The 144,179-nt window shown below is 36.6% G+C and overlaps 6 protein-coding genes, 1 long non-coding RNA gene and 1 other non-coding gene across 12 annotated transcripts in view; 4 read left to right on the top strand and 4 right to left on the bottom strand.

The window, feature by feature from the left end:
* The window catches only part of LOC128240429 (uncharacterized), an 18,088-nt gene extending 10,614 nt beyond the window's left edge, over positions 1-7,474 (top strand). Inside the window, exons 6-9 of the mRNA XM_052957070.1 lie at positions 153-341; positions 1,494-1,691; positions 2,897-3,028; positions 7,311-7,474. Coding sequence (XP_052813030.1) covers positions 153-341; positions 1,494-1,691; positions 2,897-3,028; positions 7,311-7,474 — 683 coding nt within the window. The remainder of the gene's footprint in view (positions 1-152; positions 342-1,493; positions 1,692-2,896; positions 3,029-7,310) is intronic.
* Positions 7,475-7,801: 327 nt separating this feature from the next.
* Positions 7,802-7,873, bottom strand: Trnaw-cca (transfer RNA tryptophan (anticodon CCA)). Its single transcript has one exon. It is a non-coding gene; the product is annotated as a tRNA-Trp (tRNA).
* Positions 7,874-8,659: 786 nt separating this feature from the next.
* LOC128240336 (uncharacterized) lies at positions 8,660-10,705 on the top strand. Its single transcript, XR_008262147.1, has 3 exons — positions 8,660-8,759; positions 9,403-9,473; positions 10,139-10,705. It is a non-coding gene; the product is annotated as an uncharacterized LOC128240336 (long non-coding RNA).
* Positions 10,706-15,156: 4,451 nt separating this feature from the next.
* Positions 15,157-47,700, bottom strand: LOC128240332 (fibropellin-1-like). 2 transcript variants are annotated; one of them, XM_052956932.1, is made up of 21 exons: positions 47,598-47,700; positions 47,159-47,212; positions 46,793-46,875; positions 46,327-46,398; positions 45,367-45,535; positions 44,031-44,141; positions 37,256-37,363; positions 36,907-37,038; positions 34,904-35,023; positions 32,555-32,674; positions 32,118-32,234; positions 29,642-29,752; positions 28,480-28,590; positions 28,007-28,117; positions 25,792-25,908; positions 25,295-25,405; positions 24,475-24,594; positions 22,609-22,773; positions 18,824-19,024; positions 17,648-17,845; positions 15,157-15,759 (listed from the first exon to the last, which is right to left on the bottom strand). In XM_052956932.1, the coding sequence occupies exons 1-21, from the start codon at positions 47,608-47,610 to the stop codon at positions 15,467-15,469; spliced, it is 2,637 nt and encodes an 878-aa protein (XP_052812892.1). In that variant the 5' UTR covers positions 47,611-47,700; the 3' UTR covers positions 15,157-15,466. The 2 variants fall into 2 exon arrangements, with proteins under 2 accessions (XP_052812892.1, XP_052812893.1); XM_052956933.1 differs by lacking the exons at positions 44,031-44,141; positions 45,367-45,535; positions 46,327-46,398; ... (1 more) ...; positions 47,159-47,212; positions 47,598-47,700 and adding an exon at positions 41,730-41,946.
* Positions 47,701-65,112: 17,412 nt separating this feature from the next.
* LOC128239829 (rab3 GTPase-activating protein catalytic subunit-like) lies at positions 65,113-95,362 on the bottom strand. Of its 2 annotated transcripts, XM_052956272.1 has the most exons (26): positions 95,285-95,362; positions 93,648-93,700; positions 93,080-93,155; positions 92,358-92,517; positions 91,343-91,421; positions 90,758-90,877; positions 90,174-90,339; positions 89,757-89,856; positions 88,655-88,684; positions 81,236-81,305; positions 80,818-80,886; positions 79,811-79,884; positions 79,305-79,397; positions 77,203-77,366; positions 76,436-76,516; positions 75,819-75,991; positions 75,268-75,322; positions 72,462-73,166; positions 72,085-72,191; positions 71,142-71,223; positions 70,663-70,768; positions 69,041-69,162; positions 67,969-68,065; positions 67,421-67,521; positions 66,939-67,157; positions 65,113-66,709 (listed from the first exon to the last, which is right to left on the bottom strand). In XM_052956272.1, the coding sequence occupies exons 1-26, from the start codon at positions 95,357-95,359 to the stop codon at positions 66,461-66,463; spliced, it is 3,426 nt and encodes a 1,141-aa protein (XP_052812232.1). In that variant the 5' UTR covers positions 95,360-95,362; the 3' UTR covers positions 65,113-66,460. The 2 variants fall into 2 exon arrangements, with proteins under 2 accessions (XP_052812232.1, XP_052812233.1); XM_052956273.1 differs by lacking the exon at positions 88,655-88,684.
* On the top strand, positions 95,323-126,537 carry LOC128239828 (tyrosine-protein phosphatase non-receptor type 23-like). Of its 2 annotated transcripts, XM_052956269.1 has the most exons (30): positions 95,323-95,444; positions 96,846-96,920; positions 97,419-97,546; positions 97,847-97,973; positions 98,516-98,650; positions 100,924-101,085; positions 101,615-101,773; positions 102,339-102,397; positions 104,178-104,257; positions 104,794-104,908; positions 105,299-105,364; positions 105,949-106,088; positions 107,153-107,244; positions 107,500-107,704; positions 108,100-108,260; positions 108,448-108,599; positions 108,943-109,136; positions 109,594-109,796; positions 110,911-111,080; positions 111,332-114,074; positions 117,623-117,748; positions 118,239-118,439; positions 119,111-119,207; positions 119,531-119,595; positions 120,224-120,361; positions 121,111-121,239; positions 121,607-121,659; positions 122,612-122,716; positions 123,310-123,509; positions 124,278-126,537. In XM_052956269.1, exons 1-30 carry the CDS (start codon positions 95,358-95,360, stop codon positions 125,123-125,125), a joined length of 7,215 nt encoding a protein of 2,404 aa, XP_052812229.1. In that variant the 5' UTR covers positions 95,323-95,357; the 3' UTR covers positions 125,126-126,537. The 2 variants fall into 2 exon arrangements, with proteins under 2 accessions (XP_052812229.1, XP_052812230.1); XM_052956270.1 differs by lacking the exons at positions 95,323-95,444; positions 96,846-96,920; positions 97,419-97,546; positions 97,847-97,973; positions 98,516-98,650 and adding an exon at positions 99,146-99,154.
* A 2,419-nt stretch (positions 126,538-128,956) lies between these two features.
* Positions 128,957-135,311, bottom strand: LOC128239994 (transmembrane protein 41A-A-like). The gene is made up of 5 exons (XM_052956472.1): positions 135,037-135,311; positions 134,389-134,545; positions 133,150-133,311; positions 131,953-132,091; positions 128,957-130,845 (listed from the first exon to the last, which is right to left on the bottom strand). Exons 1-5 carry the CDS (start codon positions 135,132-135,134, stop codon positions 130,667-130,669), a joined length of 735 nt encoding a protein of 244 aa, XP_052812432.1. The 5' UTR covers positions 135,135-135,311; the 3' UTR covers positions 128,957-130,666.
* Positions 135,312-135,492: 181 nt separating this feature from the next.
* Positions 135,493-142,134, top strand: LOC128240065 (uncharacterized). Of its 2 annotated transcripts, none has more exons than XM_052956553.1 (6): positions 135,493-135,574; positions 136,338-137,402; positions 137,656-137,799; positions 138,289-138,467; positions 140,368-140,449; positions 141,651-142,134. In XM_052956553.1, exons 2-6 carry the CDS (start codon positions 136,352-136,354, stop codon positions 142,061-142,063), a joined length of 1,869 nt encoding a protein of 622 aa, XP_052812513.1. In that variant the 5' UTR covers positions 135,493-135,574; positions 136,338-136,351; the 3' UTR covers positions 142,064-142,134. The 2 variants fall into 2 exon arrangements, with proteins under 2 accessions (XP_052812513.1, XP_052812512.1); XM_052956552.1 differs by lacking the exon at positions 135,493-135,574 and adding an exon at positions 136,061-136,223.
* Positions 142,135-144,179: the final 2,045 nt, after the last annotated feature.

Below are 144,179 nucleotides of genomic sequence, written 5' to 3'. Positions count from 1 at the left end.
GATCATTTCTGTGATATGTATATATATAATAATAATAATTACCTCTTTTTAATGTTTAAACGTACTGTGTCAATGGCCCTCGTATAACCCGCCAGCCTTGAATGGCTTTGTTTAACGAAATAACAAAAAGCATTTGCTTAATATCTTTACAGATATATCTGGACAAGCTATGAATATGGTCAAGAACTTTTTGAAACCAAGCGCCCTAAACAAAGCGGGATATGGACAGTTGCGAGACATCCTGATTATTATTGACTCCTCCGGAAGTGTTGGTTCAACCAATTTTCAAAATGCTATCTTACAATTGGCAAGACTCCTTGGACTGCTGTGCCCCTCTCCTGGTAAGTTTTTTAATGTAGCAGTAGCAGTAGCAGAAGCCGTAGCAGCAGCAGAAGCTGCAACAACATAATCTAGTAGAAGTAGCAGTAGTAGTACTAGTAACAGTAGCAGTAGCAGTAGCAGAAGCAGTAGCAGCAGCAGAAGCAGTAGCAGTAGTAGTAGAAGTGGGAGTGGTAACAACATCAGCAGCACAATTAGAAGCAGCCGAAGCAGTAGCAGTAGTAGTAGTAGTGGGGGTGGTAACAACAGCAGCAGAAGCAGCAGTAGAAATAGTAGAAGTGGGGTAGCAACAGCACCAGCAGAAGCAGTAGCAGTAGTAGTAGAAGTGGGGGTGGTAACAACACCAGCAGAAGCAGCAAAAGAAGAAGTAGTAGTAGTAGTAGTAGTAGTGGTGATGGTGGTGGTGGTGGTGGTGGTGGTGATGGTGGTGGTGGTGTGGTAGCAGTTGCAGTGACAGTTTCAGCAGAAGTAGATATAGAAACAGCAGCAGCGGCAGCAATAATTGTTTACATTATTATTATCCCTTTTCACTACTGTATGTATTCAAAAATGAATATAATACTGGTTTTGGATTCAAAACAAGTTTTGAATAATACAATTTAATTTTACCTCGTAAACTTCTTGTGCGTGCGTGCGTGCGTGCGTGCGTGCGTGCGTGCGTGCGTGCGTGTTAATAAAAAAATACCCTTTAATTAGTATCACTATTATTAATTTTAATCTTACCATGTTTTGTTATTCGGAAATCCTCGGTCATTTTCTATCGAAAACAACCTTGGATGTATACCGGTACATCAGTTGAAATAGTTCGAAAAAAAATTAATAATGGTTTTGATTTATAGTGTTTTATCGTATATTTTGTATAACTAATTATAAATTGATTGATTAAGTGAAGTATATTATTGCATGATAATTAAGATACCTAAAGTCATTATGTTTAACTGCTGAATTGAAATTATTACGCGGTCTACTTGCAGCGTAGTTAAACTGAATAAATTTCTAAATTCGAGGTCTGAATAAATCGAACATCTGAATTCGAGGTTGCTTCCGATAGAAAATAGCCGAGGAGTTCCGAATGTATGTTTTACTTTTCCCAAAGAAGAGCCTTTTCTGCGTTCACTAACATAGTTTAATCCCTTGTCTCATATTTCTTACAGATCCATTGTTAAACGACCATCAACGAGTCGCTGTGATTGAGTTCAGTACCAATTTCACTGAAATATTCGATTTTAATGATCATCATAACCTAAAGGACCTGCAATCAGCCATTACAGGCATGCAATTTCATTCCGGGGGCACCAGGACAGACCTTGCATTGAAGTATGCTTATCAGCATATGTTTACGTCTGCTAAAGGTATTTACGTTCATAATAAGTCTATCATATATCACCATTATATCAACAAAACCTCAAGGATTCTTTATGACCATTTATTACACTTCATTTATTTCTGGGAATAAAACTACACATGTATATCGATTAGTTTCAACAATGTTTATTTTACAACAATTGTGAATAAGTTTTTTTTTATTTATTTATGCTAAGTCACTCTCGTTTGCATTTTGTTGCGTGAGAGGGTGAAATTGTGTTGTGGTTGAAGTGGAGTCTCCGGAGAAAACTCATTTGTCGGACTTGGTGACCACCAACCAAACTCCCATACGCCCAAGCCGGGGGTCGAAGCGCTCACAGGAAAACTTAATACTGATTAAGTGTTTATGGGCATTGACATTGTTACAATCAAAAATAGTTCGAACCACACCTGAGGAATCTTACCAACAAATAATATAGTTCTCCATTTAGCTGAATGATCGATTTTGATGCCTGTGCCCGGTTTAATTTTGGTATCATTTGAAAGGTATTTGTTCGATGATTACTGATATGCCAAGTATAATAACTGAAGTTAACAATACATTAAGGTATTACTGTTTGTACATTTGCTCTTAATTACAACTGAAATCGGATATTATTGACATGTTAACTTTTTACAACAGCCTCGTTGGTATTATGTATTTCTTTTTCACATGCTCATGCTGTCATGTTACATGAACTGAGTTGTTTGAAAATAAAACTTGAAACTTGAAACATTTATGGCAATCTTTGATCGTCAGATGAAATTTCAGTATTTTTTTTAATTGTGTTTTGCTACATCAAGCATCAAATTGCCCACTATTGTTTGGGGTTAAAACCATAACTGCATACAGTCGAACCCCGTTGACTCGAACTCCAAGGGACCGGCGAAAATACCTCGAGCCTCGGGAAATTCGAGCCAAGCGTGAATGATTACCTTCACTAGAAATAAATTGGTCCTTAACATATAGTTCGTGCCAACGAGGAATTCGAGCCAAGCGAGTTCGACCCAGTTCTATTGTATTTCGTATTATAAAAAAACCATTTCTTTTCTTTGAAAGATTTTTGAAGGATCTTTCTTTCAAATAGCTCATGTTTTGTTTAAGCGCACACTTACATTTAAGCAAAGCATAAAAATCAAAAATATCAAATGAAACCACTGCCATAAGGTTTGTCAGTATCTTTAAATTCGATAAATGTTATAATGTTTGCAGGCGCTAGGCTTCATCAAGGCATTAAACAGGAAGTGCTTCTGATAACCGATGGCAAATCGAACTTGCCATCACTTACGCTGATTGCAGCGAAACAGTTACAAAGTGTGGCGGATGTCTACGCGTTAGCTATAGGTACTCACAATGTTTAACTATTTATAGTACACTTTTTAACAATATAACAACATAGAATAGTTCAAAAGTAGACTATAAGAAGCATCACGATAGCAACCATATGTAGGAGCGGATCCAGGATTGGAAGTAAGAGGGGGGGGCGTAATCCTTTGACTTGCGCCCCTCCCTCCGAACCGGAAATTATTACATGTAGGTTTAAAGTTTTGGCAGGAGGGGTGGGGTTGGGGTATTTTATTACTTTTTCCCTTTTTTGAAATAAAAAAGGAACGATTTAGGGTGGGGTGGGGAGAGGGGGGATGCGCCCCCTTGACCCCCTTGATCCGCTAGAAGTATGTACAAGTTGCTGGGTCTATTTTCACACCAAGATGTTTTAACATTACTGCTGGCTTTGTTGAGGTAAGTGTTGGGTTTTTTTTGCTATTTTCGAAAAAGAGACTCCAATACAGACAGATTAATTTTTAACCCCAGTGATGTGTTTTCGCTGACCGTTCCCTAGTGGTAACCCCCTGTGACTTCAAGTGTTTTCGCTGACCGTTCCCAAAGTGGTAACCCCCTGTGAGTTCATGTGTTTTCGCTGACCGTTCCCAAGGGGTAAACCCATGTGAGTTCATGTGTTTTCGCTGACCGTTCCCAAAGGGTAACCCCCTGTGAGTTCATGTGTTTTCGCTGACTGTTCCCAAGTGGTAACCCATGTGAGTTCATGTGTTTTCGCTGACCGTTCCCAAGGGGTAACCCCCTGTGAGTTCATGTGTTTTCGCTGACTGTTCCCAAGTGGTAACCCCCTGTGAGTTAATGCGTTTTCGCTGACCGTTCTCAAGTGGTAAATCCATGTGAGTTCATGTGTTTTCGCTGACCGTTCCCAAAGGGTAACCCCCAGTGAATTCCTATGTGTTTTCACTGACCGTTCCCAATTGGTAAGCCCCAGTGAGCCACATGTGTTTTTGCTGACTGTTCCCAAGTGGTAACCCATGTGAGTTCATGTGTTTTCGCTGACCGTTCGCAAGGGGTAATCCCCTGTGAGTTCATGTGTTTTCGCTGACTGTTCCCAAGTGGTAACCCCTTGTGAGTTAATGTGTTTTCGGTGACCGTTCCCAAGGGGTAATCCCCTGTGAGTTCATGTGTTTTCGCTGACTGTTCCCAAGTGGTAACCCCTTGTGAGTTAATGTGTTTTCGCTGACTGTTCCCAAGGGGTAAACCCATGTGAGTTCATGTGTTTTCGCTGACCGTTCCCAAGGGGTAACCCCCTGTGAGTTCATGTGTTTTCGCTGACTGTTCCCAAGTGGTAACCCATGTGAGTTCATGTGTTTTCGCTGACCGTTCCCAAGGGGTAACCCCCTGTGAGTTCATGTGTTTTCGCTGACTGTTCCCAAGTGGTAACCCCCTGTGAGTTAATGCGTTTTCGCTGACCGTTCTCAAGTGGTAAATCCATGTGAGTTCATGTGTTTTCGCTGACCGTTCCCAAAGGGTAACCCCCAGTGAATTCCTATGTGTTTTCACTGACCGTTCCCAATTGGTAAGCCCCAGTGAGTCCACATGTGTTTTTGCTGACTGTTCCCAAGTGGTAACCCATGTGAGTTCATGTGTTTTCGCTGACCGTTCGCAAGGGGTAATCCCCTGTGAGTTCATGTGTTTTCGCTGACTGTTCCCAAGTGGTAACCCCTTGTGAGTTAATGTGTTTTCGGTGACCGTTCTCAAGTGGTAAATCCATGTGAGTTCATGTGTTTTCGCTGACCGTTCCCAAAGGGTAACCCCCAGTGAATTCCTATGTGTTTTCACTGACCGTTCCCAATTGGTAAGCCCCAGTGAGTCCACATGTGTTTTTCCTGACCGTTCCCAAGTGGTAACCCTATGATTTATTGGATGAAAATTCATTGGAATTCATGGACACTGCCAGAGTTATCCTGATCTTTAGATTTGTTTGGATTTAAACATTTTGCAATACAGGTATGTCTCTTGGCATTTGTTGAGCCAGTAAAGCATTGAAGGAGGTATTTGTGAAATGAGCTTGTCCCGGTTGTTTCAACTTATGAACTGTATAGTCAGTGTGTCTAAGATTTTGTCTTATCAAACCCAACCGCATTTGTCGTATTGCACACTATCTTACAAAGATTAGAGTAATTATTATATTTTTTAAGTTTCAGTTTCATTTTTTTTAAAAAGCTTGTTTGTTATATTCACCATTTACGGTACACCATTTAACGATTCTCTCACAGATTTACCAATTTTACAACTTTTTTATTTTTTGTCTTGGAAAGAGCAAATTTTTGCGTAAACATCTGCAAACCAATAATATAAGATTGCTGACAAAAAACAGATCGTAGATTTTCATATTTCTGTTCGAAATTAATGTTTTATGGCCTTAAGAAAAATGCATAAAAGATAAATTTTTGAAATGAAATATAAAAATCTTTGATCTATTTTTTTCTCAGCAGTCTTATTCAACTGGTTGCCATGGATTTTCGCAAAAAATGGCTCACTCCAAGACAAAAAATAAAAAAGTTGTCAAAACGTTCAATCTGTGAGAGTGCAGCTTTAAATACAACGCCATAGCAGGTGCATGAGTTGATTAGCTGTGCGATATTCGTATGCCATTCGGAGCTCCTCGGCCATTTTATCGAAAACAACCTCGGATGTATTTGGACGGTTTACACACTCAAAAAGTGGTACGTTTAAGTCCGCTGCAAGTAGATCGCGTAGTAATTTGATTTAGCAGTTAAACTTTGTGACTTAACTCTTGGGATTCTTCATTATGTTTGCTATAATACAATTCAATGACAATCAATTTAAACTTAGATCAATAAATACAACTCTAAAACACTACATTTAACTAATGATATAATTCAACATTTTACGAACTACTTCAACAGACGTACCTGCATACATCCGAGGTTGTTTTCGATAAAATGGCCGAGGAGTTCCGAATGATTCGTATGGTAATGTGTACCTTAAAGGGGCTAGAAACCAGATGGTCCAAAAATCAATTACAGTATTTAATCAAAAGAAGCATAGAATTGTCAATGCAACAATGCTAGTAGGAGGCCGATGATGCATTACTTTAATGGTGTTGCTACCTAATCTTTGTGTCCCCGTTTAAAATAGCGAATAATAGTTTCTCACTTTTTTAGTCTCATCTGTTTGTGAGTACGGATTAATATACCGACGTTTTTTAAACTTATTGGAATTTACGTGGTTGACTTCCCAAGTAAATTTCGAATTGGAAAAATGCGCAAAAACTGCGAAAAAAGCATGTTTCGTAAGCGATGTGATATATCAGTAAGTAAGATGCAATGCTCAGCAATGTCAATTTAGAATATGATGTAAGTTTTGACAATTTTCTTTTTTTTCTCGGGGATAGCCCCTTTTAATTGAGTACATTAGATGATTAATACAACAATGATTTTTCTTCTTCATTGTTGAAAGTGTTTTTGTGTATCCCCGACCAAGTGCCCTCAGTGCCCCTTAAGTAACACCGACACCTAGTTTTTGTCTGAATATTAAATTCGTCAATTCGAAATACCACTTCAGGTTTACGAAATATTATTTCGAAATAAACGATTTAATATTTAATTATCACGAAATTAATTTCTTACTTACGAAAGAACACTTCGAGTTACGAAAAAACGCTTCGTAATTCATTTCCTAATTATATCGTTTCTTTATTACTTGATATGAAATATCATTTCGTAAACACGAAATATTGCATACAGATGTAACAGAAAAAAGGAAAAAAAAATGTAGATTTTAATGTATTTTATTATTGCAATAACCAAAAATATTCGCTTTAATAAATAAGTCAATGTGACGTAATTTCACAATTTCGGCATTTGATATAATGTTGTTTAAACTGTAAATACGTTTCAAAAAACTCAGTCGTTTGATTGCAACATATTAGAAAATATGAGAGGAAATACTTTTGCCTCAATCCTTACGAAGATACATATATCATTTCTGTTTCAATGTGTTTTCATGAAATGAATAATGTTTAAACTGACACTTTAATGACTTAGAATGGGCGGAGTGGGCGCAGGGAATAAGCCCATCTTTATCATCAAAACTTCAGTTTATGTAACTGTCTTAGAATACTACCTCATTGGCAGACACATTGCCAACGCAAAATCTGAGGCAGTGAGTATGTTTCGGATAAGTGGCTGTAGGTGGACCTTTAAACACCTGCAAAAGTTGAAATTCTTAGCCGAGTGATATAAACTTCATGATTGCCTATCTGCAATTACATTGGCTGAAAATGAAGGTTGCATTCTAAAACTGTTTTATTTTCTTCCAGGAACCGGCGTTGACTTCGCCGAGTTAGATGCATGTGTAACGCAGCCGCAACACACGCATTTGTTCGCCATACCAGGCTATAATGAGCTTCAAACTTTGCTGGACGAGGTGGAGCAGGAACTGAAGGCCGGGCAGTATCCCTGTGCTAGCTTTGAACATTCTTGATTGGATGAAATAATCAAACATGACGTGTGTGTTCGAAATAAAAGTAAAAAGGTAACGCCTTCTTAATCGCGGTAACGCCCCCTCTTATTTCGAATCCTGGAAGCGCCCCTGCCAATGGTGTTTTGATTTTAATTTGACTTTGTTTTCCCATATCAGTTTTACGGAGAATTATCGCCCTTTATAACCGCCGTGAGCGTTATCATAACGAGTGAAAAAATTACGTGATGTGAGGTAGTTTTAGCTGATTTTTTTTTGAGTGGACTGTTATGAAAGTGAAAAATTAACTTTTCTGTAAGTTTGAGACAAAGAAATATTCCAAATAAAAAGTGACCCCGACGTGATTTGAACACGCAACCTTCTGATCTGGAGTCAGACGCGCTACCTTTGCGCCACAGGGCCTTGACTCACTGTTATCCGACGATGCTCAGTGGGCAGAATACGCTAACCGTGTGGAGACTTCTGTCCTTTCGGTTAATAGGGGGAAGGGGGGGGGGGGGGGGTTGCTCCTCCTTGGCCGAGAAGTTCCGAATGTGGATATTCGTCAAAAATACTTGTATCATTTTGTTTTAATGTGGATCGTCAAACGAAGTTTTTTAACAACTACAGAGAAATACCTATAGCTGTCCTTATCCGGTTCAGACGAAACTCGCACGTTCACCTCACAGTGGCTTGATGACAAAGGCTCATTAAAGTCACAATAAATAATTTCAACTAGCCAAAATTATATCTTATACATACTTGAACATGTATATTATCAATATAATAAGTTGCCATAAACATAAACTGAGAGTTGAAAAAAATAAAAAATACCCTATACTGTAATATGAAACAAGTGAAGAATGTTCGCCCGGCGAAAACGTACACAAAGACCAATTCTCGTTGAAAATAATAACTTCTTCGTAAGCTACAAACAAAATACCTGGCTCATAGATGCAGTGGCCCGTTATATACACGTTAACACCGGTATTCTTGTCAAGAGAAACAGTATACGACGAAAATGCTTCAAAATGCGAATTATCACAAGCGCTAGCCAGACATTATGCTGTCAAAATGACGTAGTACCCGGCGCGCTTTAATCGAATAGCGAAAGCGGCCGAAGGACGGAAACCATCGGAAAAGAGTTGACAATCGGAACTCTTCGGCTAGTATCAAGATATGGCCTCGGATATAATACGGGTCGTAAGAAAATAGTCCATCATGGCCGACCAAGAAGATGTTCAAACAACCAAGAGATATGTTAGTCCAAAGACAGAATGACGAGCGAACTTTTACCACTTATTTGTGTGTAAGTGTTATTTTTATACTTATTGTATTTTAATAAAATATAAAAATAGTTTTAAAAGAGCCCTAATGAGAAACTAATTGGAAATGGCATTAATTCTTAGTGGGTGGGGTAAAGTCTTCTTTCATTTGACAGATTCTAATTTAATAAATAACAATTTTGAAGCTCCAGTGAGTAGTGGCAAAAATTAAGAAAACAAATACTCTATTTTTTTTTTTTTAATAACAAATAAGTCTGAATCTGACTTTACTTAGATCGATAATAGGTTAGACTTTCTTTCTCAGTGTATTTATCTCATACATTTCATATCATTAACTTTAATTTTTTATAATTAAAATTTACATTCTTTTAACCAAGGATGTATGGTTTATATGTCCGTGAGTGTTGGTAGCGAACAACTTAATGTAATGGCACAATTGAATACCTCGGCCCTGTTCACTAATATAGTTCTCTAAATAAATTAGATCTTCATTCTATTGGTTTAACAAAATGAGTTTGAACGCATAAACAAGCACACATTTCTTTCAAGACTAAATTCTATGATATCCACCAGTGGTGGTGATGCAGAAACATTGAAAAATGCTGACATTTTTACTGTGCCAATGAAATGCAGACATTTAAATTTTAATCTTATTGTCATTTTCAGAGAAGAGTATGGTACCAGGGGTGCAGCTGACTCTGATTCCCGGCTTGTTCTAATGAAAAAAGGCAGATGAGGTAATGGTTGTGCTATTTTCGAAATTCGGACAATAATTTAACAGTCAAGTATCCTATTGGTTTAAGCCCAAAAGTACCTGCATGTTTGTACAATTAACCAACAAGGATTGACAGTATTAAAATATCAACATTGTAGATGAATTTAAACATGATAACAATTTCATTTCATATTTTTTAATTAACCAGTAGTCCAGAGCTAAAAGCTGCTCTCTCACAGATTGACAGTTCTTCTTGGTCATTCTTCATAAGCCCAAAGGAGTAATTAAATTAAATTTACACATATAATTAATTATATGGCTTAAAGCAATAGCAAAAAAATATTTTCCAAACAAATGAAATCTGTTCTATTATGTGTGACCTTATATGACTAGTTGGAGGAATTTTTACCAAATTTTCAAACTTGTATATGAAAGACTGTGATCTGATATTATGTCAGCAGTCTAATATCACTGGTTTCCATACATTTGCACAACAATTGCCAATTGGATCGTTTAAAGACAAAAATAAAAAAGGTGTCAGAACAGTAAAACTGTGAGGATGCAGCTTTAAATTGGTGTTGCACTTAATGTTTTGTGAATACTTTTCTGTTGTTGTACAGGCTTTTAAAATAATTGATCTGAAAATATAATTCCTATTATTGTTGTATTTTCTGTTTTCTATTTCAGGCACTGGAATCCGAATGTAATCAAAAATGCCATTGTATGAGGATTGACCTGCAATGCATGGCAATCATCTTAACACAACTGCAACGCCTTCCTTGGAAAAATGAGTGCAAGATGGAAACAAAGCGTTCAGTGGAACATCTTGTCATCTCAAATATTTGATGACTTACATACTGATGTGAAGTTAAAGATAAAAGTCATCTGTTGGTCCGTGATTATTAAATAAATCCGAACTTATATTTTAAAAGGGTAAAATGGTAAAGGATTTATATACGCTTTACGTGGTTTTCCTATATTATGGAGGGAAGATAACTACAAAAACAGAAACAGATGGCATCGGCAGACCAAATAAAGGAGAACTATTTTGTTCAGTTCAATTTTTAAGACTTCAGAAAATCTGTTAATAGGGCACATCCTTGCAAATGCCATATTGTAAACTGGGCTCTTTAAAATGTGAAAAGGTGAAAGTGGTCTAGAGGATAAGCCCCAAATTCAAGGTTGTGAGTTCAAGACCTCCAAGATACTTTCTCTTGACCTCAGGAAAAGGATGTCCATACTTGTTTCTTCTTAGGCAACAGACTAAAGAGTGATTTTGTAAGCTTCCAGCTTGCATAGCAATCTGATAAGGCATAAAACAAGATACTAGCTGACTTGCAAACAGTTTTTCCATTTGTGTTGATTTATTTTTCAGTCTGTTGGAATGTTTATTAGAAGTGATGCGCATTGCTTACTGCAACCAATATTTATTTCCTTTATTAAGATGAATTTAACGAACACATAACATGACTTGTGATTTTACAGATGCATGTTTATTTCGTTGATTGTATGAGTTTATTTTCTCAAATGATGTAATAAAAGTTATTCTGAATGACTGTCCTTTTTTGTTTGAAGAAAATGTTTTGAGGTTTTGGCATAGCATGGTGTCATCATCATCATAATCATTGTTGTGTAGAAATAAAACATTCAAAACAATGTATTAAAAACCAAACTGTCAAGCCAAGTACTCAAAGAGGCACAAGGATATTGCTAAAGAGACCGGTAATACAATTAGACAAATAAAATGTAAAGAAAGATCTATAATTCTGACACATGGTAATGCTTTAAATAGTCCTCTCATTGTGTGTTTATGGTTAAAGTGGAGACATACAGTATATTTTGTAATGAAGACTTAAATTTGTATGGCAACTTAAAGCCATATATGGAGATTAAGCGCCAGAAATATTGTGAAGTATCCCAAAAGACTCAATGCACTTAAAAGGGCTTGGCACAGAAATGAAAGTAAAAATGGGAGCAAAACCTAATTTATCATTAGTTTTACATTGGATTGCATACACATGGCTCTGTTATTACTTGACTAATATTAAGAATAAAATTAAGAGACATGTTGATCCAAACTGTAATTATTCTTGTTTGCATTTTATGGAGTTGGACATTAAAGAGTCATTTGGTGAAGAGTGATCTAAAGGCTAATTATTCAAAATAGATGATGTATTATTGAAAAAAGTCTGCTATACATTGCTGAAAAGCTTAGTAACCTGGCTAAATATTTGTTTAAGGCTTTTATTTACAAAAAAATAAATCAGTTGAGTATCTTATCAGTTACTCTTTTGTTGTTGTTGTTTTTAATAAAAAATGACAATTTACTCAAAGATATTGAGACTAATAATTATAGATTTAGACAAGTATAATGTGTAAGGAAACTTCTAATGAGTGGGTTTTATCCACAGCCTAGGAGGTAAAGTGAAGCATGATCTGCCTTGAACAAATACAATTTCAAGACAAGATCTGTCAACTTAGTGCACCAGTCAATTGTAACACCCCCCCCCCCACCCCAGGTCCGGGGGAATACTGGGGTTAACCAGGGGAAATGGGCCGTGTTTTTACCTATCAGGTGGCCCTGCAATGCTGGTTGAATGCGGTGGTTTTATCTTCGCTTAAAATATAGAGGGGAATGGACCTTACCTAGAGTCCCTGAGGTGTGGGGGCATTTGGCAGGGATTTTGCCATTGGATCGTCCGCGCAGGGTGGGGATTTTAGCCGGGGTTGGCTGTACTGAAAGTCAAAGTCCCCACTATTCCCCAGACCTGGGGAGGCTGTGGTTACAATTGTCTGGTGCATATCCACATAAACGTTGTATTGGTACTCTAACAATTGAGCTTACTGTGTGGATAGTCACCGCCCCACCTCAACCCCACAGAACTGTTTACACAAAAAAAATCTGCAGCCCAAACCCAATAATGCTGAAGTAAAGGCATGCATAGATTTCAGCTGGTAAAGCTCACTGAGTGCCAAGCTCACACCCATCCTACCACAATCCACAAAAGTCTGCACAATGCAATCAATGATTTTACAGAATAGTAATGTTGTTTTAATGGCAAGGCATGGTGTGAAAAATAACACGGCAAAGTATGACTTAAAACTTACATTTCATAGGGTATTCCTATAACTGTTGAGAAAATGTTGACATTTGGTCCATGCATGCATTTAATCCGATGTAATGATCATGCATGCCATGAACCGTATGATCATTTCAATGACTGTCAAGTACATTTTCTGTGTTCTCACCATTTTTCTAGAGGAAATAGAGTGCAGCTGCTTCAACTATACGAAAACATCTAAATATTCATAAAACGAACATTTTTTGAGGTTACAATAAATATTTTCTCTTAAACAAGCACATTTAATTTAACACAATCCATTTCCTTGTTGTTACAATGGGCCTTCTTTACGCGGATTGAAAACGGTGTTAATCGCCGGCAGCCGCATCGCACTTTCGTATATCCTTACTACTATTTACGAGGTCTATCTCGAAGCTTGCCGGAGATGGCCGAGTTGTTACGATTGAAGAGTTGAGTGTTCCGGTGGTTCCCGCCCTTCGGCCGCTTTCCCTAATCGATTAAGGCGAGCCGGGTACTATGTCATTTTGACAGAACAATGTCTGGCTAGCGCTTGTGATAATTCGCATTTTGAAGCATTTTCGTCGTATAGTGTTTCTCTCGACAAGAATACCGGTGTAAACGTGTATATAACGGGCCCCTGCATCTATGAGCCAGGTATTTTGTTTTGTATTTGCCGGGCGAACATTCTTCACTTGTTTCATATTACAGTATAGGGTTGTTGTTTTTTTCAAATATCATTTTATGTTTATGGCAATGTATTATATCGATAATATACATGTTCAAGTATGTATAAAATATAATTTTGGCTAGTTGAAATTATTTATTGTGACTTTAATGAGCCTTTGTCATCAAGCCACTGTGGTTCACCTTAGAACGGACAAAATTATTATTTGTTAATTGCATTTATTAAAGGGCAACAATTCTTTGTTACCCAATCGATCAAAACGGAACTTATCACGTGAGCCACCGCATAATACAAATACACAAATCCCATTATATATGTCGGTTAGGTATAAATATGGACACGGACAGATTGACCAAAAGAAAATGCCAAATTTATATTTCTCTGCTGATAAATTATATGGCGGATTATAAGCAACATGATATCAGAAGCAATACGGACTATGTGAGTGTCGCATTGGTCAGTTTTAAATGGTAATGTCGGGGGGGGGGGGGTCACCAAACAATGCTAGTGTATTACTGTCCAAAGGCTATAACGCGGAGTCAAGACATAAAAACAGCTCGTGGACACAGATTAATTGACTGGTTTAATTTTACTGAGGATTGAATGGACTGATAAGCCTTTTTCAAAATTATATTTCAGAGGAGGCGGGCGGGGTTAAACTGTACAGTTGAAACGATACAGTTTTCCTTTCATTTCATACAGGAGTGATTGTACATACACTGTCATTATCTTGACGTTCTCAATTATTTATTTCGACTTTCACTGGCCGCACCAAGGCGGTTAAAGTAACAACACAATTTAATATAGAGGAGAACTGTTTGTTACAGCGTAAGATCGTTGTATATTTCACAAATTCAGCACCATTACCTATATTTCACGAGTGGCGTTCAAGATTTCGGAAATAACATCGTTGGAATTGTGTCTCAGCCCTATGCTTTTGATCACGTTTGATTGGAATGTTAGAGCGTGCTTGATTTTCAAAACAGTGAAACAGTGAAAAATATCAAATTATTATGTCACTGTTTTGGAGAGTAAAATACCATTTTAAGTTCCCTAATAAATCTTCACAAACCACCGGAAAGCGTATAATAAAATAGGGTTATTAGTACTGCGTTTTGATCCGTGAGGGTGTATTCGACTCGAGTGGATTTTTGCAGATTCGGATTTCTCGAGGCGCTAGTAGAGATGTGTTTTTTTTTTCTTTTGTGGCGTTAAGTATCTCTCGTGTCTCGTATATTTGTTTATGTTCGTTGTGCCTTTAACGCTTCACTCTCACAGAGTAAACTATCTGCGCATGATATTCTTTAGACCGCAAAATCCGAGGAACTACTTCTTTTCATGTCGTTTTAACCCATTTTTGTGTCAATGCGCTCTATGTTTAGCAGAATGACGTCGAAACCATAAAGATATATTAGTTGTATTGCGGTCCGAGTATGAGCTCTTGTTTGTCTTGGAACGAGCCAATTTATGTGAACATGCATGGATACCATAAAAGCTGCTGACAAAAAATTAAATCCCAGATTTTTATATTTAAGTTAAAAAATTGATGTTTATGCATTTTTCTTAAACCGTTAGTAACGCTTTTAGCCATAAAACATTAATTTTTGAACGTAAATACGAACATTTGTGATGTGTTCTTTTGTCAGCAGTATTTTATCACTGGTTTGCAATAATTACGCAAAAATTGGCTCATTCTTAGACAATAAATATAAAAGTTGTAAAAACGGTAAACCTGTAAGAGTGCAGCTTTAACAAATCTTTGTTAAATAAAGGCTCTTGTGCGTTTCCCTGTTATTTGGTTTCCACTGTTAGTGATTTAACTAAACAAGCAAATATTTACGGTCAGTACTCACTAAGAGCAAGTGAAAAGGGGAGTATTGTTGATATTGTTGATGTTGTTGTTGTTGTTTTTCAAGAGTGTTGCGCAAACACCAACATAACCGAACATGTTCATTTATTAAGTGCACTTTCATTGAGATGCAATCCAGACGACAAACCAATACGATCAATATTAAAATCAAAACCGATCAATACTAAAATCAAAATCGATCCATACTAAAATCAAAATCGATCAATACTCAAATCAAAATCGATCCATACTAAAATTAAAACCGATCAATACTAAAATCAAAATCGATCCATACTAAAATCAAAATCGATCAATACTCAAATCAAAATCGATCCATACTAAAATCAAATCCGATCAATACTCAAATCAAAATCGATCCATACTAAAATCAAAATCGATCAATACTCAAATCGAGCGCACTGGGCTTGGTGAACCTGCCTTGCAATTTCATCGACGAGTGTTTTAAGGTCACCAAAGCCTGGGATGCTGAACAGATGGACACTCGGAGGAGTGGAAACACTGCCGGAAATCTCCTTCTGTCCCTCTGGACTGATGCTACCAATGGCAAGAGCGTAGACCGTGGCGTATTGTTGCAACTCTTTTGCCGCTTTGATCGTATCTGCCGGGTGGTTTGACTCGCCGTCAGTGATTAGTAGAACCTCTTGTTTGACGTCGGCACGGAAGCGCATTCCTGTTGAACAACATACATGATATTTAAACGAGATGTTGGCACGCCGCTAGATATTAAAATAAATTTTACTCTGATGATCATGTAAACAAAACCAAACGGCAAATTAATTGATACAATCGCATATGATGCCATTTATTTGAATGTATTGTATTCATTAACTGGTAAAATGGTTCACTTTTATAACAAGGACATAAGGACATGAAGTATATACAATTTAAAATTATCAACTGACATCTATCGCATTGTTAAAACAAATGACAAAAGATAAGTTAAATTCTTTGATAGAGAATTGCTTTACGCACTGTCGTTTTACATATCAGTTTGATATAGTATATCTCTGGACAAAGTAACCACAACAAAAGTAACAACATACTAGAGCTATACCATTCTCGAGCTAAACTCCATTTAATAATGTTAATATATAGCGGAGACATTTGATTGTCTTTACATTAATTATCTTATCAGAACGGTAGCCAGTAGTCTGAGCTCTTACCGTGCAATAAGTAATGTGCAAACAAATAACAATATTGCTCTCATAAACACAAGGAACTTATTGAACGATGACCATAGTAATATGGTATTAAACAGTAACTTCACCCACCCACGTGACTTAAGTATACGAAAAGTACTCCGAAGACATGGGTAGAAAATGTATAATTACCAACGAATTTGAACTATAGATTTATTGTCGCATGTATATATTCTAAAGCAAATTGTAGAGGGTATAATATATATATATATATATATATATATATATATATATATATATATATATATATATATATATATATATATATATATATACACACACACACCTGGCGCTAAAAGTTAGTTGAGGTTCCTACCTACAGTCTAACCTTAAATATTGCTAAATACAGAAAGTATGGCCGATGGTAAAAGTATCTGGGCCGAGGTAAAAAGAAGGGAGGGAGATGGCTAAAGCGAGCAGCTATTCAGTCTACAGATTGTATTCATTATCATGGTGAACTAGTATGACTTAAATGACCAAAACAACAAATGGTTTGTGTACAAATAAAAATAACATATATTGTTGCGTCTTTTTAACTGTGGAATGCATTTGTGTCCACGTAGCTATTAATTGAAAAACATATCTTATGTTTCTTTAATCTGTACACAATTCGTAAACCCGTTTACCAATAAATTAAACGTGAATTTGTTTAAATCGTTGAAAAAGTGATACCGATTTATCTGTTGTTTTTATTGTTTTTGTATATTCATTTAGTTTTCTATTATAAAACTTAAAAAAACACCCAAGTAGAAGTTGACTTGAATATTTGTGTTTCATAAAACGGAAACTAGGCACCATACAAAGATACAAACGTGTCTTTGGTGAGATTCGAACGCCAGTATACAACCTAATTTTATCTTTCAAAAAGCATCAGCATGTTCGTTTACGTCTTTGAAGTTTAAAATAATAAATCACTTTAGACACTTGTAGAAAAGAGAAAAGGCACCAAAAAAAAGTTAAGGAAACAATGATTAAGATTCACGTGACTTGAAATTTTGAGTTCTCGCATTCAACATGACTAAATTTTGTAGAACGACGCAACGCTGAAATTTTGGCAAAGGATGGCATCATTAGAATACAAGTATTCTAAAATAGTTCCCACGCGCTGAAGCAGAAAATAGCATAGTTTTTGAATAGGCTAAGATTTATTTTCACATCTTTTCTGTTAAAAAAAGTTATTTAGAAATTAATGTCACTAACTTATTTGTTTACGTCGGCTGTGACCCGTGTTGACCAATGTGAGAACCCCTTAGAAGTCACGTGATCCCACACCCCTGATAATGAGCCAATGGCTTCCAATATCAATTTCTTTACAAGATACAAGATACAAATATTACTTTAACACGTAACATACATTACCTTTATTCCGACTGAGCATATGAGTTCTTGCATACTCGAAGGCTGCTTCTGTCAAGGTTATACCGTCTGTGAAGGTGACACTCAGAATCTTTGCCTGCACCTCTTTTGTGTTGTGTAGATCATTAAAATCAAATATTTCATACACGCGAGAGTTGTACACGAGTAAAGCTGCCTTTTGGTGATCTCCAGCGAATGGATCTGAAAGGGAAAACATAAAGGAACGACTCTTATTGATGTATTCGCTGTACATGGAATTAAAGAACAATTAAAAATCATTGATACGTTTTAAGTGTATCATTGTACTGTCACGTTCGGACGTTAGTGGCAATCGGTAAACGGTGAAGTATAATCAAAACCTTTTGGTGCTTTGACACTTCATGTAGAAGGTACCGGGGGTCGTTTAAAAAAAATCTTAGACGATTTTAGTCGTAAATTGAAATTATCTTAGTATCAAAGTTCCATTATTTTACTTCAAATTTGAGGGAAATAATCTTTAAACATCATTAAAAAATGAACACAGAGAAATAAGAACAATTTGCTGTATCGCCATGTGTGCCCTTTATACAGATTTAAGATGATTTATGTCACGACTGAAAGCCTTTATTGAAACGCCCCCTGGGAAGTTCAAAAAAGACTTTCGTTTTATCATGCCATAGGCTATATTATTATGTTAAAGTGACACTCTTATTCAAAAATAAGACATACACATGTATAACAAACAATAATTTTGCCTGATAAACCTTTAACTACTTACTAAATAATGCATTTATGGAAAATATTAATAACTGATAACAAGATTGTAACCGTGTATTTAATAGCAGAAAGCGCAAAAGTATTAAATGATTGGTGAATGCTAAAAGATTTTCTGTGATATACTATTGTCATATCAGGTAGAAATACTATGTTTTATGCTCATTTCTCACAAATTAAACTCGGTATCCTTCGTAAGAACCATTGTTTTCGATATTTATTCATCCGTTTTGGAATATTTAAACAATATGATAAATTGTGGTCAATGTTATTTGGGAGTAAAAAGGCATCTTTAAATTGTATGATTGGTGGCTTCGTATCATTGTTACATGATGAGGTTAACAACATTGTAAACTTTAACAAACTTCTAAACCAGATCAAAGACACAAACAAAGATATTAAAAAAACATCATTCAATGGTCTTACCAGGACTAGGGCAAAACAGTGCGACGAGTCGGCTAAGTTGTGTTTTAGCATCGGTAAAGTTTTTAACACCGATGCTGGTAGAAGAGTCAAGAATGATCAAAAGGTCCCGTAGTTGTCCATAACCCGTTGAGCCGGTTCCCGACGGAGTTACAAAGCCGGACACCATGTTGGTGGCGGTAACAGGGACTGATGGGGACGTGGCTGAAAACATCACCCATAAAATGATGGTTGTGAAATAGAGGGGACAGGTCATGTATCAGTGAGGTCATATAGGTGGTTGATAAACAATTTCTTTTGTAAATTCGACCATTGAGGTTATAAGTACTCGAGTATTTATTAATATTTTTTTAATCTCGAAGTGAACAAATACGGACAGCTATGATGCTCACGGCCACGTTGCTAGATTTTAGTCTATATTTATTTGGCCAAGAAAGCACTATATATCAATATTATACCTTACATAAACGTGTCCCTTCTTTGTGTATATAAAGATGATCGGTCCGTATATAAATTTATTTTAATAAAATTTCCGGACCTCGCCAAAAATATAATATGGACCGCTGACGTCATATAATATGGACCGCTGACGTCATAAAACTGGTGAGTGCTGCTTACAATTTTCACAACGACATTTTTTTCGCAAGTAAACATTTTAAGATATGTTAAATAAAACACATCAAAGGTGCTTTAAATTTATTAAAGATGGTTAAACGTGTTCGGTATAATATAAGAAATATAACACACTACTTCGGGCCATATGGCATTATAAGGACCGGGCAGTCAGCCCCCGAAGGTGAATGGAGCCTCGGTCCATATACACCTTCGGGCGCTGACTGGCCGGTCCTTGTTACGTCATATGACCCTCAGTGGTGTGAAATATTTCTTAATTAACAAAACCCAAGGTCGACAAGTTATTGTGTGTGTGGGTGTGCGTGTGTATGTGCTTGCGTGCGTGCGTGTGTGTGTTTGCGGGGGGGGGTACAATGTCTACAGTGAAGATATAAATCTTCTGTCCGCTGTTTCTTTCAAAATCACCATGAGCTTTTTGTCGAAAATCATTACTATCATTGGTATAAAAAGAAGTATAAATCTCTTAAACATTAATTTAGTTGTGCATTCTTATTTTAGCCTGATATCACATCACAACAAAAACAAATGAAATTTTACATTTTCCTTACTTCCACTTAAAATAGACAATTTCTTTAAAAGGAAATCATTAAAGTGACACTCTTATTTAAAAGTAATACATCACATGTATAAGAAACATACATTTTGAGTGATTAATCTTTAGTTTCTTCCGAAAAAATGCATTTATTGAAGATATTAATGACTGATAACAAGAGTGTAACTGTGTATTTGATAGCTGAAAATCCAAGAATATTAAATAACTGGTGAGTGCTAAAATATTTACTGCGATACATGTATATAAAGGTAGAAATACCGTGTTTTTTTGCACCTTTCTTTCCAAATAAACTCGGTATCCTTAATAAGAACTATTGTTTTCGACATTGATTCATACTTTTTGGTATATCAAAACAATTATATTGTGATTAACTTTGAGAGTAAAAGTGCACCTTAAGGTCCTAGAATTCTAAACATTAAAAAACAGGAGGACAATACTCTTGTTATTAATTATATATTATATTCGGGTTGTCTGGTTGGCGCAGTTGTTAGCGCACGCGATTCTCACCAAGGCGACCCGGGTTCGATTTCCGGCCTGAGCGCATGTGCGGACAAGTGGTTTCTCCAGGTACTCCGGTTTCCCACACAACACAAGACCACACTCTCGCGCAACATCGTGCCAACGAGAGTGACTTAGTATTAGCTATCATAGCTTCCTTCACAATCGTTGTTAAATATATAATGGTTAAGTATTAATTGTATAAGCTACTATAACAGGTTAAAGGTCGATGATACACTTGTAACCCTATATTAATTATATACTATACCTCACATAAATTTGTCCCTTCTTATATATATAATCTCGATCGGTCCGTATATCACTGTTTTTTGATGAAAATCCAGTTTTATGACGTCAGCGGTCCATATTATATTTTGGCCGGTCCGGACCTCGCCAAAAATGTAATATGGACCGCTGACGTCATACGATTGGTAGTCCGGCTTGCTATTTTCACAACGGCGAAAACTTGCATCAAGTAAACATTATCAGGTTTGTTAAATAAAACACAGTGTTTTTTTTATAAGTCAGCCCCCGAAGGTGAATGGACCTCGGCTAACGCCTCGGTCCATATGCACCTTTAGTGGCTGACTGGCCGGTCCTTATAATGTCATATGAACACTTTTTTACCACTTAATAATTTTAAAGTGCCTTTGACGCGTTTTATTAAACAAATCAAATATATTTTTCTTGCGAAAAAAATGTCGTTGTGAAAATTACAAGCAGCACTCAACAGTTTAATGACGTCAGCGGTCCATATTGTATGACGTCAGCGGTCCATATTATTTTTTGGCGAGGTCCGGATCGGCCAAAAACATGATTTGGACCGCTGACGTCATAAACACTAAATTCTTATTAAAATATATTGATATACGGACCGATCAACTTTATATACGCAAAGAAGGGACACATTCATGTAAGGTATAATATTTCTTAAATAGCAATAGGTTACGTCTCAGTGATATTTTGTTACGTCTCAGTGATATTTTGGCTACTAACTTTCGTTTTTATTGACATTTAATCGAAAATCATAAAATTACAGGTTATTCGGAAGGTTTTTTAAGCGTATCAAGGTTAAGAACCTTACATTAATTTTATTAAAAGATCATTCTACTAAATATAAAATAGTTTATTAGATAATTTGATTTTAAGGTCCAACGCTCTTAAGAATGTGATTATTACACAAATTACACAAATGACACCAAAAGAAACGCTTAGCGTAAACCCTTTGTACGAGACTAGAAATAGTTAGATGACCTGAAGTCACATTTAAATGATTAAGAATGAGCGTAGCAAACGAGCCCTTCTTAATCAATAAAATATTACTTCAGTTCTTTTAACTGTCTAATAAAACTACCTCATTGGCTGACACATTGTCAACGCAAAATCTGAGGCAGGGATTTTTTATCGGATTAGTGGCTGTAGGCGGACCTTTAAACACGTACAAAAAAATGAAATTCTTTAAGATTATGCCTAGTACTTAATGAAAGCCGATCTGCAATATCATTGGCTGAAAATGGAGGTTATATTCTACAGATGTTAATTGGAATTGGGACCAGAGTATCATGAGAGGACGCTTACAATTTAGATAAAAAAAGAGTTTATTATAACATTTCATATAAGCCATTACCACTATTTATTGGACTTAAAACCATACTTGAAAAAAAATGTGTGTTGTGTTTTTTTGAATTACTAGAAACACATCATAAATCGTGTTATTGTGTAAATGCCACGTAAACATTCGGAACTTCTCGGCCATTTCCCATCTAAAACAACCTTGGATGTATATGGATGGTTTTCAGTGTCACTAATCTTTACATTTAACTGCGCTGCAAGTAGATCGCGTTGTGATTTCAATTTAGCAGTTAAGCTTAATGACTTTACTCTTGGGAATCTTAATAATTTATGCAATAAATAACTTGATTGACAATCAATTTAAACTTAGATATACAACATACATGTTAAAACACAACAATTATTTCATAATATTATTAAAAAAACGAAGTACTTTTACTGATACATCCGAGGTTGTTTTCGATAGAAAATGGCCGAGGAGATCCAAATGGTCAAGTAAAATGTATCAATACAATTCCCAAAGCGTACGTACTGGTGTGTCTAATCTCCGATAATGACGGGCACGGTTTGCCTCCTGACGATGGCGATGTTATCACAATCCTCTGCCGGTCCTGTGTTCCAAAACCTGAGACCACCGACCACTGTCCCCACGGACTTACAACGCAGTCTCCTGGGTTTATAATAAAGCCGCCGGAAGCTGAAATATAAGTGATGGATACATGCACTGAGGTTAAATATGTCTTAATCTGTGTGCCTATGTAATGTGCTCATAACGCAGTCTCCTTGTGGACATATGACCATCGTACACTGGGTTAACAACGCAGTCTCCTTGTGGACATATGGCCATCGTACACTTGATTAACAACGCAGTCTCCTTGTGGACATATGACCATCGTACACTTGATTAACAACGCCGTCCCCTTGTGGACATATGACCACCATACACTTTGTTAACAACGCAGTCTCCTTGTGGACATAAGACCATCGTACACTTGATTAACAACGCAGTCCCCTTGTGGACATATGACCACCATACACTTGGTTAACAACGCAGTCTCCTTGTGGACATAAGACCATCGTACACTTGATTAACAACGCAGTCCCCTTGTGGACATATGACCATCGTACACTGGGTTAACAACGCAGTCTCCTTGTGGACATATAACCACCGTACACTTGGTTAACAACGCAGTCTCCTTGTTGACATATGACCACCATACACTTGGTTAACAACGCAGTCTCATTGTGGACATATGACCATCGTACACTGGGTTAACAACGCAGTCTCTTTGTAGACATATGATCATCGTACACTGGGTTAACAACGCAGTCTCCTTGTGGACATATGACCACCGTACACTGGGTTAACAACACAGTCCCCTTGTGGACATATGACTATTGTACACTTGGTTAACAACACAGTCTCCTAGTGGACATAAGACCATCGTACACATGATTAACAACGCAGTCTCCTTATGGACATATGACCACCATGTACTGGGTTAACAACGCAGTCTTCTTGTGGACATATGACCACCATACACTGGGTTAACAACGCAGTCTCCTAGTGGACATAAGACCATCGTACACTTGATTAACAACGCAGTCTCCTTGTGGACATATGACTATTGTACGCTGGGTTAACAACGCAGTCTCCTTGTGGACATAAGACCATCGTACACTTGATTAACAACGCAGTCCCCTTGTGGACATATGACCACCATACACTTGGTTAACAACACAGTCTCCTTGTGGACATATGACCTCCGTACACTGGATTAACAACGCAGTCCCCTTATGGACATATGACCACCGTACACTGGGTTAACAACGCAGTCTCCTTGTGGACATATGACCACCATACACTTGGTTAATAATGCAGGATATATGACCATCGTACACTGGGTTAACAACGCAGTCCCCTTGTGGACATATGACCACCGTACACTTGGTTAACAACGCAGTCCCCTAGTGGACATATGACCACCGTGCGCTTGGTTAACAACGGAGTCTCCTTGTGGACATATGACCATCGAACACTCGGTTAACATCGCAGTCTCCTAAGGTCATTCCTACCTGTTGCTACCATACCAGTTGATCTATTTCATAAGGGGAAGAAGTGAATTGACCACCATCTTCGTTGGCTTCCTACGTATCCTCCTTGACCTTAAACTCGTTGTCCGTGTGTTTTATACATCAGTGGACGAATAAGTGAATTAGAGCTAAATTTAAACTTCGAAAATACCATTAAAAAGGAGCAGAAGTGTCCATAGTGTATTCGTTGCTGTTTCAGTTCAATGAATTAGCGACGGTTTCCCAGTGAAGTTTGTTCAAATCACAATGGTTAGATAAAATCTTATTACAGTTTACACACCCAAAGCTAGTGTATTATACAAACCTGTGGCACAGGTTACTCCAGTGTATCCATAGAAACACGTGCATACGTATCCACTGCCTCCCGATGCCCGAGCACAGTTACCATGGCCGCTACATGGATCCGGTGTGCATGGATCGTCAGCTTTAATGTTTATTTATTGTGATGTGAGCTTTATGATAATATGAATCTTTTTAAAGTTAACTAATAGCTTGACCACACACGGATGTAAATGATAATGAAACAACCCTCTATTATATGTTCTGGATTTAAACCAAAGGTAATATCTACTACCTATTTCAAAACGTAATGATTAAAGCATTAAGAGGAACTCGAACTCAGGATTCTTAGCAAAAAAACGTAGCTTTGTTACTTAAGCACCTGGCCCCAATTTCTCGAAACTTCTTTAGTCCCTTATAAAAGGATTAAGCTAAGCTCACTTTATTTGCTTAATATTTACTTCTTTGAAAGTTTTTTTTTATAATTTAGATAGGAATTATCTTTATGATAATCACAATAAACAATTTTTATCTATCAAAATCTAACTTAAGTATGTATTTTTACTTATTGAAATAAGCTACTGAAGCCTTTTAAGCTGAAGAAATTTCGTGAAATCGGGACCTGAGCATGTTTTAAGCTCCTACTAAAAGCTGTATTTTAAATAATTTCTCAGAACATCTATGGAATTGTTTGGCTGTAGCTACTTAAAAATATATACATACATCGGATATCGAGAAAATGTGTGAATTTGATTACGTTGGCAAAAGAAAATCTTTATTCACCTGTAATAATGTATGCCAAGAATAGCTTAACCCCTGATGCTTTTATCCCGACGTTTACTTACGTTGGTCACAGTTCTGTCCGGTAAATCCAGCTGGACACTGACACATGTAGCCAGACGCGCTACTGAAACACGATCCATGCACACAGGGATTCGAATAGCAGGGATCTGCAGCTAATATATAAATTAATGTCAGGACAAGCTACTGCGGCAAGATCCAAGAACACAAGTGTTCGAATAGCACGGCTCTGCAGCTAAAAAAACAGGCTTGAAAGTGCTCAGAATTGACACCTATTACCCTTTTAAACGATACATCACTAACAAGTTAGCTAGTTCTGGTTTGAGAATTCGCCTTAATAAGAAACATAATAATTGGATAACTAGATAAGATTGTGTAATTGAGTGAGAGTTTGTTTTCAAATCAATGCACTTGTACTGCTAGAAGGTCATGGCGTGAGTTCATCACCCTTCAGTAATTTTTGATAACAACAAAATATGTTTTTATGACTAGTACCTATAAATTGTTTAGATGGAGGTAAACGAAAATAACGTTTACGTACACATGTTTACGTCACAATCTTTTCCAGTCCATCCTGATTGACACTGGCAGACATAATCATGGCCGTGACTTAGGCAAGATCCCTGTCGACATGGACTAGAATCACATGGACCAATAGCTGCAATTGAAAAGCGTACTGTATTTGTGTATGTAGATGTAAAAGGATATTTGTTAAGGTAACCATGGACTGTATGTGCATGTTATAACTCATGCTCCAATAGTTGTTATGGTTACCATGGGCTGTGTGTGCATGCTGAAACACATGCTCAAATAGTTGTTATGGTAACCATGTGCTGTGTGTGCATGTTGAAACACATGCTCCAATAGTTGTTATGGTAACCATGTGCTGTGTGTGCATGCTGAAACACATGCTCCAATAGTTGTTATGGTAACCATGGGCTGTTTGTGCATGTTATAACTCATGCTCCAATAGTTGTTATGGTAACCATGTACTGTGTGTGTATGTTGAAACACATGCTCCAATAGTTGTTATGGTAACCATGTGCTGTGTGTGCATGCTGAAACACATGCTCCAATAGTTGTTATGGTAACCATGTGCTGTGTGTGCATGCTGAAACACATGCTCCAATAGTTGTTATGGTAACCATGGGCTGTTTGTGCATGTTATAACTCATGCTCCAATAGTTGTTATGGTAATCATGGGCTGTGTGTGCATGTTGTAACACATGCTCCAATAGTTGTTATGGTAACCATGTACTGTGTGTGTATGTTGAAACACATGCTCCAATAGTTGTTATGGTAACCATGTGCTGTGTGTGCATGCTGAAACACATGCTCCAATAGTTGTTATGGTAACCATGTGCTGTGTGTGCATGCTGAAACACATGCTCCAATAGTTGTTATGGTAACCATGGGCTGTGTGTGCATGTTATAACTCATGCTCCAATAGTTGTTATGGTAACCATGGACTGTGTGTGCATGTTGTAACACATGCTCCAATAGTTGTTATGGTAACCATGTGCTGTGTGTGCATGTTGAAACACCTGTTCCAATAGTTGTTATGGTAACCATGTGCTGTGTGTGCATGTTGAAACACCTGTTCCAATAGTTTTAATGGTGGCAACACATGGACAAATAGCTGTAATGATAATAATTGGTTGTGTTTGACCTTGGCAACACATGGACAAATAGCTGTAATGGTAATGATTGGTTGTGTTTGACCTTGGAAGCACATAGACCAATTGTTGTAATAGTATTGATTGGATGTGTTTGACCTTGGAAGCACATAGACCAATTGTTGTAATAGTATTGATTGGTTGTGTTTGACCTTGGAAACACATAGACCAATTGTTGTAATAGTATTGATTGGTTGTGTTTGACCTTGGAAACACATAGACCAATTGTTGTAATAGTAGTGATTGGTTGTGTTTGACCTTGGAAGCACATAGACCAATTGTTGTAATAGTATTGATTGGTTGTGTTTGACCTTGGAAACACATAGACCAATTGTTGTAATAGTATTGATTGGTTGTGTTTGACCTTGGAAGCACATAGACCAATTTTTGTAATAGTATTGATTGGATGTGTTTGACCTTGGAAACACATTAACCAGTAGATATAATGGTAACAATGTGCTGTGTGTGACCGTGGCAACACATGGACCAATAGCTGTAGTGGTAACGAATGGTTGTGTGTGACCGTGGCAACATATGGGCCAATAGCTGTAATGGTAATGATTGGTTGTGTGTGACCGTGGCAACATATGGGCCAATAGCTGTAATGGTAATGAATGGTTGTGTTTAACCTTGGGATGTCGTCGCATGTACAGTATACACAAACGAAGTTTGACATGTCTGTGTTAAGTTTGCCATGTACTAGTAGTAGAACAACGGCGTTTGCATGGACCATTTATGCTTATTATGCTATGCAATATTACTGCAAATTGGTATGCTATGGGTTTTTGAGATACAGAATAATAAATATACTCATTAAATGATTAAGTAAGCAAAATATGTTGCATGACATTTGTTGAAACCAAAATCACAAACGATAAGCAGACTTATTTCTTAAAACGATAATATTTCTTTAAATTGGCTAATGTTAACATTAAGTAATATGTCTTCCAAACTACTGTTTGTAAGTCAACCTTCTTACTACAGAAATATCGACCTATATATACTTTCAAGTTCTGTTCAATAAATGAAAATCATATTTTTCATAAATATTTTTGATGAAATAAATATGAACGTTATTACGCGTGTCACAATTCAGTCCCGTATATCCTGTCTGGCACGTGCACACGTGACCAGAGGTGCTCGCAAAACACGTGCCGTGGACACAAGGGTGGCTGGTACATTGGTCTGTATCTGAAGTAAAACAAGTTCAACAAGTAAGGCAATGTGTTAATAATTTTGTAAGGAACAGAATACGTTTATGTTAGAATAATTGCCACACACTACAGTTCTGTCCTAAGAAAGTGCACCGTTATGTCTACGATATTATACGAGTACAGTAAAGTTTTTTAATCGTTAGGTATACAACACGTACTCATGGTCAACATATATCACCCATTTGTCTCATTTCTTGTAACAATGTGTGCAAAAAAACGTTGTATTATATGTGTGTTAAAAATGTTTATTCAGTATTATAGACAAAATACCGTTAAATCACAGCAACAAGTAGGCTTCGTCTTTTATCAACACTGATTTTGTCACAGTTTATTACGTACGTTGGTCACAGTTTGCTCCGGTATAGTTCGGGTCACACTGGCAGATGTGACTGCTTCCGCTGGAATAGCATTGCCCATGGACACACGGGCTGCTGCTGCATTCGTCAGCCCCTTTGTAATATAACAATAACAATAAATAATAATAATAATAATAATAATAATAATAATAATAATAATAATAATAATAATAATAATAATAATAACCATAATAAAATAATAATAATAATAATAATAATAATAATAATAATAATAATAATAATGATGATGATGATGATGATGATGATGATGATGATGATAATAATAATAATAATAATAATAATAATAATAATAATTATTATTATTATTATTATTATTATTATTATTATTATTATTATACAAATAATACTAATAATAAATTAGTAATAATTATAATAATAATAATTAATTATAATTATAATAGTAATATTATTAATAATAAAAGTAAGAGTTGCGACAGTATGAATGACCTACAAGGATACACCAAAATATTACATGCAAACTGAGGCCAATAACATTCTACTCCCAGATGCTAACTAATATTATTAAACAGGTTACATGGGTCTTAGGTGTTAATCGACAGGTAAGTATAGGATAGAAGACATAAGTTTATACATGACTTAATCAATACACGACTTAATCAAAGGATTTTCAGTTACCGGTTCTACTTGTCACTATTTTTCAACTCATGGTCAAGGCACATGCTTCTAACGTTGAGTTTTCCGTAACCAATTTGTGTTCAATACTTTTTTTCTTTTCTAACAAAAACAACAAAACATGGATAAATTAATCGATTTAAAGTTTGAACTATTTTCTACGCTAGACCCACAAAATCCAAATGCAAGCAAAAAACGAATGGTTTAATGCTGCAATAAAATTGCAAGTAATTTAAGTGGAGTTAACGAGGAAATCAGGCTTAACATGTAATACAATTAGTAAGGTGTGTGATAATATAGCAGAGATTGCTTGGAATATTAACTGCAAACAGGTAGATAAATTTATAACGTGCTTGAGTTTCGGACATGCGATTCCTACATAAAGTAATTTATACTATGACAATATAAATGTTACCTTACTTATGCTATACATATTTTTGGCATAGCACAAAGTAACATTATGCCAAACAAATTATAACTCGATTGCTTACTTTGACTGCAGGTCTTCCCAATATAGCCTGTTGGGCACTGACATACAAAATCGTTGTTGTGATGAAAACAAACGCCGTTAACACAGGGGTTATTACTACAGGGATCTGTACCTGAACAATATACATGTAACATGCACCGTCACAGACAAATCTGGTTGAATATGCCTGTACAAAATAGGACAAACACACATTAAACATGGCTTTTATCAATTGTCTATGTACATGAAAATATAGGGATGCATGGAATTAAACAAGCGTATAATTCCAAAAGACAGAACTGTTAGGGTTTTTTGTTGATACCAGACCAGTTTCAGTTTTAGTTTCAATGGTTTCAACCGGTTTTGATAGTTTTTAGACTATTTGCTTGAAGTAACAAATGTATGGTATGTATGTATGGTACAATGGCGGAGCTACTGCATGTAGCCATTCTTTCTGAACTATTTATAGTAGCTCATTTGCCCATTGTTAGGCATTGTTTTCAAAAAGATTGTGTTTCACTTTCCGCCATGTCGTTTTCAAAGTAAACTAGTTTTCGGATGGAACGAACCGATGAAACCGCCTCCGGTTTGGGTTTTAATAGTTTCAAAAACCGGTTTCGGTTTTTGTTTAAAAAAAGCCGATAAAACTGTTTTTTGTTTTATTTGAAACTGTCACAATAAATACACAGTTCGTGAAACCGATATAAAACCGAAACCAGTTGATAACCAACAAAAACGCCCTTAATAAGGCCTTTGTAGTGTGCCCTTATTTTAAAACATTACTATATTTGTTGGAATAAAAAAACTCAATTTATTTTATGTATAAGGTGGTTTTTTGAAATAGAACGATGGAAAAATCTCGATAAACTCACCGTTTGAAACAAAAAATACAATGGTCACGTCATTTATTTTGTTTCTGGTATGACGTCATTTTGCTGAAATTGCTCGCTGTTTTCCTATTAAATATCAAGTATTGTTTGTATTTTTTTTCTGTTAAATTGTATGCATGAAATAAAAAAGTTGTATCTTTCAATGTAAGATAACAATATATATAAAAATTCGTGAATACCAAAATTAATATTTCACTCGTGAAATATTATTCTCTTTTTCTGTCACAAGTTGGCTCTGTGAATTTAAGTGTACAATGACAGAAGAATGGGTACCAGTACTGATTAACATACCAGTGTCATAAGTCATGTGTGACAGAAGAATGGGTACCAGTACTGATTAACTTAACCAGTGCCATAAGTAATGTGTGGCAGAAGAATGGACACCAGTACTGAATAACCGAAGTGTGCCATAAGTTGTGTGCGACAGAAGAATGGATACCAGTACTGAAAAACCGACGTGTGCCATAAGTTGTGTGCAACTGAAGAATGGATACCAGTACTGAATAACCCACTTGTGTCATAAGTTGTGCGTGACAGAAGAATGGATACCAGTACTGAATAACCCACTTATGGCATAAGTAGTGTGTGACAGAATAATGGATACCAGTACTGAATAACCGACGTGTGCCATACGTTGTGTGTGACAGAAGAATGGATAACAGTACTAAATAACCCACTTGTGGCATAAGTTGTGTGTGACAGAAGAATGGATAATAGTACTGAATAACCGACGTGTGTCATTAGTTGTGTGTGGCAGAAGAATGGATACCAGTACTGAATAACCCACTTGTGGCATAAGTTGTGCGAGACAAAAGAATGGATAACAGTACTGAATAACCCACTTGTGGCATAAGATGTGTGAGACAGAAGAATGTGTACCAGTACCGAATAACCCATATGTGTCATAAGTTATGTGTGACAGAAGAATGGACACCAGCACCGAATAGCCCACTTGTGTCATAAGTTGTGTGTGACAGAAGAGTTGGTTTCAGTACCGAATAACCCACTTGTGTCATAAGTTATGTGCGACAAAGGAATGGATACAAGTACTGAATAACCCACTTGTGGCATAAGTTGTGTGTGACAGAAGAATGGATACAAGTACTGAATAACCTACTTGTGTCATAAGTTGTGTTTGACAAATGGATACGAGTACTGAATAACCCACTTGTGTCATAAGTTGTGTGTGACAGAATAATGGATACCAGTGCTGAATAACCAACTTGTGTCATAAGTAATGTGTGACAAAAGAATGGGTACCAGTACTGAATAACTCAGTTGTGTCATAAGTTGTGAGTGACAGAAGAATGGGTACCAGTACCGAATAACGCACTTGTGTCATAAGTTGTGTGTGATAGAAGAATGGTTACCAGTACTGAATAACCCACTTGTGTCCTAAGATGTGTGTGTCAGAAGAATGGATAACAGGACTGAATAACCCACTTGTGTCATAAGATGTGTGTGTCAGAAGAATGGATAACAGAACTGAATAACCCACTTGTGTTATAAGATGTGTGAGACAGAAGAATGGACACCAGTATTGAATAACACACTTGTGTCATAAGTTGTTTGTGACTGAAGAATTGGTACCAATATTGAATAACTTACTTGCGCTACACGTTTTCCCCATGTATCCTTGTGTACACTGACAGAGAAAGTTTGCACCACTGCCGAAACACGTGCCGTGTATACATGGATTTGGCTGGCATGGGTCTGACACTGAAACTGATGACAACATTTGTAAACATGTTTAAAATATTTAGCATCATACATGGAGAAATATAATCGTCCATTGTATTTGTCAGAGAGATTTCACCAGACAAATGCTGTTTTCTCTTAATCTATTTGAAAAGATACTTCAAACTGAAAAACTTTTGCAAATGATGGTTTCTTTTTTGTGGTAAGAATAGTTTCATATCTTTGGCAAATTAGATCTAAATACAGTCAAATGACAGCTGCCTCTTGTAACAGCGTAGCGATCGCAAACTATATATATAATCAGTTAGTTTATTATCATTTTATATTACTTTAATTCAAATGAGAACCTTGGTCACAATTTGTCCCCGCCCATCCATTTGTACAAGTGCACGTGTAACTGCTGCCCTGGTTCGTGCACGAGCCATGGATACAAGGGGTTGAGGAGCAGGGGGCCGGGGTTGTTGCAGCTATGGAAAACATACAGAGTAAGCTTATCATACCAGAAGTAAATGTCATTCGAATGATGCAGTGTTAAAGCTGCACTCTCACAGATATACCATTTTTACAATTTTTTGTCTTGGAAAGAGCAAATTTTTGCGGTAATATCTGTTAAGTAAAGATACAAGATCGCTGACAAAAAAATCAGATCGTAGACTTTCATATTTCCGTTCGAAAATTAATGTTTTATGGCTTAAACCGTTACTAACAGTTTAAGAAAAATGCATAAAATATCATTTTTTGAACTTAATATTAAAATCGTCGATCTAATCTTTTGTCAGCAGTCTTATATAACTGGTTTCCATGGATTTTCGCAGAAATTGGCTCGTTCCAAGACAAAAAGTAAAAAAGTTGTCAAAACGTTCAATCTGTGAGAGTGCAGCTTTAAGTGACGGGATTCACCGATTTAATGCTCCACATTATTGGGCCTTACTATACACGTCCGTACGTCCGTACGACCATTTCTTACAAGAATTCTCGTATTAATCGCTCATCGTTGAAAAACATCGCAAAGGACTAAGCTTATCACGTTTCCTTTGAACTCGAGTATTTTTTAAATGGCAAGATACATGCGAGGGTTGTAGTTCGCGTCGATATCAACAGGTCGACGATATAACTCAGTTCGTAGCACCTCTAGCTTATAAACTGTGTGTCAGTGGTTTGGGCCCCACAGTCGGGACACCATTTGTATAGGCAAAATGTTTTTACATGAAACCCATTTGTATAGTTACGTGCTACATTACGAAATTGTCCGAAGCGGTGTGACTGGAAAGAGAGGTTTACATGTACTATACAGTTTCGAGTTTTCCTTTTTCAGTTTGTTCCGAATCAACTAGCCCTGAAAATGGACGCCGCTGAAGCATCGAGCCTATACCGGACCGTTGCTGCAATATGAGCCCATATGGGGCCAAGCGGTGTCGATTATGAGGGCCCCCGCGATGTGCGTGGGGGCGTTGGGCGTGAACCTGCGTGGAGCCGCCGTGGGTGCAGATCTTGATGGTAGTAGCAAATATAATCAGCATAATAAAACTACTTTACATATGAAAACTCCTAGTATTCCCCTTTTTTAATATAGACATCTACGTGAAAGAGTTCTAGGGGATGTCTTTAATAAACAACTTAAATTTTAGAGTAGAATCTGGGTGTTGTGATTGGCTTTCAAACTTGGCAAATATGATTATTGGAATCACTCAGGAGTGTCTGAGGTTAAGAATATATTTTCTATTGAATACGACCCCTGGGCATTGTCATTAGTTTCCAGAATGGTTCAGCGATGTATTAAACAAATGCCATTGTATACAATCTTCTTTTATTATACCTCACGTGACCTGCCCATGTTAATTTCTCATATACCCATCATGGGCAATTTCTTACTGTCACACACTGACATTACCGTTTTAACCGGTTGACATGGTACCGTCACATACCACGCGCGTCTAAAAATAGACATTCTTTGGTTTCCCAAGTCTGAGGTGGTAAGCGCTTATTAAAATGTGTTGTTAATTACCGGTGTTTGCATTATTTCTAAACGACATTTGCAACAAAATGACAGCTTATGTAAACAAGCAATAATTACAGAATAAATTGATTAAACTTGAAAGTTGTGTAATGGTAACAATCTTATTTATGTTTACATATAAATGTAACTGTGTTCGGTATAATAAAATAAATATTGCATGGCTTCCAGTGTGACAGTACATATTGTCAACATTCGGGTAAATACTGTTACCCTCGGCATCGCCTCGGGTAGCAGTATTTCCCTCATGTTGACAATATGTACTGTCACACTGGAAGCCAGGCAATATTTATATAATACTATTTCTTACTTTGCTATGGTCTGGATGTCACTTTCTATGATTGAATATTCATCTACTAGTGCAGGCGTTATGCCGAAACGTTTAGACATAAAAGTTATTGTTTTTTTAAACCGTGATAACGAGTTTGTGTGATTTTGTGTATATATTATTATCATTTATTATATATATATAAATATATATATATATATATATATATATATATATATATATATATATATATATATATATATATATATATATATATATATATATATATATATATATATAAATTATTCTGCAGAAAGACATACTGCTTTTTTAAGGGCAGCATGTTTAATACTTTGAATTATAACGTTTGATTTGCGTAAATAGCCCTAAACAAGCATCTGTATAAGGACTCACCTGTATTACACGTTTTTCCCGTGTATCCCTGCGAACATTGGCAAAAGAAAGTGCTACCACTTGAAAAACATGACCCGTGCATACATGGACTTGGCGTACAGGGATCCGACGACGTAACAACTGTAGCAGTCAATGTTATATGTATACAGAATGGCATGTTGAGCAGACATACAAAATAAACAAAAACTAAGAGCTTGAAACTTTAAAACAATACGTTTCTATTAAGGAAACTGTATGTAATATATGTCTACTTTGTTTATATAAATGTTTAATTAATTGTTTGTTAAGGTGTTATTGTTCTGATCACATGGTTGTAATAACCCACGATCTAAATAAATCTTGAATCTTGATAGCAAGCTAATTTTAACTGTTGTCTTGAAGCTGTGCTTTCACAGATCTACCGTTTTTACTACTGTTTTATTTTTGTCATGGAATGAGCAAATTTTTACGTAAATATCAGCAAGCCAGTGATAAAAGAGTGCTGACAAAATATAAGATTTCAGTTCGAAAACTAGTGTTTTATGGAAAATAAGAAAAATGCAAAAAACATCACGTTTTGAAATTAAATAGAAACATCTGTTACTAATCTTTTGTCAGCAGTCTTATATGAATGATATTCATGCATTTTCGCATGAATTGGCTAATCGCATAAATAAAAAGTTGTCAAAACGATCTGTGAGAGTGCAGCTTTAAGTCTATTTCTAAAAATGTTTGTTTGAATCTGAAAATAACCCGATTTCAAAATGTAAGAATACAGGGTGGATTTAAATATAAGGCGCATCGCACAATTTGCATAATAATGGGTGTTATATCAACTTCACCCATTACCCGAGTTATTTAAACTACAGTCGAACCCCGTTGGCTCGAACTCACAGGGACCGGTGAAAATACCTCGAGCCTCGGAAAATTCGAGCCAAGCGGGAATGTTAACGTTTAGTGTAAAGAAATCGGTTCTTTCCATCTAGTTCGAGCCAAAGAGGAATTCGAGCCAAGCGAATTCGAGCCAACGGGGTTCGGCTGTATGTAGTTATTGTTTTATACCATATTGTCAATTGGTCAATCAAAGTTTGTGTTCTGTACACAGAGTGATATTTCTTGAGAAGTTCCATGATGTTTTTGTACCAACGTGAGCTCAACACGTGCGGTTTCCAGTAGATTAACGTGTGTGTCAAAATCGCCTCTAGTGTACACAGGAATTAGACTCGGTGTTTGGTCTTAAATGATATATTAAAGTCATTATATGACCAAATACTGACAAAAACGGCAATTTTGGACAAAGACCTGGTCACTAATTCTATCATTAAAGAAAGGACCCGCACTACGGACGTGTCCAAAATCAGGTAGGTCAATTTTAATTTCTGTTTTCTTTTACACAAACGTCCGAATCTAGTAATATACGACACAGTATATATTCGGTCATATAATGACTTTAATTATCATTTAAGACCAACCTGAGTCAAATTCCTGTGCTAGTGTATGATAATACTAGATCAAAATAATGTTGTATCCATTGAAAATAATATTCAAGCGGGTAATGTAAATAAAAAGGACACTGCTTACAATGATAAACATTTTCCATTTGGCCCAATTTTTCGAAAAATCGTGTGATCATCAACAATATAATAACCAATGTTAACATCAAAGAAAGTTCTCATGATGGGTTTGACAATACAGTCGAACCTCTATGGCTCGAACTCCCAGGGACCGGTGAAATAACCTCGAGCCTCGGAAAATTCGAGTCAAGCGGCATTGTTTACCTTCAGTTTGAAGATATCGGTCCTTTACATCTAGTTCGAGCCAGCGAGGAATTCGAGCCAAGCGTGTTCGAGCCAACGGGGTTCGACTGTACTTACATCGCAGACAGGACCATTCCATCCGCATGTTTGTTAGGTGGTCCAACATAACAGTCTCTCATCATCAACAGTTTAAAACTTGCTGAACGATAACCATATTCACTATAGTTCAAATCCATATTCTTTCTAATATAACACAAGAGACTGTACCTTGGTTGCAGTTCGGACCTGTATAACCGCTTTGACACGCGGTGCACGTGAAATTCGTGCCATGTCTCGCGCACGTTCCCTGGGGACATGGGTTTGACAAACAAGGATCGGGAGCACTCGTAGTTGAAGCAGCTTTATAAAAACAAAAACGCTGTACATATAAATGCAGTGAAAACTAATGCTACTCCTACCCCACCCCCGTGTTACTTTTTGCTTTTTTGTGACTTGACTTACAGGGCCGATTGTTCAGAGCTTTGTTAAAGATAAAAACGTTGTTAAAGACAATCCAAAATATGGTTTAAAGGAGTGGTGTATAGTGGGATATCCGTGTATCCGCCTTCAAACATACCGATTTGACAGTCAGTACCATTCCATCCCGGCTGACAGACACATCGGTACTGCCCGTTAGGTCCACTAAAACAAGAACCATGCGCGCAAGGATCCGGAATGCAGGAGTCTGAAAACAGCTTGTCTGAATAAGGCAGGTTATCTGTATTTGACAACAATATGTCTGAATTAGTCAGGTAATCAGGGGCCTTTCAACATAGTGTGTGAATCAGTCAGGAAACAAAATGTCTGAATCAGTCAGGTGTCGTTACATAGAATGATTGTCTGATTCATACGGGTAAAAAGGGCCATTAAGGAGTATACAAGTGTTTAAGTTTACAAGTTTATTGGTACACTTAGCACATACATACATGTGAGATAAGGTAAAATAATGTATACTTGTAACTAAATAATGATGCTGTAGATTAATTAAAAACAGTGGGAATAGATAAGTGAAATAGCGTAAACACATAATTATATAATTATATGGATAAGTAAATCAACGTTTTAACAAATCTACATATTAGTAAGTTTTACGTGTTTAGACCTGCCGGGTGGATATTTAAAATGCTTCATTATAATAGCTATAAAGGTGCCTAATTGACAAACGTTTATTTTTTTTTCTCATTCACAAGGGGTTCGAAACTAAGGCAATTACTGTTTCTATGATATCGTTCTGGCATCAATTGAATAGGTAATGACATTCATCTTCGGCCTCACCAACATGACACATATTACAAATAATATCACTGCGTTGTACACTAACCCATCATTACACATTCTAAAATTAACTAGTTTTTGTTATAAGGCAATATTCCAAAATAATGTTCATATTTGTGTTCATTTTTCTGTGGAATCAGAATCACTGCAATGCCATATTTAGTGAGTACTGGTCTTAGAGACACGTTTCGATTTTCGTTCACAAAATATCTCTAGAAGCATCAAAAGTTAATTTATTTATACATAGCTTAAACCACATTCATCTCAAATTAGACTTCACAAACGTTAACTAACCATACATTTTAACATTGTTAACACAGTCAGAGTACATGGATTTATACAACAATGATGAAAGTTTAATAATATTTGACAACATGTTTTACCAGAAGCAAATAATTCGCCTTTTAAAAACAATATGAATGGGATATCTCTCAAGATCGTCATATAACATTATATGAGGAGTACTACGTTTAAAATGTAATACATTTTTTTATAAAGTCGGTATGTACCTTTTCTAACAGATTTATTATTATTATTATTATTATTATTATTATTATTATTATTATTATTATTATTAACCAGACTTCTCAAGCACTTTTTTCATGTACATTAACACGTTCAAAAGTACTGTACAGAATTACTAGAATGTTACAATATTTAAAAAGATAAAAATAAAAATATTTAAAAAATTAAAACATCAATATTACTCAAGTCACAGATTTAATTCAAATGTAAAATAAGAGTTAAAAAGACCCACATAAAAATAAGATACAGATAAGACTCAAGACTCTAAAGCGACAAGGTTATCAAAGTAATTAGTCCAGATAAAACTTCTTAAAAAAGTGAGTTTTAAGTGCTCTTTTAAACACTGGCAGAGTTTCACAGCTTCTAAGTGTTCTAGGTAGGGCATTCCAGAGTTTAGGGGCTGCCGTCATGAATGCACGATCACCATAAGTCACAGTCCTACTACGCGGTACAACCAGTGTTAAACAATCATTTTGGGACCTAAGTTGTCTGGATGGGATATAAATGTCTAGCATGTTGCGTATGTAAGTAGGGGCCTGTCCGTGAAGCGCTTTAAACACAGTAGTGAGGATTTTGTACTCAACTCGGATGTGCACCGGAAGCCAATGTAGTTCCTTTAACACAGGGGTTATGTGACTGTTACGTGGTGTCCTGGTGATAACCCGAGCAGCCGTATTTTGAACATTTTGGAGTTTATTGAGAACGTACTTTGGAGATCCACAAAGCAGCGAATTGCAATAATCCAGCCTTGATGTCACTAACGTGTTTATCAGGGTTCTGGTTGAGTCAACGGTCAGGTATTTCCGGATTTGACCTATTTGTCGAATTTGCATGAAGCATGAACGAGAGACAGAGTTTACATGTTGTTCCATGTCTAAGTGAGAGTCTAGTACGGCACCAAGGTTTCGAACTGTTGTCGATGGTTTTATAACAGAATCACCTACTCGTATAGTAAGGTCTTCAACTTTACTACGTTTTGGTACAAAGACAATCATTTCAGTTTTGTCAGCATTGAGTTTTAGAAAGTTATTGTTCATCCACAGTACGATGTCATTTAGGCACGATTCAATCCGTTGCAGAGTCTCATTGCGTGAAACAGCTTCCTTTGGTTTAAACGCCATGTACAATTGCGAATCGTCAGCGTAGAAATGATATTGAAGTTCATGCTTCCGACAAATCGCACCCACAGGTTTGGTGTACATGATGTAATTCTTGGGGCCAAGAACAGACCCTTGTGGCACAGAAAATGTCAAACATACAGGTTTTGACAGTTCTCCATCGATACAGACTGTTTGATGACGCTCGGATAGATACGATTTCATCCATCGTAGAGGTTTGCCTACTATGCAAAAGTGTTGTTCAAGTCGGCAAAGCAGGGTGCTGTGGTCAATCGTATCAAAAGCAGCAGATAAGTCCAACATGACTAGCACCGTAGCCTCATTCTGATCAAGTGAGCGGAGGATGTCATTTTGTACACATAATAAAGCAGATTCTGTTGAATGAAATTGCTTATAAGCAGACTGGCGTTCTTCATGAAGGTAAATCTGAATAACCCCACACTTTACACAAGTATGTAATCGGTAGGATAGTCTGCATATAATATACAAGGTAAAAAGTTTAACAGCTTATTCTTAACAGAAATACAAGATTTAATACCACTATACACCTTTTGATAAGTGTTAACATTTTGCTTTTAATGCTATGGCACATCCGTTTACTTAAAATACCGACTCTCAACAGGAATTCAAATGATTTCTGGAAATCGACAAAACAGCAGAACAGCTTCATATTTCTACGTTTTCAAATTTCAGCTAATGTTTGTGGTACAAAAATATGGTAAATATTTGAATGTTTTTCTTCAGACCTGCTTGGTTTTTATTAACAAATTATAACTCCTCATGTAATAAGTAAGCCTATTATTAAAAACAGCAGTGAATAGGTTTTCGACACAACAGTTATAGGCCTATATGTTCATATGTGTGTCATCTTTATCTCCTTGGTTTTTAAAAATCAGTACAATAGAGCCTATATCAAAACTTAGCTTGCGGTAAAGTTGCATTAACAAAATCAATGACAATACGCTTCAATATATTCATTCCATACGTTATCAAGGCCAGAAACCATAACAGATTTTAATTTATTTATAGATATAATTATTTCGTCAACTACATTTTCATTGTTAAGATTATGGTCTATGGCTGCTTTTGGAAATTCAGCTCAACATGTTCATTTGCACCAACGTTATTATCATCAAAGTTCTTAAAGAAATCGAAAAATACATCAAGGTTAACGTCATCCGACATATTTTTAGCATTTAAACCATTTGTTATTCCCTTTTGGAGACTTACTACGCATACTACGTATTTCTCTACGCATATCTCTTTTGTGTATTGTGCCAGGCTCAGTTATTACTCATTTCCCTAGCTAATGAGTAATCAACAAACGAACAGAATATTTTTGCAAATGGGCATTTATTAAATGCCGTAACAATTACATACATCGGTTGTATAAACATGGTACAGGTTGATGACTTATCTGGCAAAACAGCCAGATAAATAGAAAACAATACAATAGTATGCAGAAATGTGCAATTATGGAATCTGTACTGATAACATAGAAGACATATGAATTTGAAATCTCAATCGGTCAGGTGATCAGATGACGAAAAATGGAGTGTCTGCATTAGTCAGGTATTTATGGGTGTAAGAAAATGTTGCCTTACAGGGGCATGAATTCGTCAGAATATCAGGAGTTGATGACAGAGAATCTTAATTAGTGAGGTAAATGGGTCGGAAAACGGTGTTTCAATCGAAAGGGAATGATCATATTTGCCATTAACAAAACACAAATTTAGCCGTTCATGTGAGTATCTGCTTGCTGAAATAACATGTTTACGTATTTAAACCGAATTTAATAAAATTATTTTATTAATGTGCTTAAATAGAATTTGTTTTTGTGAACCTGAACTGTGTAAGCGAGTCTCTTTAAAGGTTGAGGGCTTTTAAATAAATCAAAGCATTATGATGGTTAACTCGTTTGACAATAATTATCAAAGCCAAAAAAGCATAATTACTGGGTATTTTTTGGCCACGTAGCAATTGAAAAAAAAACATATATAAAGACTAATAACTTTTTATGAACTGTTCACAAATGTAATTTCATTTTGACGATTGAAGTCAAATGAATTAAAATAATAATGCATTAAAATGCATGGACCTTTTCTGCGCCCATTTAAAAGAAGAAACTGTTACCTGCGCTTGACGCCATTCTGGTGACAGACGACACAACCATCAATGCAGTATAGAGAATAACGGGCAGTGACATTCCTCCGGAAGTCATGGTAACAAGTCCTTTAATCTACCACACTGTGTAACTACTTTGATAAGCAACAGGTATTAATCACCTTTTTAATGTTTACTGATTTGTTGGCAATATACTTTTGAAAATATGTATGAGCTTTGCTGAAAGCTTCCTAAATGACCTGAGAATATTTGAGAATATGTGACTGTGTGTCTTATCTTTCCCTAATTATCTAGCTCCATATAGTATTGAACGCTCTAAAGTAGCCATATTTAAGGAATTCGACCAACAAATGAAAAATCGGTAGTTTCATTAATAAAATTGTTATTTGTTGTTTATGCCTGGTAACAACATGTGATTTTGGTATCGCTTGGAAGGTACTGATCACTTATATGTAAAAAATAAGAGACCCAGCCTACAGTATACTTAAGCCGTGTAGTTCGTATTTTTGCTCTTTATTCCAACTCAAATTGGTTGTGAACTGACTAATTTATCACTGTTTTAAGGACAAAAAAGCTTGTTTATTGCATTATTAAAAGGTATAATATTTTTAAAATATCTTTTCTTCTGAACAGTAAAGCCTATAAATTGAATTTGATTGCTTTTACCAGCAACATGTCATTTTGATATCATTTTAAAGGTAGTTCTTGCCAATCACTTTTATATAAAAATAAATAACCACAGCCTAAGGCAAACAAAGTTCGTGTAGGTCGTTTTTTTGCTCTTTATTCAGACTTATATATGATGTGAAATCTAAATAAACGACTGAAAAACCGTTATACATTAACATTTTTAATTTAGTTTTTCTTTTCTGAACATTAAAGCCTTTTTAAATCAAATTAAAATAAAATGGGGCCACCATATATCTTAAAGGCCTAGTTTAAGCCTTCTATAAGTGATCCCCCCAATCGGTGTATAGTACACAACCTCTGCATATTGATCTTAATCTAATTGCCTGGTGCCTTCTTATCATGTCTCCTATCTGAGTATCCTGCTGTGCAGTTTTGGAGGTTTCATTATATTATTGGACCCTAAATGGCCCTTAGCCAATAAACCAATATACAGGAAATTGGTCCCTACTGTGACACCAGTGCAATTAGCAGAAGATGCACAGCTGGGGATTATCATGACAAACATTCCTTATACTAGGCCCTTAAATTAACCTAATAGTATATTGTATACCTTAAATACATGTTTAAAGGGAAGTTTAATGTCTTGATTGACCTCTGTCTTGGCCACAATTGTCGTACTAGATAAGTGAGTTCACAGCCTACCAAACTGAATGTAGTGTTATGCACAGCCTTAGATGTCGAGAGCAGTCAAGCGCCGCCGAGCGGCAAGCTTGACCGCGACACCGGAAATGTCCTGTCAGCTTCTAAGGCGAATGATAGCTCAAAAATACCCCCGCCGCATATGATTCAATGATGGCAAATTTGCTTATTTTAGAACGAGGACTGGGAAAATCGGCTTTACTTTTATCAACTATTTTCATTGTATAAATTCAGCCATTCGAAAATTATATGTTACGACTTCTCAGTATAATATTGCTGCACAGGCCAGTCGGCTCATCAATCGCCACTTGTCAATTTCCTTATCGATTCGGTAATGGAATTCGAATGTTGTCACTAGAATCTTGGGATTTTGAGATTAAGTAAGAAATGTCTTCACAAATTTCAGACATTATGTTGTCCGATAAACACTATTTGAACCAGTTATATGAACAATAATATGATGTAAAAAGCGTGCAGGTCGGTACTAGACCATGCAAAATATGGTTTCAATGAGCTGTTTATAGTGTAACTCATTAGGTAGAGAAGGGATATGTTTACGTTTTGTAGGTTTATAAGAAGTCCGTGTAAAACAGACGCCTTAAAGTGACACTTTTATTCAAAAACAATACATACACGTTTATAACAAATATAAATTGTCAGTGATAAACCTTTAACTTTTTACTATGCAATGAATTTATACAAAATATTAATTACTGATTACAAGATTGTAACCGTGTATTTAATAGCTGAAAACGCAAAAATATTAAATGATTGTTGAGTGCTTAAAGATTTACTGTGATCTACTATCGTCTCATCAGGTGAAAATACCCTGTTTTGTGCACCTTTCTTTCAAAATAAACTCGGTATCCTTAATAAGAATCGTTGTTTTCGACATGTATTCATCTTTATTGGTATATTAACACAATTGTATTAATTGTGGTAAATCTTATTTGGGAATAAGAGTGCATCTGTAAAACATACCGTTATCATCACAGTCAATACCAGTCCATCCCGTGTAACAGACACACCGGTACTGCCCGTTAGGTTCCGGATAACACGACCCATGCATGCAGGGATCCGGATTGCAGGGGTCTGAAAACAGAATGAGAAAAAATGTTATTGAATTGTTTATGCCTGGTAACAACATGTAATTTTGGTATCATTTGAAAGGTAGTTGCTGATCACTCATATGAAAAATAATTGACCTAGCCTACAGTATACTTAGTGAGTGTAGTTCGTACTTTTGCTCGAAACCTAAACATGTGAAATGTAAATCGACCGAAAAACTATTATAGATGAATATATTTCGGTTGATATTTTTTTTGATATTTAAAAAAAAGCCTTTAAATCATATTAAAATAAAATGGGGCCACCATGCATTCGAAATTCACCTATTGCTGGATTGTATACATTAACTACAGGTTTAAAGGGGCGATTATTGTCTTGGCCTCTGGTTTCACTACAATTGTCGTACTAAATAAGTGAGTGCAGCCTTTAAACTGAATGAAGTGTTATGCTTTGTTATTGTTTTTGTTATTGTTTTTATTGTTGTAATTGTTGTTGTTTATGTTGTTGTTAATGCTGTTGTTGATGATTTTGTTGTTGATGTTGATTGTGTTGTTTTTGTTTATGTTGTTGTTGTTGTTTTTGTTGTTGTTTTAACGCTAATGATTTAAAAAAAATCAGATATACAAAGTTTGAGCATAATCAAAGTATTTTTGTGACAATTAAACCTGACAAGTTGATATGTGATATATATGTTGTTTTTGTTTTTGTCGCTGCTGGTGTTGTTGTTGTTGTTGTTGGAGTATTTTTTTATTCGCTCGTATATAAATGTACGAATAAAACTAAAACAGAGCATGAGCCTATGAGACAAACAGAACACAAACATGGAAGACCTTCTTTAATCTTTATTTTAATTAAATGATTTTATTGTATGATAACTATGCTGAATGTATATATGCAATTGCAGTAAATACGCTTGCGCATTTGGTTACGTTTTAGACAAACATATTTTCTCTGACGAAATAGACAACAATCTTCCATACTTTATGGTTTGGTTTACAAAAGTTCTGCGTGTCAATGATGTCGAAAAATTTACAATATTAAATAATTCAGTTCCTCTGATACACTTACAACGAACTTGCAATATTTAATTCTAAGGTCTCCTGTAATAAAATTAAAGTAAAACAAAATCTTTTCATAGGATACGTGGAACAAAAAATCAGTGAAAAAATAAACTAAATAAATTTTGTTCTATATTTTTGAAAAGTTTTGCTATATAATCTCGTAATTATGGGGTCAAATATAAACTTACGAAGTTGGTAACACAGTAGTGTCCCCTGGTTGCAGTTATCTCCCTTACAGCATTCGTCACAAAGAACGTGTACTCCTGATGCACGCACCTTATGTGACCCGCTTTCATTTAATCGCTTTCCTATCAACGCAGTTGTACCAGAGTTGCCTCCCTTTGGTGGTACACAGAGCTACTCATATATACAATGAGATTATTGCAATTACATTAGTAATGCTGTCACAAAATGTCATCGGTATACAAAAAGTCTAACCCAGGATCTCCTGCTTGCAATGTATCATCTGGTGTATAGTCCCTTTAACAAAAAGTTCTTGCCAATTGGCTGACGATATAGAAATAGAGGGAAACTGCTGACCAATTACTGATCATGTAGATAAAGATGTTATTTCTTACAATTGAAATGAAAGTATTACGAAGAGTTATTTTATGCTTCATTTGTGATACTAATTTTATAATGATATATCGTTAAAGTTTATATCTTAATTTATATTAATAGATCGTTATTTTGCAAGCCACTTGCAAACTGGTTTACTACCTTCATGGTCGATTATTTAATATAGTCAAAATTACTGTATGCCATATATGTAATAAAATAACACACGGCGTTCCCTTACCATTTTAGAGGGTGCATTAAACATTACATGGCGTTTCCTTATCCTTTAAATAGGGGGTGAAAATATTTCTTTATTGAATAATAACACGTTTTTTAGTCAAACATTGTAATATTTTGTAATACTGTGCATAGTAATAATGATATTCCTTTCAAAAAGCTGCACTGACTCAGGAATAACCCAACAACAATTAAACCAAGAACAACCTTTTTTACGTTCAGATCATTCGGTCACTAGTCATCCCGTTGGTTTACTACAGCCGAATATACTTCTTGTTTGCAATACTCATGTTTTTTTATTTCCGTTGTCATGGTGAACTTGACAAAATATAAATAAGTTTATTTCTACTTGCTCTGCTGTCTTTGCATCCGAATTCGTGGAACAATGCGCCATCGGGCTGGTCAGTGTACCTTGCATAGCATTCCTGAAAAGAAACTCGCTATATCAGGATGAGAAATCACGTGACTCTAAAGGGGTTTTCACATGGGTCATCACGGGTAACAACCGATGTAAACAAACAAGTTAGTGACGGGTATTTCTAAACAACTATTTTGGTCGGAAAGGAAATCAAAATATTTCTTAGACTTTAAACGACTATGCCATTTTCTGCTTTTACCCGTGTGAAATATTGTAGACCTGCTTGTACGTACGTTAATGATGAAATCCTAGGCCAAAATTCCAACTTGACGGAATTTTGCAGAACGATGAAATGCTGAAATTTTGGCCAAGGATTGCATCATTATAACGCCTTTTTTTATAGCTTTTACTCTTAATAACTTTTAAAACATTTGGCAGATTATACATGTTGAACGTCTAACATCTGAGGGTGGGCAGGTTGTTGTCTGGTTACATTGAGTAGTTGTTCTCGTCATCGGACAGTTAAGGCACTCGTATGAATACACTGAAATAGAAATTAGGCGAATAAAACCGTATATATTTTAAGAATAAGGTATCATGTTAACTTTAAAGATTGAAGTAGCAGCAGTTTAATATGTAGCATACGAAAGAAACAATTTCGTAACAAAAAGACGCACTTTTACATACTGAAACAGTTCATCAAATTCCATGTTTTATCATAGCCAGAAAGTTATTGAGAAACAGCATCTAAAATGCATTCCGGGAAACGCCTTCGTTCATAAGTGGTGCTTTTCAACATTTTGTTTTATATATTTTAATAATCTTACCTTTAAATTTCATCAAAATGGTCCCCCAAACCAGTATTCGAAGTATTAACCTTTCTGTAAGACAACAGAAGCATGACTTGTAGTAAAACATAACAATAACATAGAGTAAAACATACGGTCGTAAATATGGTTAAATTTCAGACAAGACAAAAAAGAAGAAAAAAAACACCGTGATATGCTTTATTTTGTTATTGTTCAATTAATCTCTTGTTTACGTGAATGACAGTTTAATAATTGCACTTGAGCCAAGGGTGACAGTGTACTAAGTTATGCCCACTCCCTACTTTAGATAATGGTACAATTACGAGAATATATGTTGTATATGATTTGTAATGAAAATAAATACTTTATTGTGTTACCGTTAAAATATAAAAGCGTAACATTTAAAGCTGAAAAATGCATATACACTAATGAAACAATTTCTTGATTTCATGCTTACCAGACCAAAACATGCTGTGGACTTTCTAAATATCCAAACACAGCTGAAGTAAAGACAATACAATTATCAAAAACAATGTTAAACGCACAACATTTTCGTTTGCGTACTTCTGCATGTGAACATAATATTAAGAAACAAAAGGAAAAAAAAAATCATTATGTGCAACTAAATTAAGCGGTCTGTCTGTGTTATCTCGAAGAATATTTAGGACAAAGCACTTATTTCCTCATTTGCAATCACTTTAAACTAGTTTAAAGTTAAATTATGGAAATTAACTCAAATAGCTCCATTGCTATAAAGCTCAAAGAAAGCTATAAAGAAACAACTCTCTGTCTCAACAAAGTCTGTTCCATGGGGTGTAGCAATGTTATTTAGAAATAAAATCATTTAAATGTTTATTAACAATAAGACTGACATAGTATTACGCGTATTACGCAAGGGTGGATAAGTTTTGAACTTGCACAAAATACATAGCAATGCAGATGAAATGACCCAGCTTAAGAGCCTGCCACACACTATCGAGTTGCCTCGCCGGGACAAAACCGGATAACATAATTAACAACGGCGAAAATTGCCCGAGCCTCTTTGACAAAGCTCTTCTTAAATCACAATTGGTTGTCGCAATGCCGATGTAGTAGCGGCATATAAGCCGGTGTGCGACCGAATACCACTATTCTGCCATCGATGTTTAACCGAGGCGCCGCCGTTGTTCTATCGATGTGCCACCGCTGACCGGAACTATAGTGTAGTGATACCGTTGCGCTACCGTTGTTCTACCGATGGGAAATCGCTGACCGGAGATGTAGCGTAGTGATACCGTTGCGCTACCGTTTTTCTACCGATGTGAAATCGCTGACCGGAGATATAGTGTAGTGATCCCGTTGCGCTACAGTTGTTCTACCGATGTGAAATCGCTGACCGGAGATGTAGTGTAGTGATCCCGTTGCGCTACAGTTGTTCTACCGATGTGAAATCGCTGACCGGAGATGTAGTGTAGTGATCCCGTTGCGCTACCGTTGTTCTACCGATGTGAAATCGCTGACCGGAGATGTAGTGTAGTGATCCCGTTGCGCTACAGTTGTTCTACCGATGTGAAATCGCTGACCGGAGATGTAGTGTAGTGATCCCGTTGCGCTACAGTTGTTCTACCGATTTGCAACCGCTGACCGGAGATATACATTGTTGTAGTAGTAAAACCGTTGCGCTACAGTTGTTCTACCGATGTGCCACTGCTGACCGGAGATATAGCCAGTGTGCCACCGCTGACCGGAGATATAGTAGTAATACCGTTGCGCTACAGTTGTTCTACCGATGTGCCACCGCTGACCGGAGATATAGTAGTAAAACCGTTGCACTACAGTTGTTCTACCGATGTGCCACCGCTGACCGGAGATATAGTAGTAATACCGTTGCGCTACAGTTGTTCTACCGATGTGCCACCGCTGACCGGAGATATAGCGTAGTAATACCGTTGCGCTACAGTTGTTCTACCAGTGTGCCACCGCTGACCGGAGATAAAGTAGTAATACCGTTGCGCTACAGTTGTTCTACCGATGTGCCACCGCTGACCGGAGATATAGTAGTAATACCGTTGCACTACAGTTGTTCTACCGATGTGCCACCGCTGACCGGAGATATAGTAGTAATACCGTTGCGCTACAGTTGTTCTACCGATGTGCCACCGCTGACCGGAGATATAGTAGTAATACCGTTGCACTACAGTTGTTCTACCGATGTGCCACCGGGTAGTAATACCGATGCGCTACAGTTGTTTTACCGATGTGCCACCGCTGACCGGAGATATAGCGTAGTAATACCGTTGCGCTACAGTTGTTCTACCGATGAGCCACCGCTGACCGGAGATATAGTAGTAATACCGATGCGCTACAGTTGTTCTACCGATGTGCCACCGCTGACCGGAGATATAGTAGTAATACCGTTGCGCTACCCTTGTTCTACCAATGTGCCACCGCTGACCGGAGATATAGTAGTAATACCGTTGCGCTACAGTTGTTCTACCGATGTGCCACCGCTGACCGGAGATAAAGTAGTAATACCGTTGCACTACAGTTGTTCTACCGATGTGCCACCGCTGACCGGAGATAAAGTAGTAATACCGTTGCGCTACAGTTGTTCTACCGATGTGCCACCGCTGACCGGAGATAAAGTAGTAATACCGTTGCGCTACAGTTGTTCTACCGATGTGCCACCGCTGACCGGAGATATAGTAGTAATACCGATGCGCTACAGTTGTTCTACCGGTGTGTCACCGCTGACCGGAGATAAAGTAGTAATACCGTTGCGCTACAGTTGTTCTACCGATGTGCCATCGCTGACCGGAGATAAAGTAGTAATACCGTTGCGCTACAGTTGTTCTACCGATGTGCCATCGCTGACCGGAGATAAAGTAGTAATACCGTTGCGCTACAGTTGTTCTACCGATGTGCCACCGCTGACCGGAGATATAGTAGTAATACCGATGCGCTACAGTTGTTCTACCGATGTGCCACCGCTGACCGGAGATATAGCGTAGTAATACCGATGCGCTACAGTTGTTCTACCGATGAGCCACCGCTGACCGGAGATATAGTAGTAATACCGATGCGCTACAGTTGTTCTACCGATGTGCCACCGCTGACCGGAGATATAGTAGTAATACCGATGCGCTACAGTTGTTCTACCGATGTGCCACCGCTGACCGGAGATATAGTAGTAATACCGTTGCGCTACAGTTGTTCTACCGATGTGCCACCGCTGACCGGAGATATAGTAGTAATACCGTTGCGCTACAGTTGTTCTACCGATGAGCCACCGCTGACTGGAGATATAGTAGTAATACCGTTGCGCTACAGTTGTTCTACCGATGTGCCACCGCTGACCGGAAATATAGTAGTAATACCGTTGCGCTACAGTTGTTCTACCGATGTGCCACCGCTGACCGGAGATAAAGTAGTAATACCGTTGCGCTACAGTTGTTCTACCGATGTGCCACCGCTGACCGGAGATATAGTAGTAATACCGATGCGCTACAGTTGTTCTACCGATGTGCCACCGCTGACCGGAGATAAAGTAGTAATACCGTTGCGCTACAGTTGTTCTACCGGTGTGCCACCGCTGACCGGAGATAAAGTAGTAATACCGTTGCACTACAGTTGTTCTACCTATGTGCCATCGCTGACCGGAGATAAAGTAGTAATACCGTTGCGCTACAGTTGTTCTACCGATGTGCCACCGCTGACCGGAGATATAGTAGTAATACCGATGCGCTACAGTTGTTCTACCGATGTGCCACCGCTGACCGGAGATATAGCGTAGTAATACCGTTGCGCTACAGTTGTTCTACCGATGAGCCACCGCTGACCGGAGATATAGTAGTAATACCGATGCGCTACAGTTGTTCTACCGATGTGCCACCGCTGACCGGAGATATAGTAGTAATACCGTTGCGCTACAGTTGTTCTATCGATGTGCCACCGCTGACCGGAGATAAAGTAGTAATACCGTTGCGCTACAGTTGTTCTACCGATGTGCCACCGCTGACCGGAGATAAAGTAGTAATACCGTTGCGCTACAGTTGTTCTACCGATGAGCCACCGCTGACCGGAGATATAGTAGTAATACCGTTGCACTACAGTTGTTCTACCGATGTGCCGCCGCTGACCGGAGATATAGTAGTAATACCGTTGCACTACAGTTGTTCTACCGATGTGCCACCGCTGACCGGAGATATAGTAGTAATACCGTTGCACTACAGTTGTTCTACCGATGTGCCACCGCTGACCGGAGATATAGTAGTAATACCGTTGCGCTACAGTTGTTCTACCGATGAGCCACCGCTGACCGGAGATATAGTAGTAATACCGTTGCGCTACAGTTGTTCTACCGATGTGCCACCGCTGACCGGAAATATAGTAGTAATACCGTTGCACTACAGTTGTTCTACCGATGAGCCACTGCTGACCGGAGATAAAGTAGTAATACCGTTGCGCTACAGTTGTTCTACCAGTGTGCCACCGCTGACCGGAGATAAAGTAGTAATACCGTTGCACTACAGTTGTTCTACCGATGTGCCACCGCTGACCGGAGATATAGTGTAGTAATACCGTTGCGCTACCCTTGTTCTACCAATGTGCCATCGCTGACCGGAGATATAGTAGTAATACCGTTGCGCTACAGTTGTTCTACCGATGTGCCACCGCTGACCGGAGATATAGTGTAGTAATACCGTTGCGCTACCCTTGTTCTACCAATGTGCCACCGCTGACCGGAGATATAGTAGATATACCGTTGCGCTACAGTTGTTCTACCGATGTGCCACCGCTGACCGGAGATATAGTAGTAATACCGTTGCACTACAATTGTTCTACCGATGTGACACCGCTGACCGGAGATATAGAATAATACCGTTGCGCTACAGTTGTTCTACCAGTGTGCCACCGCTGACCGGAGATTTAGTGTAGTAATACCGTTGCACTACAGTTGTTCTACCGATGTGCCACCGCTGACCGGAGATATAGTAGTAATACCGTTGCGCTACAGTTGTTCTACCGATGTGCCACCGCTGACCGGAGATTTAGTGTAGTAATACCGTTGCGCTACAGTTGTTCTACCGATGTGCCACCGCTGACCGGAGATATAGTAGTAATACCGTTGCACTACAGTTGTTCTACCGATGTGCCACCGCTAACCGGAGATATAGTAGTAATACCGTTGCACTACAGTTGTTCTACCGATGTGCCACCGCTAACCGGAGATATAGTAGTAATACCGTTGCACTACAGTTGTTCTACCGATGTGCCACCGCTGACCGGAGATAAAGTAGTAACACCGTTGCGCTACAGTTGTTCTACCAATGTGCCACCGCTGACCGGAGATATAGTAGTAATACCGTTGCGCTACCCTTGTTCTACCGATGAGCCACCGCTGACCGGAGATATAGTGTAATACCGTTGCGCTACAGGGTTCTACCGCTGTAGATTATAAGTAAGGTATTACATCGCTCAAAACGGTTGTACAAGGTTAGTTCAGCGTCATGACTACGGTATCACATCGCCAAGAACGGTAGTAAAACGATAGTTCTTTGGCAGGACTACGGTATCATCTCGCCAAGAAAGGAAGTACATCGTTAGTTTATCGGCAGGACTACGATATCACAATTGTACCAGTACGGTTCAAATTGAGGCCATCGAAGAGCCGCTGATCCATTACGGAACCCTTCTGGTGCTCTGCCGACATAAATGAAGTATACAGGAGTACTTCCGTAATACTGTCGTCGTTGTACCGTTGCTCAGTCCGACAGCGCCACTGCAGAAATTTTTGAGCATGTTCAATGTCTTAGCGATTTACTACCGTTCTTATCAATGTGATACCATTGCGCTGCCATACTAGTACCGATACCCGAAAGTCGCAAAATTAGTGCTCCGTTGTAGCTCCGGCGAGAAAAATCGGCTAAGTGTGGCAGGCCTTTTACCAAGAAGTTTGAGTATAAACGTCAATATATCTTTACAAAATCTGAGGTATATATTAATGGATAATGATAATGGATATATGTTCTTCCATATAACATACAAAACTACTGAGTATGTTTTGTCCAATTAGCTAATTTGACTGCTAAGGCATTTCAGAAGGGAGAACACCGCATTAATTTGATCATGTATTGTATATCTGAGTTCCCTCCCCTGTAGTAAAATTTAAATTATTATGCAATTCAGTTACAAATGAGATCAAAACCAGAACTGCCATGGATTGTCAAGTTTAAAGGAGTTTTCTCTTTCAGATTCGTGTTTTGTACGTGTGTATACTGTTAATATACGTAAACTTGTACTCATTCTGACTTCTGGATAAACATGAACTTATATTGTAAATTTAATTATTCGGCACAAACTGAATTTTATTGAAATCTGGTACTTTTGAGAATGAATTTCAACTCCACGTGGACCAAGTTGAACTGTGTGGTCTATTACAAAAGTCTTGAGCTAAAGCTGAAGGCTAAAAATCCTTTAGAATGTTCTAAAGAACATCTAGATTATTTATATGATAATGGGGAGTCTAGGTCACCATTGATATTCGATCAATGAATAACTGAATTTACGTACCTACTTTCTTGAAACATCGTTTTTATCGTTAGAGCTTCCGTAGACCGGCAGCAACACTACCAGCACCACCAGCAGCGGCACCAGCAGCACCGGCAGCACAAGTTTAAGTACACCAGGTTGTATGTAGCATTTTTCGGTGGGTATTGGATTAGGACACAATGGCGCCTCAAGAATATACTGTGCATTACATACACATTTTATAAAAATTGCTATGTGAAGTAAAACATACAACATCCGACAGTGGAATTTCTAAAGATGAATGTTGTGCTGGATATTCAAAAAATGAATTGTCGTGCAAGAAAGGCATTCGTTAATTTGAACGTCCAATGTCGAGCAAGCACAACATTTGTTTTAAAATACCAAATGTCGTGGCAGCACGACATTCATTTTTGAATGTCCAATACCGTGCTAGCACGAGACTCAACTTTTAAATGTCCAATACCGTGCTTGCAAGCAACTCATATTTGAATGACGAATGTACTATGTCGTGCCAGCAGGACATTTATTTTGAATGGCCAATGTCTGGTGTGCACGACATTCATTTTTGAATGTTTAATGTTCAATGTCTTGTCTGCGCGTGACTCATTTATTTTTTAATGTTTCATGTCAAATGTCATCCCAGCACGACTGTCATTTTCTGAATGTCTGGCCCCAATTTCTCGAAAAATTCTTAAGTACGTTAAATGTGCTGAGCGCGTTATTAACGTGCTCAGCTTGATCACGTTAATTATTTGCATTTCACGAAAAAATAACTTGCTCAATAACTTAATTAAGTAGGATGTTGAGCACGTTATTTGAGTCAGGTAGTTGATTTAAGTCAGTTATTTCTCTCTCAAATATGGCCGCCATACATGTACGTGAAGTTAGCGGCCTAGCGGCGTGAAGTTAGCGGCCTAGCGGCGTGAAGTTAGCGGCCTAGCGGCATGGCGGCCTATTTTTTTCTCTATTTCCAAGCATTTGTTGATGCGTTTTTTAAAAAAAAAAGATAAATCAAAGTTTTTTATTCATACAGTTACATAGCAACCTTGTTTTCTATTCAGAACATTTTTCTATGCGTTTTAATTAAAAACAATTGTAATTATGTTTTATGCACATGTTAATACTCTGAAGCGTTTTTAACTTTTTTTTAAAAAAGTCGATCAAGCACTTCAGCGGCCTAGCGGCGTGAAATTAGCGGCCTAGCGGCCTAAAATTGAATCCTACTTCAAAGCATGTATACATGCATTTTCTTCTAAAACAATGACATATTAACTGTTTTTATGAACACATTAACACATTGAAGCGAATATCAACATTTTTTTTCAAAATCGTCGATAAAGCAGTCAGTTAATTCAAAGCATTGAACATGCCTGTTCTTCTAAAACAATGATATATTTACTGTTTTTATGCACAAATTATGCATGTCGATCGAGCACTTCAGCGTGCTTGATTGTTTTTTTTTTAATAGTTGAAAAACGCTTCAGAGTGATAATTTGTGCATAAAAACAGTCAATATATCATTGTTTTAGAAGAACAGGCATGTTTAATGCTTTGAATGCATAAAACAGTTAATTTCAATTTTATTTAGAATAAAAGGTAATGAAAAATGTTCTGAATAGAAAACAATTTAAGGCCGCTATGTAACTATATGAATAAAAAAACTTTGATTTATCATGGTTTAAAAAAAAAACGCATTAACAAATTGCTTGGAAATATAAAAAAAATAATTAGGCCGCCAGGCCGCTAGGCCGCCAACTTCCCGCCGCTAGGCGGCTAGGCCGTCAGGCCGCTAACTTCACGCCGCTAGGCCGCTAAGCCGCTAACTTCACGTACGTCTATCCGAAAGCTTGTTACAAATATCTCATATATGTTTGTCCATTAGACATCCAGTGCAATACAGATTTGAAAAAAACAACAACACTAATTAGTTCAACAACGCTCTTAACTTTACAAAATCGAACGATCGGTCTATGTTTTGGTCAGTTAACAGATTATTATTCTTATTAGAACATCATGTTGCAAGTAGAAAGTGAAGTTAAAGATGCACTCTTGCTCCCAGATATGATTTACCACAATTAATTATATCGTTTCAATATTCCAAAAAGGATGAATAAATGTCGAAAACAATGGTTCTTATGAAGCCGATACCGAGTTTATGAACCATGAGCATACCTAAAACACGGTATTTCCACCTTATGAGAATTTAGTAGACCATGGTAAATCTTTCAGCATTCAATATTCTGTGCGTATTATGGTTACAATCTTGTTATCAGTAATTAATATATTCCATAAATGCATTATTTAGTAAGTAGTTAAAGGTTTATCAGTCAAAATTGATGTTTGTTATACATGTGTATGAATTGAATTTGAGTAAGAGTGTCACTTAATTATCTCTAAAACTTCTTTATAGAATATTTCAATTTTGATATTAAATCTGCACTCTCACAGACTGAACGTTTTTCCAACGTTTTAATTTTTTTTTGTCTTGGAACGAGCAATTTTTGCGTAAATATCTGAAAACCTGATGAAAGACTGATGAAAAAAGATTGAATTTGGCTTATCATAAAGCATTCGACATTACACATTTAAAAAAGGTATACACGACATTTGCGACATTCGCCGAGTTTTATTCTCTGAGCATTATTCACAACAACCGCAGCACTAACAGCTTTCATGATATTATAAACATTGCAACATTTACAACATTCGCAACACTAAACTCATTTATGACATTATAAACATTGCAACATTTACAACATTTGCAACACTAAAAGCATTCATGACATTCTAAACATTGCAACAAGTACAACATTCGCAACACTAAAAGCATTCATGACATTTTAAACATTGCAACATTTACAACATTCGCAACACTAAAAGCATTCATGACATTCTAAACATTGCAACAAGTACAGCATTCGAAACACTAAAAGCATTCATGACATTTTAAACATTGCAACATTTACAACATTCGCAACACTAAAAGCATTCATGACATTCATGGCATTATAAACATTGCAACATTTACAACATTCGCAACACTGAAAGCATTTATGGCATTATTAACAAACATTGTAATAGTTACAACATTCCCAGCACTAAAAGCATTTATGGCATTATAAACATTGCATCATTCACAACATTCGTAACACTAAAAACATTCATGACATTATAAACATTGCAACAGTTACAACATTCGCAGTTCAAAACATCCGCAGCACTTATAGCATTCAAAACATTATAAATATTGCAACAGTTAAACAATTTGCGACATAGGTGGCATTAAAACATTCGCGACACAGGTGGCATTAAAACATTCGCGACACAGGTGGCATTAAAACATTCGCGACACAGGTGGCATTATTCGCGACACAGGTGGCATTATTCGCGACACAGGTGGCATTAAAACATTCGCGACACAGGTGGCATTAAAACATTCGCGACACAGGTGGCATTAAAACATTCGCGACACAGGTGGCATTAAAACATTCGCGATATTTAGGACATTTACAACAAAAAAACGACATTCGTGACATAAACTTGTTATGATTTGAATGTTGCTATGGTTGTGAATGTCGCATTGTTTTGAATTTTATGAATCTTGCAAACGTCGTGAATGTCATTAATGTGACCAATGTTTTATACTAAGTATATCGTGAATGACGTGACTGTCGTGAGTGTCGTGTATAATGTGAATGTCGCGACTGTCGTAACTGTAGTGAATAATGTGAATGTGGGGACTGTCGTGTATGTCGTGAATAATGTGAATGTCGCGACTGTCGTGAATGTCGTGTATAATATGAATGTCGCGACTGTCGTGAATGTAGTGAATAATGTGAATGTCGCGACTGTCGTGAATGTCGTGTATAATGTGAATGTCGCGACTGTCGTGAATGTAGTGAATAATGTGAATGTCGCGACTGTCGTGAATGTCGTGTATAATGTGAATGTCGCGACTGTCGTGAATGTCGTGTATAATGTGAATGTCGCGACTGTCGTGAATGTCGTGTATAATGTGAATGTCGCGACTGTCGTGTATGTCGTGTATAATGTGAATGTCACGACTGTCGTGAATGTAGTGAATAATGTGAATGTCGCGACTGTCGTGAATAATGTGAATGTGGCGACTGTCGTGTATGTCGTGAATAATGTGAATGTCGCGACTGTCGTGAATAATGTGAATGTTGCAAACGTCGTGAATGTCATTATTGTGACCAATGTTTTATATATCGTAATTGTCGTGACTGTCGTGTATGTTGTGTATGTCGTGAATGTCGTGACTGTCGTGAATGTCGTGTATAATGTGAATGTCGCGACTGTCGTGAATGTCGTGTATAATGCGAATGTCGTGTATAATGTGAATGTCGTGTATAATGTGAATGTCGCGACTGTCGTGAATGTCGTGAATGTCGCGACTGTTGTGAATATCGTGAATGTCGTGTATAATGTGAATGTCGTGTATAATGTGGATGTCGTGAAAGTCGCGACTGTCGTGAATGTCGTGACTGTCGTGACTGTCGTGAATATCGTGAATAATGTGAATGTTGCAAACGTCGTGAATGTCATTAATGTGACCAATGTTTTATATATCGTGAATGTCGCGACTGTCGTGAATATCGTGAATGTCGCGACTGTCGTGAATATCGTGAATGTCGCGACTGTCGTGAATATCGTGAATGTCGCGACTGTCGTGAATATCGTGAATAATGTGAATGTTGCAAGCGTCGTGAATGTCATTAATGTGACCAATGTTTTATATATCGTGAATGTCGCGACTGTCGTGAATATCGTGAATGTCGCGACTGTCGTGAATATCGTGAATGTCGTGACTGTCGTGAATAATGTGAATGTTGCAAACGTCGTGAATGTCATTAATGTGACCAATGTTTTATATATCGTGAATGTCGCGACTGTCGTGAATATCGTGAATGTCGCGACTGTCGTGAATATCGTGAATGTCGCGACTGTCGTGAATATCGTGAATGTCGTGACTGTCGTGAATATCGTGAATGTTGTGACTGTCGTGAATAATGTGAATGTTGCAAACGTCGTGAATGTCATTAATGTGACCAATGTTTTATATATCGTGAAAGTCGCGACTGTCGTGAATGTCGTGTATAATGTGAATGTCGCGACTGTCTTGAATGTCGTGACTGTCTTGAATGTCGTGACTGTCGTGAATGTCGTGACTGTCGTGAATGTCGTGAATAATGTGAATGTCGCACCTGTCGTGTATGTCGTGAAAAATGTGAATGTCGCGACTGTCGTGAATGTCGTGTATACTGTGAATGTCGCGACTGTCGTGAATGTCGTGTATAATGTGAATGTGAATGTAACAGTGGCCGTGGGTCAAATTCCAGAATGTTCGAGGATGAGATATGCCTGGGAGCTGTTTCTGGAGGGTATTGAAGGTAACTGTATTACTATAGAAAGTTTGCTTAATAGAAACCAATTTAAACTTATTTTTGAAGCTAATGTAACTTGCAATCAGATCACGCTCGCCAACGTCTGTATCTACTTTTGAAAATTAACCTCGGAAGTTTGTCAATAATTTGGAAAAAATAACAATAAGCGCAACTGAATAACTGATGATTCACCAGGATATGTAGATCTGTTCAATGCTCATGTAAATTTTCATAGACAATCAGTGCAAGTTACATAACTTTTAAAACAGTGAAAAATACAATCACTTGCAATGGGAATTTGTACAGGATATTTTCGCTACAGTGCCAGAAAAAAAGTACTGTGAGATACACCTGTTTAGCCCATTAAGACGTATATATGACTGTGATCAGAAAATCTGAATGATTGAGACTAGCTTCATGGGATAACTTCCCCATAATGAAGTGTCTTACTTTCTCGACGTATTACCTCCGAGGTATATTTTCACAGAAATAGCCGAGCATGGTCCCATTGGTTGTAAAGCTTATACCATTTTTAAGCCTGTTTCTAATGATTAGCCAAGACTACAAGAATATAAGGCACTTTGCTCACACGCAGGGGCAACAATTTAAGTATTTAGTTGTTGCTTAGGGCTATATATTTTATATAAGTAAGAGATTCAATATGATATCAAATCCTGATGAAAAAATTATCCTTTCAAAACTTAATATTTAATTATATATTTTAATATTCATAAAATGCAAAAGTTAACAGAGAACAATCTATAATTCAGATCAGCCTGTTCCTGCATCCATGGGAGAATTACTTGCATTCAAGTCCTGGGCGAGTACTATTCCTGCCTGCGACTTTCACAAGCCTAAAGATACCCATTTCTATACACCAGAATATGGAATGACCTGTCTATCATCTGTATCGACATGTTCTTTGGAGATGTGGCTGCCGAGGGGACAAGGACCAGAAACACTATCTGTCTTTCTTCTGCAGGAGTCACAGTTTGTTTTTAATGACATGTGTAGTACAAGTAACATAACTCAGCAGAGTATGGCTTTCATTTTGTAAGACTTACGAGCCTTTTTTGGACTTAAAAAATCCGAAATCTTGGTTAAGTTTTTTGTTTAGATCCATCCTTTCCTTAAAGTATCAAAGCTATGGCTGTCAAACTTAAAATATTTACTATCATAATTCATAAGTTGACTGTGAAGTGCAAGAAACAAAACTCTGGCTTTCATTTTGTAAGAGTTATAAGCCTTTTTGGGACTCAGAAATTGACTGAAACAAAATATTACCTCAACATTGTTACTGTACAAATGATATTGGTGAAGAATGTAGACCTGTTATTTTGATTGCATGAAAAGCGGTAGTCTAAAACCATTATAATAACAGTAAAAACATGCAATACTTTACTTGAACTTATATCTTTTATAAACATAAACAATATGTGTAAATCCCTTAAATATGCCCCTGTAAATGTTTGATGCCCTTGTTTTAAGCTAAAGTTTTAGACTTGTTTGATTTTGTAAAATGCACCAGTCATTTGTAATCACGGCTCCCCGGGTATACTGGGATAGTGGGGGAAATGGGACGTGTTTTTACCTGCAAGGTTGCCCCGTATGCGATGGTTTTGTTTTCACGTCGAAAATAGCGGGGAATGGGCCTTACTTAGGTGTCCCGGGGTGCGGGGGCATTTGGCAGGGATTTTACCCGGGCTTGGCTGAACCGAAAGTGAAATTACCCTCTATTCCCCGGACTTGGTGGGGGTGGGGGGGGGCGGGGGCGGTGGCATGGTTTCAATTGACTGGTGCATTCAGTTCTTCATTTGATAAAAAAAACATGGCGAGGTTCTTTAGTAAGCAAATGTGATCATATACTTGCTGTAGTTAACATGACCCCTCAAGGAAGGATCTTGTTATGTCAGCAGTGATATTTGTGATACCACAAAATGTAATAGTGTTGAGAATACATTACAGAATCTAGATGCATACTATTTAATGTTTGGTGGTTTTCTTGCTAAAACTGGAAAGTGATCTGATATTGTTGACTTGTACATTTGAACCCCGTTGGCTCGACCTCCCAGGGACCAGCGAAAATACCTCGAGCCTCGGAAATTCGAGCCAAGCGGGAATTTTTACCTTCAGTTGAACGAATTTGGTCCTTTACAACTAGTTCAAGCCAACGAGGAATTCCAGACAAGCGAGTTCGAGCAAATTGTATGTTGAGCATTTTCATGGGCATTGGGGTGTGTCTCATGTATTACATGTTTATATCACTGTTGATGTCGTAGGTTGTGCATTTTGCTTTAAAATTATGTGCCATTCTGATCTTATTGATTGATCTGTATGAGACATAGTTGTGTGCCTCATATTTTGTAATTAACTTCTTACTGTTAATGTTTGTTATTCATATGTTTGTTCCTTTACAAACATACAATAACTAGTTATTTCATAAACATTTGTGAGCAGCTTGTGTGAAATTATTTTAAGAATTTCGCAGGGTGTCCTGTCGCATCCCATTGCTTGTTTTCATAATTACAAGAGAACCCTTTGTCCAATCATTACTGAACTTGCACAACAGAGAGTTTCATTGTAGATGAAGATTGTTTTTTTCATTTTGGGTCTTCAGGTTCAAGGTCAAGTTCAATGTTACTAAAAATTGAAAAAATCAGGTCTTGTTTAGTAATTTGTGTTCTCAATTACAAGAGAACCCTTTGTCTATTAATTACCAAATTTCCACTACAGTTTTTGTGTCGCCTGAAAAGACGACATATAGGGGTTACTTTTGTCGGCGGCGTCGGCGGCGGTGGCGGCGGCGGCGTCCCCGTCCCATTTTCGCTTGTCCGGGGTATATCTCCTAAACTATTAGTGGTATCAACTTGAAACTTCATATGTAGATAGATCTAATTGAGGGCAAGTGCAGTGCACAAGAACTGTTACTCTTGCTTCCATATTTTTAAAGTTATTGCCCTTTGTTATTTTTCATGCTTAAAGTTTTGTCCGGGGCATATCTTGTAGAATATAAGAGTTATCAACTTGAAACTTCATATGTAGATAGATCTCATGGAGAGCAAGTGCAGTGCACAATAACAGTAACTCTTGCTTTCTTAGTTTTAAAATTATTGCCCTTTGTTAATTTTCATGCTTAAAGTTTTGTCCGGGGCATATCTTGAAGAATATAAGAGGTATCAACTTGAAACTTCATAGCTAGATATATCTCATTGAGGGCAAGTGCAGTGCACAATAACAGTAACTCTTGCTTTCTTAGTTTTAAAGTTATTGCCCTTTGTTAATTTTCATGCTTAAAGTTTTGTCCGGGGCATATCTTGAAGAATATAAGAGGTATCAACTTGAAACTTCATAGCTAGATATATCTCATTGAGGGCAAGTGCAGTGCACAATAACAGTAACTCTTGCTTTCTTAGTTTAAAAGTTATTGCCCTTTGTTAATTTTCATGCTTAAAGTTTTGTCCGGGGCATATCTTGAAGAATATAAGAGATATCAACTTGAAACTTCATAGCTAGATAGATCTCATTGAGGGCAAGTGCTGTGCACAAGAACCGTTACTCTTGCTGTCATATTTTTAGAGTTATTGCCCTTTGTTAATTTTCTTGCTTAGGTTTTGTCCGTGGCATATCTCGTAAACTATAGGAGGTTTCAACCTGAAACTTATTCCGTAGGTATATCTGATTGAGGGTTCAAATGCCACCTACAATTGAAAGTTAAATGGCAACATCATTGTCTATAAATGAATAAAATGCCAATCTAACAGCTATAATGTCGACAGTAAATAATTCGTCAGGCGACACATCCGACTCGCGGAGTTCTAGTTGTTAAATAATATGCTTTTGAAATGAGATGAACATCTGAAACTTGTTGTATATGTAGCTATGGGTAAGAGAAAGGTAAAGATGTACGAGGGCTGTCCCATTAAATCATAAACATTCCTTATTTTAAAAAAAACTAATGAACCAATTGTTGACAAAGTTCTCTGACGTTTTATTCATCATCATGTGCAAATACACACGAAATAACACTACAAAGTAACAAAAAATAAAAATTCTACAAAACATTTAATAATACCATGTACACTTAATTGGCTCAAGCCGACGTCATAATTGTGGCGGTAGACGTCATAATAATGTCACATATTATGCCTTTTCAAAGTATTCACCCTGATGTGCTATACACTTATGGTGGCATCTTACCTCGCATTCTCGTACACCACAGTGATGATGCTATGCGTACCACATGCGTTAGATTTTTAATTATCAAACCTCTGATGAATGAGAATGCTTACGCGAGGGTTGGGATGAACCTATCTTACAGCTAACAGTGGTCATGGTAATGCTTTTTCATCCACCTCAGTGGTTAAAATGTATTTTTTGCGGAACTCTTTTGTGCGTAGTGAAAATAATTCGTGTTTAAATAGAAGGAGAGTGCAGTTCTATGATGCTACAGACGAAGGTCTTCAACTACGATGAAGGTAAATGCGTGATGTAGGTCCATACGGGTATTTTTTATCTTTGACCGTGAATGGGACCAAAACAAATCCTTCTCCCAGCGCGTGGGCAAGCTACGGATTCCCAGCATGGCCAAATATTTCGATCTACTTATCTGGTGTAAAAAGTATCTTCACAATCTCAGGGGGAGGAATCACTTGACCAAAAGGGGTTCTCACATGGGTCACCACGGGTCAAAGCTGATGTAAACATACAAATGATTAAATTCTAAATGTTTTTGACAGAAAAGATATGAAAATATTTTAGATATGCTTGCATTTTAATATTTACATGATGCAATCCTTATCCAGATTTTCAGAGTTGCATCGTTCTACAAAAAATACGTCAAGTTGAAATTTGGCCAAGGTTTGCAAGCAAATCAAAAATTGTGTAGAAGCAGAAAATAGTATAGTCTTTTATTTGTAGTCTAAGAAATATTTTGATATCTTTTGTCACTGACTTGTTTGTGAACATCGGTTTATTATAATATTTTTATACGCCCATCTTACGATGGCCGTATTATGGGAACACCCATGGCGGGCGGGCGGGCGGCTCCACAATGTTGTCCGCTCTCTAACTTGAACATTTCTCATCCAATTTCCACCAAACTTCATGAAAGTGTTTGTTGGTGAAATATCTAGGTCAAGTTCGATAACCAGCCAAATCGCTTTAGGCACTCCAGAGTTATGGCCCCCTGAATTTGTCAAAATTGGCCATTTTAGCTTTGTCCGCTCTCTAACTTGATCATTTCTCATCCAATTTCCACCAAACGTCATGAAAGTGTTTGTTGGTGAAATATCTCGGTCAAGTTCAATAACCAGCCAAATCGCTTTAGGCACTCCAGAGTTATAGCCCCCTGAATTTGTCAAAATTGTCCATTTTAGCTTTGTCCGCTCTCTAACTTGAACATTTCTCATCCAATTTCCACCAAACTTCATGAAAGTGTTTGTTGGTGAAATATCTAGGTCAAGTTCGATAACCAGCCTAATCGCTTTAGGCACTCCAGAGTTATGGCCCCCTGAATTTATCAAAATTGGCCATTTTAGCTTTGTCTACTCTCAAACTTGAACAGCTTGCTTCTCAAAGGGCCAATGTGACAGTAAGTTGTCTTAGAATCCAAGAAATTATTGATGGGCGTATTTTGTGAGTGTCACTCTTGTTAAGCCTATTTACGATTTATAGGCATTTCGTACGCTGACCATTTCGTACCCTCCTAATTTTGGATATTTCGTACCCTTTCGATAGCCCTTTTGTACCCAATCTCATTAAAATCAGATCCCCAATACACGCTTCACGACGTTACGCTATGTACATAACGTAATGAAATGAAGTGAACGTCACGATATGATTTTAATGAGATTGTTTCGTACCCTACCTATTGTCATTTAGTACCGTATATTTTATTAATATTTTCAGTTATTTTTAAGGGTACAAAATGACTAGTTTCTCTAGTTACGACGTCTTGCCGGAAATGACTGAGTTGTTAAAAATCAAAATAATTTTCTCTTCAATATCCAGAATGGAAAAAAACAAAACAGAATAAAATCATGTTCATAATTTATTTTGAATAAAGTACAATGAAAATCATTTTTAGATCAAAAACAAGTCATATTGTTATAATAATAAAAAAACAACATATAAAGACCTTTTTCTTCATTATTCAAACGGTGAATAAATGAATTAAAACAATAATCTGTTACAAAAATAAGCCACCCATTGCCAAATAAACATCATACAGCACATGGAGTGAATGCAAACTGGTGCCATCTGATTTTTTATTTAATATCACAAAGAACCTTTACATGCTCACCCACAAAAATAAAAACAAATAAAAAACAACAAGAGCTGTCACAATAGGTGACGAATGCCCCCATAATAACATCCAGCCTAATAGAATATGCAATTACTAATATGCCTACATTCAGGAAATGCTAACTCAAATTATAAGCATATGCCAAACCCCATAATGATTGACAAGCATACACCAAACGCCATGATAATTGACCTCAAGTGAGAGGAGTCATGAAGTAGGACTGAAAAGTTTGGGCGGGGGTCTTGCACGCAACAGGGCATCTTACTGTACGCAACACAAGTAGTTTTAAAATCCCTCAAGGTCAGCCACGACCAACTCTTTCTATGTGCAAATATGCAGGGTTCCATTATAATTAAACACTTGAATGTGACCTTGAACTCTGACATAAGGATATGGGTCTAACCTTAATGCAAAGAACACATGAGCCAAAATAATTTAAAATCCCTCTATGCATGACAAAGTTATCGGCTAGCCACAGATATTCTATCTATGATCATATATGCAAAATTGCATAATGATTAAACTCTGAGTATGACCTTGAACTTTGACATAGGGACATGGGTCTTGCATGTGACACATCACCTTTTTGTACCAAACACATGTGAAATTAATTTTCTGTGACTGCCAAGGTTACAGCCTGGACCCAGCCAACTATATTTGTGTGCATATTTGCAGAAATCCATAATGATCAAACTATAAGAGTGACCTTGAGCTTTGATGTATGGTCATGGATTTTGCACCTGACTCATCACCTTTATGTACCGAACACATATATGCCAATGTATTTCAAAATACCTCAGTGCATGACAAAGTTACAGCCTGGACAGAGAAAACAACTATAAATATGAATAACAATTCAACCAGTTGAATTGATGCCAGACCACCCTGATATAAATATTTATAACTGTTTAACCAATGAAGAGATTAAGAAGTCAAATGATAACCCTGGACAATTTTAAAATAAATGCATGTTGTCTTGGAGTCAATATATTCTATTGCCAGTATTGTGAGTCATTGTCAAGATCAAAATCCGATTTCATTGTCATATCAATTGATATCATTATTCAATTTCCACTAATATCATTGAAATACAGTATCGCTACTAAACGCTCCAGCGAGACGGAACTCATCCTCTTCTATACAACAGTACATGCGTTGTGGAAGAGTTCGGGAGTACGGTGCTGGACGGGGCAAGATCGTTCGCAGGATATACTCGCGAGCCAAGGGGCGTGGGAAGTTTGGAACTGATGAATTGTGGGTGGAATCCTCTTCAGCCAGTGAAGGTTGTGTGGTCCCTGTGTCATCATCGTCAAGTATCATGTATGAAGCCTGGAATAATCAAACAGTGCAAATTTTGCATACAAATACATATATCATCTTCAATAAATTTGTCTATCATCAAGAGCTCTAAGATACCAAGCAACATTGGCCTGTCAACGAAGCCATCAGTACCGGTAAATGTCTAGGAACAAATTACAGACAATGAATTAAAATGACCTCCAGTTGTTTAATACACCTCAAACCAAAAAGCACGAATCTAAGAGATCATGTCACTCACCCTCATGGCAGACTGGAACAGTTTTGTTATCACAGAACCAGCTGGGCCCATTGGGCCTCCACGGATCGTGACCTCAGAGTTCTGAAGGACACTGCGTACAAACACCTGCAGTTCTGTGGTTGCATCACGGTGTTCAAGCAGTTCAGAGGTGAACTTAGTCTTCAAAGACAAGCTCCGAGCAATTATCACCTCCGCTTGCATAATCATCCGTATACACTCCTAAAAGGCAAGATTTGGCTCTATTGAATAACAAGAAAGGCGTAAAAAAAAATCCTGTTACCGATTTCCTCATATACCCTACAATTTTGCCCCAACACTAAATCCTTTTATTTCCTTGAGAAATATTTTATATCATTTATTTGATTTTTTTTTTTCCTTTACGAGTTAAAAAATTAAGTGTTTTGACTTTTAACATTACAAATGGTGCTAATACTGACTGCATAGATATTCTTAAGCATTTTATATATTTTCTATCTACAAACCTCGTATCTTTTCGCATCTTGCTGTGGTGCTCTTGTTACTTGGGATGCCTTGTTGCACGCTTGTTCAATCGCCTGTTTCAGTACAGGAATGTCTTTATCCTCTGCAAAAGAGAATTTCAGTATGTTTGTGTGAATATTAAGACAGAGAAAATCGTTTTTCGATTTTCCACCCATTTTTTTTATATAATTTATAGTATATATAATACACATCTTGTAACAATGGCAAAACATTTAATACTGGCCATGTGAATATCAGTTCTATTACTTTTTTCAGGAAGTATGGAACAATTCTTTCTAATTAAATTATATTTATTTAGTCTATAAGGATAGTGAAAAATATCGTATAAACTTATGCTTAGTCAACCTTCATTGCACGATGTGGCTTAAGAGGGTGGTTTTGTTTTGTTGGGAATACCAGAGTACCCAGGGAAACCCACTTATCTGGCTTTGTGACCACAAACCAAACGCACATATACCTAGGCCAGGTATCGAACCTGGGGCACATTGATTGGAATCTAATTAGAAACTTTATTTTTATATCACTTTACCATTTTCCATGGCCTTGAGAAGAGCAGCATGAATCAACATTGGCATCAACAGAACCACGACGTCTGACGGTTTTAAAGATGACAAGTAGTGCAACACCTGTAAAAAATAGACATTGTGTTCATGATAAGAAAAATATGATTTAAATGATTCATAGTTATTATTTATTATGGTTAAATGCAGCTTCAAGTTTTAAACAAACATCTTGGATAGCCTTTTTTCCTAGACAAACTTGCCTAGCCTTAAGTCCTAGTGATACAAACTTGCCTAGCCTCAAGTCCTAGTGATACAGCCTTGCCTAGCCTCAAGTCCTAGTGATACAACCTTGCCTAGCCTTAAGTCCTAGTGATACAAACTTGCCTAGCCGCAAGTCCTAGTGATACAACCTTGCCTAGCCTCAAGTCCTAGTGATACAGCCTTGCCTAGCCTTAAGTCCTAGTGATACAACCTTGCCTAGCCTCAAGTCCTAGTGATACAACCTTGCCTAGCCTCAAGTCCTAGTGATACAGCCTTGCCTACCCTTAAGTCCTAGTGATACAGCCTTGCCTACCCTAAAGTCCTAGTGATACAAACTTGCCTAGCCTCAAGTCCTAGTGATACAACCTTGCCTAGCCTCAAGTCCTAGTGATACAACCTTGCCTAGCCTTAAGTCCTAGTGATACAACCTTGCCTAGCCTCAAGTCCTAGTGATACAACCTTGCCTAGCCTCAAGTCCTAGTGATACAACCTTGCCTAGCCTCAAGTCCTAGTGATACAGCCTTGCCTAGCCTCCAGTCCTAGTGATACAGCCTTTCCTAGCCTCAAGTCCTAGTGATACAACCTTGCCTAGCCTCAAGTCCTAGTGATATAACCTTGCATAATCTTAAATTCTAGACATTACTTATTGTACTATTGTGATCAAGTCATGCAATTATATATTTTTGTCAAGTTGATTGCCATATTGCCTCTATTGATGTTTTTGCATGTCTATTGTTGTACTGTGATAAACTTTTATGACAAAAATATATTTCTTATATACGGGACTTTATATTTACTTGACTTTTTTAGCCTCCTTCTCATCTATAAAGAGCCAACCTTTTCAGCCTCCTTTGTATCATCGAAGAGCCTCTTCTGTCTGCGAGCTGGAACAGGTCGTGCTGTCTGCCAGACTTCTACCCACATATTCCCGGGTATCTGCATTCGCACGCTTAACTGACCTTAAAAAATGAACAATGGTACAGTGGAAACTCACTAAACCGGACAAGGCCCGGACTGGGCAAAATTTCCGGTTTAGTGAGGATTCCGGTTTAGTGGGGATTTGATGTACGGAGTAAGTTTACTCAAAATATTCACAGAGTTAACCTTTAAAGGGATGTTGAAAACTGGAATAAAATAAAAACACATAAAGATAACATTTATTTTACATAAACAATGGTTCAAGTAACTTAAAATAATGCATGGAATATACATGTATATTTATTACAGATACAGTTTATATCATTTCTGCGTTTTTATAATCATCTTTTTTCCGAGTCTTAAAAACAACTCGCGTAATTTAATGCTTGCTAAGTATGTTTGATAGTTTAATTAACGCACCGCTCTAATTTGATTCAATCATAGAAGTCTTTAGATAAAACAACCCTCCAAAATAATCACTTAATATCCATGTCCAGTTCTTTATTTTCTGCAACAAACACATTAATGTTTCAATCATTTTTCTTTTCACAAGTTTGATTATCATTTGTTTATTGTGCGGCAGTCAATCAACAGTGCAATCATCATTATCGATTATCGAGTTAACATCTCAGGGGCAATATTTAACGACGCGCCGGCTGTCAAAACAAAGTGACAAAGTGACACGCGATTCGCGAATTCCTAATACACAAAATCATTCTGACATGTTTGAACAAATATACGTCCGGTTTTGTGAGGTAAAATTACGTTGACAACTAACAAATTTTCTCGTTTTTTGTCCGGTATCCCGAATTCCGAGGTTCCGGTTTTGTAGGGATTATTTTACATTGAAAATAGAAGGGGAAAATCGGGACTCTGAAAAAAGTCCGGTATCCCGACGATTCCGGTCTTGTGGAGATCCGGTTTAGTGAGTTTCCAGTGTACAATATTGCTGAGAATCAAAGTTTAAAATATATGCAAGACAATGGTTGAAACTGTAAATTAATATCAATAAAATCTGATGAAAAGTGGACAGGATTACAGATAAATGGTGTCAATTTTTGTTCACAAAGACGCTTTGTGATACATGTACGACGTCTATTACTCAGGTGTCATGCCTGTTGAAACTTTTAAAATCCAGCTAATCAAAAATTACACACTGTCTAAAGACCTCTACTGTATGGCCTGCCATCAACTTTTAGAACTACTTTAACAGGTTTTGAACAAATAGGACTACAAACCTTAAGCTTATGGAAAGTTGTTTCAAAGATGTTTCAATTTTACCAAAAGCTTGCAAAGAATCATGACATCTTAAATTTTTAGGTTTCTGACTTTCGTTTATACTAATGCCTTTTAACTGGATTGTGAAGAGAGCTGTAGAGAGAGAATAAAAACACGCTTGATTCTTTTTCTTGGGTAGAAACCAGTACATGTGTGCATTTGGTGAGGCCATGAAAATGTTCCCCTCGTCTGGATTGAACCCCCAACCCCTATCAAAAGGAGCGGACATCTCATAAGTCCACTCTCACCCATTATTAGCTAACCTTCAGTTTTCAAGTTCCCATGTTCATCTTCAACTTGTTCCTCGATCCAGTCCCGGGGTGAATACCATCTCACAAAATCATCCAGAACACAACCGGGATTGGCTGCCTAGAAAAAACAAACCAAAAATAAAGCTGTGAATTCCCCCCCGTCTTTGGAAAATTGTTCAGCTCATACTCCATGATTGTATAAATAGCAATTTTTAAAGACAAAATAAAAGGTCATATTGCCTATATGACCAGAAACAGTTTATCATATGACGTCATAATATATCATGCTGTATCATGTAATGAAACAGTTATTTACTTATTATCTGTGAAATATTCAGTTCACACTGACAGCAAAATCCTTTTTACCTCGCCTATCTCCTTGGTCAATACTGACTTTTTGGTCAATACGAGAGCCTATTTCACAGACAATAAATAAATAATTTTATATTATCTCTATATATAAGAGTCAATAATTTAAACTGTCAACAAACCTTGAAAGACTCCATATCAGAAAGAAGACAGGCACTTTGCATCCGTGCCCTTAACTCCGCCCCTTCTGCTGATGTTCCCAATCTGAAGTTATCAAAATTAAAAATTGAAGGAAAAAGGATCAAAAAGCGAATTCATTTGCGTCCCAAAATAAAATTTGATCCGTAACAAGAGTGCTGTGGAGCAAACGCTTATCTGATTGTTGTATGCACCCAAACAAGGGGAATAACTCAATAATAAATTTTTAAATAGATTATTATTAATAATCAAAGCCAGAGTTATGAGCCATGCTTAACATCTGCATTTTGACTCTGGCAACATGTGAACCAAGCTTCATTTGAATGTCTTGGCTGTTTGTTGAGTTATGAGGTTTTTGCACTATAAAAACCAACATTGTCACCGGCACTACAATAAGCCTAATACTTTACTCCAACTTTTTCTCTTCAGAGACAGACAGCTTTAAAGAAACTTTGAACTACTAATGCTTTTTTTACCTATCGTCTAGAAAGTCTATGAAAGTCTACTACCTGAGCCACTTAAGTTTCAATTAAATAAAAAAGGTTAACAAGAGAGCAGCGGAGTGAACGCCAACATGTGTCTGTTCTTTATTTCATCAAACATGGACATAACAAATAATAAAGCCAGGGTTATGGACCATGCTGTTGGCGCATATATTGGCTCTGATTGCATATTTACCAAGTTTCATTTGAATATCATGAATAGTTTTCAAGTCATAGCCAAGGTTGAAGTTTTTAGAATGTTGCCAATGCGCATCAACAACAACTGGCAACAGCACCACGGCTGGGACAAAACCTCAAAGCTCAAAACAGACCATCCACAAACCAATAAACTACAATAAGATACTATTCTGTTTGCAGCTTGACAAATGAAACATTAAATATAATCACAAGTTGGCTTAGAAATAATAAAGCATTTATTACATACTTTGCAAGGACCTCTGCGTGTTCTTCTAGCATATCTTCAGTCATTGGTGCAGGCTCCTGGGTGACCGGTATGTACATTCTGTCATCACAGTTAATCAAGCGAAGATCCTGAAAATAATCAAGAATGGACAATGAAGGTTACATCTAGCACTTTTTTTATGAATATTTAATAACACTTCCTCTTATTCAAGGAGATATTTTTCGTAGTCTATGAAAGCAGCTGAAAATCTGCATGTCTGAAATTACTCTAACAGCATGGCATTATGGACTTTGAAATTAGTGAATGTAATTTTATTTTCAAATTGTGTGAAAACATTAAGGAAATCCATAAGATATTTTGAAAATCAGGCATAAGATTGATAAGACAAAATGTTCTACCTGAAAAGTAGCCAATCGCCCTTCTGGGGAGTGAGAGTAACTTTCCTTATACTGAGTGTCACTGACTACTGACACATTACTTAGACTATTTGTATCCTGTGTTGTCTGTGAACCAGTCAAATCAGGGTTTTCTGATGATGCTTCTCTATTTTCATCACCTTCTAAACCAGTCTGATCTTCATCTTGACAATCAATTTCATTTTCAGTCTGGTTTTCATTATCTTCCATCTCCTCACCCTCTGTCGTCTGCTCGCTGGTTGTCCCCTGTGACTTGTTTCTATTTTCTGAGGTTGTGTCTACATCTTTTTCATCTGACTGGTTTGCTTCATCGTCATTACATTCAAAGAATTCGTCATCACTGGATTCACCTGAACTTGCTAACCTCTGTGAATCTCTCTTCTCATTGGTTCGTATTGCACTTCCTTTATTTCTATTTTTAACACCATTTCTATTTTTAGAATAAGACTGGTTATTTTTATCACAAGCATCATTTCCAGTAACTTCCTCCTCTATTGCACATGCTCCAAGGGGGCTATTTATAGAAGTGACATCAGTTATATTCATACATTCATCATGTGACATTGACCTTGACACTTGGGAAGTTGAGGGGCCTCTGAAGGGGGAAGAAGGTGACTGGATTTCCCCTGTGTACCCCTTGTGTAGCTGTTCCCTCTTTTTCTTGTGTTCTATACAACAGTTCAGCATCTGAAAGAAAGAAATCAAAGAGCTTAAAGCATTGATAGGCTATCGGCCTGCTACGCTTTGTGAGTATAGTCATGTAATTGTAAAAGAGTCAAGAGATGTTTGTCAAACATTATGCCCCCCTGAGGGCCATGTTGTCAGGATTATATGAATAAAATATGCATGGACCGAAATGACAGCTGATTTGTCACTGAAATTGGATGCCGTTGAGGCAGTTTTAAGATTATGACCATTCAAAGTGTGAGGATGGAGTGTGTTATGACCATGACCTTTGGCTCTATAACCTCAAAATCCATAGGAGTCATCAGCTGGTCACAAAAAATCTAAATGTCAAGTTTGAGGGCCATGGATGCAGGCATTGGCAAGTTATCACACAGACAAGCTTTTTTCGTTCAAGGTCACTGTGACCTTGACCTTTGACCCGATGACACCTAAAATCATAAGGGGTCATCTACAGATCAGATGCAACATCAAGTCAAGTTTGAGAGCCATGGATGCAGGCATTGTCGAGTTATCACTCGAAAAATTTTCGCATTCAAGGTCACTGTAAACATGACCTTTGACTATATGAATCCTTAAATCAATAAGGGTCATCTTCTAGTCAGGCCCAACTTCCATGTCAAATTTGATGATCATAGGTTCAGGCATTGTTGAGATATCACTGGGAGAAGATTTGTTAACTTTTTTGCGTTAAATGTTACTGTGACCTTGACCGTGGCCTGATGACCCTAAAGTCAAGAGGGGTCATCTACTGGTCAGGCCCAACCTTCATGTCAAGTTTGATGACCATAGGTCCAGGAATTGTGGAGTTTGCTTTCAAGGTCACTGTGACCATGACCTTTGACCCCTAAAATCAATAGGGGGCATCTACTGGTCAGGCTCAACTTCCAAGTCAAGTTTGAGGGCGATGGGTGCAGGCATTGTTGAGTTATCACTCGGACAACCATTTATCATTCAAGGTCACTGTGACCTTGACCTTTGGCCAAATGACCCCTTAAATCAAAAGGGGCCATATACTGGTCAGGCCCAACCTCCAAGTCAAGATTGAGGGCCATGGGTGCAGGCATTGTCGAGTTATCACACTGACAATCCTTTACCATTCAAGGTCACTGTGACCTTGACCTTTGGTTCGATGACCCCCCAAAAAATAGGAGTCATCTACTGGTCAGGCCCAACATCCATGTCAAGTATGAGGGCCATGGGTGCAGGCATTGTTGAGTTATCACTCAGACAACCTTTTACCATTCAAGGTCACTGTGACCTTGACCTTTGGTTCGATGACCCCCCAAAACAGTAGGGGTCATCTACTGATCAGGCCCAACCTCCATGTCAAGTATGAGGGCCATAGGTGCAGGCATTGTCGAGTAAGCACTCGGACCTTTTACCATTAAAGGTCACTGTGACCTTGACCTTTGGCCTGATGATCCCCAAAAACTTAAGTGATCATCTACTGGCCAACTCCCATATCAAGTTTGATGACCATAGGTCTAGGCATTGTCGAGTTATCGCTCGGACAAGCTTTAAAATTATTTTACCATTAAAGGTCACTGTGACCTTGACCTTTGACCTGATGAGCCCTAAAATCAATAGGGGTCATCTACTAGTCAGGCCCAACCTTCATGTCCAGTTTGATGACCATACGTCCAGGAATTGTTGAGTTATCACTCGGACAAGCTTTGGTATACCGACCGACCTACCGACCGACCGATCGACATGTGCAAAGCATTATACCCCTCTTCTTCGAAGGGGGGCATAATTAACATTAGCAAATAAAGATAGAATTATAAAATGTGCAGCAAACCATCAAGATAATGATTTCCCTAAATATTGTAGTCCATTTCCAGCCCTTTTTTGCATTACACACAATCAATATTTTCTATTTTATGAGAAGATAACTATGTGCAATGTTTCGTTTGCGTTTTTTGTTTCAAACTAATATTAACCATGTGCAGATAAAGTCTTATAATTTCTAAAATCCTTACTACATTTCTTTAAAACTCCCTAATTATCTGTATACAAACTAATAATTATTTATAATAAGGCCATGTCTTAAAAAATCTGATGGTCATTCAGGCTACTAGTTAACTATCAGGCATTAACTAACCTGTAACTTCTGCTGAAGGATGCAAGAACCCAGGTTTGGTGGTCCCTGCTCGACTCTATAAATTCAATTTAGATTCAATATTAAATCTGATTTCCAAACAAAATGCTAGCAGTTATCAACTGCTGATGTATGAAAAAATTTCCTCTTTGTAGCTGTATAGAACCTGTGGTGTGTTAATCAATAAATTGGTCCACTCATGGCTTCAATATATCAATATACATTCTTCTATAATGTGAAATGTTTCACTATATAATCAACATGTGTCACCTAAATGATATGATAGGGAATTGAAGGAATGAATTGCAAGATTGATGTTTTCTAGACTATGTTCATATCCCGATGATGACATAAATCCCATAATTCATTAATTAACATACATTCCATGCACATAATTGTTTTAAAAAAACACACAATGGATCATTTTTAGCATATAATATAAAACTATTTTTTCATTGAAATTGAGTACACCTGCTCCATTATATTTGTGACTACTATGGCTTGATTCTCCATAGTCGCCATTGACGACAAAGAACATATAATTAGAATCTAACCCAACAACAGTGTGTGAGTGTTCCCATCTGTATCTCATTTCAAGGACAAACTCCTGCCACATCTGAGCGACGGCCAGAATCCCCCCGTTGTTATGGTTGAGTACACACAGAGTGATGGCAAACCGGTAGAGGAGACTTTCCACTGGGGCAGATTTCAGCTGTCTGGGTAACTCCTGTAAAAACATGAATGAACATTACTTCCTGCCACATCTGAGTGACAGCCAGAATCCCCCCCCCACCATTATGGTTGAGTACACACAAATAAAAGGCAAAATGGCAAGACTCCACTGGGGCAGACTTTAGCTGTCTTGGCAACTCCTGCCGCATCTGACCAATGGCCAGAATCACCAAGCTGTTATTGTAGAGACACTAAGGCATAAGGCAATAATATGATACAATTGTTTGTTCATGTTTTTACTCGTTTTTTGGGTGAAATTTTGTTGATTTTGAATATGCTCTTTAGTATTTTTTCTGATAATTCATATATTGCTGTCACAAAAGTATCTGTTTTGATGTCCTTGTGTTCCTTTAAGCAGCATTTGATTTTCAAAGACAATTTTTAAACAATGATCCTGACCAGAAAATGGTGGATGACAACCATAACATATTTCACTGACCAGACGTTGTGTTGCAGTTTCCTCCCCTGATTCTTCGCTTGTATCCCCTGACATGGGTTTAACACTATCAGGGAACAGGTGCTGAAATGAAAGAAGTAATTATTGTAACAAAACTTCAATCAAATTACAACAACTACCTAATTTGTTCATCGAAAGAATATAGTGAACTTGATGCAAAAGGACTTGTTTGTCCATAATCATCATGTGACTAATAAAATGTGCAATTAGTGTAACAGCTTAACATAATAGTTATATTTTCCTTTGTTAATGTTGTTGCCAACATCACAAAACATACTTCCAGCTTTCACCATCCATCAATGTTGATTATGTACAGTAATTTTGGTATTTTTTTTTCAAGTCCCACTCACATTTTACTGGTGGGTCAGAAATGGGGGGATGGAGAGGGGATACATAGAGCCAGATATAATTCCCTAGAAATAGTGGCAAATCTGTGGTCAAGTGGTAACACACTTGAATGTCAATCCAGGGAGAATAATACTAACTGTCTTCTGGGAGGGACATTAACTGGGGGTCCTGTGTGACAGTGCTGAACACTGGTGCACGTTAAAGAACCAGGGTAGCTCTAACATGAGTTACATTCTGTCTGTGCACTATAGTCCAAAAAAACATAAAATGTCTAACTATCCTAACGGAGCACTCACTGAATGGGCCTTGCCCTAGTGCTAGCATAAATAAGCTTACACACCACCACATCCCATTAATAACTCGGATAAAGTCTCTCACGCCTAATGAATACTATGTCATACCTGTAATATCTGCGTGAGCATATCTCCCTCTATAGGAGTCAATGTGGGCTTGACAGCTCCTTGTTTAGGGGGATGGGCCACGTACGAGGACAGTGAAGGCATGTTATATGACAGTTGGGGTTCCGTTAACCGCTGTAGAGCTGTGCTGATGTCACCAGTGGAATCTGAATTTGAAATAGATAAATTATTATAAGCAATTGAAGTAAGAAAACGTCATTTATCCCCATTCTACAGTTTAAACATTCAAACTATAGAGCTGTTAAGTCTATTTAATTCAAATTTCAAAAGAACAGATTTGATTAAAACTGAAATTAATTACATGTGTTTACAACATGTTGTTGTTGTTTTTTCAATCATTGAGTGTAAGAGAGAAATTTCTGCATCACAGCTTTAGCCACTGAATTGATTAAGAAAGAATTTCAATAACATTTTATTGTAAAAAGAGTTTTATGCAATAGCATATTTTCTATACAGATTTCTTTCCCAAACAGATTTGAGAGTGATTTATATAAACTAACAGATCAAGCTAAAAAAAATAAGTTAAAAATTAAAGCATCAAGTTTGTTATCAATTCCTATGGCAACCTGTTTAAGACAAGTATTCCCTTTTTTCCAATAAAGTCTATAACCATTTGAAGTAGGTGGTTCAGTTTTCAAAACTTATTACAAAATTATTCTTTCAAAATCTGATATTTTTCGTTAAAATCTATAACCACACTAGAACTCCGCGAGTCGGATGTGTCACCTGACGAATTATTTACTGTCGACATTATAGCTGTTAGATTGGCATTTTATTCATTTATAGACAATGATGTTTCCATTTAACTTTCAAATGTAGGTGGCATTTGAACCCTCAATCAGATATACCTACGGAATAAGTTTCAGGTTGAAACCTCCTATAGTTTACGAGATATGCCACGGACAAAACCTAAGCAAGAAAATTAACAAAGGGCAATAACTCTAAAAATATGGCAGCAAGAGTAACGGTTCTTGTGCACTGCACTTGCCCTCAATGAGATCTATCTAGCTATGCAGTTTCAAGTTGATACCTCTTATATTCTTCAAGATATGCCCCGGACAAAACTTTAAGCATGAAAATTAACAAAGGGCAATAACTCTAAAACTAAGAAAGCAAGAGTTACTGTTATTGTGCACTGCACTTGCCCTCAATGAGATATATCTAGCTATGAAGTTTCAAGTTGATACCTCTTATATTCTTCAAGATATGCCCCGGACAAAACTTTAAGCATGAAAATTAACAAAGGGCAATAACTTTATAACTAAGAAAGCAAGAGTTACTGTTATTGTGCACTGCACTTGCCCTCAATGAGATCTGTCTAGCTATGAAGTTTCAAGTTGATACCTCTTATATTCTTCAAGATATGCCCCGGACAAAACTTTAAGCATGAAAATTAACAAAGGGCAATAATTTTAAAACTAAGAAAGCAAGAGTTACTGTTATTGTGCACTGCACTTGCCCTCCATGAGATCTATCTACATATGAAGTTTCAAGTTGATAACTCTTATATTCTACAAGATATGCCCCGGACAAAACTTTAAGCATGAAAAATAACAAAGGGCAAAACTCTAAAAAATATGGAAGCAAGAGTAACAGTTCTTGTGCACTGCACTTGCCCTCAATTAGATCTATGTACATATGAAGTTTCAAGTTGATACCACTAATAGTTTAGGAGATATACCCCGGACAAGCGAAAATGGGACGCGGACGCCGCTGCCGCCGACGCTGCCGACAAAAGTAACCCCTGTATGTCGTCTTTTCAGGCGACACAATAAAGTAGGGGGATCAATTTCCAACGTTAAATGTGAAATCGACATCAGTGTATTTTCTTTCAGTTCAGTTGAACTTACTTTTTACAATTCTCCCAAAATATTTTTTTACTGTCAATAGCAGTACACTTTCCTGACTTTATTGGTTCCATTTTTTTTCAGCTCTTATCAAATGAATTACTCATAGGACACGGTATGTCATTATCCTGAACACCTTTCTTCCACACAGCCTCCCTAAACAGTCATGATCATCAATTCCCTGAGACACTTATTGAGTTTTAACGCAAAAGTAAGTAGAAAACGGAAAGTACTTACCACTCTGCCTCATTTCCTGCCCTAATCCTCCAAGCAGTTGTTCCAGGGTCTCCTGTCTGTGACACAGGGCTAAGAATTGGCTTAGGTACTCTCCTGTAACACAATTATGTACCTAATGAAAGCGTGGTTAGATTTTTTAAAGAAATTTCTCATAAATCCCATTTTTTTCTTTGCATCAAACCACTCTAAACATGAAATCTTGGAGCAAAAATAATGTAACTAATTTGGATTTTAAGCATATACCCCACATATTATTCATTTAATATAAATATTTCAGTACCCCATGGGTTCTCAGAGACATAAAAGAAAGAGCTCCTTTTTGGTCATTTTACAATTGATGGGATAAAATAAGTCATTTTCTGCAAAATATGTGTGTTAAATACTCCAAACATAACACCAAAATGGTTCTGCCAAATTGTGATCATGAACCTATTTGGATTTTTCTCGATTCAAATATTTCACTGAGCAGCAAAGAACAAAATGTATTTCTGCTCATGGTCACTCACCCAGAAGACACTGTGGGTCTTCTGTCATCTGAACCCTGACTGACCAGAGTGGGGCCTGAAGTGGGTCCAGGTCCCTGAAATGGTACAAAGATTATACATTTGTATTAACTTATCAATAATTTCTAACCCAGGGTGGTGGGCATTGGAGGGGATTCAGTAACCTAGACCGTTCTGACAAGTGTGGGCTCTGAAACGGGTACAGGTCCCTGAAATGGGACAAAGATTTTCAATTTTATCTTGTTTATTAGCGTACTGATATTTGCTAACTAGGAGGGGGTGCACAGATGGCAGTATCAGTCAGAGATGGTTTGGTTGTCAAGTGTGGATGGTCCTGAAACACATCACACCATTAAATCAAATAAAATCAATTTTCAAAATCAATTAAATCAAGCAGCACCATACGCGAAATAGGCCAAAAAACATAACTTCTGCTGCCCACTTAAGTGCCCCTGAAACCTTTTAAAACTAATGAACACTAATGAAGTTTAAATGACTTGTTTGATAGGAGATTGATGCATAAATTATAGAACTAAAGTCAAAAAATATGTTTAACTATCTCTGACTAATATTACTGCCATCAATAATGTGGCAGGAATTTGGTTGACTTCAGACATTGTTCAGGGTCAGCAGGATAGACCCTGCAACACCACCACTAGTGATATGGATGAAAGCATATCTCATTTCGCTATCTATTGGTGCCTCTCTTACATACCCCACACCCGAGTTTGAATCAGAAACTGCCCTTTCAGAACAGGCTTCGAAATACATATTTTGAAGTTTGTTTAAATCTCTTGACGCACCATCATAATCTCATAAGGCAAAGCTTTTTTATTTAATTTTTTTTTTAAGCAATGACACAACATTTAACTGGAATTCATTTTCACATGTATAAATTGAGCCATTTCACAGTATGTTTATTTTCATTAAGCTGGTGCCAAAAGATGAAAGTTATCAATAAAGCAATCTTTGGCATTCTGTACCATAAAATATCTGGAAAATTAACTTACGAGTAGACCTGGTTTTCCACAATCATATCCTCGGACAGGCTCGGCCATGTGCAGTACAGGTTCAGAGCACTGAAAGGTATCACAGTAAATATTTCGTTAGTCTTTTAATCTACAGGGTTGTTTTACTTTAAATTGCTTGCTTTAAATCCATATCGCAAGAGACCGACGTTTCTTTAAGCAGGCAATGATAAGAGATACAATCCCACACATCAACCAAGATGATGCCAACAATATCAAGTCATAACATTATTTTTAAGAAAGAGAAGTATACATGAGATGTGCTCTTAAGTTGTGGCCAAGGTCATGGTTTTTATTGGAACAAAGTTTAGAGCTAAGAAAATAGACCAATGATAAAGACCCTGGCACATAATCAGGGCATGTGCATCTAATAGGACATTTACGGTATGAGTGTTGGTACCTGACGGGATCTTCACAGGCTCCAAAAGGCAGCTTGTCAAATCCTGAACATCCCACCTCGCCATCAAAGTCTGAAACAATGTAATTTTAAAGATCACTTCATTTTATGGCAATATATTTTATTTCAGAACTCCTATTCCAGGGTTTTCCCCTTCATTATCAGCATGCTCCATCCAGTACTAATAATGAATATTGACTATACGAGATCTCGTCAGCAAAATTGAATCCTGTTGTCAAGATAATGAGATGTTTTAATTTTGTTTATAGTGCCTTATAAATATTGTGTGCTTATCTTACTACTAATAGAAACTTTTCTTATATAAGTCTATAAGAAACTTGTAACCCTTGAGTGAGGTCAGCTTTGACCCCAAGGCCATGATTTGAATAAATTTGATAAATGACCACTATATGATGATACAAATGATTAAAATATTTAAGGATACACCTAACAATTTCAGACAATAAGATTTTCAAAGATTTCCCTTCATAAGTATTTAAGAAACATGTGCTCCCCAGGGTGGAGCCAGTTTTGATTCCAGGGGCATAATTTGTACAAACTTGTTAGATGACCACTGGACAATGTAACACACCAAATATCTTGCCTTGGAAACCAGACTTCTGCATCAAATCTCCTTTCCTAAAACAATCTTGGAAAGGCATCACCCAAGGAACATCCCTGTGAAGTTTTATCAAAATTATCCAGGCGTTTTAGTAGCAGATGATTTTTATAAGCATTTTTAATGCAGGACACTGAACAATGGACAAAGCTGATCACAATAGCTCACCTTCAGCACTTTGTGCTCAGGTGAGCTAAAAATGTATGAAAATTTTTGTTGTGCAAAAATGAAATTTTACAATAACATGCAAAAAACATACTTATTTTGTGCACTCACAACACTTTGTTTTTTTCCTGACCATTTTGGTTCTGAAATTCAGTTCCATTCCCCATGCTACAACATATTTTTTCCCGAATGTGTAAATACATCAAATATGGGGTTTTTTCAGTCAAATTTTGAAAAGCATTATTATTTATTTTTAAAAAATTGGAATTCCCAGTCACAATGACACAATTTTCCTGATCAAAAAGACCCTGGCTCCCTTCAAAAATAGTGAAAATACACTCTGCATATATATACACATATTCTTCATTTATACTCATTTCAAAACTATTCAAATATATAATATAAATTAATTTGTTTTAAATTATCATGCTTGTTATTGCACAAAACACAAATTTAAAACAAATGTTATTATGTAACTTAAAGTATTCCAAATTCCACATTATTTTAGTAAACAGTATAATGCTAGATTAAATATTTCTTATTTGACGTATATATAATGAAACATCAGATTGCAACTTTATTGAAACACATTGAAATAAAGACATAGAATGTAATGTTTCTCTCCGAATAATTTTGAGTAAATTACCTTTGATTTTTTTCCTATAAATTAATCTTCGGTATTTTCTACGTCTGTTAAAAATTGAATGAAAAGTCCTCTGAATAGAAAGTTTCTTTTTCTCAAATTTCTCAGAGAGCTCTTTACTCCACATTTTATAAAAGCTCCATCATTCCCTTTCAATAAGATTACACTGACATCAAAAGCCATAACATAATGAATTGTTCAAAAGCACAGTCATATTCCAATAAAGGTTAGCAAGTAGAGAGAAAAACATAATCAATAGCATATTTTATGTATACATACCGTAACTATCTTGATTTAAACATTTATTATATTGGCCGTATTAATGACAAAATTTACCCCAGTGGGCATACTTACCCCTGGGGAAAATATGTACATATAAAACCGAAATGAACTAGAATTCTTTTTAAAAGGTAAGGTTTGGTTCTTTAAGAATTTTTATTTAGATAAGTAAAACTGCAATTGCTCAAGGACTCCGGGGTCCAAGCTAAAACCTCGAGCAATCTGATCATATTCCGAACAACCCAAGTTTCCAATTAAGTCTGTTATAAAATGTACTTTCAAAGTTTCAAGTCGTCATACCCAAATTTAATTTCAGCACCATTTATTATAACGTTGTTGCAATCACTCATATGATCAAAGGCTGTCATAAACTAAAATGTGATAATGAAAAAGAAAGACCAAGTTTAATTTTACAAAAAAAAAACTTTTCTAAAACAAGCAACATCGGAATATCAGTGGTCTCATTTACACAAGCCCTGCACTGGTAAACTGCCTTCCGGACTTGTTCAAAATCTGAATTTTGAAAAATTTGATGCCAAGCAATCGTTTAAAAATTTGGGCTTGTTCATCCAAAAGTCTTATTTCGATGACTGGAGTATGACAATGCATATCATAGCATAAGTCAGATTTAAGTTTTGCAAAATCCAGGATGGGTAATATTTGGCACATCTTATTTGTCTTGCGGAACTGTTGAATTATAAGAGGGAATTATTTTCAGAGATTCCTATGTTAGACTGTTATGGTAGTGCTTTCACACATTATCAAATTTCCTTTCATCTGTTATTTCGAAAAATGTGTGAAATAATGACCTTGAGGGAATCAGGTTCTTTGCATGATTTGTGTACTTGGAACTGGCAATGGTGCTCGATTCTATGACTTATTTAGGTTCCGATCCAGTGGCAATATATTTTATATGAAAAAAGAAGGAATAATGGTCGGGACTAAGCTTCGAGCTTAACTGACCGCCAGTTCTCGAATGAATGCCTGTTCGAAAGACCGCAGTTTTACTGTACAAGTATATACAGTTTATGATCATCAAAACAATCATAAAGCATGCACAACTGCATGGATAAATTATTTAATTTTTTAAGAATACACTAGTCTAATTCTTCCATACAAAAAAGTTTTTTTGGGGTCCAATTTTTATTTAAAAAATATATGTTTATTTTTTTTATTATTCAAAACATCAAAATGGGATTGCATTTTCACTTTTGGGATAAAAGAATATGTTTTAGCATTGGCAAGAAAAAGTACAACACTGAAAATGCATGTATTATTGTAGAAATGAATAATAAAAATAACGGAACCCCTGTGCATTTATTGGAATGTGGGAGTCATGTATTATATTGCACTTAACGGAATGTGTGCGTCACATATATTACATGTTGAATTCTAATCAGCTGTTTCACAGCCATAACTAAAACTCCATTATCTATTTTCATAAAAGCCATTAAGGATGATTTATCCTTATCACACTGGAGTCAGCATTATTATATATGATATAATTAAGTGTTCACATTAACAGCTTTAAAATTGTGTGAACATTGGCTGCCTTTGGTGACCTTGTATCATTTTGCTGTCAAATGAATGATATAATATATGAGAAGAGAAAGAATATATAAAAAGGCAAGAATGTCTTACATTTTTGTAAGAATGCTTTCCATATATGGAGGAAATAAAAGATCTAAAGTGGCTCATGTCAATTATCTTATTTAAATAATAAGAATGGCCCCTAAAGTTTGTGTTATTGAAAGTAAAAAAAAAATAATGAGCTGAAAATTCAATGATATTTTAAAAGCAGTAATTAAACCCAAAATGCCTTTAACATATAATCACAAAACACTGTTCGGATGCAAGTTTACTTACATCACATTATATATCCATGGTTTTTATGTCAAGGTCATTTTAAGGGTCAAAATGTTATTTTGGGAACTAGCTTCCTTCCTTATATTTATTAGAAAGTAAGTCAGCAAAACTGTTCATTATAGAAAGCACTGGAAAAATATTTGTTTATATATATTTCATTAGAAAGATAATATTGTTTTCATAGCATGCACCAAATATTAATCTACATATTCTTGAATGAGTTCATTGTGTAGGTAAATCCAATAGATTGATAACATATTCTTCAAACACTACACTTACTTTTTAAAGCTGAAATTTTCGTCCAACACTGTGGACATCATCAGAGTAACTGGCCTGACTATCGCTCACTCGCAGCTCTGAAACTTTCACGTTGGCTATCTAAGAAAAAGGAGTCATCGGAACCAGATTTATCTGGTAGTCAGCTCAAAAAATGGGTAAGAAACATTTCATCCGTTACACTTTCCCCCACACAAGAAAAAGTACTGTCTAAAGGTCTGAACTTTGCAGTCTCCCCAGAAAATGTACCGGTGTCAGAGTACATTTGTGCCACGGAAAAAGTATGCTCATTTCTTGACAATAATGAGGCGGATATTGTGCGAACTGAGGTTGTTGGGTTACTAAAAAACGCCAAGTTGTCGAAAGGGAACATTTCTAAGGAGGAAAGAGTGGCTTTGAGAGAGTTGTCAAAAAATAAGGATATCACTATTCTCCCAGCCGACAAGGGTAAGTCCACCGTTGTATTGGATACCACTGACTATGAGGGGAAGGTGAGAGTGATGCTAGGTGATGAACGGACGTATGTGAAGTTAGATAAAGACCCCACATCAAATTATAAGAGGAAGTTGGTCTCTATATTGACAGGCTTCAAAAAAGATGACAAGATTACAGAAGGACAGTATAGACATTTATACCCTACAGCAGAGCAGGTACCTAGAATGTATTGCACTCCGAAAATTCACAAGGAGGGGAACCCACTCCGACCGATCGTCGACTATACAGGATCTATCGGTTATAACAGCTCGAGGCTGTTAGCAGATGTATTAGGTCCACTAGTGGGATTAAGTGAGTACCATGTGAAAAACTCTAAACATTTGTCAGACTCGTTGAGTACAGTGATGATTGAAGACAACGAAGTGTTTGCCTCACATGACGTGGTGTCACTTTTCACCAACACCCCCATCGACAAGGCCCTATCAGTCATAAGAGACCGCCTAGAGAAAGACAAGACCCTAAAAAATAGAACCAAGCTGAGTGTGGATGACATCATGAATCTAACAGACTTTATTTTGACTACAACATACTTTCAGTTCAGAGGTGACATATACCAACAAAAGTTTGGCACCGCTATGGGAAGTCCAGTATCTCCGATAGTGGCTAACCTGTATATGGAGTTTTTGGAAAGAGAAGCCATTGCAACTGCTCCGGTGACATGTAAACCAACCTTGTGGAAACGCTACGTAGATGACATATTAGAGAAGATTCAGAGAGGACAACTACAGAACCTCACTGACCACCTCAACACTGTAGACGTTACCAATAACATCAAGTTTACCCACGAAGAAGAAAGCAACGGGGCCATTCCATTCTTGGATACTCTCATCACCAGGAAGGAAGATGGTAGTATCAAACTGCTAGTATATAGAAAGAAAACCCACACGGACCAATACCTGAATTTTTCATCCCACCACCCATTACAGCACAAGCTGAGCGTGGTCAGAACTCTATTAGACAGGTGCTACAACCTCGTCACCGAAACTGAAGATAGAGATATAGAGGAAGAACATGTAAAACAAGCTTTAGGCCAGTGTGGGTACCCTGATTGGACAATAAAGAGGGTTAAGACCGAGATTTTGAAAAGAAAAAATGAAAGCAAGGACAAGAAAAAAGTGAAACATACAGATAGAGACAATAAATCTAAAGGGATGGTGGTTATTCCGTATGTGAAAGGGCTATCTGAAGCAGTGAGCCGGGTGTTTAATAAACATCGAGTCGCCACGGCCATGCGCCCACATCAGACACTACGCAACATCTTAGTGCACCCCAAGGACAAACAGGAAACAACAGAGAAAGCAGAAGTAATTTACAAAATACCTTGTAAAAATTGTGATAAAGTCTACGTGGGAGAATCGGGGCGAAAATTTGGAATAAGACTGAATGAACACAAAAAAGATTGTGAAACAAACTCAAATAAGGCATTTACTAGATCAACTAGAAAACAATCAGAATCGACAATAGAAAAAAGTGCAATCACAGATCACCAGAACATAAATAATCATGAAATAAACTGGGAGGGGGCACGCGTAATAGAGAGAGAATCAGACTGGAGAGTGCGAAAAACGAAGGAGGCTATTTGCATCAAAACTGAGGGGGCAGTTATGAACCGGGACGAGGGGGCCTTCCTTTCTGGGATTTACAACCCACTTTTCGCCGGATTACGGAAATTCGGCGGGAAGTCCCGAGTGTCAGAGCTGCGAGTGAGCGATAGTCAGGCCAGTTACTCTGATGATGTCCACAGTGTTGGACGAAAATTTCAGCTTTAAAAAGTAAGTGTAGTGTTTGAAGAATATGTTATCAATCTATTAATCTACATAACAAAATGCACAATTCAATACAATTAGTTAAATAACATTTATTGTCAAATGCAAGTTCATTTGCAAAACAAAGGTTTGTTTTCTTTCTCAATAACTTTTTTCGGTAATAGCACTCACTGAACTTATATATGTTGGAACTTGCTTTACCTACATATTTATAGCAGTTGTTCTTAGTTAATTAGATATAAACAAACAGTATTTGGGGCTATTGAAGCAGAAGAAAAATATATCCCCATAAGCCACACAAAATCTTGATGTATTAGCCAAACCTATTTTATGAACATACAACCAGTCCTACTATTATTCTAAAAAATCCAAAACATGCCAAACAGTGGTTTCTTGAAAAGCTGTGTTGCAAAAAGCAATGCATAAGCTATGTTAATTACATTCTGAAACAACTATGAACAGTAAAACGGGCGTATGAAATGAATATTGCGTTGGGTATTTCCTTAAACTTACACTTGGAAGGGTGAACCATTTTTTCATGTATAAATTCTGGTTTATGATTATTAATATTAATTATATAGAATTTAAAAGATATCGCCTTGGCACACTCTTCTATTTTTAAATGGTAATGGAAAGTGTCTTATATTTAATTTGTATGGACTACCTATATTTTTTCTATAAAATATGTCCAAAAAAATAAAAATAATGTGCACTTAAGCAAACATGTAACTATTGATTAAATATATATATCAACACATTTACATTCACATTCAATAGGAGATTACTCTACAGATGGCAATATTCAGCTATAGAAAATAGCATGGCACTTTTACAAGATGATATTAAAGCTGCACTCTCACAGATTGACTGTTTTGACAACTTCTTTTTTTTGTCTTGGAATGAACATATCTTTGCATAGATATCAAGAAACCAGTGATATATGACTATTTAATGTTCTTGTTCGAAAACGTTTTGTGCCCTAAAGTTTTCTTAACGCTTTAGCGATTAAAAATGCTAAAAGTGATAAAAGATCCCTTGCCATCAGTCTTATATCTCTGATTCTAAGATATTTTTCGAAAAAATCAGCTCATTCTATCACAAAAAAAAAGAAAGTTGTCATAACGTTCCATCTGTTAGAGTGCAGCTTTAACATGCTCGATGCACATCAATAGCATATATCCATCCGGATGGAAAACAGCCTTTCATCCACTAATGCATTCCGTTTTTAGATCATTCATTAATTGGTTTGCAGGCAAGTACACATTCAAACAAAACAATGCATTAGCAAGGGTCATTTTAAACTTCTACCTTACCATCACGTTTTCTAACTTTACTGGCAGACACTATAATAATACAGTGGTACAACATCTAATTTACAACTAATTTAGCTATTCATCTAGTTTATGCAATATAATCATATAATGCAGTGGGTCCCATGCATTGCCAAAACATTTCATCAGTTGTAAAACTGAATTTTACTATTGATATTCTCCCCTGAATATGATTTTAATATTTGCCTGAATACAGTATTTCATTTTAAAGGACTAGACACCAGATGGTCCAAAATCAGCAAATTACAGTATTTTTTTAAAAAAGGCTAGAAATGTCAATGCCTAGTAGGAGGCAAATATTACATCATTTTACATGAATCAAAGAATAAACACAACAATCATGTTGCTGTCAGATTTGAGTTTCCCTGTTTAAAAATAGCGCATAATGGTTTCCCAGTTTAAATCAAATCTGTTTATTAGTACAGATAAATATACCGCAGCCATTTTTGAAAAAAAAATCATGGTTCACATGGTAGACATCTCCATAACGTTTTGAATTAGAAAAATGCTCTAAAACTGCAAAAGATACATGTGTCATAACAATATGTGTCATAACAATATGTGTCATAACAATATGTGTCATAACAATATGTGTCATAACAATATGTGTCATAACAATATGTGTCATAACAATATGTGTCATAACCAATGTGATACATCAGTTAGTAAGATTAAATGTGTTGTACTCAATGTAAATTATCTGTAAGTTTTTGACAATTTTCTTTCAAATGTATCATCTAGTCCCTTAAATGGAATTGGAATAAATTATTTCAGTTTTCCCTTATCCCTGTATACCATACATAAAAGAACAAGTTTTTACCCAATTTTCCCCCCATTTTCCCCAAGCATATTATCCAAGCCGAGTATCGACAGTTTAATTTGGTGATTGATTTTCATTTGTCAATGCCTGACCCTCAACAGCACAAAAAAAATATAACTGAACACAAAACAATTCACTTATATCCCACTTTACTAAGACCAGTTAGAACAGATTAGGTTATATAGAATTCAAAGAAAGGATTTTATTTCATACATATATCAGAAATGAATGGAAGTATTAGATTTGTATTCAAAGTGATATTACCAGGTAATGGCTGACTCCAGGGTGCATTTACCCACTCATATAGCATGTACAGAAACCTCACAGCCACTGACACTGGGGGCCTGTGATCAACTACAGTGCCCTAAAAATAAACCAGAGTTATTTATAGAACATGATGTCATATCTAACAATAGGACAAAAAAGACACTAAATTCAGTCATACAAAACATAGAGAAATCTCATAGCCTCTCCCACAGACTTATGGATTTGGACAACATTGCCCTAAAATGAGCAGAAAATTAAACGATATTTTATCTCGCTTCACATTGTGTGGTTAACATGGGTAAAATAGTAGCGTGCATATTAAAATTCAACCATATTTGATCGGTCACTTATAGCCATGGCTTGAATCCAATTTATTCAGGAGTTATGTAACTTGACTGAACAACACACACTAACCAGTTTGGCTTTAAACACATCCAGCAGCCCAGCAAGATGATTGTACTGCGGGGGGGTACGTTTCAGGTGAACCATCCCAAACTCCACAGATGATCCAGGCAGTATACAGGTACCCTGGTAGAGCCGGCGCCACTTCTGGTGTATCTGAACAAACACTGGAACAATACTGAAAATAGAGGATACATGTTGGTAAATCCTGGCAAGTGTGTTTAAGGTGAACCATCCCAAACAAATATGTTTGCTTCACATCACCATGTATTACAATCATGAAAGTATCTGCTATGCCACTTTAGCCACATGACCTCATAAATATCGACCGATTATCAAGCAAATAGACTCTTATAACATCTTTTAGCTTATAGCTCTCTTTTCTATTCCGTTTCTTTTTAATCAGTTAACAGATATATACATAAATGTATCATATATACTGCCACATTGAAATGTTTCTACATTGTATTCACTACGATTAAGTGTAATGTTTGTGTGTGCTCTTTTCTATTATTATTTGTATTGAAATAAATATTGTTTAAACTGACAGACCCGATTAAAAGAATTTCTAACACTCCCTCTTAACCGCAACCTACCAGCCTGCATCACTGAGCGCTATGTTGACAGATGACACAAGTATTTTCATTCGACTCTCCCCCAAGACAGCCTCTGTGTTGCCTGCTGGAACCAACGTCACAAAGTCTTGTACGCCATACCTGAAATAAAGTACCAATTTTAATGCAGATGGCGGTTTTCTTCCCCGAATATGATTAATAAGATTGCCAGCTAGCAATAAAATTGTATTAATAGACTTATATTAAATTACTTCAGTTTTGTTTTTTCCCTGTGTTCTAAATGAAGCATAGGCACTATTTTCCCCCTTTGTAATATCTATCCTAATGTATTATCCACTGTAAGAGAAACAGTTCAACAAATGTTACCATACCATATCATATCACCATCCTGACAAACATTTATTGTATGGTTTATCTTTGAAACGCTGAACAGTACAAAAAGCAAAACAATTTCTATGGCAAATTCATTTGGCCCCAAATTCAAAATTTTGCTTAATGGTATATGAAATTCTTACAACCAATAAAAAAAATAACAAGAGGACCATGGAGCCAAAGTTAGCTGTAGTTATTTTCAGTCAAAAAGGGGGATAAAAAAAATGCCAATACCATCTGCAGACACAGTGAGCCCTGGACGGAAAGTCATTATCCATGTTCATCAAGTCCCCATACACTGTTGGGGTCACCTCTGAAAAAGAAACAGTTTCTGAAACAGTCAAAAGATACCCGGTAACACTTATACATGTTATTCTTTTGGAAACAAGTGCTGTGATTTACCTTGCTTAGCTTATTTTTTATTATGGCAAGGGAAGTTAACCCTGTTCAGTGTTTTTAATCAATTAAGTCCCGTGTTTGCACTTCAATATGCCAGTAGACTTTCCATTTCACTACATATGGGCATTGAATACCCTTTAATTAAATGATTAATGACTTATGAGATATGACCAAGAATCCAAACTTGCTGAAAAAACATTCACAAAACTAGCAAAGTCAATCAAGGGGCATAACTTGCATATCAAGTACAGCTAGTCAAATGAATTGTCTGATGGACCTGGGAAAGTAAAAAAGCCATCTATATTTTTCAAAAGGTCAATCCCAATATACTGATTTGATATTTATAAGGCATGTCATATTTCTTCTGCTGACTTTCAACAGTTACAAGTCAAAGACAAGCACAAATTTTACGCTTAACCTGCCCTTACAAACTGATCAATGATAACAGAGTAGTGACAGAAAGACCTATGTGTCAGTGTCCAGAAGAGGAAAGAAATTCCACTAGGCAGAACAGAGAAGTTCTAAAAAAAGGTTAAAAAATGCTAGAAATGCAATCTTGTAATCAGATAATCATAAAAACATAACAATATCTAAAAGACATTTCAATCTGAGTGATATTCTGTAATGAAACAAACTCTTTAAGTGTTGACAAAGGAATTAAAAGTCAGGTTTCGAAATATCACTTAACTTGTACAGGTAGGCTAGGTGATATTCACATAAATCACTATCATACATTTCAAAACTTGTACAATGTACACATACCTGAATAAGTGAATGATGCAGTGCACAAAGTGTTACCCACATGTTCATGTTCACAAAAAATATTTCAAAAATCTCCAACTCCACTCACCAATGTCACTTTCATCCTCCTCTTCCCCGCTCTCTTTTTCTGAAGATTTCTCTCTTCTTTCATCGCGCCACTGTAGCCAGATGTGAGTCAGTGTAAAATTGAAGTCCGCAAACTTTAAGCTGGATGTCTTCTCCTCCCAGGCTCCCGTTGTATACGATCCCTGAAAAATACAATACAATCGTAACCTCTTCCTTTGGCAATTTTTCCTGACATTTGTCTGCCAGAATTAGATCAGCATTAAATTGAAGTAATGTTTGAAAAGCTGTCTTTTCTTGTGTTTTTTTCAATATTTTGTGAATGAGGCTGGGGCCTCATTATTTGTGAAATTCACAATTTTAAATTGTGCAAAAGCTAGTTTTTTTGTTTTTTAAATTATGATGATTTTGATAGTTTGAAAACAAGTGCTGATAGCCTTGGCAAAAGTGACTTATATGTTAAAATCAACGTATAGAATTTACAGTAGTCCATTAACAAACAAATTAAGGGAAGATCTTATGAGTGTCAACAATCATTTTTCTTTTAATTTGTGAATTTTGCTAGTATATTTGTGACAAGAAAACCCCACAACAGATTTGGAACTGTAGATCGGGCCAATTTTCAATTTGACGGACTGTATTCATGTTTGCCCTGAAAAAGAACTCTTCAGAGCTAATGTTACTTGATTATCAGTTTGATGAAATATTAATCTGACCAATAATTTTAATTTGAAAACAAGGCCTTACCTTTGGGGCAGGAGATTTTGGTGTGGAGGTAACCAGCTTCCACTCATGTAGAATTTCTTCCACCCTGGATATGAACCTGCAAAAGACAACATAAAGTTACAAATTAAATTCAAAGCTTACTTCTCAAATATCATAAGGTCAGAGATTGAAAGTTTGAATTTTGTGTGTGAACTTATGTGTAAGTGACAACAATATTGCGGTTATGGTAAGTAAAGATTAGAGTTTAAAATAAGAGTCTATAATTGTTAAAAAGTATTTGAAAATGTGGCAGACATGGCTTCATCATAGGAATACCATAAGTAGTCAGTTATGCTAAAAATCTGTTCAACTAAGTCTAAAAAAAAAATATTTTTTGATTCCAGTTGCACAAAAATATCCTGCCCAACTCTTATTTTTTTAATAACATCAGACACCATTTTTCAAACTGACAAGTTTATCTAAAAAAATTTATCTCGACCGACCAACCCTTAGCTTGGGAGTCAGTGGAATTAATTCTTTTAAGTGTTTATTATTGTTTCTATTCAGATAAACTCAATTGTGTCGGATGATATCTAACACACAACTTTACCTTTCCCATTCAGAAGCAGTTGTGAAATCTGTTATTTCAAACACATCACCATCCTGAAAAAAATGTTCTAATAATGAACTATAAAATAAAAACTATTAACCAATGCTAGAATTGTTCATGACAACCTAAAAATAAGAAATTTCATTACAATGAATAATGTTTATTCAGGGTACAACAATATATATACACTTGGTAATACTTAATTCAGTACATGTATTTCGCTACTTAGATGAACATTATATAACTATGTGCAGTATTTCCGTTGGAACAAACAGCAAATCTTAAGAGTTCAGATTAAATATTAGTCGATATAAACAGACTCATCAGAGTCTTTGACAATTGTTGTTTGGCGACGTAATGAATGTCCAAATGTTAACGAGTTCCCTTAAAGGGACTGTGTCACAGATTGTAACGAATCTCAGGAAAATTATCTAATAGAATGTGTTAACTTGATATCATAATTGTAAAAAAAAGTACCAAAATGTAAAAAAGAAAATTGTGTCAGAGACCGGGTTTGAACCCGCGTCGCCAAAATTGAAGTCCAGCGTCTTACTGACTGAGCTATTAAGGCTTATTCTATTTGGGTGACATAATTGAGCTATAAACCTACCTCGGTAATATCAGGTGATAACACCGACTAGCCAATCATGCATAAGTAATGAATTCTACCTGGTAGACATACCCAGTAATCTTTTTTACTGGAAAAATACGAAATAACTGCTAAACTTAAATAAAATGTAAACTATGTGGTACTTCAGTTAGTAAGTTTCAATGCATTGTACACATCGATGCCAAGTTTATGTCAATTTTCGACAATTTTCTTTTTTTCCGCTATTTTATCATCTGTGAGACAGCCGCTTTAATGTTTATTGATGCACGCCTTGCTCATGGTGCAGAATTGGAAAAAAATGACCCACAGAAAGACCCCTAATGCATCTATTATGTCATGCATGTTTAATAAGACATTAAACGGTAATACCAAAACTTGCTGTTTGTTCCTTCACACTAAACTGGCTTTAAAATGTCTTTTTTAATTACAAGTCTACACAATTCGGTCAGTAAATGCCAGATCTGTCAATATAGCAAAATTGGACAAGTTTCACCAGCCTTTAAGTGTTAATACACCAGTCAATTGTAACGACAGCCCCCCCCCCCCCATCCAGGGGTATACCGGGGATAGCCAGGGAAATGGGCCGTGTTTTTACCTTCCAGGTGGCCCAACAGTGCCGGTTGAATGCAGTGTTATTGTCATCCCGCCAAATATAGCAGGGAAAGGGCCTTACCTAGAGTCCCTTGGGTGCAGGGGCATTTGGCAGGGGTTTCACAAGCAGTTCATCCCAGCAGGGGCACCTTGCCCAGGGTTGGATGGACTGTAAGTCAAAATCCACGCTATTCCACGGACCTGGGGGGGGGGGGGGCGTGGTTACAAATGACTGGTGCATAATACATAATAACAATAACAATCTGTCTGTCACTAGTGTCAGCTTCAGAGAGGCGGTAGCCATTCACACAATTTGACAAAATAATGTTCACTGTTATTTTCATATGTGCTTTAAATTATTTACATATATATTTAGAAGTTCATAGTAAATAATTCAGTAAATGTTATTTTATTATTTTGACAAAACAAAACTTACATCGTCAGCTGCCATTTTGGACTTTGCTGTTTTGACAGACAAAAATATTTGTAACACCGAAAAGAAAATAAACATGGAGGCAGTACCACGAATGCCGATGATATCTTTCGAATTAAAGCATAGTCCCGAATATGTCGAGTTTGGACCAACACTGAAAAAGGTGGCTTTTGATGTTCACTATTGTTTTGAACTGAAAATGTAACGAATATTATAGCAAACTGTGTCAAAATTACCATTTATCAGGGGAGGTAATTTGTAAACAAATACCTGTCAAAATTTTGAAATGTCAAAAATTTAATAAAAGAACCCACTATGAGTACACATATGCGTTGTTGCATTAATGTAGTTTATAATGTTCATGTATCAAACATATTTAATACATACAGTATTCAATTATTGATACTTAATTAGTTTGGTGATGAGTCATTCTCACATGAACAAAAACACAAATATCATATAAATATAATCTTGGAGTAGGATTTTTTAAGGCTTAGTTTAAGAAATGTTTGGAAGTATAATCCCCTGCTTTAATGGAAGTATTCGTACATATTATGCTTAGCTCATATTTATTGAGCTGAATGAAACATCCAACCAAAGGGTCAATGAAGTCTATTATCAATTTAAAGTTTGAGTAGCTTCTGATTTTGTTAAAAGTTAGACCAATCATGGCACTTAAAATCAATGTGATGCACCGCTGAATTTACGGCAGGAATTATGTCAAGATGGAAGCATCGTCAGTCACCCAATATTGTTGTAAAAACATGCACAGGCATTCATTTTTATAGACAAGTTTAGTTACACCATGGGCACTGCCACTTTATCTAGTCACAGATATCTTCGTTATATTTCCCACTCATGCCTTAAGGCCCATTTCTGCTTGTCACTTTAGTTAAGGTTGTATAGATCTTGAATGTTTGGCTTAAATAAAATACATTTGGTTCGGGTTACTCTACCTTACCTATGAAAGGTGCCAAACCCTACCCTTTTTTATTTGTTTGGGGGGGGGGGGTAAGTGTGTGTTAAAATCTAGTTTAAAACATTTAAACCTTAATGCAAAAGATTATTTTAACCATTCTCCAATGATGACAAGAACATTGTAATATACAGCATAAGAAAAAAAGCCTACCTACCCTACCTGTTTTTGAATACCGGATGTAACCCGATCAAAACCAATTTTTTATGGCCTTGTGAATTTGATGGAAAATTATAGGGATTGTGTTTCATTGGTTTAATATTAAGTCTCAAGCCAAATATGTACATGTATGGAATTGTAATCCTATTATAAGTTAAATAAAAACAAAAGACACATTCGACAGACTTAATTATTTAATTCTGATGACAGAAGGGTGGCATGAGAGCAGAATGGTGCTACAAAAAAGGACAGGGTGCAGCACCTTCCATAATTCTTTTGTTTAAACCCTGTCACTAAAACACATATTATATTTATAAATCAAATTTTAAAAAGATAGAACAAGACCACACATTTTTTGTTTAATTGTGTTTCAGTTTTGTGACAATGTAAATACTTCAGTTAATCAGTTTAATAATCATTTATTTTCAGTATATTCATGATCACTATGGAGAAGATCCAGCACATTACAACAAAAGCTGCACAGAACTGGAGTCACTCAGACAGGTAATCAATGTCGCTGCCTCAATGACAAACTTGGAGGAATATTTGTGGATTAAGTTGATTTGGTAGTCCAGTGTCAGGTAATCATTGTAGCTGCCTCAATGACAAACTTGAAGAAATATTTGCGGATTAAGTCAATTTTGTAGTCCAGTGTCCATGTTTACGAACAGTCTCATAAACAGTCTCATAAGACTAAAAATAATAAAGTACAGAATCTGCAATTATTAATTTTATTATAATTTTCAGACAGCTATTTCTAGCAGAACCTTCATGGGGGAATATCTGATCTCCTTAATGCTTGACTGTTTTATTTGCCATTATTAAATAGGATATATATATATCTATATATATTAGATATTATATATCCATAGTATGGATATAAAAAGTTGATTATAAACTACGTATCAAGTTTTAAAGTTAATGACAATCATATTTAGATCAAGGCAAGTTCATGTTGTCTTGCCTCACTTCACAAAATGTAATGTATTGTTTTGTTTACAGAGTGCAGTGCATATATCACATGACTTCATGGGCTGTAGTACACTCAAGAAGTACTATGCCCAGCTGCAGTTTCTACAGGGGCGATTTCCCATGACAGAAGGAGGAGAGGCATCCATTCCCTTCACTTGGTAAGGTCATCCAAAATTTATTCCTTGTTTAGAGTTATCGGGACTTGAGGGACTCAGCCTTCATTATTTATACCAAATCTAAATCAGGAAGAAATATATATGATGCTTTATAATTTAAAATAACAAAAAAAATAATAGTTAGACACAAGTGGAAATATTGTGAGGTATTCCAAAAACTTTATATTCAACATTTATGTGAAAATTGATGGCAAGGGATGTTCAAAGTCTCAAATTGTTAATAGAAGCCCTGTTTGCATTCAAGGGGCATGCTTTAGATAAGCTACCATACTTATTTTTCAGGGAAGAAGTGCACTCTGGCCGGGAGTACTGTTTGAATGACATCAAGTTTGAACAAGCATGTATCCTGTACAACATTGGAGCTCTACATTCCATACTGGGTGCCATGGATACCAGACAGAGTGCTGATGTAAGAGTTTGGGGTTTATTAGGTGCAGCCAGGGGGGGCCACCCCTGATTGCATATAGTATTAACTTGTGTAAATACATCACACACATTGGAGGTAGTGGATAAATTAGTTAGATTGTTACATACATATAAAGAACTGTTTTACAACATGCTACTATCCAAAAATATTTTATTCAGTGAAATTATATATCTATATGCAGTTTTAATAAAATACATTTCAAAATGCTATAACCAGAACTGTACTGTCCAGTTATATGATAGCCAATATACCACCAGTATGGTAACGTCAATTGAAGGAGGTCTTGCTAAATTTATCTTGATCAGATGCTTTCTTTAATCAATGTTTATAATATTGAAATGCAGTATTTTATCTGCCACAATTGCACACAATGGTCGTGTTCTTTCAACATCTCAAACCCACAGTTCTGTCTTGCCCTGTTGTTTATCTAGAACAAATGTGTGTCAGTTTGTGTTTTTATCTCATGTATTTTATGTCCTGATACAATAACAATTTAAAAAAAAAGAACTCTATCTTTTGTGCAGGGTATGAAGGTCTCGTGCACCCACTTCCAGTGTGCCGCCTGGGCATTTGAGCATCTGCGGGACCACTTTGGTTCAGCAGCAATGAGCCTCGACATGGCACATGAAATACTGACATACCAGGTCTTCTTCATGCTTGTAAGTAATTTATAGTACTGTTAGCGGGGTTTTATCCATATAAGGTATTTTGAGCACTTTGCCTCAGCCGCAATGAGCCTAGACATGGCATATGAAATACTGACATACAAGGTCTTCTTCATGCTTGTAAGTAATTTATAGTACTGTTAGCGGGGTTTTATCCATATAAGGTATTTTGAGCACTTTGCCTCAGCCGCAATGAGCCTCGACATGGCATATGAAATACTGACATACAAGGTCTTCTTCATGCTTGTAAGTAATTTATAGTACTGTTAGCGGGGTTTTATCCATATAAGGTATTTTGAGCACTTTGCCTCAGCCGCAATGAGCCTCGACATGGCATATGAAATACTGACATACAAGGTCTTCTTCATGCTTGTAAGTAATTTATAGTACTGTTAGCGGGGTTTTATCCATATAAGGTATTTTGAGCACTTTGCCTCAGCCGCAATGAGCCTCGACATGGCATATGAAATACTGACATACAAGGTCTTCTTCATGCTTGTAAGTAATTTATAGTACTGTTAGCGGGGTTTTATCCATATAAGGTATTTTGAGCACTTTGCCTCAGCCGCAATGAGCCTCGACATGGCATATGAAATACTGACATACAAGGTCTTTTTCATGTTGGTAAGTTATTATACCCCCGACAAACAAAGTTTGAAGGGGGTATATTGGAGTCATCCTGTGGTCGGTCGGTCTGTTGCAATTTACCTTGTCCAGAGCATAACTTGATTAAACTTCATTCAATGGTAGAGCATAATGAGAGAAAGTGCAGTGTACAATAACCATAACTCTATTCTTGCTTATTACTGAGTTATTGCCCTTTGTTACTTTTTTTTTGTCCGGAGTATAACTTAAAAAGTACTGGATGGAATTCATTGGAACTTCATACAATGGTAAAGCACAATGAGAGGAAGTGCAGTGTTCAAGAACCATTACTCTACTTTAGCTAATTACTGAGTTATTGCCCTTTATTTGTTTTTTTGCTGTCAATTTTTTTTCCATACATAAACTTGCAAACTACTTGATGGAATTTATTGAAACTTCATACAATGGTAAAGCACAATGAGAGGAAGTGCAGTGCACAAGAACCATAACTCTATTTTTAGCTCGACTATTCAAAGAATAAGGAGAGATATCCTAGTCAACCGAGCTTCGCATCGGCGCCACTTATGCTAAAGTTTTTGTAAGAATTTGTGTACCACCTCAAATATTGACATATGGCTTTGAAACTTTGCACACTTGTTCACCATCATGCCCCCACCCTGTACACAGGAGGAGGTAAATCTATCAAGCATTTTGACAAAATTATGCCCCTTTTTATACTTAGAATTTATGTTAAAGTTTGCGTACCACCTCGAATATTTTCAAAGTCCATTGAAATCTGGCTTTAAAACTTTGCACGCTTGTTCACCATCATGCTCCCAACCTGTCCACAGGAGGAGGTAACTCTATCAAGCATTTTGATAGAGCCTTTTTCGATGTTTCGATGTTTAAGTTTGCGTACCACCTCGATTTATTTTCCATTCAATTTATGTAAATATCTCAGCACATCATGTACTGCAATGAAATCTAATCTAACAGTGATCCATGCAGGTTTCGCCAAAACTTTTCAATCCATACACCGAAAAGCGGTGGAAAAGTCAAGCGCACTGTCTCTGTGACAGCTCTTGTTTATAGTACTGTTAATAGGGTATCATAAAAATTAGGTAGTATGTTCCCACTTTGGCTCAGCAGCCATGAGCCTGGACATGGCACATGAAGTACTGACATAGCAGGTCTTATAGAACTGTTTGACGGGTATTATCCATGTAAGTTTTTTTTAACTTTTGGGTTGTGCAGCTATGAGCTTTGGCATAGCGCATGAGATCCTGACATACCAGGTGTTCTTCATGCTGGTAAGTTTAAACTGTCTGGTTGTATCATTTTGATTAATATTTTGGTGGTAAAGGTTACTGACGCTACTACTAGTCTAATGTGATTACCCAAGTTATTGAAATTGTACACAACTAGCACAAGTTACCATTAATTTCAACCATGCGAAAGAAAGCAATCAATTCCCTTGTAATTGTTTATGCTTAAACCCAGTCTACGGGCTCGATTATCACAGGGAAATTTTTTGGAGGACACCCACATTTTTTTACAGGTAACCAAATTTTCTAGGTAGGTGTTCTTGTGGGTCACCAATTAAAAAAGGAAATGTTGCGTCATGACCAACTGTGCAAAATTTTTGTGGCATTATGTTTCATCCATTTTCCATGTTATTCCAGGCCCAAGCACAAGAATGCATTCTGGAGAAATCAATGACAGACAGCCGTAAGAGCACAATTACAGCCAAAGTTGCGGCCCAGATTGTGGACTTCTACAACACTGCGCTGAAACATCTTGAGACATGTAATCAGCTTGAGCTGATCAGCTCTAAACAATACAAGGTATGATCGGTTTGGTATGTGTATCTTGGCAAATTTTTTATAATGTACTAAAAACTAGCCCACTTGCATCAATATAGTTGTATCAATGTTTGGGTCACTGCCTTGGAATGGTCGAGATATTATTCTTTATGGTAGCATCGTATTTAAGAATGGTATAACCATTAAACTCATCAAATATTGCTGTGGTATATTCATGTTATATTTTAATGTAAAAAAAGGTTTATAAAGACATTAAACACTGTACATTATGTATGTGAAACATGTCTTACAATAGACCATAGCTGATTTTTAATTTGTCCTGCGTAAATCTAAACTGCATCAGATAGAGATATCTTAAAAGAACATTTATTAGCTGGACTAATTGAAGAATATGGAGAGCTATACAACTCATCCTAGTATCGGTGTCACCCCTGGGTTTTGCATGTAAGCACCTTTAAGTCATTAGACATCTTAATTTGTTGAATTAGCATGTTATAAATATATGAGTATAAATTGTAGATATTTGTAAGGTAATCAAGGTTTATTTCAGGAATGGAAGAAGAAAATTGATATCAAGATGCTGTTTTACACTTGTATCACACATTACTACATGGGACGGCAATCAGAGGATCAGCAGAAATGGGGACAGTGTCTGGCATACTATACTCTGGCGCTGGAAAAACTGACAGAATGTGAAAAACTGGCCAAGGTAATGTTTTAGATATACCTGATCTGGCCTACTATACACTAGCCCTTGAAAAAAATGACTGAATGGGAAAAAACTGGCAGAGGTAATGCCCTTGTTGAACAGACCAAATGTAACAACGAGGGGAAAGGTAATGTTTTAGATACACTTTACCTCTATCAATGAGGACTGCTATACCATTGCCCTTGAAAAACTGACCAAATGTGAAAATCTGCTCAAGGTAATGTTCTAAATATACTTGACCTACCAGTTGGGACTGTGTCTGGCCTATTGTACTCTAGCCCTAAAAAACTAACTGAATGTGAAAAATGGCCATCATATTATTTTATATATACTTGATCTCTATCAGAGATAACTGTGTTCTGCCTACTATTCCCTAACCCTGGAAAAGCTTACTGAATGTGAACATCTTGCAAAGGTGATGATTTACATATTCATACTCGATTTCTATCAATTGGTATGCCTGCTTTAAAGGCTGTTGAAATGCATTTAAAGCTTACAACAGACCATTTGTTAAATAAGCATGCTTTTTTTTCAAATGCAAGTCTGTTTCTCCTTTTCCTTCCAGAATGAGTCCACAGACATTCAAGATTCATTGAGATTCACGCACGATGTGGTCGGTGGCAAGTAAGTGTTCATAGGGTTTTAGCAGAAGAGTTATGGAAGGGTGCTGTTTCCTGTCCCTTTTTTGCAACCCCCTTCTGGCTCATGGGAGACCAGCATGTGCACCTTCTGCCTTTTAAGAATTGAACGCTTTAGAGAGTTACAGGTTTCCTTTGCTTTGTTTTGTTAAAATGCTTATTGCATGAATATAAATACATAAAAAGTTCATTATGCTCACCCTTATTTTGAAAAATGTTTATCTTTCATCGTAGCTTTAAGCACTGTGCTTAAAACTATAAGGTGAACTGAGCTGTGGGGGTGGGGGGGGGGTCCAAAGAAGATGGTCGCTTATTTTGAATCCTGACAGTAAAATTTAAATAACTGATTAGAAAACCAACATGGTTTATGATTTAAAATCTGAAACTTAACATTTTAGGCCCTGATTTCTCGATAACTCTAAAGCATAACAGATAACCTTTAAGAACCTTATTTCATTTAATAGCTTACACCTGATATAACCTTACGAAGAGTCATTTTTCATGATTATATTATAAATAATTTTCAACTTTTTTAAAGGAGAAAATTACACAATTTATACCAAAACAAATGCAGCTAGTTAAGCTTAATACCGCTTTAAGGGACTTCAGCATATTGGTTGAAGAGTTAAATTGAACTGTTAAGTGTAAGTGTTGCCATTAAAAGTTGTTACTTGTGACATTTGACCATTGATATACATCGTTACCGTTACTGGCAATTTTTTTATACATGCATATTGCTGATAATCTTTCTTTTACAATACATGCTCAGCTGCAGACTATTCAACTCATTTTAAATGGTGATGAAAAATTATTTAAAATATTAAAATAAGGATTGATCATATTTTTTTTGCTGTATACTGTGGAATCATTTATATACTTTGGCATGAAATTTCGTGGTTTGTTGAAAACTTTCGTGGGTACTTGAATTCGTGGTTTTTCATTTAAAAAAAATCGAAACTCCGATCGTCCTTGATCGACTGCATTACCTACATGTGCTGGCCCTTGGTTTTGGTCTTCTACGTCACTCGCTAAAATGGTACGACATGCAAATTAGTGCATATATCCATGTCAATTATTGATTTAGTTGGAAATTAAGGTCATTAAAGAAGATGTAACCTGATCCTAAATACAGATAGGCAAAGCCATTGAATGCCAATTAAGAATTTTGCAAACTGAAAACACCGAGAAGGTTGGTATATTAGAGTAAACAATCCCTAAAGATAGCTGATGTTTACAAATTAAATCAATTTTGAATATCATCTCATTTCAATATTTATTTACACGTTTTTTGTTTAATAAGTATATTGAACTCGTTGTTTTGTACATTGTCACATTGGGTGCTCAGTAACCTCCAATGTAATCGATTAAGGTAATTATTTCATTAAAGAAAAAAAACGAGAACTGACACTCATCACTCACATCTTTTTTTCATGAACAGCACATGTTTAGGCACGTGGTTCTGTCATTTGGTGCATGGAAACACATTTAAATGATTAGGTTTATTATTTGTTAAGGCAGATATAATATATTAACAAAACAATGATAGTAAGATATACCGTGAGACGGATATCTACGATGTATACTGCGGCCTCTGTAACGATTAAAAAAGAGTATGTACATAACATGGCAATTGAAAATATGAATAAAGGGTCTATATTTCGTGGGATCTTGAATTCGTGGATCACCCAACCCACGAAAACCAAGAACATTAACGCCCCACGAACATTAATGATTTCACAGTAATTTATTTTTGATTTCTTCCCTAGACACCAGTCAGCCAAGAAGGACAATGATTTCGTCTATCATGAGAAGGTCCCTGCCGCTGACACACTGCCAGAAGTTAAAGGTCAGTATAATTACAAGTGCTGCTGATGCAAAAAATAATCATGTTAATGCATTATTGTGTTGAACTGATTTGACTTTAACAATCAAAACAAAAAATGCATGTGATTTGGGTACAAATATAAAAATATTGGCTTTATCTTGGCGCTTTTTTGAACTGGGGAATTTGTGGCCCCATAACTATTTATTAAAAATCCTACTTTATAATATTAAGGCTTATACCTCTACCTAAATCATATTAAGCTTTTTTGTTTTTATCTTTTAAGTCAAATGAGTTAAACTTGATAATGAATTAAAATCGGAAAACAATTGCATCAATCTATAATCTGTGCCTTTACGTGTAAGTATGGTAAAAATCATTTTGCAAGAGCCTTAAAACATGTATGTGATCTAGATGGCTTTGATTGTATGAATGTATTGGTTATATTTTTTAGGATGTTAAATTCTGTCTTCTGGCAAAATATTTCTCAACCTTATTGTTTGAGTCTGGATTTAATACTTTGCCAGTAGATGAAACATTTTATAATTGATTTTTCACAGGGGCATCGCTGGTGAAGGGTATACCATTCAACCCAAATGACCCAGAAATATCGGGCCCAGACATTTTCAACAAACTTGTGCCCATGTCTGCACACGAAGCAGCCTCCTTATACAGGTAAAGAATAATCAAATTAGACATTTTAAACATAGTTTAAAAAGTGGACTTCATTATGCATAACAGTATCAGAAACAAATTCTTTTGTGCACACAGTTTCTCATGGTTTTATTAAATATAAGTTTTAACAAAGGGAGCCTTTGTCATCTTTGAGTTTAATTTCCTTACTTGTCAGTGCTTTAATATAACCAGCAGGGCTCTCCCGAGAAAAAAAATCAGCAAGTTTTGGAAAGGGGTGGTAGGGCGTTTTACCTCATTCTGCATACCAATTTTTTATTCATTTTTACTGCCAAATAATAGCACATTTTGGGGTACCCTAAGTGATGAATTTTGAATAGGGAAAAGGAGACAAGTTTTAAACATGAGCCATTTTTCTGCTCTGTTTTTCAGTGAAGAGAAGGCTACATTACTGAGAAGAATTGCATCAGAGATTGCTGAGAGGAATGATGAACTCAAGTAAGATATAATATCAGGATATTCTGTAATAAAGCATTTTAGACAACTATGATAATGTTTCATTTGTCATAGAAATTTGACAATTTGAGTCCAAAGGTAAAGATATGTGTTAGTTTTTAGTCAATTTCATGTATATATATATATATAGGTGACCAATAACAAACCTGGGGGCCATTTAATCATGCATCCTAGGAGCAATTTTGTTTTTAGGGGAGTTTTTTCAACAGTAATACTTCATTGTTTTAAACCCTTCCTAGGTTCAAAATTGCTCGCATATGATGCTTGAAGAAATTTACCACGGGTATATTAATTTATTATCTTCATAACTCATATCTTTCATACTATCAACACATGCTTGCAACGAAGGAGATTTTGATTCATTGGAAATGATTAAAAATGTCATTGTAATAACAATACACCATGTAGATTTTAACCTGTACCTGCTATCCTGAAAACTGTACCAGACAACGTTATAACCCTGAAAGCTTACCTTAACAGTTGTTGAAGAAAAGTGCCACCCTTAGTGTCAAATCCACGGCTGTCATAAAAACTTGTGGTCTTAATAATTTACTTTAATATTTCAGTCAGTACCTGGCATCCCTACAACTGGACCAGACAACCTTAAACCCGGAACCAGAGAGGCTACCTCAACAGTTGTTGGAGAAATGTGCCGCACTTAGCGTCAGACCCACAGCTATCAAGGAACTTGTGGATTCAATGACAGGTTTGTGGTTTAGGTCAGGTTTCAAATAAAAAAGGTCACGGTATTGCCTCAGCCTTTGTGGTGTTAGCGAGGTCAAGTATTGCCTCAGCCTTTGTAGTGTTAGCAAGGTCAAGTATTGCCTCAGCCTTTGTAGTGTTAGCAAGGTCAAGTATTGCCTCAGCCTTTGTAGTGTTAGCAAGGTCAAGTATTGCCTCAGCCTTTGTAGTGTTAGCAAGGTCAAGTATTGCTTCAGCCTTTGTAGTGTTAGCAAGATCAAGTATTGCCTCAGCCTTGGAGATTTTAGCAAGGTCAAGGTATTGTCTCAGCTTTGTCATGTAAGCAAAGTAAGAGTAAGCAAAATCAATGTATTGCCATAGCATTGGTGGTGTTCGCAAGGTCAAGGTAATGTCCTGGCCTTGGTGTGTAAGCAAGGTCAAGATTTTGCCTCAGCCTTTGTGGGTTAGCAAGGTCAATGTAATGCCTCAGCCTTCGTCAGATTAGCAAGGTCAAAGTGATGACTCTGCCTTTGTGGAGTTAGCAAGGTCAAGGTTTTGCCTCAGCCTTTATGGAGTTAGCAAGGTCAAGGTATTGCCTCAGCCTTTGTTGAGTTAGCAAGGTCAAGGTATTGTCTCAACCTTGGTGATTTTAGCAAGGTCAAGGTATTTGTATTGCCTCAGCCTTTATGGAGTAAGCAAGGTCAATGTATTGCCATAGCATTGGTGGTGTTGGCAAGGTCAAGGTATTGCCTCAGCCTTTGTGGGTTAGCAAGGTCAAGGTAATGCCTCAACCTTTGTCAGGTTAGCAAGGTCAAAGTGATGAATCTGCCTTTGTGGAGTAAGCAAGGTCAAGGTATTGCCTCAGCCTTTGTAGAGTTGGCAAGGTCAAGGTATTGCCTCAGCCTTGGTTGCATTAGCTTAGAGGGATGAAATTAGATTTTTATCATATTCTGTAAATATCTGATAGAGTATATTTTATTCATTCAGTTTTACTGTATGATGTTCATGAAGAATTTAAAATGTTGAAGTTTTATGAATGTTATATACATGGAATAGAATTAGACGTCTAAGGCTTGTTTTTCATTACAGCGGTGTCCAGCGTGTCAACTGATGTAGAAATGGGAATTAGGGACATTCAAGAAACACTGCAAGAAGAAAGCACAGCTGAACTGGAATTCCAGGTTAGATTTGCAAGTTAAGATTGTAACATTAAAACAACAGCTATAACTCTGTAGTGTTTTTCAATGAAATTGATTAAACATGACAAACAGGAAATTTGTCCTTCCAAAAGGCAAAGGTATCATTTTTACATTGCAAGGAAATTGCATAGATATACCAAAGTAATTAATATGTTTATGTAAATGTTATGTATAATACAAGTATATCCTTATGATCATCTTAAGATTTGTACAAAGTAATGTATCTTATTCCATCAGGATATGTTTGGCAAGAGAAACCCAAATGCCATTTTGTCCGAGATAGCCCAGGAATGTTCACGTCTTGAAGAAGGTCACAAGAAGGCCAGCCAGTCCAATGTGAACCTCCACACGGCAATGAACACCCACATCAACAATCTGAAACTGTTGGCAAGCCCACTGGAGGAATTGCAGAAGTTGCTGCCTTCACTTGATCAAGAAAGAGGTATGGTAAAAAGTAGTTCACAGTTTCATTTTATTTCAAATGACTAAAGCTGAACTTCAATTTAGGACTACCTTTACTAACAGATTTTCCTAGCTGTCTAGTCAGAAACTGTAGATCGGATATGGAATGTAATATGAATCAAGTATGGTGGTGAAACTGTGGTGAGCACATTTTCTTTTCACTGAGTTATTCAGTGTTTAATTGCCAGTGGGGGGCAAGTGAGTTTGGTTTGAGGTCACCAAGCCGAATATATGGTAATTAGTTTTTACCGACAACCTAAGATCATACTCTCATGTAACATTGTGTCAACAATCATGATTTGTATATTGCGGTTAAATCCTTTTCAGTCATGAAACATATAATTTTAAGCTAAATGGGAGGCCTATATCTTGCAGGACCAGAGAGTGGTGACATTATTAAACAACTGAACTTGCTGTTGTCAAAGATTGAAGAGATGAGGACCCAGCGCCAGTCACTGGAAGACGAACTACGGAAGTCAATATTGGAGGATGATATTACAGGGGCACTTTGTAAACAGGAGGGGGTGAATCGGGAGGTGAGAAAAGTAGTTCTAATGTGTTGTTTGGTGTTGTAGGTTCGCATTACCCAAAGCCAGTTGGCTAGGACCATTTTCCTAAAGAAACTTTGGTTAAGTTTTTCAGTCTTAGCTGAAAAAAGGTCTTTTTATTCACTCTCCTGTTCAGAAATTGAATTTCATTCAAATTTCAATCTCAAATTTTCAGAAGTTGTTTTCGGAGCAACTGCAAAAGCATGACAAGAACGTCTCTTTGATCAAGCAGAATCTTTCTGCCCAGGGCAACATTTTACGAGCCTTGACTGATGCAAATGCCAAGTATGCAACCGTCAGAAGGGCCACAAGTGACGCTTTGTCGAGGTAGGACTATTTATTTTGGAGTTCAGCAATGGAAACCTTTTTAGCACATTTCATTCTGCTTGTGTCAATAGTGTAGATTGTTGAAAATATTTAATTTTTTTCTTTTCAATAATCAATTTGATCATCAATTTAAAACCTTATGAATCAAAATATTATTAAATTTGTGTGTCAATGATGAAATAATGGTGTCACAGATTTTAAATGCCTTTTCCTAAAAATAATGTAAAAGCTAAAAAATACAGCAGTTGAGTATTCTTTAACTCTGAATCAATTCATTCATTTTTAACAGTATTTGAAAAGAAGTCACATTCTATGGTCACAATAACATGTATTTCCATTGCAGAAGAGAACAGGTCATTCGAGATCTCATCAACTCTTATGACGTCTACGAAGACCTTAAAACCAAGAGCCAAAAGGGGCTTGACTTTTATCGGAAACTGGAAACCAATGTAGGTCGTCTTCTACAGCGTTGTAAGAATGTGTGCCGAGTACAGCATGACGAGAGGCAGAAAATGTACGACAAGTACAAACCTAAAGGTACGATGTTCTATGTCTGTATTAGCTGCCCTTGAAAAAGAAAAGGTATTATCATAACCTTTGTGTAATTGGCAGCTGTGGCTGTGCGAGAGCTTTGACCTGAGCTATAACTAAAAATCATTCAAAATGTTAACATGAGACTTTGCGTAAATGTTGCTAAAAAAAGCTCATATCTCTAGCAAGGCCTATTACTCTGGCTATAATAATTGTTGAGTTATGCCACTTTTAGACAACATGCAAGCATTGGTGTTCCCTCAATCTCTCTCTTGTTCCTCATTTTGGAATGCTTGATTTGAATAACAATTACTTTTTTTCTTTTTCATTCATAACCATTAAAGGATACCTCTTCCAATCAACATTGGCTATATGCTGTTGTTATATTATAACTTTATTATCAAATATCCTTTATCTCTACTGAAAACTATAATTTGAACAAGCGCATTATTTGGCATTTTAGCCCCTGCCCCAGTCAGACCACAAATTCAGAAGCCAACAACAGTCCAGGGAAGCAAACCCAGTACCGGGGACATGCCTGACAGTGTTTACTCCCTTGGCTCAACACAGCCACCGGTTTCTAGTTTGCCAGGTGACACAACTCTTCCACATGTGGCGGCCATGTTTGATGGCCCAAAGTTAAAGGATTATCTGCCCTTTATGAAGGTAGGCAATGTTGAAGTTACAACAGTTCATTCAACTTCACTTATGTGCTTTTTTGTGCCCTATTTCAGTATTGAAGTCATCATGTCTATCATTCAGTACTTTCATACATGCTGTTCGGCTCAATGCCTGTTAATTCTATGACTTGTTAACACATATCATTGAAACTTTTTAGATAAGACTTGTCAAGTCTATTGAATCATTTTTCAGAAAATTGATTGCTTGGTATCTGATTAAGTAAAACTCAAATTATTGGGCTTAACTCTTAAAGCTGCACTCTCACAGATATACCACTTTTACAACTTTTATATTTTTATACCCCCCAAAACAAAGTTTGGGGGGGGGTATACTGGAATCGGGTTGTCCGTCTGTCCGTCTGTCTGTCTGTCTGTCCGTCTGTCCGTCCGTCCGTCCGTTTTTTTTTTGTCCGGGATTCATCTTTGTCGTTATTGAACAAATCTTTTTCAAACTTTCAGATATTAATGGCCATGATGTAAACTTGCGCCTCTGTGAAATTGGTACGGGTCACATGACCCTGACCAGAGTTATCTCCCCTTGATGTGTTAAAGTAGGCAAAATAAGCCCTGTCCGGGATTCATCTTTGTTATTATTCAACAAATCTTTATCAAACTTTCAGAAATTAATGGCCATGTTGTAAACTTTCGCCTCTGTGAATTTGGTACAGGTCACATGACCCTGACTGGAGTTATCTCCCCTTGATGTGTTAAAGTAGGCAAAATAAGCCCTGTCCGGGATTCATCTTTGTTATTATTCAACAAATCTTTATCAAACTTTCAGAAATTAATGGCCATGTTGTAAACTTTCGCCTCTGTGAATTTGGTACAGGTCACATGACCCTGACTGGAGTTATCTCCCCTTGTAGGCAAAATTAGCTTTGTCCGGCCTAACTCCAGGGCAAACAACCTAGACATGGAGGGGTGGGGGGTGTTCGTTAGCCTATGGCTTACAGTTCTAGTTTGTCTTGGAAAGGGCAATTTTTTGCATAAGTTTCTGCAAACCAATGATTTAAGATTGCTGACAAAAAATTCCAGTAACTCATAACCATCCTATTGTACAATACTTCCTCTCCTCACAGACTGGTTCCTTCTTTTTTCAGCCCAAGACCTTTGGTAAGAAGGATGGTTCCCCACCAGTGACTGGTACCCATCCTAGTGTACAGGGCTACCTGGCTTCCCAAAGTGGTTCCCTGCCACCAAGCGGAACTGCCTCCCCCATACATATGCCTCAATTGCCAGACAGCGTGCCAGCCAGCCCAGACCATCATAGGTTAGTTGAATGCAGAATGACACAGTGTATGACTGTGGTGTATATGTACCACATATTACATTTGGCTCTCATGCCTTAAATTTGTACTGTGACTTCTGAACAAGAAAGCTTTTATAAAAGATGTCTACTTTTATTTGTTGTTTTAAATAACTTTATGAAATCTTCACCATTATCCGTACATTTAAACCATGTTCAAACTGACAATGAGAATGCGAATACAATTATTAACATAGATATTTCTTTGTTTAAAGATTTGACAGAAGATTAGGACCCACAGATCCTAGGCAACCAGGTCCTGACCTTACCCAAGGTCATTTGTACAGACCAGTCAGTCCTGCAGGTCAAGGTCAAATGAGAGGTCAAGGAGGTCAATCTGACTTTATGCCAGAAAGGAGACATTCTCCCTCCCCAGGGGCTGGAAGTTATGGTGGTTCAGGCCCTCAAGGTCAGATGCCACAATATCAAGGCCAAATGCCGTCAAATCTAGGTAAAATGCCACCAAGTCAAGGCCGGATGCCACAAAATCAGGGACATATGCCACAAAATCAAGGCCAGATGCCACCAAATTTGTCTGATCAGTATGTTCCACTAGATCAGAAATGGAAACGAGAAAAGCCAGTCCAACCTCAGCAGCAGTCATTTCCAATAGATAATCAATATGTTTCGAACATGCAGCCAGGTCAAGGTCAAAATGGAGTAATGCCTCAACAACCAGGAAACCAATCAGTTACTAGTTTGGCACAACAAAGAATGAGACACTTGCAACCAATGCAAGTACCCGGAAACAATGCCACCCAAGGACAAAACAACCAGAACCAATTTCTAGGAAGTGAGGGAAATTTCATGCCTCAAGGTCATGCACAAGGTCAAAATATTCCTTATTCTAGTCAGAGCTACCACACCAGTGCCCCTACATCTGCTTATATGCCACAACAAGTTCCTCCACAAGCTCAGACTATAACTCAGTTTTCTGGAGTTGAACAGCCTATGGGAAGCATTTCTGGGGGTCATATGACTTCTTTGCCATCACAAATGCCTCCACAGTCCATGGCATACACGAATCAAAGGGATGTAACTAACACTGTTTATGCTGTTGGAGGGCCACTTACTTCCTCTGATAGTAACTTTCGTCCTGGAATGGCAGGACAAAACTACCAAAGTCATCCAAGCCAGGGCATGCAAGGTCAGATTAATCAACAAGCACTGCATCAAGATCAAGGGTATTCTCAAGGTCAATATCAGCCTCCAATGAGTGCACCCCAGACTTCAATGTACCAAATGCCACAGTCTCAATATCAGACTCCTTCTCTGGCTGGTTCAAATCAGCCAGTTCAACCAAGTTCTCAGCCCCAGCACTCAGCTGTACACAGTTTTCCTTTCCAACAGCCAAATCAGGCATCTCAGTTCAGTCAAGGTCAAGGCTTTCAAACTCAGCAACAAGGTCAAGGACAACAACAGAATGGTGGTCAGACAACAAATCCGATGGGAAGTCAAGTTCCAAGCCAATATGGACCTGCTGGCAGTATTACTTCTAGTCAGCCCAGTGTATATGGACAATCAAGCTACACTCCACAAGGTCAAGGGCATTCACAGCAAGTGCCATCACATGGTCAGCAACAAACTTTTACAGGCCAACAACAAGGTCAAGGTTTCCCTCAACAGAACTTGACCTCACAACGCCAAACCCCATCGCCTCACATTCATGGCCAAGTGTCACAAACTTCAGTGGCACAGCCTAGCCAGTATGTGCCAAACAATCAGCAAATGCAACAACAACCACCAGCAAACCAATTCCAGCAGCCTACTTCATCCCAACAGTTCCTTTCTAGTCAATACCAGCAGGTTAGACCTCAAGCACCACCGAATCAGCAAGCCCAGTTTTCTTCACAAGGAGTTCCCTCTCATGTCCAGTCTCAACATCTACCTGAGCAGAGATTTCCTTCCCCAGCCCCAACCCCAACACATCATGGTCAAGGTCAAGGCTATATGCCACCTGGACCCCAAGGTCAAATGCAAGGTCCACAAATGCAGAATCTGCAAGGAATGAAAGGGTACATTCCACCAAATTCACAACAGTCACAGTTTTCAGTTGCACAGTCTTCTAGGCCACAAGGGTATATTCAAGGTCAAGGTCAGGGACAGATTGCAACATCTCAGCAAAATTATGGCCAAGGTCAATTTTCGCAAAGTCAAATAAATCAACCACAGAGACCACCAGCTCCAAATTACTCAGAGACAAATATCAACAGAGCGATGAGCCAGCAAATAGGCCATGGTCAAATCAGACCGATGGGTCAAAGCCCTGTACCACAGCCTGTTCAAGGACAGTTACCTGGTATAAACCAAACTCAAGCTCCTGGTGTCCAGCAAATTCAGCCTACTTCACAAACCCCGATTCCAGGACAGCAACAAACCTTCCAAGGTCAAAGTTATCAGCAGAGTGTTGGAGGAGGTCCTCAAATAAGACCCCAAATGCCAGCAAGCCAATTCCAACAGATTGCTCATCCAACACAACAGCCACAGATGAGTTATCAGCAACCTGGGGTAAGACCTCCGGCATCCCAAGGTCAAGGCTATCAACCTTCAGTTCCTCAAGGTCAAACACTTCATAATCAACCAGTTCAAAGGCACCCAACTCCAAATGTCATGAATCTCAATCAGCCAGTTCTGCAACCCCAAATTGTCAGAACTTTAACTCCAAGTGAAGGACCAAGTCCAGCAACACCAGTTCAAGGCCAAGGTCAGATACCTCAAGTTCAAGGTCAAGTACCACAACAATTACCAAGTAGCCAAGCAGTAGGTCCCTCCAGGAGTGCACTACCCATTCAACCCCAAGGTCAAATGAAACAGAATTATCAGCCAGAATCACAAGGGAATTTCCCCCAAGGTCAAGGTCCTACCATGGTGACACAGTCATCACTACCACCAAGGGGAGTTTCTCCTGTGGAAATGAAACCTGCACCACCAGCACAGCCATACCAGCCACCAAAACCGGTGAGTATATAGAAATATTGTAATTCATTAAGGATATTAATGCATTGTATCTGTATTCTGTATTTGTGTTCTTTCTTGAAATTTATGGTAGATGGTTCTAATGGTCCCAAATATTAGTTGTCCGGTAAGCTTAGTGGTTAGTGCACTCACTTCTCACCTAGGCGACCCATGTTCAATTCCCGGCCTTGGCCCATGAGGGTTTGGTTTTTGTTCACCAAGTGGGTTTCCTCTAGGTACTCTTGTTTCCCCCACAACACAAGACCACACTCAAGTGAAAACAAGAGTGATTAATATAATGTTGTAATAACTTGTTTTACAATTGTTATTAAATAAATAGGTTTAAACTACTTGTTAGGGTAAACACCACACAACAGGAAATGAATAAAAAAGTGATTAAAACTGTTTTCGGTTGAAGATGTTATATATTGTGATAGAACTTCTCATTATTGAAAACTCGTCCAGACTTGAAGTAAGACTTGGTATGATTTCTGATTCTTTATGTTATCATAAGTTTGCAATTATTAGATATTTGACAAAATTATCTCACATTAACACTTTTATTTGACCCAAAATATTTGTCATGCATGTAAAGTATAAAGATTTTAAAACCAAATGATAAAGTTAATGAACTCCTTGATTGAAATAATTCTGTCAGAATTGAAGAAAAACACAATATATATCTATATTGAAACTTCACAATACCCTTATCTATTCTTCCACATTTTGCACACATGAATATTAGGGATGGAAACTGGATACCAAATCGATATCCGGATATTCGTATCAAGTATTCAAATACTATCCGGATACTCGTATCAAATTGTTTTCATAATAAGTAAATTTTCTATTATATGTCACCCACCTTTTGTTATTTGACACAAGTGTCCACTTAATTTATAATTCGTCATATGGCAATTTCACTTTTTCATTCATTCTTTCTCAGTCTTAATAATTTATAATGTATTAATCAAAGCTAAACAACTCATTTTACGTCATAAAACTCATGATGAATACCACATAAACACCTCGCGAATTTGATAGTCACTTCGGCCGAGGTGGTTGCTTGGTTACTGCCACGTGCTTTTGAGTTTGTTATTTATCAGCAGGTTTCATGTTAAATGACGCTTTGATTATTTGATTAGTCGATTGTAATTTTATTTCATTATATTGTTTGATTTAATGCAATACCTACAATTTCTGCGGTGTTTTTTTATGAAGGATATAATTGCGGAAAAGATAAGAAGACAAAAAGACGATCTGATTTTTAGCTCCACTGGCCGAAGGCCATGGAGCTTATGTCGTCACAGATTGTCCGTCGTGAGTGCGTGCGTGCGTGCGTGCGTGCGTAAACTTTTACTTTAAACGACATCTCCTCTGAAACTGATAAGCGGATTTTGACAAAACTTCACAGGAATGTTCCTTTGGTGGTCCTTTACCAAAATTGCTCAAATGGTTCCGGTCCATTGCACAATATGGCCGCCAGAGCTAAAAATAGCAAAATCTTTAAACGATATCTCCTCTGAAACGGTTCGGCAGATTTTGATGAAACTTGATAGTAATGTTCCTTGGGTGGTCCTTTATTAAAATTGCTCAGATGGTTCTGGTCCATTGCACAATATGGCCGCCACAGCTAAAAATAGCAAAATGTTTAAACGACATCTCCTCTGAAACGGATAGGCAGATTTTGATGAAACTTGACAGAATTGTTCCTTGGGTGGTCCTTAACCAAAATTGCTCAAATGGTTCCGGTCCGCTGCACAACATGGCTGCCAGGGCAAAAAAATAGAAAAACCTTTAAAGAACATCTTCTCAGAAACCGATGATCAGATTTTGATGAAACTTAACAGAAATGTTCCTTGGATGGTCCTTTACCAAAATTGCTCAAATGGTTCCGGTCCATTGCACAATATGGCCGCCAGAGCTAAAAATAGCAAAATCTTTAAACGACATCTCCTCTGAAACGGTTCGGCAGATTTTGATGAAACTTGACAGTAATGTTCCTTGGGTGGTCCTTTATTAAAATTGCTCAAATGGTTCTGGTCCATTGCACAATATGGCCGCCACAGCTAAAAATAGCAAAATGTTTAAACGACATCTCCTCTGAAACGGATAGGCAGATTTTGATGAAACTTGACAGAATTGTTCCTTGGGTGGTCCTTAACCAAAATTGCTCAAATGGTTCCGGTCCGCTGCACAACATGGCTGCCAGGGCAAAAAAATAGAAAAACCTTTAAAGAACATCTTCTCAGAAACCGATGATCAGATTTTGATGAAACTTAACAGAAATGTTCCTTGGATGGTCATTAACCAAAATTTGTTAAATGGTTCCAGTCCACTGCACACCATGGCTGCCAGAGCTAAAAAATAAAAAAAACTTTATACGACTTGTCGTCGAAACCGATGACCTTTTTTCGATAAAACTTGACAGAAATGTTTGTTTGGTGCTCCTTTACTCAAATTGCCCAAATCATTTCGGTCCACTGCACAACATGGCAGCCAGAGCTATTAAAGTAAAAAAATTTTTTAAATAACTTCTTCTCAAAAATTGATGATTGTATTTCTATGAAACTTGACGAAAATGTTCGTTAGGTGGTCTTTGCTTGAACCTTTTGGCCAGTGGAGCACAGGCACTGATGTGCCTCTTGTTCTTTATTTACATGCGTGTACTTTTTTTATTTATCAATAAACTAAACATGTTTACATATCGTATAAAAAAAAAATAGTGGACATGGTGACGTCAAGAGTTGTCTGCCTCATGGTGGACTTTGAAGGCGTAGTCGGTGGACTGCATACGGGGTGTTTTTGCATGTGATTTCTAAGATTTGAAGTTCCACCGCAATATACCAGTTTAACATTACACAGTTGACACACAACACTTTTACCATCCTCGGATTTTGTGAAATACTTCCAAAAACTTGAAGTCAATGTTGGAGGCATATTTCCGTTGTCATGATACAGGAATAACGATTAATAATTCAAAACACAATTACAAGATGGAAATTTGATTGAAAAGTGAAAAGATAAACAAATTTGTGTTTATATTTATTGTTCAGATAGCAATAATTTCTTCATGCATATTCATCAAAAATACGATTGGTCATTAATAGCTTTGATTGCACGACCCTTATCTTGTGATTGGACGATCAATTCCTGCGGATTAATGATCAATCCGTTTAATATCAACTAGTGCCAATTAGTGTCAATTAAGCACATCTGATATCATAAAACAACACTTGTCATTGTAAACAAGGTCATAGAACTTCACAGGGTGCTGGACAAGGACACAATATCACGCCTTGTACAAACACCAAATTAGCAGACGATTTGTGACACATACCCACTTCGCGACAGACACTGTTGATCACCTGAAATATTTCATCTGAAAAGTTTTATAACAATTGCTATGTCTCTGCTAAGCTATTTCATTGAAATTTTAATTCTTAACGAATATTCAAATACCCATTTTGGTATCCGAATACTTGCGATACTCGGATATTCGCTTCCATCCCTAATGAATATATATATCACTGTTCACATGCGTATTCCAGCCCTCCACCCCCGTACGAACGATCCCTACAAACAGACAACTGTCCACCGCCTCCTCCCTGGATGAGATCCTTTCCTCCAGCCCCGATGCTAGACCTGATAACAGGGACAGTCTCTTAGCTCCAAAGGTAATTTGCTTGTCATATGAGGTTGTTTTTCAAAAGAAAAAAATCAAGCTATTGTGATAGCCTGGGTTTTGTTGGTGTCATTTTCAGATTTTTAAAGCATGTTCATTACTCAAAAATTGTTCCATTTATTCAATTGAAACTTAAGACAATACACACACATATATATATATGAAAGTGCACTACTCTGGCTCTAATAATTATTAAGTTCGGCTCCTCGTTCCACTGCTTATACAAGAAAAGACAAGCATATGCTCTGTGGCACTCTTGTTAATGGATTCACTGCTTCTTTTCTGATTAAGATCCCACCCTTATGTCTTAAGGCAAGATATGAGTGATGATGTATTTGTTTCAGAGGTTATTCAAAATAGACAGATTGATGAGTGACGTTACAATTCATATGGTAATTGCCATCCAGTTATTGATTGGTTGATAATAATAATTCATTTATCTCCCTTTATTGTATAAATTAAAACAATATCTTCCCTTATAGGTAATGACTGCCCAAGACCTTCAACAGCAGAAAGAGGATCAGATGAAGGCCTCTCACATGCCGGTTCAGCCTCATGATCCATACAAGGAGAGATCTAAACGGGACAAGTTTGTAGATGAAGTGGAAAAGCTTGCCAAGTTTATAGATTGTCTTGAGAAGCCTTCATGCAGTGGGCCAACACCTTTAGATACCATTTGGAAGGTAAATGGACAATGATTTGTTTTCTCACATTGAGTTTCTCATTCACCATATTTATGTATTGAACCATCTGTTTTTCATGTTCAAGTTTCAAGAACATTACAATATGTATGTTTTGAACACAAAACATTTCCCATGTTTATGTATTTAAAATGAGTAATTAGCAATGTGCTGGTAGCATTTCCAAACTTAAATTTTCCATGATAGCATTATTTCCAATGAATAAATTTTATAAACCTAATATTTTCCATGTTCACATCTTCTACACTAAACATTTTTCATATTCACATCTTGTACAACTAACATTTTTCATATTCACAACTTTTACACCTAACATTTTTCATGTTCACATTTCCAACACCTAACATTTCCAATGTTTACATATTGTATACCTAGCATTGTTCATATAAATATGTTAAAATCTTGTACACATAACAATTATCTTGTTTATCTAAATTTTATCTAATATACAACTTATTCTCTCATATTCACTTCTTGTTTATCTAAATTTTCATTGTTAGCATATTGTACACCTTACATTTCCTATGTTTTTGATTTGTAAAACCTTACATTTCCCATGTGTTCTTTTGGAAAACCTAATATTTCCCATGTTTTTGATTGTAAAACCTGACATTTCCCATGTTCACCTATAAACGCCCAGTTATATTATTCAGGAGCTAATGGAAGAACAAGAGAAAGCCAGCAGGCACCAGAAGCTGGCCATAGCCCGGTGTTACCCCATGAAGAACAGGGACCAGGATATCATGCCTTGTATGTAACCGGAAATTATGAGATTCATTTGTATGATCATATCTGATATTATACAAGCTTTATAAACTACTAATGAGATTGTTAGTTTGATTAAATTGTTACCGGGGTATTGAAAATTGTGTTTCAAAATGTTATACTTATGATGGATTTGTTCCATGAAGGTCTTGTTGACAAATTTTGAGGAAATTGTGATCTTTGCCAATTTTTGGACTTATAGCTTTGTTTTATTCTTCTATTGTTTAAGCCATACTTATATGTTATTAGCGATGCCTTACTCTTGAATTTTACTGAAATGTTAAGATGTTTGTTCTCTTCCATTTCAGATGATAATACCAGAATCCTCCTGACAACATTGCAGGATGATTATGTCAACGCCAGCTGGGTCAATGTAAGTGTAACATATGTAAATTGATAAGTGTACAAGTACGAATAACTGAAGGCATGTCATTTAAACTATGTGATATCCTACACATTTTATGCTGAAAATCACTGTCAACAATCCAATTATAAACATATTTATTAAACTTGAGTTGTCTTCCCACTGAACTACTTTTTGACACGCAGTGGTCAGACTACATGAAATTAAACTGCCTTCGCGAGGTGTTGCTACTGAGTGCCTGAGAGGCAGTCACAAGGGAAGCACTACAAATACTTGGTCACCCTAGAAAGGACAGTTTAGAGGTCGCAGAACCACGGGGCCTAAGTCGTAACAATATTGACTTTCTTTTGGTTGATCCTGTGAACGGATGAGAAGGGATGATATTAATGATGAATTAATGTTTTCAGGATCAACTTCCCACTTGCTTATAGCTTTAGGCAGCTCAAAGTTCCTGTGAAATATTTGGTATATATTGTGATTTTCAGGAACTTTTGCTAACTTTTCCAAAGTTCATAGAACTTAAGTACCCCTGCCGGTGAACTTGACCCATTTTTTTATTGCAATGTTGATAATATGTGTGTTATATAATGACAAAATGTGTGGGTTAGGATAACCTAGATATATCGAATCTTTTCAGGACCTTTCACCAACTTGCCCAAAGTTCATCGCAACACAAGCCCCTCTACCTGTGACCTTGACAGATTTCTGGCTGATGGTGTGTGAGCAAGGCGTTGAAGTTCTCGTGGCATTGTCTTCAGACATTGAGACAGGGAAGGTAACTAGGTTTTTTTTCTTACATAATTTCTGAACTAGTTGAATAAAATGAGGTGTTATATGATGATGGATGTCGGATTCTTTTTATCACATGCTTTTTCTGGTAAAAACAGTATTCATAGTAAGCTGCATGTCAACATGGACAGCAAAGTGTTCAAAATTACTACGGTACTTCACCTTATCATGGAACATGGGTCTGATCAACTGACAGTGCAAAGTGTGAAGAAACATCATTGAACATGAAATATAACCATCTTCATTGATTTATATTTAAATTCCCGGTTTATTTCCCGGATGAGAAAGGGGAAAATATGGAACACAGGCCTGCCAAGTGTGAAGAAACATTGTCTTACATGAAATAACCATCTTCATTAATTTATATTTCAGAAATTCATGGTTTATTTGCCGAATGAGAAAGGGGAAACTATGGAATGTGGGCCTGCCAAGTGTGAAGAAACATTGTCTTACATGAAATAACCATCTTCATTGATTTATATTTTAGAAATTCCCGGTTTATTTCCCGGATGAGAAAGGGGAAACTATGGAATATGGGCCTGCCAAGTGTGAAGAAACATCATTTAACAAGAAAAAACAAACACCTTTAATGATTTACTTTTAGAAATTCCCAGTTTATTTCTCGGATGAGAGAGGGGAAATTAAGGAACACAGGCCTGTTCAACTGACAGTGCAAAGTGTTAAGAAACATCATTTTACAAGAAAAAACAAACACCTTTAATGATTTACTTTCAGAAATTCCCGGTTTATTTCCCGGATGAAAAAGGGGAAACTATGGAACACGGGCCTGTTCAACTGACAGTGCAAAGTGTGAAGAAAAAGCCATTTTGGACAGAACGGATATTGTACCTTAAGCATCATGAGGCAAGAGGCTTTATTGCATACCTCTTAAATATCTGTCCCAAATAAAGCATTATTTAAAGAGAAAATATGGGAAAAAATCTGATTTTTTTATATTTTCTTCACACAAAACTCTTTCAATTAGACCGAAATAAAACAAGGTCATGAGGCATCATCTAAAACTGATGTATTTTGGTATCAGACACCTGAAGACATAAGACCTGCAGTCATGCTAAAAATAGTAAAAATAAACCCTGCTGACAGGGAGAATATTTTATGTAACACAGCATGTGGCAATTTCTAGTTTTCATTTTATTTTGGAATATTGAAGTCTTTCAGGGCTTTGATCCTAGAAATAGATGTGATAAATTTGTTCCCCATTTATTTTCAGACAAACACTGGAAGAACCCTGGTTCATCTACACTACAATGCCTGGCCTGTCAGGTGAGCAAAGATTTCCCTGACATAGAAAACCAGAGTCCCTTACTCATTTTTTTAAGACAAATACCACTTGTACTGTCGTCCATGGCCAATAATTACAAAGGGGCAGAACATTTATGAAAACTTATGAAACAAAATCAAAGCACTGAAGGCACTTATAATTTAGCACAACATTAACAGCAATTGAATAGTCAGGAACCCCCTTTTCCAGCTTAATGAGTCTCCCATGCACCCTAGAAATATGTTTTGGTTAAAATATTAACCCTATTGTGAAACCCTGTAAAATTAGCAGGGATACCCAATTTTTCAACCAGGAGGGTCCAAGGATACATTCAAAGTTGCTATGTATGACTTACCTTACAGGTTTATCTTCACTGTATTACCTGGCCTTTGAGGTAAGGCATACATAGCACTTTTGAATGATTTAGTTTAGGAGATAGGAGTATAGGAGTGTAATTTGTGTGAAACTTTGAACATTTTTAGAGCTCATGCAGGTTCACATATTTAAAACAATAAAGTTTGATTTTGGTTACAAACAGCTAGGTCCCCTTTTCAAACAAATAGTTTACCATTGTGGCTTGGAGACATGTTGGGGTATTCATCACTCCTGAGGCAGCTCTAATTTCTATTTTAATTGGTTAATATACTAATTGTTTTATTTTTTTCTGACGAATTTGGGATGGAATCTATTCTTTTATACAAACATGTGTTGTTGATAACATTTCTTGAGCGAAAAATACTCACCAGCAATTTTTGTTTCTGATTTTTTAATTGTGATGAATCATTAATTAAATTTTAAATATATAAGATATATTCATTCTGTATAAATGCAGGTGGGCATGCTTGCTAATGCACTTCATGGAACTTGTTGCTTACTCTCCTGCGTTTATACAGCATAAAGACATAAAACATTGTTTTTCAATCTGTAATTTAATGCTTTTGTCCTATTCTCAAGTGGCTTCCCAGACAAAGTTTCCCACCTTCTCCAGTTCATCACAGAGGTGCACAGCTTCTACAGACAACAGAGAAGTCTCATGAAACCCATTGTGATCCACTGTAGGTAAGTGTGACAGGTCATCACAGAGGTGTGATCCGCTGTAGGTAAGTGTGACAGGTCATCACAGAGGTGTGATCCGCTGTAGGTAAGTGTGACAGGTCATCACTTCTACAAACAGAGAAGATTCATTCATGTCCATTGACTGAACAGTGGGTCATTTGAATTGTTAAGGGTTCACAATCCACTCCAAATAGTAGAATTTGGTACAAATGCTTTTTTAAAACAAGGTACATGCCTTATCCAGGCATGCGTGTGTTTATCATCAGTGACATAATTGGTGTTATAGTTCAAGAAATTCATAATAAGTGAGGCAATCTGTGAAAACCAGACCTTGTGTTAAAATGATGTTATGCAAAAATGACATGCTTTTTCAACACTTATATTTGAAGCGTGACAGTGTTGTTGTTGTTTTTGCTGTCAGTTAATAAAGAGACAGTTAAACTTAAACCAATGTCATGCTGAAAATATTGGTGTGTTGAAAAAAGTGTTAACTTGCATTTTATCAATTTGAACCTGTGGCCTGATTTTTGCAGATTGCATCACATATATCAATTTGCAGGGTAATTTAAAGATTCCCATTACTTTGCTTATTTCAGCAATGGTGTCGGTCGCACAGGAATGTTCCAACTGATTTACGTGGGCATGCAGGAGATTAACCATGGTCACGGCATTGTAAATATCCCAGAAGTGGCGGGAAAACTACTCTGGAAGCGACGCAATCTTCTACTTAAACAGGACCAGCTGAAGTTCTGCTACACAGCCATTCTGTACTATGCACAGGATGTGTTGGCTAAAGGTATGACAAGTGTTTGATAATCATATAAAATTCATAATGGATTATCCCTTCCAATAGACAGCCAAGATCAGTCATTGAATTGGAAATACTCCAAAGACTAAATATTGCTATGAAATATAAATATATTAACAACTTCTTTGTGATATATATTTTAAAATTGTCATGCATGTGTGTTAAATGACAAAATAAAAATAATAAAACATTGTTTTTGCACATTCATAGCATCAGTATGGATATTGTTCTTTTTAAGTAAAATAACATTTTATGAAAAGAAATTATCAATGAGCATTATCAAGTATGGCCTATGCTTGGCATTCATAGATAATGATTCCATTATGTATTCCATCATCACGCCATGACTAGGTATTATTAATATTCTTTTGTGCTTAGGGATAACTTTCATGGGCTTTATTTAGATGTACTTGCATGTATTAGATCTTCTCAAAACTTCGGCATTAAATTTAATATTAAATTTTGCCAGGATTTGTAAAGCTTTAACACACTACCACTTCTGAGAATATTCGAACCTTGTATGTTTAGAATTAATGTTTCTAAATTATGTAAAAGCTGAAGCATATCCATTTGTCATTGTACAGAGTTTTGTGATTTCATCATGAAAAACAAACCCTGAGAACCTGTACTTAACTTCTTTGTCTAAGAAATCAGAAAATGAAGAGAGCAAATATGAACAGGTGTCCTAAAGTATAAATGGTATTTCATTCTCTCTATTGTGGAATGAATAAAATCACATAATTTCTCCTTTTTCAGAGGGCATCTTGGTTCACAAGGCATCATTTGGTGATCAACTACCAAAGCCAGGAGTCAAACCACAAGGCTGGGAACCTGGAGAGGATATCTTGTTTGGTTCCCTCAGTTTTACCAATCTACAGTCCAATGTTGCCAAACTGAGTACCAGAAAACCTGTTCAAACCGGTTCAGAGATAAAATTGACCAATCAGAGTGGTCTACTGGAGAAAAATCAGGAGAGAAACACTTTGGATGAGAAGCTTGCTGCTCTAAAGCTTGGGACCGATGAAAATGAGGAAATTCAGCAGATTACTGGAGGTTTTTCTGAATCAGTTGAACTGATGAACACAGGAAATCAGTTGACATCAAGTTTGCCAGATGTTGTTCAAAATCCTGGCTTAACTCTTGAGAGAAAGCATGATATTGTGCTAGAACGACATGATCAAGCGCCAGAACAAATTTCATTGGATACTGCCAAAGGTCAAGGTCAAAAAGGTGATTTGTTAAGTGACCTTGACTCTCTGGTTGCAGAAATGAAGGGGTCACGTACACCTTCCATACACAGCATGGATTCAATGAATTCTAAAGGATCAAAGTCAAGCTCTGTAACAGCCTCACCGGCTCATGTAAGTCGGGACATTTCGCAAAGTCCTAAACTAGGTCGGGATTTTTCGCAAAGTCCAAAACCAGAAATGTTGTCCTCATCTTTAGCAGAGCTTCAAGATCCTACAAAGTTTACTATCGGGACAAATGAAGGATCTAAGAAGAAGATTAAGAAGACTGATTTTACTGATCCAAACAGACAACCTGCAGAAAGGGACCCTAATGATCCTCTGAGTTCACTGGATCCCTTCTGGACTGTCAAATGAGGAAGGTTGGAGTGAACTATTCTAAATGAGGATTTATGAATCATTCATTTTAATTATTTTGCTTATGTGATTATTCTGGATTTAATGAATCGTTCTTTTGTTGAAAATATGAATATTTGTTTATAAAATTGAATGTGAATAATTTTAATAGATAAAAATGCTATTTGATATTTTGTTTATTTGAATAGTTTGGAAACTTATTTTAGAGTTAAATATTTGAAATTAATGTTGAATTATGGGGAAATGCAATCTTTAATTTTGTTTGTCATAATATATTGTTGTAATTTATTTTTTGAGGTCAGTGCCACTTCTGGCAAGAATTAATTCAATTTGCCTGTATATTGTGCATGTGTATTTATATTTTTAGTGAATGTTAATTTTTCATTCCATTATTTTTCAATTAAAACAGTAACAAATAGTTAGTTGACATAAAGTAAAATCTTAATGATTAAGAATGGGGCTATTGAGCGTACCTTTTAACACCTTCGATAGTTGTAGCCTTGTACTTAATTATTGCCTATCTGCCAATTCATTGGCTGAAAATGTAGGTTGAATTATAATTGTGAGTAAAATTCTTTGGAAATTAGGTAATTATTACTTGTGTACTTGTTTTGGGCATATTTCATCAATGTTACAAAATTGTTTAAAAACAGTTATCTCTGACATACTGTTAATTGGTAAAATAATAATAATAATTATGCCAATGGAGTAAGACAATATAAATCACAGACGATGTATTATTTATTGAATGATTTTAAAATGTAAGAGGGAAACTGTTTGTGTATGAGAAGGAAAAGCTTCCTAAATTTTGCATTTTTGACAAAAGCTTTATGCATTGCATTTGCACTTTCCAGTTGTTGTTTTTTTGCTATTTTGGGAATGTTTGTAGGTGCCTTTATGATAGGAAAAATGGGTTATCATGACTAAAATTTTGAATTCCAATTTTGCATGAAAATGAAGATTGCTTTAATTAAAAGTTACAGAAAAGATAAAAAAAAAATGAGATAAAGTTTGTTTCTTTTAGAAATCACCAACTCTTCCATACAGAAACAGCCACCGCGTCAAATTATTTGATAAAAAAATTAACATTTTATAAAAAATCAACAAATTGTTACAAACTTTTCTTGTTCTTTTAATTTGGGGAAAAAGTACCATTTATGTTTTAGTATTTTAAATGGTTAAAAAAACTGCATTTGATACTTTAATTTAAATAGTATATGTGAATTTGTATGTTTGATGAAATATAATGACACTAGATTAAATTATTCGCATAAAATGTATAGTTAAGTATTAAACAGATTTTCACTGATTTTCTTATATTGCACCGCTTTCATACCTTGTATTATTATTTACTGTCGTATACACGAACAATGCAATTGTTGAGTACAGTCTAAATAAATATCGTCACTGTATGTTTCTCTTTGCTTTTTATACACCAATTCATAGAACAGGAATTGTTATAGCTTCAACTGGTATGGGCAGGCAACGTTTAGTGTGTTGTCCGATCAATTACTTCAGAAGTATTCGTCCAATAATCACCAAATTTGGTCAGACTGTGTATGGGCATAAATAACAAGAGATGTTTGTCAAACATTATGCCCCCTGAGCGCCAAGTTGCCAGAAATATTTGGACAATTGAATGAAATATGCATGGACTGAAATGACAGCTGATTTGTCATTGGATGCATATGAGGCAGGTCATCTACTGGTCATACCTAATCTTCATGTCAAGTTTGATGACCATAGGTCCGGGAATTGTTGAGTTATCACTCGGACAAGCTTTGGTCTTCCAACAGACCGACCGACATGTGCAAAGCAATTATATAACCCCTCTGCTTCGAAGGGGGGCATAATTAAACTAGATGTTCACTGAAAACTGATACTTCAACTCATGCATTTAGTGACATATAAATTTCTACTGTCTACTATATAAGAAAATAAAATATGGACAATCAGAAAACCTTTTTTCAGCTTACAGTCACACTGACCTTGACCTTTGACCCACTGACCTCAAAATCAATAGGGTTCATCTGCTGGTGATGACCAATAAGCCTACCTAGTATGAGGTCCCTGGGTCAAAGCGTTCTCAAGTTATTGATCGGAAACCGTTTTTCATGTTAAGGTCACACTGACCTTGACCTTTGACCTCAAAATCAATAGGGTTCATCTGCTGGTCATGACCAATACACCTACCAAGTATGAGGTTCCTGGGTCAAAGCGTTCTCAAGTTATTGATCGGAAACCGTTTTTCATGTAAAGGTCACACTGACCTTGACCTTTGACCCACTGACCTCAAAATCAATAGGGTTCATCTGCTGGTCATGACCAATAAGCCTACCTAGTATGAGGTCCCTGGGTCAAAGCGTTCTCAAGTTATTGATCGGAAACCGTTTTTCATGTTAAGGTCACACTGACCTTGACCTTTGACCCACTGACCTCAAAATCAATAGGGTTCATCTGCTGGTCATGACCAATACACCTACCAAGTATGAGGTTCCTGGGTCAAAGCGTTCTCAAGTTATTGATCGGAAACCGTTTTTCATGTAAAGGTCACACTGACCTTGACCTTTGACCCACTGACCTCAAAATCAATAGGGTTCATCTGCTGGTGATGACCAATACACATACCAAGTATGAGGTCCCTCGGTCAAAGCGTTCTCAAGTTATTGATCGGAAACCATTTGGTATTCCGACCGACCGACCGACAGACAGACAGACCGACCGACCGACCGACCGACATGTGCAAAACAATATACCCCACTTTTTTCAAAAGGGGGCATAAATATCATCACTGTAGATTTGTCTTTGATTTTCGCTGGTTTGTTATCAATCCAGCTCTCTGGGAACACAGTATTTAAATAGTTCAAGAACACTTAAAACAGTATACCTGTATAACTGTTGCATAGAATCTAAGCTTTTCAAGGTTTTTAAGTATTTAGTAATTGTAGCTTTAATCTTCCGCTCAATCCAAACTGAATATCAAATCAAGTGCAAACCTCTTAAGGCTGCTGACGATAGGCGTATACTTCTTAATATCTATCGTGCATAAGTAATTATTGATGAGCCAAGCAAAAACACCTGCTATGTATCTTTATGATGATAAACAGTTTGCATTGCTCTCACTTTAACCAGACAATTCAAAAGAATGGCACAGTTACTATGAACGGCTTTAAAGTCATGTTGAAACTGAATGTTCCAAGCAGCTAATGGCACAGTAAAAGATAACATTTCGTTCAATGCAGAAAGACATTGCTAGCATGTTTTCTCTGATTAACAAGTTATTTCAAGATTATCTTTGCGTTACTCTAGAAAGAGTGCTAGAAGTTTATAGTGAGTGACACTCTTGTCAATTTCCAGGATAGAAAATTGAACTGCTCTGGTATTCATAAAACATCTGAGAACACTTGGTGATACTCTTGTCAATTTCCAGGATAGAAAATTGAACTGCTCTGGTATTCATAAAACATCTGAGAACACTTGGTGACACTCTTGTCAATTTCCAGGATAGGGAATTGAACTGCTCTGGTATGCATAAAACATCTGAGACCACTTGGTGACACTCTTGTCAATTTCCAGGATAGGAAATTGAACTGCTCTGGTATGCATAAAACATCTTAGAACACTTGGCGACACTCTTGTCAATTTTCATGTCTTAAATTGAGTATAGCAATGGTGATTTGATATAATTCCTTGATAATTTTTGAAAACTACATTCATCAACTTTTGCAAACTTTTATGTTAAAAAACCTCTGTCAAGCCACTGGGGCTACGTATCAGTTTTGTGGACTTTTAGTTGTAAAAAGTCCAGCAATGAACAAAGAAAAAATTCAATTACTTTTTACATTTTATTTCAAAGTTGTCTCATTTTTCAACACAGTACATGTATATATATATATTGAAATGTGTTACTTTAGTACATGTATGAATTATTACACATGTAACTTATCTTTAATACTGTACTTCACTCTACTAAACCACACAAAAAGGTAAAAACGACATATATCTCTGAACAGAAATGTCTATATCTGAGATTGTATAACAGAATTGCAACTACATTTTGAGACATAGAGTGACCTAACGCATGGTCTCATTGATTTCAAGTGCCGTATAAAAATGATTAAAACATAATATTAAGATAAACACGTAAAACTCATGAATACTTGTATACAATACAATAAAAGAGTATTAGTTCATCGTAAAACAATATATCATGACATTGAAATATCAAAACAAGTTAAACTGAGCGTAGAACTAATATAACAACAAAAATCATTAACAAGTAACACTCTATCAAATTAATAGTGAGGTTGCAAAACGCTAATTGTACTGGTACGTGTACTTCCGGCCATATTGTTCAGGTTTAGAAGGACATGTACAGTAGCACTACAAAAGTTGATTTATACAAGTATCAGCAAGCCTGCAATGTCAAGTTTAAAGTGAAAATTTTGCAAACAACTCTTTAACATGTATGTTTGGCTACAAGTACAAGTACACATACAATTTCAGATACAGGTACATATTTTGTTTTGCAGCCTCTTTTATTTTTCTCTTAATGATCTTGCTTACAACCGTCTCAAGTCTAAGTTCAAACTCTAAACTCAAAACAGTAAATCTTCATTGCATTGTTCTTCCAGCACGGCTTAGATGGTGAACTTCCCTGAATTCTATTACTATGGGAAAAATTATCATTGCTTACTTATACCTTCGTAAAATAAATGGAATAAAGAAGACTTTTTGTTTGTTGATAAAATTGCTTTTCTAAGTCTGAGTCTAGACCCAGACTTGAGACTTTTAGTAAACATAGACCCAAGGGCAAGGACAGTGAATACAAAAAGTCTCTAGTCTCAGTTCAGACTCAAGACTCAAAATTAGTTGAGTATTGGTGATATTATTTGCTGTATGTCATCATTATATGAATTTGCTTAAAACCTATTATTTTTGTAAAATGAATAGAATAAAGATGATTTTTTTGGTAATTGAGTAAGTGCTTTGAGTCTGAGTCTGAGTCTGGACTCAGTTTTTAGACTGTTCGTAATCATAGGCCCAGGATTTCATGTATTAAGCACCAAATCTTTATAATAAAAAATGGCAACACTCAAAAATAAGTGTTTCTATCATTGTTTTAAATACTGTTACTAGAAGCCCAAATCAGAGAAACCAGTTATATGTCACCTGACAGGATTTTAAGCAACCTCAGACCCCTCGATTTAGGAAAAAATCACTGGTGATCCTGTGATGTGAAACTCAATATGAAACAGTTTTTCTGTATCTATTCTGTTTTCCATCAACACATGTTTCAACCTGTTAATAACAGTAGTGGGCAGCAAAAGCCTCGAATGTTATGCCCATGAGTTTAACAAAGTTTTAAAAAATATAAATTTCCTTATCTACGGAGGTAGTCCATTTTCAATTGCCCTTGATTCAACATTTTAAGTACATAACATGGAAGAAGCGCCATGACGGCAATGCCCATCAATTTGAACCAAGTTCTAAGGGCGTTGGAAAGTTTTTGTCAACATTCAAATGCCCCTGTGTTCATATCTAGTCAGTTTTCAGGCGCCCCTGTTTCAGCCTGTTAATAACAATACCAGGAAGTAAAGCTACCAGGGCAATACCCAGTAGTTTTAACGAAGTAGCGAGGGTAAAGATATTGTCGGTGGAGGTGAGATCTGACAACATGCTTCCCGTCTGGACACAGATGAAGTTGTACGGCATCAAACCTGGAAGAAAGAGCAATAAGTCAGAGTGTGGCTTAAAAATCCCATTATAGGGAAATTGTGCCTATATTTTTTTAAAACAAACAAATTTACTACCTACAGTCACTTAAGGAGGTTTTTGGTAAGCCCAGTAGCCAAACAAAACACAGACACTTAAAACAAGAAACATACAACGTACAATAAACACTGAAATAAAATAACTTGATCAATAAATATTGGAACAGTCAGTGATACAGGAGTTTACTGCTGCAAAGACAGAGCTTTCAGATCTGTGTACAGTTACCTATGGAATTAGTCAATAATTTTTACACAGTCAATACTCCACAGTGCTCTTTCAAAAAGTTTACAAGGCTAGGAGCAACTTCATACCTAGTAATGATATTCAGCAGTGCAGGGGACTGTTACTTCAACAATCCTACTAGAAACAATATTGTTCAGCGCTAAACAGTGGTTAAAAATCATTACAATATGGATACAATACTTTCTTTTAGGCGTCCCTCACCTCATTTTAAATTTTATCGTGAAGAGATCAGAGATTACTAGCTTTCTGATTCTAAAAATAATTTATATACTCCTATTTAAAATGTGTGACCCCTGAGGCGTTGACCCCTGAAGCGGGGTCACCATTTGAACAAACTTCATAAAGGACAACTAGTTCACTAGACATGCTGCAGAAAATATACAAAATATGAAAGCTGTTGCCATTCCCAAGCCAAAAAAGCCCCTCTAAAGCATTGTTGAAGCTGTGCTGGAGTCCATGAAGAGAAGAGTTTGCAAGGTTTTTCTATGCAAGTCGATCTAAAACAGGGGCGGTTTCATTTATACCAGGGTCACTATTTGAACAAATAGTCTTAGGTTTCAACTACTAAATATGTCAAGTTTGTTTGAATGCATAATCAATTTTTTAACAAAACAAAATAAATATTTGAATACTGGTATCCTAACCATTTCATTCTGTGAAGGCAGAAGGGTGCCCATGCTGGTCTTCATGAGGGCAAAAACATGCTTCCCAAAAAGGACAGGGTTCAGCACCCTTCCATATTTACCCTCTAGCGTAACCTTAAGTAAAAAAGATGTTCCCAGACCGTATCTGTCCACATCATTGCTTACCTATGAATACTGATATGAAGAAGAGATGGAGTGGAATGTCCAGTATGGGCGACACCATGTTGAGGAACCAGTTTGGAGTCATCGGGAAAAACCTCAGGAATAACAGGAAAAACAGCAGACTGTCGGAGTTGTCGGAAACCTGAAAAAATCACATCATAATATCTTGTTTATAAGTATTACCATTATAATTTGTAGGAATGCCTTGGACATTTATTTTTTTTATTTAATAATACAATATAATTATTTGAATGTTCAAGTTTTTATTTCAGGAACAGTGTTTTTTTCCTGATATTTCATCAGCAGAAAAAGCTATTGGAATAAGAAATTTTAAAAGAGATTAATTTGAAAATGATATAAGCAGAAAGCTTCAAAGACTAAAATTACACATGAATTATTTTGTGTAATTTACTACACATAAATGAGACCATGATCAAGCAGGGATAACAAAAGACCAATAATCCAAAACTTTTAAAACCTGACAATTTATATCGAGTATGAGAGATTCAGTTCAAATGGGGGATTAAGGGGCTTACATCCCTATTGAATTTGTTTCAAAAGCAGTTTTTATCCATTTAAGTATATTTGTTACCATTTTTTAAACAAGCAAAAACCCCAACAGAAACAACATTATGATAGTCTGAAATTGAAAGGTTTCAATTGAATCCTGATTACGGGATTTCAACTGAGCATTTTCATCCCTGTTATGATAGTGGAAACATAATGATACAATGTTCTCATAGAATGGAAATTTTATGGAATACTTGGCGTTTTATGAGCAAATATCTCATAGTTTTCCCAGCAATTGAAGGAAGAATAGAAAATCAACCATATTGAATTACGATGTGAAATAAGAGCGATAAACCAACTACATTTCATTTACTTTAAAATAAATATATTCCTACTTCAGTTTTAAAAGAAGTTATTTATAATGTTTTTAACAAGCAATACTATTATATTCTTTTTTTATTGCATATAATAATTGTGAATACTTGGCAGTTAATCATTTCCAGATCTGAGTAAGTTATTACCTTGGACGCTCTTATTTTGTAACAATGAGTCATTTCTTGGTGCACGTATATGTTAAAAATAAAATATACTTATAGTACTATTGGGTCCTCAAAAATAACACGGAGTAAAGAAGGACTCATGTACACAGCAAAGTGAAATTCTGACTCAGTAATCACTTCATAACCATACCTTTTTCTGCATGAATTCTACTTTATTAGGAAAGTATTTGATCACATAGGTTTTCCCGAAATGTTTTGAGAGCAGGAAACAGCATGAGGCGCCAGCTGCAGACAACAGACAGGCAAGAGGGAATGATTTCCATAGACCAAATATTGCACCGCCCAGTAGATTCTGAAAGGAACAATCTCAGTATAAAAATACATTTGTATAGATACATAACTCTTCATGTTGAAAAATATGATTTTCATGTATGATATATATATTTATTGATTTGTTACATATCATCCCAGTAAACGATGAAATAATTGTCAAAGGGGCTTTGCTTAAGATTTATGGAAAATGCTGCACCCTGTCTCTTTCTGGACGTCATGGACCCCTTCCGCACTCATGGAGACCAGCATGTGCACCCTTTTGCTTTCAAAGAATAACATGCTTAAGATAACCAAATATTTTTTTTGTTATTATTGGAACTTAAAAAATGTCTATATACATTTATACAAACCTTACATATTTTGCAGTTGAAACATGATATTACTTTGAATAAGCACAATTCCAAACATTGTCTGTGAAATTCAAATTCAAATTCTTCACAGCCCGACAGTTTGCCTTTTTTCCCCTCAGCAACCAGTTCCTTTTTGGCAGCAGTAGTATAGTTTAAATTGGTTTCACCCAACTTACCAATTAAATTTGAAGCTTTAAATAAATATGCAAGAAAGCCAAGAACAGCACTTTCATAAACAAAATACATTGTACTTTGAAGTGTCAAATCTGATTGCTTGAAGCCACTTATTTGATCCTTTCTTCAGTGCAAAATGGCATTGCCATTGCCTGTTTTTACTAATAGACAAGCACTCTTCGCTAAGTTTATTTGCAAACAGTACTGTATCTTCTTGTAGCCTACCATTAAGAATTTCTGCTCCCAATCTACATGTAGATTACCATAAAGAAATCATGCTACATAATTATGTACATGTAGCTTACAATAAAGAAATCATGCTAACTTTCTACATGTAGCTTACCATAAAGAAATCATGCTACCTATCTACATGTAGCTTACAATAAACAAATCATGCTAACTTTCTACATGTAGCTTACCATAAAAAAATCATGTTAACTTTCGACATGTAGCTTACAATAAAGAATTCACCTTATCATATCTACATGTAGCTAACCATAAAGAAACCAAGCTAACTATCTACATGTAACCTACCATAAAGAAATCATCCTATCTATCTACATGCAGCTTACCATAAAGAAAGACCCCGGTATAGCAAAAGTTTGCTTGAATAAATAAGCACAGCTGTACAGCAGGAGAACGTAGCCCATGTTGTCATCATGGTAGTCATCCAGCAGTACGGCTAGTGCCTTTAGTTCATCCAGGTTGCGAGGGAACTTCAGCGCTGATCTATGAATGAATATATGTTAGAATTTATAGTAATAATGTGGATTGACATCACAAATGCAGAACATGTACATTAACTTTATAGTGTGTAATTTTTGACATACTGACAGCATGACACCCATTGCCATTTTATCTTTGTTGAACAAATATTACTGGAATCTCAAAAACAGCAGGAATTATGACTAAAAAAGTTATATCTGTCCTATGGGAGTACGATTTGTTATTGGTCCCAGCTGTCTTTCACAAAGTAAAGTTGAAAAGAAAACAAATGAAAGCTTTTTTATAAATTGAGAACTTAAAAAAGCAAAACCAAGTGAAGCCTGTGCTAGTAAAATGCTTGATAAATTTAGTTTTGCTTAAAAAGCGCTGTAATTAATAAATTACAAATACATGATTGCGTGTACATGTACTTGTCACAAGCTGCAGCGCCAAATTTTATTACACATGAACAAATTTTTATTTTTATACAAAATAAGAAAATGGGAAGCATTTACCTGTCTGCGCCTGTGTGTTCTGGCAAGTTAACTGACAGTGTATACATGAGCAAACATGACAAGCTGAATATTACAGGGATCCACAAAATAGATGCCATGATTCGACGCCTTTTTAAACTTTTCAAAAAGAAATAAAATGTTGTTTTATCCTTTCGTGTATGAGTTCAAAATACGAAGGATCAGAGACTACAATAAATTTGACCAGAAAGCAACCTAAATACACGAAAAGTTTTTGAAAAACATTTTATTTTCCATTTTGACAGTTGACTTTTGGATTGTCGCAAAACTAACAAAGTTCATTAAATATAATGCTCAAAATTTCGCGTTAATTTTATATTATTGTATTGAAGAATGTTAACATTAAATGTTAACACAATGTATAGTTACCATTTTGGGTATTCATTACCAAACTTTACTTGTAATACGTAAACAAATATTTTACGACATTTTCTACCGATTTACGGTAATAAATTGAATCTACTCAAAGAAATGAGGGCCTGTCAAGGACTGTGAATTGTATTATTCTTTCACTTTAAGTGTATGTTGATCGAACGAAAATACTACTTTTTTCTTGAACGTATAGGAAAACGTTTGATCTGAGTTAATGAAATGGTTTCTTGAAACATTTAGTTTTTGTTTTGATTTGATAGTATGTTTAGTACTGGTAACGTTCGTACCACTGTATTATAAAACAGTGCACAAGTGCAAGGTGCGTTGTTTTGACACACCCCTTTAACCGAGATGACCAAGAGGCCATTATCTTCTAAAATCTCAACCAAACTACAATTTTGGCTTTCCTTGTAGATTTATACCAATCTGAAAGAAAATGTACACTTTTACCAAAAACAAATGCCATTTCAAACCGAAAATGCAAAAAATATGCTACTGGAGAAACTAACTACCTGCTTATTGCATCCAAGTTTTCCAGCATAAAATGCATTATCCAGCTATTACAAAAATATTACAATATAAAATACTTTTTTTGTATGTTATCACTTCCCCATCATTTTTAAAAAGCCTGGTTTTGTTTTGTTTTAAAATGCAGGGGGAGGGGGGTGGAGGCTTGGTTAAAGGGGTGTGTCAAAACAATGCACCCTGCTCCTGTGAACAGTGCACTGTTAGTGTACTGTTGATGTCCTCTGTAGCAATTTTCAAAATAGATGACTTTGTAATTGTTTTGTTAAAATGTAAGTTGTTCTATTGCTTAAGATAAAATGACTATTGTCTGTGCTATAATTAAAAAACTTAAATAGTAATCATCTTATAAATTAAGTTTGTCGTATATTAATTATTTATTGCAGATCTTCAGTGGAAAATGGCATCTATCATAACTGGTTCGCAAAAGATGATGTATTGTAGAAAGTTGTTCTTATTATCAAACCAGCCACTGAACAGATACAGCTGTGTAAAAAAACCCAACAAATATGGAAAGGTTCTATGGTCAAAGGGAAATTCAGAAAGATTACATGGACAATCAGCAGTGATGCACTTTTCAGTTAGACATAATGCTTACAACCTTAGAAATAGCTTTTATGTCCTTCAGTGTAGCAAATATTCTTCTAATTCTGATTCATCAGATTTTAAAGATGACACTCTTGTGAAATCTTGGGTTAAACAGATGAGAGAGGACTTTGACCATGAAGCAAAGGCATGTGGTGTTAATGTTGATGCTGATGCTGATCAAAAATTCATAAATGAAGCTAAGGAAAGATTAGAAGCAGAAAGTGTTGAACAAGGTGATTCTGAACAATTGGAAAAACTTGGTTACACTACTGAAGAATATTTAGCAATGTTGAAAGATACTAGCATGTCGTCTGGCCAAGGTTTGAATCCAAGTGATGGGGATGAAGAAAATGATGATTTGTGCAGTGACTCATCCAGCAGTGACAGTGATAGTGACAATGAAAGTAGTAGTAGTAGTAGTAGTGATGATGATGACAATGATCAAAATGATGGTGATGTTAACAACTCATCAAAAGTCAGTCCAGGAACTAGAAATAGTAGGTCTGGAAAAATATCTGTCAGTGAGAGTAAAGGAATCAACAGTAAAGACTCTGTAAACTTTCTTGATCAATATAATGAGACTAATGAAAGTGAAATAAATAATAAATTACAATTGGAATCTGATGAAGATGTTATTATCCTTAATAGAGGTGATGGAGTTGTACGATATGTTGAGAGAACTGCTGACAGTCACAAGGGAAATAACATGTATGCTGAAATTGAGGATAAAATCGTTGATGACATTGATGATTTTGATGTCGGAGAGTCACAATATGCTGATGGAACAGAGCATGGAGATTCTTATGTTACCCTCATCAATGATGATGAAGAATATGATGGAGATGTTATAGATGTGTCTCAAGGTATTGCTCATACAGCAGAGTAATTAGTATTTTAAAACAATTTACAATATTTAAAATGACTGAAAAGCAGTAATTTTGTGTAAGGTGAAAGAAGGCAAAACACAAAAAAATCATTGATGTTCTTGTAACTAAAAAACAAACTGTATTTCAATATAACAATGACATATTTAAAAATTAAAAATTTACAGTTCTATTTAATTGAATTTGTGTTTACTGTCATGTTTTACCAGAGACATAGAATATTAACTTACAGTTTCAGTCGACAGAAATGCTCCAGCAGTGATTCAATCTGAAGAAAACCATCTGTGGTCAGAACTGGAGATTGAAGACTTTGTGAACATTGCTCCAGCTGAATCAGCAGTGGAGCCAGCTTGGATCCCACCAATACCACTCACAAGTAAGAAATCACTGATCTGTGCTAAGTATTGTTTTATCTGGAGATTGAGAACTTTGTGAACATTACCCTAGCTGAGCCAGAGATTGAGTCAGCTTAGACCTCACCAATACCTCTCACAAGTAAGTGTTAACTATATGGTAAGTATGGTTGGGTTTTGAGTTTGAGAACTTTATGAACTTTGCTCCAGCTGAGCTAGAGATGGAGGCAGCTTGGATCCCACAAATACCCCTCACAGGTAAGTGTTAACTGATCTGTGCAAAGAATGGATGGATCTTGAGATTGAGACCTTTGTGAACTTTGCCCATGCTAAACTAGAGATGGAGCTAGTTTGGACCCCTCACTACCTCTCACAAGTAAGTTTTCACTGATCTTTGCTAGGTTGTTTCATCTTAAGGCCAGTTTGTATTGATAATATTTTTTTTTTCTCATAGGACAATTACATTTCTATTTCATATAAGATGTATATACCTTAACCTTTGTATTCGACAGGGGGAAAGTCAGGAGTGTTTGACATAGAAGAGCTGATCACCCTGCTGGTATCCATCAACGCTAAAGATCATGTGACAATACGTATACCACCCGTGTACAGCTTTTCAGACTACATGGTGATAGTGAGTGCTAAATCCAAGCGCCACCTTAAAGCCATGACTGAGGACTTGAAATGGACAGTAAGTGATCAGACGATTATGGTTCCTTGTATGTCAAGTAAATGTATGTCAGACAGGTTTTTGGGTGTCTGCAATTAGATTTAATCAGATCATGGTCATTGAACTTTACAGAGTAACATAAATCTCTTGAAAGAAATATGTACATGTAGTAGAAAGTAGAAAAAAGATACATGTAATGTGTCATGCATAACTGTTCATTTCGTATTTCAAATACATTGTATATTGGTTATTTTCCAAATACATTGTATATTGCTTACACATTTTCATTTTCTAAATACATTGTATTTTGGTAATGCACTCTTTTATTTTCCAAATGCATTGTACATGTATATTGGTTATGCATTATTTCATTTTACTAATACATTGTATATTAAAAAAAACCTGTCCATTCCATTTCCAAATACATTGTATATTAAAGGGACTGTACACCAGATTGGCACCAAAAAAAGTTTTTTTCTGTAACGAATCTCAGGACAATTAAGAGAATGTGTTAGGCTTTCATATTATGATAGTAAAAAGTACCCAAATGTAAAGAAAAATTGTGTCGGAGACCGGGTTCGAACCCGTGTCACCAAAATTGCAGTCCAACGTCGTATCCACTGAGCTATGACGGCTTACTCTAATTGGGTGACATAATTAAGCTATACACCTACCTCTGTAATATCATGTGATAACACCGACTAGCCAATCACGCATAAGGAATGAATTCTACCTGGTAGACATACCCAGTAATCCTTTTAAATGGAAAAATACAAAATATCTGCTAAACTTAAATAAATTGTAAACTATGTGGTACTTCAGTTAGTAAGTTTCAATGCATTGTACACATCGATGCCAAGTTTATGTCAGTTTTCGACAATTTTCTTTTTTTTCGCTATTTTATCATACAGAGTACAGCCCCTTTAAAAAACCCTGTTCATTTCATTTTACAAATACATCGTATATTGGTAATGCACTGATCATTTCATTTTCCAAATACATTGTATATTGGTAATGCACTGTTCATTTCATTTTCCTGATACATTGTATATTTGTAAAAAAAACCTGTTCATTTCATTTCCAAATACATTTTATATTGGTAATGCACTGTTCATTTCATTTTCCTGATACATTGAATATTTGTAAAAAAAACCTGTTCATTTCATTTCCAAATACATTGTATATTGGTATATGGATTTGTGTGTAGGCGATTTTAGACTTTGGTTTTTTTCTTCTTCTTTCTGCATTTGATAACCCCCAGACTGCAATGACTCAAAATATCAAAAGCGTATGTGTCATAAAAGGGTTAAGTACATTGTATCATGTTTCATTTAACAAAATTTCTTCCTTTAAACTTGATTTTAGAAAACGAAACATAGCTTATCATGATAATCTTTGAAATAATTTCCTTTCAAAGTCTTTAAAAAGAAAAAATTACTAAATGAATACCAACAAAAATAGTGAGCTTAGCTTGCTCCTGTCATAAAGGCTTAAGATTGTTAATGACATTGGGACAAGGCCCCACCAGTCTGATATAAGCACATGAGCTTCCAATGCATGTTGGGCAGAATTGACAAGCAGATTGTAACTAAATTGTTACTATAAAATGGATTATAGATTATTTTAGTCGGAGATAGTTGAATCTTTCACTGTAAGAACAAGGCTGTTACAGATTATTTTGACAAACTCACTTGAATTAAATGTGTATCCTCCTTGTGATTAAACAAATATTCAGATAAACATGGAGTTGTCAATTGTATAAAGCTTTTATAAGTTGCCCACAGGCTGTCTATGGGCTAATTTGCACTTTAAAATAATTTGATTGCTGATAGTAACTATTTGATAAATATTTACTGATCTGTAAACATTTTGGTTAACTTTGACCGAACCAGTTTTATTTTATGAACATTTTTAATTCCAGTACAAGCAAAAACGAGGTTTGGGAGACAGGCGCTACCTGCGAGTGGAGGGGGCAGACTCTGACTGGGTCGCCATGGATATAGGTAGGTTAGCTTGTTTCACTGGTGTAAACCAGTCTGTTACATTTTTCAGTGGAGGAGGCAGACTCTGACTGGGTCGCCATGGATATAGGTAGGTTAGCTTGTTTCACTGGTGTAAACCAGTCTGTTACATTTTTCAGTGGAGGAGGCAGACTCTGACTGGGTCGCCATGGATGCAGGTAGGTTAACCTGTTTCACTGGTGTTAACCAGTCTGTTACATTTACCAGTGGAGGGGGCAGAATCTGACTGGGTCGCCATGGATATAGGTAGGTTAGCTTGTTTCACTGGTGTAAACCAGTCTGTTACATTTATCAATGGAGGGGGGGTAATCTGACCGAGTTGCCTTTGATATAGGTAGGTTAGCTTGTGTCACTGGTGTAAACCAGTCTGTTACATATACCAGTGTAGGGGGGACAGACTCTGACTGGGTGACCATGGATATTGGTAGGTTCCCTTGTGTCACTGGTGTAAACCAGTCTGTTACATATACCAGTGTAGGGGGGACAGACTCTGACTGGGTGACCATGGATATTGGTAGGTTCCCTTGTGTCACTGGTGTAAACCAGTCTGTTACATATACCAGTGTAGGGGGGACAGACTCTGACTGGGTGACCATGGATATTGGTAGGTTCCCTTGTGTCACTGGTGTTAACCAGTCTGTTACATATACCAGCTTTTATTTGGTATATTTCCTGGGCCAAAAACTGTACTATGTCCTTTTTTGAGAAGCTGAGAAAATGTTCTTTAAGTGGGGCTTGAACAAACATCTGAGGTAGGAGGCAGAAACCTATACCACTTAATGTGTTTGGTGTTAACCTTTAAAGTATGTTTAAGAATCTTGATGAAATGTTCAGTAAGTAATTAAATGTAAAAGTTGGTGTGAACCAGTACTACATTGTGGCTGCTAAACATTCCTCGAGCCCTCTCATCTGTTCCAATTTAAACTTTCTGTGCATAACTACTTTTTGAGAGACAGAGATAGACAGTTGGCAACATGCACATTCGGCTATTAATTTCAAGAATCTGCCCCTCTAGAAGCGTTCAGTTTGTTACTTTTGTCTGAAACCTAGATGGTGGAATATGGTCAGCTTATCTCTGTAAATTGTTTTAGTTTGTTGGAGTTAGTCTGAGGGTTGTCTTCTGCCAGATGAAAGTTTTTTTCTGAAACATGGATGGTTTAATAGTTGTCACATATATTTCCAGGTAACATAATTGTGCACATGTTTATGCCTGACGAGCGAGAAAAGTATGACCTGGAAACTCTATGGACTGTTGGTGCAGAGTTTGATCCTCAGTGTACAGTGGAGCGTGATCCGTACACATACACCACAAGTGATCTACCTTGGCTGCAGGAACTTGAGGATCAGCAAGGGACAAATAACATTGGGGCACACCATGGGGAAAAACTGAAAAAGGAAATTGGGGAACCCCGTGGAAAAAAGTTGGGTAAAAAGAACAAAAGAGCACCCCATATGGAAGTTGACGTTGGGGTACACCATGGGGAAATGAACAATGATACCCATCAGACTGAGGAAATCATAGATAAGCAATCAAGTTCAAATGATTTTACAGTGAGGAACATAAGGACACTTGGTGGGAGGAAAAAGTCCTGGTAATGCATGGCATGTGATATTCCATATTTGGTATGCAAATTCAATGAAAAATAAAGTTAAACTTAAAAATTGAATCTGCAGATTTATTTTTTTATGCCCTCAAAGTTGGACATATTAAAATCGCATGGTCTGTCTGTGAGTCCGTCCTGTTTTCCCTGTCCTGGCTGTGACTTTGTCATTTAGTGAGGGATTTTAAAATGACTTGGCACATGTGTCCAATATATAAAGGCAACGTGTCTCATGCAAGACCCATGTCCCTACCTCTAAGGTCAAGGTCACACTTACAGGTTGACCATTATGGAATGATGCATATATTCATATACAGTATAGCTGGTTGTGTACAGAATTTAATTTCGTCATGCAGGGAGGAATTTTAAAACAAATTGGTACATGTTATCTGACAGTGCATAAAGACAAAGTGTTGCATGCAAGACCTACTTTAAAGTTTGAAGGTCACACTGACAGCTGAAACAATGAAATGCTGCATATAATAAAATTATGCATCTGGAGTATCGGTGTTCTAGCTGTAACATTGGCACATGCATTTGGTACAAATAGTGATGTGTCATGTGCAAGACCTATGCCTCTTCCTCAAAGTTCATGGTCACACTAGAAAGTTTTATCATTATGGAACGCTACATATATGTACACAGAGTATAGCTGGAGTGTCTGGGCTGTAACTTTGTCATTCTTGAAGAGATTTGTAAAATTACTTGGCACATGTGTTCGGTAAATAAAGATGCCATGTCACATGCGTCACCCACATCCTTATCTCATACTTAAAAACATGTACGTACTTGAGGTCAACACATCATTGGGTCTGGCACATCCTTACAATTTAGCCCTTCCTGAATGTAGGCATGTTAGTTATTGCATAAGCTGTTGAACTGGATGGCACTAAGTGGCATTTGTCTCTTACTATCACAGTTCTTGTTCTTCAAGCTTTCATCAAAAACGATAACACTGTCCGATATCTTGAGGAGAAAGTGCCATAAACCTCATGAAACTTGTGTGAAAAGTATGGCTTTTATATGAACAGCAAGGGTTTTCATAATACGCTACATTCAGGAAAAGCTGAACTATTCTGACTTAATATGGGGATGATTGTTATTGATCTGAAAAGACTAATTTTAGGTAATTTCTATAATTAAGGGGCAATAACTCTTGAACGATTCCAGAGATACAGCTGGTAATCAACCTTATCTGAGATTTGACCACTCATTCAGACCAAAATTGGTGTTGATTGGACGAAGGATTCTATAATAATTGATCAGACAAGACAGATTTAATTTCTGTAATTAAAGGGTGATAACTCTTGAGGGACTATCCATGAAGATTTAATGTCCATACATGTTCTGACCAAATTTGGTGATGATTGGATAAAGGCTACCAGGGCGATAACTGTCAACTGACTAGAGCGATATGACTGGTTATTCATCTTGTCTAAGATATGATGCCAACACACATTCTGACCAAATTCTGTCGATGGGAAAAATTAAGGGCTTTTCAAGTTATTAATCGTACAACATACTGGATGTCGTTCGTACCCAATACTAGTTCTATGAACAGGGGTATAAAAAGGCATATATTTAAAAGAAGGGTTTATAAGCCCTTATTCTTAAACTGCTACTTGGTTTTAAGTATTTAAACAAATTGAACGAGTAAGCTTTGAGCAAGCCCGTCAGATTTTTATATCAGTGTATGGCTGGCAATTTGTTTGACAGTTATTGAAATACACTCTAGCCTGCAAACTTGGTACTTTTCGGGCTTGTTTGAATTCTGGCGTATATACAGAAGGGTTTGTTGAAATTTCTTGATTCCATGCACTATAGTACAAGAATTCAGGCTTGTTCATTCAAGTCTTACCCTTCTCAAAAATGTGTGTTAAATGCACATTTAATCTGCATTAAACTCAGCGTTATTGGCACCCTATATTTAGCATATTTTTCTTAACTGAGTGAATTAAAAACTAGAAAAGGTGCACTTGTTGCATCCTCGGCACCCCAGCATATCATAACCTATATGATATCATATAGGTTATGATAAGCTGGGGTGCAGAGTATGACTTTTTCTGAATAATGCACTTAAGTACATTTTTTCTGCATATTAAATGCATGTT

Source organism: Mya arenaria, chromosome 7, assembly GCF_026914265.1.
Source record: "Mya arenaria isolate MELC-2E11 chromosome 7, ASM2691426v1".
Lineage (NCBI taxonomy): Eukaryota > Metazoa > Mollusca > Bivalvia > Myida > Myidae > Mya > Mya arenaria.
The sequence above is the reverse complement of the archived record's forward strand: the minus strand, read 5'-3'. Positions and strand labels throughout refer to the sequence as shown.

Bases quoted from the DNA above. Each gene is read 5' to 3' on its own strand.
- LOC128240332 (XM_052956932.1), bottom strand. The intron at 17,846-18,823 runs GTAAGACCATTG...TTTCCCTTTCAG, and splicing joins ACTGTTTTGCCCTAGTCCTG to ATCCATTCGCTGGAGATCAC. The intron at 15,760-17,647 runs GTAATGTATGTT...GTTGTTCAACAG, and splicing joins TATGCTCAGTCGGAATAAAG to GAATGCGCTTCCGTGCCGAC.
- LOC128240065 (XM_052956552.1), top strand. From the start codon at position 136,076: ATGCAGGGGGAGGGGGGTGGAGGCTTGGTTAAAGGGGTGTGTCAAAAC. The intron at 137,800-138,288 runs GTAAGAAATCAC...TGTATTCGACAG, and splicing joins CCCACCAATACCACTCACAA to GGGGAAAGTCAGGAGTGTTT. The intron at 140,450-141,650 runs GTAGGTTAGCTT...ATATATTTCCAG, and splicing joins CTGGGTCGCCATGGATATAG to GTAACATAATTGTGCACATG.
- LOC128239828 (XM_052956269.1), top strand. From the start codon at position 95,358: ATGGAGGCAGTACCACGAATGCCGATGATATCTTTCGAATTAAAGCAT. The intron at 106,089-107,152 runs GTTTGTGGTTTA...TTTTCATTACAG, and splicing joins ACTTGTGGATTCAATGACAG to CGGTGTCCAGCGTGTCAACT. The intron at 108,600-108,942 runs GTAGGACTATTT...TTTCCATTGCAG, and splicing joins ACAAGTGACGCTTTGTCGAG to AAGAGAACAGGTCATTCGAG.
- LOC128239829 (XM_052956272.1), bottom strand. From the start codon at position 95,359: ATGTTTATTTTCTTTTCGGTGTTACAAATATTTTTGTCTGTCAAAACA. The intron at 88,685-89,756 runs GTAATATCACTT...GTATTATTATAG, and splicing joins CTGGAGTCAGCCATTACCTG to TGTCTGCCAGTAAAGTTAGA. The intron at 73,167-75,267 runs GTTAGTTAATGC...TCTTTCTTTCAG, and splicing joins TCCTTCAGCAGAAGTTACAG to ATGCTGAACTGTTGTATAGA.
- LOC128239994 (XM_052956472.1), bottom strand. From the start codon at position 135,134: ATGGCATCTATTTTGTGGATCCCTGTAATATTCAGCTTGTCATGTTTG. The intron at 134,546-135,036 runs GTAAATGCTTCC...ATTCATTCATAG, and splicing joins GAACACACAGGCGCAGACAG to ATCAGCGCTGAAGTTCCCTC. The intron at 130,846-131,952 runs GTAAGCAATGAT...TCTTTCTTCCAG, and splicing joins CTTCATATCAGTATTCATAG to GTTTGATGCCGTACAACTTC.